We start from the raw sequence: 144,179 nt of genomic DNA, 5'->3' as shown, positions 1-144,179 counted from the left end.
GAAAGGCTCATCTGACGAAAACATATTCGACATCAGTTTTCTCTTGAGTGCAATCAAAGAATTTTTATTATATTTTCAGAACCATGAAATAATATTTAAAAACTTAACTAAATATTAATAATAAAAGTTATTAAATATTTTAAACAAGCACATAAAGAAATGGCATCACAGTTTTCCTGAAAATAATGAATCTTAAGTAATTGAGATAATTTAAACTCTTAATAATGAAATCAAATATTAATACCTAAGTCAAATTTCTTGATGGTCTCATCAAAAAATTTTGATGATTTATGTTGGTTTCAGTGCTGTTCATGATGGTTCAACATCATTTGATAGTCACCATCATCCAACATTTTCCATTACGTGTTCATGGTTTTTGATATGCCAACAAACTTCTATCATTCCATGATGGAAAGTGCTACCTTAATACTATGATGGTTAACCATCAAGAGAAGTCATGGACCAACAATCCATGATGATCCGGGATGATTTATTATGGTTTCAACTATACATTTCCATGGTGGTTTAATGGGAATTCTTGTTGGTTCTCAGGAATATACCATCAAAACAATTTTGAACCATCATAAATCAGTCCTAATTCCTACATTGGGATGATGGTTGTTCATGATTGTTCCAACATTTGATTTCTAAGATACTATGAGGGAAATTCGTGATGGCACAACATGAGCAAACCATCAAAAAAATTTGGGTTTATTATGTTGGACCATCATAAATCAGTCCTAATTTCTACATTGAGATGATGATTACTTTATGTTGGTTACCATTAAAAAATATAATGGTTCATGATGTAATCATTGTTGGTTGCTATCAAGATTATGTTGGTACATCGATGGAAAACCATCAAAGATTTTGGCTTCGGTAACTAATAAAATACTGATATTTATTTGATTAGTATTAAATATCAATATTAATCTAGTATTAAAAATAAGTTAGAGAAAATCGAATTTTTTCTAAACAAGCACACCGTCTCTGTTTTTTTAAGAAGAATAGGAAATAAAATTGTTCGCAATATTTTAAATATTAATACTTATTTGATTTGTATCAAATATTGATAATAAAGGTTATATAAAAGCTAGTTTTACTAAACAAGCATATAAAGAAATGATATCACGTTTTTACATAAAAATAATGAATTAAAATTAGTGTCAATATTTTCAAGCGTTGATAATAAAATCAGATACTGATAATTAATCAAATATTTATACTAATCTGATTGGTATAACATATTAATAATGACAGTTATAGAAAAACTAGCTTTTATAGCATGCATGTGCAAAAAGGGAGCCACGTTTCTCCTAAAAAAAATGAATCAAGATTCGTTGCAATTTCTTCAAATATTAATAATAATATATTTATACTAATCTAATGGGTCTCAAATATTGATATAAATAAAATAGTGATAATAAAGTTCATAAAAATATGAGTTTTGCTAAACAATCACATAAAGTGAAACCCATAGAGCTGGAATTTAAGTAAAGCAAGTGCGCTGCTATATTTTCCCCCTCATCTCTCTCTTTAGGCAATTTTGGCGGAGAGAGAAGGGTGTCGTATATTCCCAAGCATAAGACTCCCTCTCCTTAGGCAATTTTGTCGGAGAGAGAAGGGTGTCGTATATTCCCAAACATAAGACTCCCTCTCCTTAGGCAATTTTGGCAGCGAGAGAATGGTGTCGTATATTCCCAAACATAAGACTCCCTCTCTTTAGGCAATTTTGGCGCAGAGAGAAGGGTGTCGTATATTCCCAAACATAAGACTCCCTCTCCTTGGGCAATTTTGGCGGTGAGAGAAGGGTGTCGTATATTCCCAAACATAAGGCTTCCTCTCCTTGGGCAATTTTGGCGGAGAGAGAAGAGTGTCGTATATTCCCAAGCATAAGGCTTCCTCTCCTTGGACAATTTTGGCGGAGAGAGAAGACTGTCAAACATAAGACTCCCTCTCCTTAGGCAATTTTGGCGGTGAGAGAAGGGTGTCGCATGACCGTTGTGCTATCATTTCTGGTGGATTCGTGTTTTGTATCTATAAAAGCAATGGAGGAAAGTTAAGAGATCCAGGAGCGTTAAAATTAACAGAACAGTAGAATATTGGATATTTTCCTGCGAGACTTTGCTAGATAAAAAATTATTTTAGAATTCTATGATTAATTTTTTTAATGTTTTGCAAAATTAGAAACATCCAATTGGGCAGTTAAATTAATGATCGTATTATGAAGTTAAAAATCAATTAATTAATATTAAAAAAATCAAAGTTAAAAATCAATAATTTAAGTTAAAAATCAAAGTATTTTTCTCTGAAACTTTAAAGAAGGTAATTTTAAAAATTATTTCTTAATTAATTAATAATTAATAAAGAAATAATTTTAATTAATTAATAATGCGTTACCTTTGTTAAAACATATTTTAAAGAAAAATTTCCTCTAATGATGTTTTATATATTCTGAAAAAAAAACTACAATAATTTAGTTTTTTTTTTTAATTTGTTTATGTTTATTAATTCTTCGTGTTGAAGTATTATGAAGTATGTATCACATTTTAGAATTCACCTTATTGAGATTTTTAATAATGAGAAAAGCACGTTTAAATTAATCTTAGATAGCAAGCAATGCTGTAATGTCCTATAAAATCATGGATTCCTTTCCTGGTACTGGGAATTTTTCAAAACACTTACAAAAAAGGATGTAAGACATGTCAAGAAATCAAAAAATAAAATAAAAATTGAAAAGGAAATCCTACGTCACATTAAAAACAATACAAATCCCTCTTTTTAACTTAACAATTTTATTTGAACTATTACAAGGTTAAATAGCCTTAATACTTCTGATAATATTCTCTATTTTTATGTATTCTTGTAATTAAAAAGAATCTAACTAAGTCAATTGAAAAAGACCTAATAATTTCAGTAAAGACTAATAATTAAGTGTTAAAAATCTCTGCCTTATTTATCGAATCGTTTTGTATTCATCTTTTTTGTTATTGTAAGCAAAACTGATCCAGAACAAGCTACTGAAATTATAAAAATATATAGAACAGTTCTGTCTTACGGAAACATTACAGAAAGTAAAAAATATAGCGTAAATAAAAGGCGAAGAAAATAAACAACAATGCCGCTAAAAATTCGCCGACTACATTTTATCATTAAAATTTTTAAAAAATGTCTATTGATAACGAATAATTCTATATAATCGCTACTTTATGGTTTAGTTGTGTTCTTATTCGTTTGTATTTACTATTAAGATAATTTTAAAAGCATAAATTTGGATTTTAGAATAATTAAAATATAATAGTAGTGTTTCACATGATGTTTTAAGGAAGATAAGAATATGCTAAAAGTAAACTTATATTGTAGGTAAAACAATCGTAATTCTTAAAATCGATTAGTTAACTTACCTGTAAAATGTATCCATCTTTAACAAATTTTTCTGTACAACCAAATGCAGTACAGTAAACTACCATATTTTAAGATTTTTGTCTTTTAAATTCCTGCGCTGAAGGTAATCTAGGGGCAAAATATAAAAATAAAATGAATTAAGATCATAATATACCTAATATACTATCATCTATATCATAATATCATATATCTCCTAAAAATAAAATGAATTAAGATCATTTTCAAGTAATAAATATATATATTATTTAATAATACCGTAAAACGGGGCGAGTCTACCCATTTTTTCAGTTTGTCAACTTTCATGTGGTCAAACTTTTGTAAATATTAAAGAAAAAAGGCTTTTAATAGGTGTTTCGGAATCGCTATTTATCCCTCTTTAAAGCTGTGAAATCGATTTTAGAAAATATTAACAGTTACGCTGTTACTGTATATTTTTATAGAACTGCTGACAAATCTCTCGTATGGGGCGAGTCTACCCATTCTACTAAAATGAATGTTAACATTGTAAATAATCAAATTTTACTATTAAATTGTTATTTTAGTTACTATATAGGATATTTATGAAGTAAAATTCATAACTTTATTATATATTCCATTTTTTTATTCATAAAATAACACAAATTGAGTATTTGATCGATTATCACATTTTGATCACAGTTTTGTTTTTATAATCATTAACATTATAAAATAACATTTTTTTCTGATTATTGTTGATAAAAATAAATTAAAATTAATATAAATTTACAATTAAATAATTAATAAATAATAATAATTAAAGATTATTAACAAAATCGAAATTCAAACATTGGGAATCATGAAAAATCCTTTTCCCATTCTTTTGGGAGGTAATAATAATTTATAAATAATAATTTATTTAACTTGCATTAAATAAAAAAAGTTAATTTTGTAATATAAAAATTGAAAAAATAGGTAAAATAAACATATTTTATATTTACATTTATATTTAACCTATAAATTTTCTTATTAATGATAAATTTATCAATGCAGAATTAAAATAATATACTCAAATTCATTTAAAATGACTTAATTTTAATATAAACAAAGTTCTAAATTATATTATTATGCTTTATTAAAACTAAATACGAATGGGTAGACTCGCCCCGCGAATTCTGGCTTTTTGTTTACAACAGCAAAACTTACATTCTTTTTGTTTTTTTTTATATAAAATTAATGTAATCTTAGTCTTAGATAAGTTTATCACTTAACCAAAGTGAAAATAGTAATAATAATAATATACTTACGGAGCACCAACTAAAAGTTTGCTGATTTTCAATACAAATCTCTCAAAAGACGTTTGAACAGGTCGGTTAAAAAGACACCAAATAAATAAAATAGGATCAAACTACTACAGCGCCATCTTCCTTAGAGTCTGAACTAAGTCCTCCGTCGGTTAAAAAAATTTTATTTGCAATTTAAAATAGTGAAAATTAAATAAAACTAAAATGGGTAGACTCGCCCCTTGATGGGTAGACTCGCCCCGGTTTACGGTATGTGTTTTACAACTTCAAATATTGGTTATATAAGTTACAACTAAATTTGCTAAACAAGTTGTAAAAAAAAAAAACATTCGACGTTTTTTTTTAATTGTTATTAAATTAATTGTTATGTTTTCGAATATTTATAATAACATAAGGAAACATTGATACTAATCTGGTTATTATTAATACCGTAAATAGCAATAAAACTAGTTTTGTTAAATAAATAAAATTTTATTGCATAGATTATGAATCAAAATTATCAGCAATATTTTCAATGACGCAAGTTCTATGAGTCGTTACACGATGGTGTAAGTGAGAATAATTCATCGCGTTTTTAATGAATGCTACAGAAGAATATTTTTTTTCAATTAATAGACTACGTAATTCAGTTGTTTCTGTTTTCATTGCCACCTAAGCCATAACTAAAAATTTTTAATATAGGTACACCAAGTATCAATCAAGCAACGGCCATAAAATTGTATCATTTATCGAGTTTTTGAAAAGTTGCTTTTTAAAAATATTCATTTTTGGGCATAACGTTCTCTTATTTGGAATAATTTTTAATTACTACAATAAAATGTAATGTAATTATAGATAAATTTTATTGGCTTTATTAAATAAAAATAAGTTCTGCCTACTTTGCTTTGATCATCAACACGAAAAATCAAAGAATGAGCAATCGTTTGGTGAAGCATTAGAGCATAAATTCTCTCCTCCATTCACCGCCAATACAGGCTTAAAGCAATTAGATTTAGATATTATGTAAAAATCAATTAGATATTATTATCTAAAAATCAATTAGATGGGCAATTTAGATATTATGTAAAAATCAATTAGATATTATTATCTAAAACTCAATTAGATGGGCAATTTAGATATAATGTAAAAATCTATTAGATATTATTATCTAAAAATCAATTAGATATGCAATTTAGATATTATGTAAAAATCAATTAGATATTGTTATCTAAAAATCAATTAGATGGGAAATTTAGATATTATGTAAAAATCATTTTCTGATAATCTACACATAAACTTTAGATAAATTACCAGATGAGTAGGTACAGACAAAATGCCGAAAACAACAAAAATACATTGAGAAAAAAAGGTATAGTCAAAACTAACAGTATATGGTAAAATTGTCCGTGTTTCTGGCTCTATGAGAACGCCAAAAAGCACGGTAATTTTTACCGAACACTTTGGTGGTAGAATTAACAATGAAATATTATAATTTGCGTTTATATTTTATAATTTGCGTTAAAATTTAATAAATGTTGTAAAATTTGGTATTCTTATCAAGATACTGTAGATCATGGCATAAAAACTATTTATTCGGTTAAATTTAATTTTCAGTTTTGTATTTTTACTAAATGTTCGGTAATAAGAATATTAGAATATAATAATTTTAAAAACCAGAATGTCCGGTAAACTGTTACCATATAAACGGAAACAGTTATCTTATGAATTGTTTAAATACCGTGTACTTTAGTTTTATTTCCAAAATTATAAGGGGTTTTTTTCTTAAAAATGTTTTTAAAGTGTGGTAATTTTACCGGAGTTCTTTCTTCGTGTAAGATAACAAAACAGAATGCAGTACATTCTGACTAACTTTATTATTTGATGGCACTCAAATAATGATACATATTTAACATTAAAAAAAGGTATACTGTAAAAGCTGACTACTTACGATACATTTCTTTAGTAGTCAACTTAAAAGGGGTGATAAATTATCATTTCCTTCTTTATGTTATTACTTACATTTTTTCTTAAATATATGACCATTCAAAATGTAGATTAATGAAATTGAATTATATCAAACACAACTTTAAAAATTTAATCAGCAAATAACCTATATTTCATAAGAAATTATAGTGATTGCCGTTGTAAATTACAATTTGTTACATAAATTTTATAAAATTTTAGATATTAAACTTTGTTTAAAAATAAAATATGTATACTTTGTTAACGATGCATGTCAGTGACTTTTTTATAAATAATTTGTTAAAATATCAGAGAGCAATTTATAAACTGTAATTTATAAACATTATATTCATTAGCATTTATATTCATTTATAATCATTTATTAAATTTATAATCATTATATTTATTTAACATTATATTCATTGCAATTTATAAACATTATATTCATTATTTTCATATTTCAAAAATTTCTTTTTTAATATTTTAAGATAGGATAAATTCGGTTCTTGATAGAATTTAATTCATATTGAAACTGATAGAAAAAATGCTGCACAATTAAGCGTTTAATTCAATTTTAAACAATGTTTTGCATTTGTGCTCTTCAAAAGTGCGAATACAAAATTGTTCTACGTTATTTAAAGGCTCTTCCGCACAATTTTGTTTTGAAATCTTTCACTTTATCATTTTTAAATATTTTACTCTTTTATTTTAAACTTCTCAACTTTTACAGATTAGACTTTTCAACTTTTATATTGAAATGTAAATTACAATACATCGCTATATTCCATTCATTTAACACTATATCGCAATGCTGAGCATTGTTTAATTGTTTATAGCGATATTACACGACGTTTAATAATGCAACGGGATCTTTCATCATTTCACTAATTTACATTATTTTTTTATCTTGGGTAATTTTTTTTCTTTGTTTAGTGAAAAATAAGTTTTTTTTTTAATTTTTCTTAAAAACTTTTAATTATAATATAAAAAGTAGTGAAACTAGCCCGCTCATGACTGGATCATCGATAAGTATCGCGATATTATCGAATTCAACCATTGCCTCCATACTATCGTGTTTGATTACTGTCACAATATTATTGTTTTCAGTAAGTATCTCTATGTTATCGTATTCAACGTACATCGTTGTCAAATTAACTCATATATTACGTACTCAATTAACTATATATTACATAAATACACTTTAAAATATCGTTTACACGATATTAAAAACATATTGTTATTCACGATATATTGCTCTGCTTTAATGCTTCACGCCTACACCTACTTCTCCCTTTCACTTTTACATCTTGCTCCATTACAATAAGCGTTTTAGCATACGTATAATAATTGACCGGACTATTATATTGGATGTTGTGTCATTTCCAGATCTATGTTCGAGCTCAATTTGATTATGATCCCAACGAAGATGACCTAATCCCTTGTGCACAAGCTGGTATTGCATTCCAAACGGGTGATATTCTGCAAATCATCAGCAAAGATGACCACAATTGGTGGCAGGCGAGAAAGGAAGGATCGGACGGCACGGCCGGACTCATACCTTCTCCAGAGCTTCAGGAGTGGAGAACAGCCTGCTTGGCCATCGAAAGCTCAAAGAACGAACAAGGTTTGTTTTGAGCAACTCAAGTCATAGTTTGGTATTATGCGAACAAACCTTTATTAATTATTTTGGAATTCTAGAGAAATAATAAGCAAGTAACTTAGGCTACTATGTATTAGTTTGTATCAAGGTGAGGGCTAGGCATTTTACATAGTATTGATAAAATATGCAGTAAAAGTTCGATATAACGAGTACAGAATATTGCGAAAAGTACGTTATTGCGATAAATTTTCAATTTACCATCAAACTGCTAATATTAACGATAAATTGTATGCTTATAAGGAGTTAAAATTACTAATCTTCCGCTATTATGACAAAAAATTGTTTTAAAAAAAGACATTTTTCTGCTGATTAAGTTAGCTATATTATGCTAAAAAGGTTTAAATGGAAGATACTTTTGTTTATTTCTGGATGCCAATACAGAAATGTAAAAAAATTAGAGTCTACTGTTTTGTAAAGCAATTTGTGGGCGACCACCAGCTAAGTTAACTTCTTGCTCAATAAAAAGTTCCTTAATTTTTATTAAAGTTTCTCTATTTTTAAAAATCTTGCTGCTCACTTCAAAAGAATATGCCTCTTGTTGACCACATATCTACCGTAGCCCCTTATTTCCCTTTTTGACAACTTACAATTAAAATCAACATTCACAGTTATCAATGACGTTAAAAGAATTTGCTCTTCATTTTATTTTCTTCTTGCAAAACCTTTTTTATGATTTTGAAACTTTTTGTGCAAACATCTCTGTCGTAGACGTTTTACCTTTTATACCGTACAGAGTTTCGTAATTCAGCCTATAATCTGTTGAAAAAACATAGGCTACTCTAGATATTTGTTTTAGCTGTACAATCCTAAAAAAAGCCAATTACCCTGAATAACTTTTGATCTAATAATCAGATTTTCCTTACCAGAACTCAATCTTAATGATTCGCGGTGGTGACCTCAGATAACCTAATAAAGTAGTGCGGACGATATTTTAAGTTACGAAGTCGGACACAAAAGCGCCTTTTTGTTTTCGACGAATTCATATTCCTAACCCCCCCCCCCAAATAGGAGGTAGCTGTAATCTGGGATATATGGATCTAATAACTGAGCCAGGAATGCTGTCAAAAGTTTGGACCTCTTAATATTAGTTTTACTTTTTTGCGTATATCGCCATGTCTCGAGAATTTTTTAAGCGAAACAAGAAATTCCTGCACACAACTCTAAATTTTATTTAACCAAAGATAATCCTATGCAAAAATAAATTTAGTTATTCCGTCTGTATAGTGCCTGATTTCGTTACTTAAAATATCGTCTGCACTAATTAATTAGCATGTTTTAGGCCACTTGTTTGAACCATTAAGATAGAATCCTGGAACATGAAAATCCGATCATTAGATCAAAAGTTATTCAGGGTAATTATTTTTTGTTGCACACTTTACATGCATGCTTTTTTGATATAGCATTTCACAAACTATTTCTCTTTTTTATTTTCTCTGTTTGCTTTATTGAACATTTATTGCTTTATTCCTCAATTATGCAGGACAGCTATCAATTACACTTACTTAAAAATAACATGGTATCTCTTATCGTTTTTTTTTATTATTATTATTACTCTGAGATTTACATTTTTTTTTTCAAAAAAATGTGTAATTCATTTGCTTCTGATGAAAGTAATTATTACAAATGTTCTCAAAATTCTCTAACAGATATTTAAACCATTAACAATTCGCTGAGTTAATTATACACTTCTCGGGAAAACTACAACATCCTGTCTTTCCATCATTTTTTTTTTTTTCTATTTGCGTAAATTTATCGGAAAAGAGAATTGCCGTTTTCAGTTGGAAGAAGAAAAAAAAAGAAGTTGTAGTACCTACTCGAAACGTCAAAGGAAATGCGAGTATTAAGTCAAATCATTATTCTTGGCGCTGTAGAATAGAATGGATCATTAACAATATTAAGGGATAGCAAACTGACATTTTAAAAAAAAAATGGTAGAAAATGTCGGAGAGGAGAGAGAGTTGTAACTACAAAAGTTTCTAATTTATGACGTTCCCTGGGAAAGTAACAAGTCAGCTGTTCTTGACACCTACTTGTCTAGTTTTGTATTTGTCCCCTTTTTTCGGATACGTTTATTAATGGTCTGAAGTTGTAATAGAATTCTAGGAGTGGTAAGTGTATCACTTACACTCACAAAAAAAAATTTAATAAAATTTTGATTTAAAATTTTAAATTGATTAAAATCTACCAAAAATATTTTAGTCAAATTAAAAAACATTTAGGTCTCCTGAAATAAGAGTTAAGTTTCATTTTAACGAAACCAAAAACGTAAATTTTAATTTATTTATATTTTTTTTAGAAGCATACATGTAAAAACAAGTTTTTAGTTTTCTATGTCAAGAATGCTTAGACACAGTAATAAAATATTCTGAAAGGTAACATTTAGGTATCCTCGAATCAAATTCCGGGATTTAAATTAATAAATGCGCATACTTTAATTAATAAATGTAACATTCAATATTCAACACAATGAATAGATGGGGTTATTTTGTATCGAATCGTTTTGAGGTATCCAAGTAAATTTTAGGAGACTTAATTTTTCCATTTTATAAATATTTTTTGACAGTTGTTTTTAATAAATTTATGCTTTTAAAAAATTAGACTTATGTTTTTGACCCCCCAAAAAATAATAATATAAAATTTACGTTTCTTTCTGAATGACACTTAAATATTTTTCGGTTTTACTTCTTTTTTTTTTAAATATGTGATCACAATGACATTTTTTTGTCCACTTGAAATTTTTAAATTTCGAACCAATGCTTTCATGATATATCCTTGAGTGTATTGGTATCGAATTTTTTTTCTTGATACGCGTTATCTTCTGTCAGCTGATCAATTATTCAGTTTAGAAAATATCCTTTCTTGGATTCCATCTCTTTCTCTGTTTCCATTTTTTATATCTTCAATTGATCCCTTATTTCCTTTTTCTTCATGATTCATTCATTCTCCTATTTCTCCCGTTTTCCCTTCCTTTATTTTATTATTTCCTGCATAAGTTACGTTTAAAGATTAACAAATTAGAAGATTGTCTTTCTCATAATAGCAATTAAGCTAGTCTTTCTCATAATAGCAATTAAGCTATCAGTTTACTAACCAAATAATGAATAACACGAAACCTACACAATTAGCAAATTCAAAAACAATTAGCAAATAGAAATTAGCAAATTACAATTGGCAAATAGAAAAAGAAACAACTTGCTAATAAATAACGCTTTGATCTAATTTACTTACCCTCATTATTTGAGTTCTAAAAAATTCAGAACTTAACATCAATTTAAAAGAACTAACATCCTTCTCTAGAATATAACTCAAAATATTATGATTAAAAACTCTATCGCTATGCTAAATTCTAAATGCTGTTACTAAATATTAAATGTCTTAAATATATTTAAAAACAACTGGAATGCATTATTTGTTCGCAAGGTCATGAAAATTATTAAATCTACACTTCATGTATGTGGTCTAGAAAGTTTGAATGAGAAATGTTGTAATTTTATTTCAAAAATAAATTTTTGAAAAAGGATTTTAGTTTAAGAAAATACAAAGAAACGTTTGTTTTTAATAATGTTTATTTTTCAAAGCGTTGGCATTTTTTTATTTTTTTCTACTTTCTCACCATTTTGGTCAAGCGTTTTTTTTGTAAGTAGTTTTCATATTTCTAAGCCTTAACATTTCGACCAGAAAGCCTTTTATTTTGTTAATATCGTTGAAGCACTAAAGCTTTTGGGCCAAATGTTTTTCCAACTTTGATTATCGGTATTGATTATAAGAACCTAGTCCGGAATTTATGGATGATGGGTTAAGATGACTTATTTTATCTGTTGAAAGAGAATGTTCGTTTCAAACACGCATTTTAATGATGATTTTAATACACTGTAATCATGGAGTGTTTTGAACCTTAATATCGTTCAAATCCACTCCAACTTAAATATGGAGCTAAATTGAACCATATAATCGAACTTTCTAATTTTGATTGCACGATTCTATGGTCGAACTTAAATAGAAACATACCATTGCGCTATAAATATTTTACCATTTAAGTTTGCTGCCTTTTTGCACCGTACTGATTGAGATTATGGTTATATAGGTACCGATATTATGGTTCAACGGTGACATAAACTTTTTGAAAGTGTATTCAGATAAAATTCCCTTATTTCCGTTTATCAGCGATGAATTTCGATCGGTTTATCAGGAATCAAACACAGCACGAACTTATTTTTTATTGTGCCAAGAGAGTGTTGCATGTAAAAAAAAAAAAAGAAAGAAAGCTGCTTGAATATAAGCAACAACCGCACCATATATTTTTTGCGAAGTGATTATTCTATAGTGAACTTAATTTTAAAATATGTGATAGAAATAAAAACTTATGAACCAAAACAAAACAAAAAATCGAGAACTTTTTATGTTTTCTTATTCATATATTTTCATGCTATATCATACCTTTCTATTTTCGTTTTTAACTTTGGTTGAAAAATAATTCGATCTGATGAATTTTCTCTCCATCTAGTGAATTGCTCAATATTTTCCCGCAAGAAGAAACATTTTAAAGACAAATACTTAGCCAAGCACAATGCCGTTTTCGATCAGCTCGACGTTGTCACCTACGAAGAGGTGGTCAAGCTTTCCAATTTCACTAGAAAAACTTTAGTTTTATTAGGTAAATTTTTTTCTTTAAATATTTCTTTTTAAAAATTGCGTTCTAAATCAATTTTTAATTCCTATAATTCGTTTCATAGGGGCTCATGGTGTTGGTAGGAGACACATAAAAAATACTCTCATCAGCCATCATCCTGATAAGTACGCTTATCCAATTCCACGTAAGTGATTTTTTGCTAAATTTCTTCAGCTTTTTAATGTATTTATGTCAAGAATATTTAATTTATCTATTTCTATTTTTACATTCGTGATAACAATATCATCAGTATTGCACAAAATAAAATTGTAAAAAAAAATATTTAAATTTACAGAAAAAATACTATCAGCTGGTGTGGCAATCACACGTAAATGGATCGTTTATTTCTCAGAAAAATACTGTTTTCTAAAAGCAGACACCTGTTTTTTAACCAGATAAGAACTGTTGTTTTTACAAACAAACTCTGTTATTTTAACAAAAAATTCTATAAAATAATTATGTCAGTACGAACCGGAGTGGCATTCGTAATACCTGTCAACACTGAGGTTCGAATCTGGTTCACCTCCTTGGGAGGCTAACACTCTGTCATCTGAGCTACCACAGTTCTAGTATGTTAGTATGACGAAAAATCCTTAATTGTATTTCTCTTATTGAGTCTTGCGTATTGAAATAATATTAAAGTGTGAAAATGTTTAAAAATACAGTAGCCCACCCATATAAAAATGTCTGGCAATTTAATTTACCAAAAAATTATATCTGAAGAAATATATTAATCAGATAGAGTATCATTTTGACATTAAATTCGAATTGCAGTTTTATTTATACGATGCTCCAAACCATTAAATAATTGATGATCAATAAGAGCAAATGTAGAAAATAATCGTAAAATGATTTGAAAAAAAATAGTTATCGTAAAACTGCATGACAAAAACTAGAATTTGAACTGTCGATTGTAATCGGTTTACGATTAGGATTAAAAACAGAGAAAAATTGTTTTGTCAACAAAACAGCATTAAACCTTCGGATGTACAAAGAAATTCTATAAAAAGAACGGGAATTTTTTACAGTCCGAGAATAATGGATAAAAACAGAAAAATCTGTAATCTGAAATGAATCTGAATGAGAAATCTTAAGAGAATTGGTACTTGACGGGCTTGGTTTTCTCAAATTAAAATGGGAAGAACAGTTGATAACGTAAACAAATACCAAGTTTCAACAGCCTATCAGGATTTAGATATCAACACTATGTCCCTTGCAGATATCCCATTGAGAGAACTGATTGTGTTAACACTAGATAGTAATATTCAATTAATTTGTTGGTGAAATTATTTTTTAAGATCTACCATAAGCATAGACAAAAGTAAACTAATGTTGAATTTTCTTTTTTAATTGATTGCAAATAAAAATGCCTTTATATGATTGCATTTATCATCAGATACAACAAGGCCGATGAGGAAAGGTGAAGAGAACGGAAAAAACTATTTCTTTGTATCCCACGAAGAAATGATGGCTGATATAGCTGCTAATGAATACCTTGAATACGGCACACATGAAGAAGCTATGTATGGCACTAAATTAGAAACCATAAGACAGTTACACGCTGAAGGAAAAATGGCTATACTAGATGTTGAACCTCAAGTAATTAGCTTTTTTTCTTTAGCTTAAGTTAATTCGATTCAATTTTTTTTAGCTTCATGTATCTAAAATTGAAATTAAGTTGAATAGTACTTTTTTTTTCAAAAAAGATTGATAGTTATGTTACTCAAACAATAAATGGTTTATATTTACCTATGACAACAAGGAGTTTTTGGAGAGAAAAAAATGGCACTTGGAATTCAATTAGCATGTTTCATCATACTAAACATTGGTGTGTTAATTTACATTTAAAAAAAACAATAAAATATATTAGCAACAATTTTTATATCCAATATGCGGAGTATTAGTATTATTTTATTTCCTTTTTCAACTAACTGAAGCTTTCTTGGCACTCTTTGCTTGAAACAAATCGACATCGAAAATTTGGAGAATACGTTTTAAACTGTCTTGTGAAAAACCGCATGAAATACAGACAGTGATTTCATTTTTAATTATCTTGTTACCGAATTTCGTGTAAAATACAAAGAATTATTTGTTTTATTTTTTTAATTGTCTTAAAGCCGCAAATCATTAAAATAAGCAACTGTAAGAAAATGTCCCCTTTAGTCGCCAGACTTCCTCATCCTTCTTAAAGGTTGTCCAAATACAACGTGATCCTGAGGATGTACTGATACAACGTATCCCTGAGGATGTACTGATGTAACGTAACATTGAGGATGTACTGAAGCAACGTAACCCTAAAGATTTACAGATGCGATTGCCTTTCCAGAGACAAATTTTCGAAACATCTTTTCTTCTTTGTGCCAGACATTGTCTCTTTAAAGTCAATTGCAAGCAAGCTAGGTTCACCGTATCCAACGCTATTAGTAGAACAGCAATTGAGTTTCGATAAGAACATGCAGAAATTTTTTAATCGCTTCATAATATCGATTGCAAATTTTTAAAAAAAAATTTCGGAAAGAGCTGGACACGAACAAAAGCTTCATATCTCTGTCAGAATGGAAATGATTTTTAGACAACTAAAGTTTTCATTATATTCTTTTAATAATTATATTACCATCTTGTTAAAATAAAAAGGAAGTAACTATTTTTTATTAAAAAAATCTAAACAACAACTTATCTCATTGTTAAAATAAACTGTAAAGATCTTTAGAAAACTAGTATTTCAACAAAAACATGCAAAAAAAAGTATTATATGTTTAAAATATTCTAGGTCTAACATTTTTTCAGGAAGATTTTAAATACAAGTCTGCCGTAGAGCAAAATAGATAGGTTTTTTTTTTTTTTTTTTTTTTTTTTTTTTTTTTTTAACCCGAGCCTGAGTTTGAGATTTCATCTGACAAAGGCCTAAGTGCACGAAGAAAGCCCTTACGACGGTAAAGGCCAGGTTATTGAGATTACTTTTCAACGAATAAAATACTGTCTAATTTCTACACCCCATGACTTTTTTAAAAAAATTTCTTTTTTTAGATGAACCAATCAAATTTTTGTAGCGGATCTTCTGTAACTTCAACTTAATCGAATCACTCTGACTATTTACGTTCAAGTAGACATAATTTAAACTCGAAGTATTACAGTTTAAATAATTATCTATAATTATTGAATAGATTTGTTCAATTAATTCATTTTGATTAAACATTCTTCTGTAAAAACATTTTTGGTTATTTTATGTTAAAAGTATTTTGAATAGACTCGAACCTACAATTTTGCGTGCAATGTAATGCTAAAATTTAATTCGATAAATTGATTTGAAAACGGTATTATGGATTTCGTTTATCCTTTTCCACGAATATAATTTTTTTTCTCATTTCATTTTATTTTAGGCATTGAAGATTTTAAGATCATCCGAATACACTCCTTACACCGTATTCATTGCAGCTCCTTCCTTAGGAAACATGCAAGATGTAAGATTTCGAATTTTTGACAACTTTCTATTATTTAATATTTATCTTTATTGCTAATTTTGTAATTATTCATTTTATCTCATTTAAATTAAGAGAAGCACGTCCAAATTTTTCAAAAGATTATTATTACCTTTCTTCCGTCTATGCTTATTTTGACAAAATGAACATCAAAGCAAAAAAAAACATTTTATACAGCACATTTACAGTATCTCTTTATATTCGGCAATATTCTTACAATTTACATTATTTTTATATTGGACAATAAATCCTCGCGAAATTGATCGCTGAAAAAAATATTATATTCGATATTTATCGTTAACCATAACGCTCTCAACATTATCATTCTTGTTCTTGATAATTCCGGAGGTAGTGTTTGAGAAATTTTCTTTGACGATAATTATTGCAAATTCGACATTTATCACAAGACATGGTATTCAGAACTTATTGTGAAAGCACTTTTTAGAATACCGTTATTGTCACGTTTAAAGAAATATCAAAGTTCCAAGATAATAATCGTCATCACTGATGTATCATCAGGGCAGACTGAAACATTACCAAGATGCTTTGGCGAAAACATGCATTTCCGTCGTCTATTGAACCGTAATCGGAGATTAAATCTGCTTGGTTAATCCGTTGAGTTTTGATATTAAGTTATTTTATGTATTTTTCACCATTTCGGAATAGCAAAATTCAATTGAAGACATTAGCCTGTGCGGCCTTAAACAGCACGTTCAAAGTTAAGCGACATACTTTAGCTGTTTGTTGTTTATCGAATAGTGGTTGCCAAACGTTTAAAAGCAATTAGTTTTATATTTCTAGTGGTTTGTAACATTTGTTGAATTAGTGTTGCCAGATTGGCTGCATTGCACTAGAAAGGATTAAAGCAGTTTAAGTTTTTTTTTATGCTCTATCCTTCTATTAAAGACAGATATCCGATCAAATTCTTGAACCTACTTTTTAAATTTCGAACCAGTTAATTCGTTCACCCATGGTTATTTCTATTGAGTTTGCGGCAAAAAGAACCTTGCTTCACGTCACTCTCTTCTAGAATATTGTTACAGCCTGATCCGTACCAGTTTGAAGCATTTTTGGCACCAAGGAAAATAAAATTTAAAATCTTCGATCTGAAGAGTCCAAGTGTTCCATAACCTTTGCGTTGTTGCCCAAGAGTTTTAAATTAACTAGTGTATTTCAATTTAAGCGTTTTGTTTACCATTTTGATTCATATATGTATTGCTTTGTGTTTTAGATTGATGGAAGTTTGGAGAGGCTATTTAAAGAAAGTGAACTGTTACGGCAGGCTTATGGTCATTTCTTCGATTTGACCATTGTAAATAATGATATCGAAGAAACCATACGGACCCTAGAGAAAACGCTTGAAAAAGTGAACCATATGACACAATGGGTTCCTGTGACGTGGGTTTACTAGCACTATACATTTCTCACACTAGTTCACGCTGCCAAAACTCTGAAGGCTATATTTCCTGCCAATATCTCTTGAGTGTGGCTGCCACACTTGTTATTTGCTGAACTGTTTTAAAATTTCAAGAGTATATAATAGAGCTCTATGCTAATGGATAATCATTCTAAATAATTTGGTCGAGCTTATAATGATGAAAATGTCATTTTGTGCATCTGAAGATACGGAAAACTTTCTCACTCAAATATAAATTCAAGCTAAATGCAGTAATACAAGTTATACGATACCTATTGTCGATTTCCTTAACCTCTTTTATGAAATTAGTGATCATTTGATGTATGACTTAATTCACTTTTCCCATGACCATTGTAAAACTACATTAATATAGCAATAATCCCGGTATGATATGTCTCATTGAAAATTCAGAGAGTAAATCAAAGTCTGTCACTTAATTGATGAAATTTGTAAAGGATTACATATCTGCTTTTATAATCCTTTCTACTTTCAAATAGTGAAACTGGGAGATTAGATTATGGTAATATTTGTTGTGGCAAAACTATTCCTTTTAGATCATTTATTGGATTAGATTGTACAAAAAGAAAGTGGCAGTTTCATAAACTCGTAAATATATCTTTCGTTTAAAAAGTTTATTGAGTAAAATATGTACAGGATTCTCCGCTTTTAAAATTTAGAGTTCGTAAATCACTATTAAAAAGAATGAGAAAAAGGAAAACGTTATCAAAATGGAACGAACCGTTATCAAATAATACAGGATATAAGAAAAGGAAACTACGCTTCACAATGAAAACTAAAGGAAAGCATAAGGGGAATTTGGAAATGCCTTTTAGTTTCTTAAAGCAATCAAAGTGATTTTGTTTTCCATACACCGTCTTTCATAAAAATTGTCCAAAAAAAAAATTATTTTGTCAAAAGAAAAAGAATTTCCCTCTATCACTTTACCTTTTATCTTGTGACCCTAAGTGTATATTTTTTGTCTTGAATTTTTACAAAGATTCTTAAAAACATACATTTAGAGCGATAATTACAGAATAACTTGTATGAACGCAAAAAATTAAATTTTTTTATATGACGGTTTAAACTTTTCTATTTTTGCAAGGCTATAAAACATCTTATGTCAATATCAGTGATTGTAAAGTACGGTTTTCGCTACTCTACTACCTTTGGCTTCAACTTCAAGGCAATATTTATTTGCTTGCTAGTAAAAATACTGGTGAACAATTACAGCATACGGTTGGTACTTCTAAATTATACTATCGTTCAAATTTGACATAATTGGGTATAATATGAAAAAAACACAACTACTTCGATTTAGTAGGAACAACATATNCAACAACAGGAAATGCCTTTTAATTTCTTAAACTAATCAAGGTGGTTTTGTTTTCCATACACCGTCTTACATAATTATTCGTCAGATTTTGTTAAAAAATTTTGTTTCCCTCTATCACTTTACCTTTTATCTCGTGACCTTAAGTGTATATTTCTTGTCTTGAATTTTTACAAAGAGTCTTGAAAACATACATTTAGAGCGATAATTACAGAACAACTTGTATAAACGCAAAAATTTAAATGTTTTTATACGAGAGTTTAAACTTTTCTATTTTTGCAAGGCTATAAAAGATCTTATGTCAATATCAGTGATTGTAAAGTACGGTTTTAGCCGCTACTCTACTACCTTTGACTTCAACTTCAAGGCAAAATTTATTTGCTTACTAGTAAAAATACTGGTAAACAATTACAGCATACGGTTGGTACTTCTAAATTATACTATCGTTCAAATTTGACATAATTAAGTAGTTTTAATATGAACTCTATTTCCTTTCAAATTGAATCAATTTACCATGCAATTGGAAAATAAAATGTTCTGTTAAATTAAGAGAAATCATTAATGATTTTTGTAGCATACATGTTTTCCCTATTCCTGATTTTATGTTTGTTTGAGAGTAAACATTTTGTATCCTGATCATTACAAACCAAAATATTATTTCTCTTGAAACTGCCAACTTCTTTTTGAATCAACCTTGGATCTAAAATTTTTAAAAAATTTATAGTTTTGATTTTAATTTTATTTCACTAATTAAAATTAATTAATTGATAAAAATTTTAATTTACGATCTTACTGAATCAAACAGAGATATTAGCTGTCATCTTAGCAAGAAATGAATGTGATTGAAATCTAGAGTTTGATCAGTGAAGTCTTAACATATAGAAATTTATTTACTAGATTTTGAGAACTTATTTTATTGATTAAGAGAGAAATTCATCTTGGCAGCATATTTTATAAATTTATTTTAATAAGAAGGATATTTAACAGCCAATCAGACATTTATTGAAAATTAAATCCACCAATATTAATTCGTAATTTTAAATGTGCGTACAAGGAGTTAACAATTGAAAGATCTTCCGTGATAAATGATCACACTTAGAATCCATGTCCTAAATAATAAAGTCATAAAAGTACAATATCTATTGGAATTAAATTAATATTTCAACAAAAAAAACGTTATAGAAATCTAACGACTGAATAACATCACTGACGAGAGCGGAAATGAAAACATCAAAACCTGTTTATTTGCCGGAGATGACAGAAAAAAATTGAAAGGCTCCGAATTCGAAACACCTCCAAATCAGGCATTCAAATCCATTTTGATGTTTTCTATCAGTAGAAATTCGTTAAATATTTATCATGCTTTTGTTTTTTCCTCAAATATTAATTTGTGAAACGAGCAACAAGTTCTATTTTCCTTAAATATTAATTTAAGATCTCATATTTTTCACAAGGAGTCTAAATATACATGCTAAGGAAAGTGATTACGGAAAGTCTTATAGAAAGCTAACCATTTGTTAAACCATCAATTAAATATCACCATTAAATATTTTTGCTTAAATGAAACTAGCAATACTTTTAATAGAAACTAACAAAAACTATTTTCGTTTAAAATTTTGCTATAAAGTGTTTGGCACGTCAGAGCATTTAAATATGCGGTAAAGAAACCTTCTTAAAATTATCGCGTTTTATGCAATTAGGGAATCAGTTACAACTTATTTATTATTCTCATTTTGAAGAAAAAATATTAGTAAAACAAGAAAAAATGTTCTTCTTATTTTTGTTTTAAAACAATTATTATGTTTGCTGATTTAAATCAAAATGGAGCTGAATAGTTTTTATTCGTTATCTTATAATTTTTCTTATTTTTATGTTTATAATTACGTGGTAAAATATCTAATTATATTCCACATATTTTATCTAGTTTCAGAAAAAACATTTTTCTTAAGAAAATGATAATAAATCTTGAGATATTATTGTCAATAAAACAATATCTCAAGACAAGATGTGCATCCCTAATGTTTTTCATTGTGGCAGAACTTTGTAGGAATATATATTGCTACTTTTACAGACTTATATTCTATTTATTTAAATATAATTAAATTACTTATTAAGTAGTACTTGGTTTACAAATCCTATATTTTACAAATTATACATTCCATTATCATAGTCTTTATGCATTTTTCATATAACAAAAAAGTCTTTCTTTTTCTAGTGTATACTATAAGAACATTATCAAATTCACATTCAACATAATTTATGTCCTTTTCATATGACACGCGTGTTTATTTCATTATTTTCAAAATGAAATATTTACTACTTGCATTTAATTTACTTCGTCTTTAGGCCTATTGCTTGTATGTGTAGTATATTACAACACATTGATTACAACTAAACTCAAAAAGTTTGCTCTTTCTGATCTTATGGTGGAATTGGGAACATATTATCTTTCAAAAAGATTAAAAATACATTTACTAATCTTGAATTCTGTCTTATAATCATATAGTTGTTATGTTAGTGTTAATAAGGAACTTACAGAACCCATACACTGTTAGAATTTTTATTCTAAAATTATGGTTAATTAACCGGTCTGTTAATCCAATTAACTGTAAAGTTTACGTTAAAGAATATGTTTTACCTTTAAAGTTTTCAAACCGTTTATAACTAGTATGTTTACAAAACCATGAAAATAAAACTATACGGTTTTGTAACCATTTACAACTAGCATGGTTTCAAAACCATAAAAAAGAAATTTAACTGGACAGAGGAGCTAGGCTTTAGTAAAGTATTGAAAAGTGCAGGACACATATTGGACAGTACAGGACCCTGGAAACTCATCATTCGTTGAGGGGAGTGGATGAAATATTCCGGTGTCAACGCTAGGACTCGGACACACGTTCTGCCGGTCCTGAAGTTGACAGATTGGCCCTCTCGGTTATTATATGTACGCAACTGAAATGAACTAAGTCGCTGCATTAGATGGGCTTAGTTGGAGCGATAAAATTCTGATTGTTAAAACCGTATTAGGTGAACGCATTTAATAAAAGGATTTTCCCACAGTTAGCAGCTTGAATATCATCTTATTTACGGTTATTTGACTATTTTGTTTGAATATGGTAAAATAACAATTAATCGAATTGTTATTTAACTATTTTTTCGAGAAATTTCTAACAGTGTAGTAAAAACTTTTTTTTTAAAAAAAAACAATTCTGATTGTAGTAATTAAATTTAAATAATGTCAAAAATGAGATATAAATTTTGAATTATTAAAAGGATTTAAACTAAGACCTTTTTTTTTAATTCTGATTGTATTAATTTAGTTTAATTAACACCAAAAATGAACCTTAAAATTTGAATTATTAAAAAAATTTTTATCGGAGAACTTTTCTTCCGATTATGAATGAATTTATTTGATGTATATCAAAAATGAGCAACAAATTTTAAAATTGTTGAAGAAATCAAAATCTTTTTTCAATTCTGAATGTAGTGATTTAATTTTATTTATTTCTAAAATAAACCATAAAATGTAAATTTTTTATTATATGGCAAATATTTTTTTTTATCTAATACGAGTAATTAATAAGAAAAATAATACTTCCCGAATTAATTAATTGTGATTTTAACTTAAGTAATACTGTAAATTTCGATTTTTTTTTTCTCATTGAAATTAAAATTTTTTGTTTTTTAAGATTTGTGTTTTTTTATCTTATTTATAAATTTAAAATAACATTACATCTAAGCTTTTTTTAATAAACGTTATTATTGCAGAAAATTTGTTTTATGATTTAAAAAATTTTTATAATTCCCATTTACTTATTTCGTAATCAGTTCATATTCTATTAATTTAAACAGCTATTGATAACAACTATATTAGTATGCCATTGGTTATGATTTTCATCAACTTATAAATATTTCAATATTGCATTTATTTTTACTTTTACCTGAAAATCCTTATTTTTCACTTATATGATTAATAATGAGCAATATAAAAAAAAAACTATTGCAATCACAATTCTAGTAAAACCTATTTTTCTCCCGTGTATGAGTACTTTTAAATGCTCTTTTTTTCTTCTTTATCTGTGCATTTTATACTATTTATATTTAGCAAAATCTATTAGCATTTAATTTTATTTCGTTTGTAATTAAGACAACAGCCTTGTATTCAAATTGTATGTCAAATAGTTGTGCATGTATTTCAACTCAATTGTTCAAATTTATTTTTTTTTTCAGAAGAAAATCAAATTTCAAAGATCAAAATATTAGAAAGCATTTATATTTTAATAAAAAGTACTTTTTCTAGTCAGATAGTGTAGTTACTTGATATAAATGATGATTATGTTATTTATTTTTATTATTTGTTTTCGCGATATCAAATTAGAAATTATTCCAGGTCTTGATAATTTATTAATACCTGTTAAAAATCGTTTTCAAAGTTTAAAATTTCTATTATTAATTATTATTATTATACTATTATTAATTATTATTAAGTATTATTAATTATTTGTTAATGCTTTTGATTTGTTTTATATGCTTTTATAATTACGTTAAATATATTATGTCATATATATCCGAACAAGTATTTTTATGGCAAAATTTAAGATATTATATTTTGTAGATATGAATGCGAGATTTTTGATAGATGTTGAGCTGAAAAAGTTGAAACAGAATCTAGTCAATACTACTGATTTCATATCAAATCCTAATATATATTTCCTCAATAAAAGATATAGTGAATCACATAATGTAAAGCAGCTGCGTGAACAACAAAAAGCGCCCATTTTCACAAATATTTCTGTGATACCAGAACAGTTATTATATCGTGATATTATGATAAAACATAATATCACGAACTTCTCATAAAATATGGTATCAGATGTAATGTAATGTCTGTTTTATAGGCTATTGTTTCTTTATAAATGTATCTTTGAGTATAAATGTTTCTCTTCTTTTGCATTTGAAGCACATAACATCAAAACTGTGTCTTCTTTAAACTATGTATATAGTTCGAATCTGAAACTGAGAAATATAACCATATAATCCATATAAAAATTTATCACTGAGTTCTAATACTGTTATTTAAGTATTATTATAGAAAATATTGCAGTTCATATTAATTCGCATAAAAATTTGTTCATTATCGCATTACCTGAGTTTTACCAAATTCATTTAAGAGTTTCTTCGGAGAATATTGATGTTCGTATTAATCAGCATAAAAAAAATATTCGTTATCTTATAAACTAAGTTTTAACTCAGTCAATTGAGATTATAAAAAATATTGATATGCTCATTTATTCGTTTAAAAATTTGTTCATTATCTTATAAACTGGGCTGTTATAAAGATAGTTGAGAATTACTTCAGAGAATAATGATGCCCATGTTAATCAATTTATAAAATTGTTCATTCTAAACTGAGTAGTAACTTGTAACACAGTCTATTTCAGAGAATAAGGATATCCATGTTAATCAATGTAAAAAAAATTATTCATTCTAAACCACAGTTGGGTTTTTGAGGCTTAATATTATCTTAATATAATTTAGGCTTAATATTATCTCTCATATGGTGTTTTCAAATGTTGAACAAACTAAAGTATCTTTTGTGTTGTGATGTTATTGTGGAAAAAATGCTAAAGAAGAGGCTTTCAAAATGAAACTATATTTTCAATAGCAGATTTATTTAAATAAGTTATGTATATGTATTTGAAAAGAATTCTCTACGATGTTCATAAGAACTGGTGTTGCCCAAATTTGCTATAGAATATTGTAGTCTGTCTATGCTTGTGAGAGCAAGACAACTCTTGTGATAATTTTTTAGGAAATAAAATGACTGCTGCTCACAAACAGCAGGGTATTTGCATATCGTTTAGTTTTCTTTAATTAAAAAGTCCACCACTTTTCATTCAAGTTGTATTTCACAAAGAGATTTAGTATAGTTTAGCAACACAAAAACTGTTACATAAGGATGTACAAAAACAGTAAAAATAAGAAAACGTTTAGTCCTAAATAACTCGTGAAATAATTATAGAATTTAAACATAGCCAAATACGATCTTCACGACTTGAAGAAGTGAACTTTTCGTGACTTCATTGATATTTTGCTCGAATTATTAAAGATATTTTGAATTGCCCACCTCAGAGGATAAAGATTGTATTCAACTATAGATCGAAATCCAATTATTAGGTCAAAAGTTATAGTACTATGTTATTTCTCTCATCCCCCCCCCCATAAAACACCATAAATATTTTTAATGTAGTCACCAACCCTGCCCAAGGTGCGTTGGAAAGTACGTGAGCAAAAAATGCTAACGGTGCTTGAAATATTTATTTGCTATAAATACAGAACAGAATATCCCATAAAAATAAGTGCAAAGTTTAAATGGGAGATAGAGTAGCGGATCACTAGGATTGAGAATTGCACAGCAACCCGCGGCTAGAAACATCACACGGCGCTAGAGGAGCTTCCCAGTAAAGAACTTTCTGTTCATACGTCATTGAATTGGACATTTATTCATCTTAATTATCTCGATTTTGTGTTAGTTTTCTGACTTTAAATAGACTCAGAAGCAACTGTTTTATCACATCTTAATGATTAGGCGACTAACTTAACTATCAAGTTAGTCGCCTTTATAATTGAGCTCAGTTAGAAAATTACTGTGAAGCCAATTAATATTATTCTATAGGAAACCGAGGGAACATATTTTTTTAAAATAAATATTCTAAAACTCTCGTTCAGTTGAAGCATGTCCCCAGAAAGACTGGTTACAAATTGAGTAATTTAAACAGCAAAGTTGAAAAATTTCATATTGTCTCGATTAATAAAATAACATCCCAGGAAAGTTAGCAACCTTTTCCTTTCATCTAAAACTAATTCCATAAAAATATCGCAATCTGAAATACTTAATTTTGAAATCATTTACATTCGCAACGCAGAAATAGGCCATCTTGAAGAACACAGAGCACAAAAGAAGAAAGCGAACATCTTAATAATTTTCGATCCAATGATCCGATTTTCACGCACACGGCATCAAACCTTAATGATTCGAGAGTTTTAACTTTAAATATGCTAATTAATTAGTGCAGACGATATTTTAAGTTGCGAAAGCAGACATAAAAACGTACTCTCTATAAATAAGCATACCTTTTTTTTCGACGGATTTCGATTTTTAACCCTCAAAGTTTAGAAAGGGGTAGCCGCAAGCGGGAAAATATAATTCCAATATTTCAGGCAGAAGTTTTATGGTCTTAATATTAATCCTCTTAATTGTTTTGCGCTCTGTAAAGGTTCCTTATCAATAAGCATCTTCCCTTTTTTTTTTTTCAAATTATGTTTTAATTAACTCGGTTTCGTGTCTGAGAGGGAGGATTCTTGCAGTCGGACCTTCGACCATATCGCGACATTTAGCTCTGGGTTTTCCAGAGCTGCTGGGTTGTAGCATCATCCAAACTCTTGCATCAATATCTGAACGACCAACCAATATTGAGTTGAGCTGGCATCGATGAAGGGGAAAATTACCAGGAATCAGCGAATGGGGAGATGCAATTAACGAGACAATTGAGAAATCGACGAAACTTAAAAGCACCTGAAAGGTTAATCGTATGTTGTTTTATGGAACACATGGAACCAGAAAGTTCTCCCAAACAATAAATTGAGATAATATCTTCGAATGGCACACTGCAATGAATGAAGAAAAAATAAGACATAGTTCTTATAAATCCCTCTGAAGGTTGAAGAATCGCAAGGAGAATTTAAAGTAACTTATAAAGGTGAAGACTTTTGCCTAAACCTAAAGATAAAGAGATTGGATAATAATGACAAATTTATTATACAACCGAATTATGCTACCAAAATTTTAAAGAAATTTTAAATGTTTATTACAAATCACACCGGTTAAGAAGTATCAACTTGAAGGGGAAGATAAAAATGTTAGATGGATAAATTCTGAGAAAATTCCTTACAAACAGGCTGTATCTGATGCATTTAGCTGCGGTTAACTGAACAAACATATTCGTAATGTCATTTTGTTTACAATTTCTAGAGAATGCTGATCACGTTGGTCAATTACTAAGAGAGTCTTGAAATATATCATAGGTACATTTAGTTTCGGAATATCGATTCAAAGAGATTTCAAGCCTGGAATCTCTGAAGCATATAATAATGCCGATTATGCAAATGATTGTAGCACTCGCAAATCAGTGTCTGGTGTGGTATTTAAACGTAGTGGTGGAGCTATCAGCTAGATAGCTCCACTGACTCCACCAGTGGACTAGTCACTGACAACAGTCCTTAGGCATATCTGAAGCTACCAAGGATGTGATAAGGCTGAAATGGCTATTTACAGACATAGCACCACTAAACGACATCTTTTTATTAAAGATGGATGGCTAAAGTCTTGTTTGCTTAACTACAAGCCCAGAATATTATCAAAGAACTAAGCATAATGTTAGATAAGAGATGCAATAAATGTTCTCCTTGCTGACCATATTTCTGGCAACGGACAACTTACTGATATTCTTACGAAAACATTGCCGAGGAACTGTTTTGAAACTCAAAGAACTGCTCTTAAAACTACACTCATGTCCATAAATTAAGGATAATTCAGAATCGCACGGAATTATCACACACATCCTGTAGAATTATCACACACATCCTGAAGAAGAATATGCAAATTACAGGAAACCACTAGATGACGCTGGTAGTACGTCACAATGACGAGTGTAAGAAAGGGGTATATAAGGAATGGTGACAAAGAAGTAAAATTGTTCACGAGCGCTTTAAAAGCCTTTCAGTGCAATAACCGCATAGTTATGGCACAAAGGAAGCATTTGGATGATTTTTTACGCGACAGAATCATTGGACGACTGGAATTTGGACGTACCCAGCTGGAAGTATCCGAGGAACTTGGAATCACCCAGAGTGTCATCTCCAGGCTTTGGCAACGATTCCAAGATGATGGTAATGTGAGTAGACGTTACAGCACAGGTCTTCCCCGAGTTACAACGCCGAATGGAGACCGGTATTTGGCAGTTACTGCCAAAAGAAACAGACGGAGCACAGCATCAGACCTGTCTCGTCAGCTCTCTTCAGCTACCGGTACGACAGCTTCAAGGCAGACCGTGTACAGACGCTTAGGGCACATTGGTCGATTTGCTCGTAGGCCTGTCAGATGTGTTCCACTTATCGCAACTCACTGTCGCCTGCGATTAGCCTGGTGTAGAGAGCATGCATTGTGGACACCGCAACAGTAGTCTTATGTGATGTTTTCCGACGAGTCCAGGTTTAGTTTGCAGTCTGATTATCGCCGGACTTTCATATGGAGAGCGCCAAGTACCCGTTACAACCACGACAACACCATTGAACGACACCGTTACGGTGGTGCAGGATTGCTCGTTTGGGGAGGAATTATTCTTGGTTCCAGAACTGACCAGCATGTTCAGAGTGTAACGATGACAGGCCACATCTATAGGGATGTCATTCTGGAACAACATATGTACGTTTGTTTCGGGGCACCATGGGTGCTGAATTTCTGTTTATGGACGACAACGCCCTCCTCACTGTGCAAACATTGCAGACGAATGCCTTCAATCGGAGGATATCACCCGTATGGATTGGCTAGCCTACTCACCAGACTTGAATCCAATAGAGCATGTGTGGGATATGCTTGGCCGACGAATTGCAGCCCGTCAACCCCCTCCCACCTGTCTACCGGACTTTCGGAGGGCATTGCTTGATGAGTGGTGTAATATTCCCCAAGATCAGATTGATAATTTGGTACTCAGCATGCCTAGGCGTTGTACGGCCTGTATTGCATCGTCCGGGAGACATACTCCGTATTAACCATCATACTAACCATGTTATACTGTATTTTGTAAATAGGTTCTTTTCTGAAATTTGCACCAGGGAGTAAAATCGCAATTTTTATTAATTATGTCAAACATATAGCATCTTCTTTGCTCTTTACCTTTTTTGTTTAATACGTAGACTTTACAAATAAGTCAAATTTGTTTGGCTTCTGTCTCTTTCTGTGCCTGAACTTCATTATCCTTAATTTATGGACATGAATGTACATTCGACATAGTTCTTAACGAAAGCGTGGTGAAAATATTAAAACATATTTTTAATTATGCCAAAAATAATATTGAAGAGGAAAATATCGTTTGCCCATGCAACTGAGTAGAGGTAGAGAGTCAAGGGGAAGAGTCAAGATATAGAAGCGACCTTCTTCCCAGGTAGCGTGTTCGAGCGTATGGCTTATTTCATGCTTGCGGATTCTTCTGAATTCTTTTTCTGTTTATTTTGTTTTTATATATTATAAAGATTGAAAATGAAGAAAGATAAAACTGTTTATAATGCGATCTGTTAATATAATATAAGATTTACGTAAAGGTAAAATTGCTTTTATTGCAATCGAAATGGGTTACAGGTGGCAGTCGTGTCTGTTTGAAAGGATGCCTGAGGCCGAAGTGGCCCTTTACCCTTTCATCATGAGGTCAGGATCGTTAAGGTGGTAAGCCTTCTGGTCCTTGTCACCTAGAAATAAGAATTAATAAATGGGCACATTACCCAAGTACGTATCATCAATACATACATAGCGGTTGGTTGGTGTCGTATCCTCTATTGAATCATATCTTCAACAGACATCACATCTCATGGTGTGCTTGAATAGTCTTTGCTATCTCGATGGCATTAATATACATTAATAACAATAAATATAAATACAAGTATCAGTACATAACAATATAGATAATCAAAATTATGCTTCCTATACGAAGTTCGTCAATACAGCAAAACAAAAACATATCTCAACTATACATCACGTTGGGGCCTCCCTGGCCGAGCGGTATCGCTGGTCCAAACGCTCTGTTAAGCGTGGAGGTAGCGGGTTCGAATCCCGCCGTAACCCTGGATGTATTCTTTGTGATGTCTTTNCTAAATACACGACATATCCTCTATTTAATCATATCTTCAATAGACATCACATCTCATGGTGTGCTTGAATAGTCTTTGCTATCTCGATGGCATTAATATACATTAATAACAATAAATATAAATACAAGTATCAGTACATAAAAATATATATAATCAAAATTATACTTCCTATACGAAGTTCGTCTGTACAACAAAACAAATACATATCTCAACTATACATCACGCAACTATTATTCATCAGTCTAAAGCTTAGTCTAGTTAATGGTGACATTCGAAATCAAGCTGATTTGTGTCGACGCTTTAAGAATATTTACATTCTCTTTTTATTGTACATTCATACCAAATATCGTCATATGTATTGCCGTATAAAATATCACTATATATGCACCATTGAGTTAAAACTCAAATGGTCAGTGTTGCATCACTAGTAAAAAAGTGTGCAATTGGAATCAGGGATGCGTTTTCTATGAGATTCTCATAGTCAAAGTTAAATTAAACTTTGCAGCATTACAGTTCAACGCTTTGTCGAAGAAATTTCTATTCAGTTTGTAAAAGTGGTGATCGAAACTGTCAATCTCTATGTCCAAATGAATATCACTACTCCTTTGGCATGATCTCGCATCCTTTATTTTTCTCAGATTTTTACTCTGAAGTACAATGTGTTAGTACCAGATCATTTCGCTCTCTTATTGGTTTCCTGTTCTTTTGCATTACCAATAGCAATTACCACCTGTAATACTTTTGAGCATAACAGGTGGCATAGAGCAGAGCTCTCTACATATGGCAACACTTAACATGCTTTCACCAATGGCGTGTGGAAAGTCATAGGAGAAGGAAGAGAGTTAGTCTCTGTCTCGATTTTCAAACTGATTGATTTTCAAAACTACATTTAAAATAGATCCAAAAGAAAGCGTCGTGGAAATTTTAAGAAATATTTGTGACATTTAAATACGAAAAATAGTAAGAAAAGAGAAAATATTGTAGTATATTACTATACAACTGAGAAGAGGAGGAGAGGAAAGCCATGGAACCGGTCTTCTCTCTATAAGGCGTATTCGAGCGTTACGTTTGCAAATTTCAATAAAATTTTCTTACATACGAAATATTAATAAAATTTCTTAGAATATTAATAAAACGTTCTTACATAAAATTACAATAATAATATATCCTATAAATAAAATTATCTTTTATTGAATTTTAAGAAAAGAAACTTTTAATGAGATCAAGTTAACGGTTCTTATACATTAAAGCTGATTCTAAGAGAAAAAATGAGTTGCATACGGAAAAGAACTGTAATAGAGAATCCTTTTTAGGATTTCCACAGCATGACCACAGCATGTCTCTGCGTAATAACTCTCGCGGAAAGCTGAATTACCCTAACTAAATAATCCTCAAACCTAACCAAAACTAAATAATTTTCTAAATGCAACGGATGACAGTCGAATAATAATTTTTTGTAAAAAATATACCTATATCGTTCTTTTTTCTTGATCTTCAATGAAGAGTGAGAATTAGAAGCAACTAAAGAGCGAAGCGGACTTGGGTCGGAGTCTACTTCCGTACTGAATTCCCGGATGCGCATTTGGAGATACCAGCGAGAATGGTATTTGTAAGGTTTTTGCAGGTCGTTCTCACTCGCAGCTGCAAATTTTTTACATAAAGCGAGAACGGCCTTACAGCCTCTTCCAAACAAAGTCATACAGTGAGAATTTGAAGTGACCTCTTTAATTGCGCCATCTATACTTTCAGATTAACTTATATTGACAACAATCTACTGTACTCTCTACTTTAAGTAATTTCTCTCTCTAGTTTTATAACCTTCATTTTTATTTTTTAAAGAAGATTTGTTTTCAAAGTGCAAGTGTGTTTTGTTTTGTATTGAAATTTTTTGCTACAATGGCTAGTGCCACTGATGAAGTTGTGATCAAAAAAGAAATTGAAGATACTGAATCTCCTGAGCAAGTTGATAACCAAGACTCCTCTCAGAATCAGTCTGAACAGAGCTCTTCGGCGAAAGCTTCTAAAGGTAATTATATTTATTAGCATCTTTGCTTGTCAAACCGGATAATTATTAATACTGATTGAAGAAGTTAGCCAAGTTTTAATTCAAATTCAATCATAAAACCAGTCACTTTTGTGTTTTGAATCGTAGTATTTGATTAAATCGTTTATTTGAAGGTATTATTTAAACATGGATTTTACTTATCTATTGACAAGTTATATAGTTAACTTTGAAACTAGCAGTTGTCCATCTAAAGCAGCAAAAATATGTCTAGTAGCTTTTTCGGCTGACAAAAGTCTGTTCAAAGACGCATCGAGATATATGATTTTCCATTTATTTTACCTCCTACTTGCGTTATCAATTCTTCAAATAATGTAATTTGCGTTAAATAAGTTTAAAGTCGTTAAACTAGCTTTTAATAGCAGCGGAACTGTGACTTATTTTAATGAGTATATTTTTTTTAACAATTTAATTTCTAAATAGATGACGAAAATGGCTCATTAAAACCTGGCTTTTATGCTTCTTAAGTCATTTAATTATCTAACTGCTCTATTGAAACTTTTTAAGAAAAATTTTTACTAGCTGTTCTATTTAAATATAATTTTGTAGTTATGATATTCCTAGTTTTTTAGTAGAATATTACGAGACACATATGTAATTACCACAACCTAACTGACTTACTATCTCTGATGATACATTTAGAAATATGAACATTTAAAATTTATTGTCATATTATCATACATCTGCAGATAATTTAAATTCATTCATTTTTTGTAGTTTAATGTTTATTTAAACGAAATTCTTAGGACCAAATTGCTTTGTCTACAAAGTTATAGAAAATACGTAAAGATCTTATCAATTTAAAATGTCTTTTAAATCTATTTGGGTTCTGAATGCCAATTTTTTGATAAGTAATAGGAATTTATTTTATAAAAGAAAATTTATTATTATGTTGCTAATAATTGAATTTCTTAGTTAGATAACAGTCTCGCTAACGAAGAAGAATCTAATTCATTCATTAAATGCTGACTTCAGCACGTGAGCTGGTAGCTATATAAAACATTTCAATTTCGGCCTTTTGTTGAACATTATATGTATATATACATGTGTGTGTGTAACATAAAAAGGTATAACAAAACTTTTTATGTTATTTATTTATCTAGAATCTCTTTTCTTTTTTTTTTTGTTCATTATTCAGGGTTAAACTCATTCTCATATTAGTAATTCACGTCTAGCAGTTGAGTTCTAACTTTAGATTTAGGAAAATAATATGTAATTATCATAATAAGGGGGATATTTCCATATCGTGATCTGTTGCATCAACTAAAATTGCCAAAGTGCCAAATAGATTCTAAACTTGCAATTTTTTTTTTTTTTAAACATGTAGATGTTTACCTGGGGGTGGTTACGAGTTATACCTTTCGAGTTGGTCCCTTTTTGTGATGGTTTTTTTTTTTAGTTTTTCGTGCGCCGCTGCCCAGAAGTTTCCAAGACTTGGCGATTATTCTGCCACAGATCACGTTATGGAAATCTTTCCATAATAAGTTTTTACGGCAAGGAAATGTGAAATCCTGAGAGAAACTTCTCACAAAGTATTCTAACCTATCATAATTTTTGTATTCCTCGTTAATTATCTGATCAGTATTAGTTGTGAGTGATCTTTTTTTTTTAAAATCTCTTAATTAAAAAACAATGTCTATTGTTTTCAGTATGATTTTGTTATTTTTCTTCACCATATTGTCCAAATAAAGAGCAATTCTGTTCACCCTGCTTGATTTCTTGCTTGCCCAACACTCAACCATGACCGCCATATCTAAAACTTGTCAAGCCATTAGAGACAAAATCAGGAGAGACAGAAGTGATTCTTTATTTCCTCATTATGGTGGGAATGAATGATGATAAAATCACACTGTAAACGACATGCATCATCTATTACTTATGGGGTTTTAAAAGGGAAAGATCGCAAGTAATCTTGCTCACGTATCTGACAAGGAATAATATAATAATTATGATTGATTAGAATACTTTGCGAGACTGGATTACATATTTCCTAAGGAGTAAAACTTATGATAATTGTTGCATTTTTTAATCTGAATTAGAACCGAAATGCCACAGATCAATCACTAATATTGAGAACGAGTTTTGTTCTGAATAATAATTAAAAAAGATAATTTAGACAAAGAAATAGCATAAAAAGTCTTGTTTAAGCTTTTTATGTTACATCTGTTAACCCCTTAACGATCTGTTAATTTTCAAGAAAACGGTCATGAAAGTGCCTATTTTTTTATACACGTATATTATACACATATTTGATTAGTTCTAACATCTTTACCTTAAAAATATTCCGGTACTGTCATCTGTTGTGTAAAATGAGAAATAAAATTTTTACGGGCGAAAGAAATGAATTAGTTTTATTATTATTTGCGTGTTACTACTGAACACTCCCGCCCGGGAATATCACGGGAGCGAGAAATAGAGGGCGAAACCTTACCCCATCATTTTAACGGGAGTGAGAAGGAAGGGGTTAAAGAAAATATTTTATTAAATTATTCATATAACCATAAATTATTATCAATCACAATGGTTTTAAAAGGTACAACTATAATATTATGAAACAGTTTTGGAGACAGGCATTTTCTTATTCAACTTAACTAATTTCTAATTAAGTACATTACTCAAAGTGCCGACATCAGGTCACTGTCCCAATCAAAAATCTGGAAAATCCTAAGCACTTCGTCACTGTGGCGCATAAATAATCATTACTGACACCTACTACTTTTGTATTTAAACTGGAGAACTAAGTATTTTCGTTTAACTTAAGTGAAAAGATAAGTTTTCTTAACAAGCTGGGTGTGCTTAAAACCTGTATTTCTTATTAACTCAAACGGTGTCGTTGTTTACACTGAATTCTATCATGAATCTTTTATTAATATTAGCAAATCATTAAAACATTATGATAACTTATAAGAAACTGAAGAGAACTGTGCGATTCTTAATTATTTTACGGGTGGTTGCACTTTAATCAAAGTAAATATATAATGTAGATAATAACATTAGTGTAGTTAAAATATCCGTACAATAAATATCAGTTATAAAATAGTGATGCATCATAGATGAATGGCCAAGCAATGCTGATCTCATGTTGGGGTTTATCTTTGAAGCTGGGTTAGAAAAATTTAAAGTATCCTGTACTTTTCAGATAATGATTAATTCTTCCTCAAAAGTTGTGATAATCAGTTTTTCCAACTAAAATGAAAATAGAAAGGTTTAAAAGCAAGCATATTTTGACTATTTTATACACTATTATATAATATTAAATTTAAAATAATAGTTTTTTTTAATATAATTTTGTGAAACTATGATTAATTTGCATTTTTTAAACTATTTTCCAATATAGAAATTTTTAATCTTTTGAATAAAATTATAGCCTACCTAAAATTACTTATAAAGGGAAGTTATGTAGTCTGGGTAGCGTTGAGCTGACCAGTGCCCCGACAAAGAAAAAACTGGACAAAAACTTGCTCCTTTACCTTTCTAATTATTTGAAAAAGAATATTTCTGTTTGGGAATCTCTTGTCAGAGATTTTTGTTTTCAGAATATTAAATTGAAAAGGAAAAAAAAAGTTTCTGATTATCCTTTGAGAAATTACACTGTGAGTCTTTTAATTTTGTTAGTGCACTGGTCAGACTAGGAAAGTGCAACTGCCATTCGAACATTAAACGCGTTTTGAAATTATTATGTTTGAAAAGTTTGTGAGTGGATTTGCCAATAATTAATGTGATGGTTCGTATTTGGATGGTCCGTCTACTAGTAATTTCTACTTGTTCAGAACATTGTCGCTGAAAATGTTTCATCAGTCTTTACCTATTATTACAATGCGTAATTAAACTGGTTTCCAGTTAAATTTAGGAAATATTTGGTGCAATCTGGTTTATATTTTTCCTGTTTTGCATCTGTAATAAAGATAATCAAATTGATCTGATAAAATTGCCTGAAAGTAATTGAAGGTAAGATATTTTTCTCTAATAAAATAATTCTTCAATAATATTAATTTTTGTTTACCCCTTAAGTGGGAGCATTAAATATACACTTCTGTAATGGTTAAATATTTATTCATACTTCAAAAATGTTGAAATATAGTTTTAACAAGCATACGTATCACCAGAAAATTCAAATTTGTTGAATAAAATTTCATTTCTAAGAGTTCATTACTTATTTTTCTAGCATATGAAAAGACTGCCTTTTGTACTGTTTATAGAAAATTTTAATTCCTTTCAGAAGGGAAGAATGTTCATTTCATTTCCTATTACATTTGTACTGAATTTCAGAAACTTGATTTTATTAAAAGCATTTTTATGAATTTTAAAATTTATTTATTTTAAAAGGCATTTAAATAATATCCATTTAGTTTTATAAAATGATTCTACAAGCCAGCACTTTTTTCTTAACAGAAAATCAAACTATATTTAATGTTTCAGTATAATCTAATTGTTAAAAACTTTATAAAAAGGATAAGGAGAAAACAAATTCTTTGTAAAAATGAGACTTCTGACACGTTGCACATTATAAATTTATATATAAGATGGTTTTAAATAATCTAATAGTACTCAGAGGCTCGAAGCACTGGTTGAGATGAACATATCCGGATGAAACTTCAAATACATATGTAAATCATGGGGTTGGGGTTTCTGTCAAAACAAAATTTGACCACATTTTTTATTAAAATATTCTGTTCTTTTATTTTTTAACTGATATATTTTTATTTTCCGTGTCATAGTGACAACTGTGGGCCAAATTTTGAATTATTTTTCGTTGGAATCGGAGCTATGGACCTCTGAATGCTGTCGGTTTAATTTTAACCTCTCTGTATTTCACGATAACATTCAGAGTGTGATTTGTAACCAGTGTAGTGTGACAGAAGACTATTTTGAATTTTATCAGCTGGTCTGTTTTTATTCTAATTCTTAGATAACGTCGTAATTTTTTTAGAGGTTTTTTTGAATAAATGTATACTAATAATTACAATGTTCTTTGTGCAGCCATAAATTAATTATTCTTAAAGCTATATTTGTATAGAAAACATGGTTTTAAGTGGTGTCACGTTTTGAACTAAAATATCTGTTAACTACACCCCAACTTCCACAGATTACAACTTGTTAATAGCCGTGTTTGTAGTTTTTTGTTACCTTCAACTAATCAAGTTTCTTGCATACAGCATGGAAACAATATGATTAACTGCCCATTTAATGTAACTTTGAGTAATTAAATGATAGTTTTGTTAATAATCAGTATACTAAATTATTTAAGGTAATAACAGTGCATTTACTTAGTTAATTTTTTTCTTACAGTAATAGGAATCAGACACTGGTTTTTAAAGAATATTTTCCTATGTCCTTTCAAATCTCTACTAATCAATCCTCATGCTCACATCTTGTGTGGTTTTAGCTAAACCAGATTTTGTTCAGCAGAAAATACTCTGTAGATAAGTGACAACAATTATATGCATAAAATTGAATTTTTGCATTAATCAAATTAGACTCAATGCAGGTTTTTTATTTTTGAGGCAAATTGAGATTAATCAACTATGTAATCTGTTTATTTTAAAAGAAATCGAAGCTCGATACTAAGAACTTGTGAATTACATAACGCATTGAGGAAGGAAAAAAATATTCAAACTAGGCTTTCTTGCATCCTTTTAAAAGTAAAACATTTACTATTAATATGGTTATACATTTGGTCTTACTCTAGTTTATTTAATTTATCAATGCAAACTTTAGATTTTAGGTTTTTAACCCTTAACAAACTAATGTTGCCATAAAAACGGTAGGACACTTTTACTTACTTCAGTGCTCGGTGTATGGCATCAAAAAATCATTTTATTATTTGTGTCTCTCCGATTTTTGCCATATTAACAATTAATTTAATTACTATAATTAGTTACTTATAATTTTTTATAATATTATAATTATTACTATTATTCTTAGTGGGAGGTGAACTAGATATTCTTCTGGACCATTAAGGAGGTGGCATTTTTTCTTATTGCAAATGGATTTTGATTCATTTCTACTGATTTATATTTTGCTTTCTAATTAATATTTCTTGGTTTGCAATTCCATGAATTTTGTTGCATTTGAAATTATTCAGCAATTCAAGTCAAATCAAGAGTTAAGATAATGTGAAAGTGTATGAAATTTTCCTGTCACTTAAGGGGTTATTCAATGTTGTTTCAATGTTTATATATATATATATTTTCTGTGTGCAATAGTTTAAATTATTGTTTAAAATATTACCTTAAACTGATGAATTTTTTTTTTTTTTTGTGATTAAAATGTTTATATTTAATGTATACGGTGGTGGTAAAAAAAAGTTATAAGGCACTTGTGCTGTTCTCACATATGAATGATTGCTTTTCTCAACACAAGTTATAAATGATTTTGCTTTAAGCTACGTTTGAACTAATTAATTTTTTTCTCTGTAATAAGTGAGTAAATAATATTTTGTAAACTGTTTCTTTTCTTAATAACAGTCTTGAACAACTTTAAAATGAACTGTAATTGGAAAAGATTCATATACAAAAATTAAGAAAATCTAGGTATAAATAATTTAAGGATAAGGTATAAATAATTTAAATCTCATCAAATAATTTAAATTAGTGATTAGAAAATTGATTTTTACACAAATTTTGAAAAGTAATACTTTACAAAGGAAATTATTTGGAAGTTACAAAAAAGATCATTGGATCTAAAGAATTTATTAAGAGTAATTTTTAAAATATTTATTTGTGTTTTTATTATAAAATACCTATATTTTGCTGTGAAGTGTCCCATACCTAACAAGTAGGTATTGTAGAATGACCTGTATGTAATTTTAATAATATATCCTATATTATAAAAACCATTTTAGAAAATTTGCTCCGCTTACATTAGTTAGCTTAAAATTGATTCATGAATATTTTATTCATGTTGTAGTAGAAAACAAAAGTTTTTCAATTAAATGTTCTTATTATGGTGGAAGTGAAATAAAAATCCGACAATTAGGGTCATTATTTGTTTAAAGCTAATCTCTCCGAGTTTAAAAAATCTAGATAGATAATTATGATGTAACTATAAAAAAAATTAAATCTAATTTTATAATTGATAAAGCACTCTTAATACTCTTAGAGGTAAAATATGAAGACGTTGTTTTGCTTAATTTTAAATTAATGAGCAGCTTCTCTCATTACCACCACTGGATATATTTAAATTTTATTTTAAGATTTAAAGTTGGATATTGTGTTCTGTCAATTTTATCAAAAAATATACACTCTCTTATTTTTACAGATTTTTTACTTACATTGTTTGTGAAAGTTATGTTCAATTCACAAGGCTTCAAAATTAATGAGATAAAAGTAAAATGCATATAAATAACAAATTTAGAAACAAATAATACCAAAAGAGGTTCCTAAATAATAGACTGGTTTATTAAGAAATTCAACTTGTAAACCTTAATGCACTAATTGCAATTTTCGATAATGTTCTTTTTAACAATAATAAATGTAAAATAAACTAAAATGATCATACTTATAAAACATTTTTGTTAGAAAAATTTGAGGTATTTTTTAGACACAATACAATGAATATTATCAAATTATCATCAAATTCAAAAATTTTACCCAATTTCAAGGAAAAAGGTGTCTTGTCTATTAACTGAAATTTTTGCTGAATGCAAGGAAACCAATTTATAGTTTAATAAACATGTTATATTTTCTTCTAGATAGTTCAGAAACAGAAATAAATAGTTATAAAATAATTTCTTTGTACTTGATGTCCCTTGTTAGAAATGTTCCTAAAAAGTGACTGTTGGTGATGATTGATAATTTCCTTCACTAATTGTCAATTCTTGAATTTTATGAGAAAAAATTTTAATCTCAATGATATAACCTTAAAAGGAACAGAAAAGTTAGATAATTAAAAAATGCTTCCTCTTTAACTATCACATAGCTAATATTTTCAGAATTTTTTATTTGGAAAATCTTGTACTTTACTACACCGCATTAGAAGAAATTTTACTCTACTTAAACTTTCTATTTACATGTGTTGATATATTATCATAAGTACCTACTTTTTTTTCTTAAAAAGTCCTGCTCCAATCTTTTTTCCTCTCAAAACGCTTAAAATCTACAATTTTTAGAGTACCCATATTATGGCAAACCGAGTCAGAGAACTATTAAATATAGTGATTTGTGAAAGACCCAAATTTCTGTTATTACTTTTCTAAACTTTCTTGATTTTAGATTAATTCAAAAAGCCTATTTGTTTAAATAAATGTAATTAACATTAGGAAGTGATTTTTAGAATTAATTTACTGTAGAACCTAAGTTGTTCACAATATCTTTGACCAAACATACTTTTGATACGGTAGGTGTCTTTGGTTATAAAAAAAAATCTACTGCTTTTAATAATTAACCATTAGAATTAAACTTAACTGTACCAGTGGGAAAAAAAGGAAAAGAAAACAAATCACTGTTATATTATTTCATACTTTTTTGACAATATTTCACAGTAAAAAATTTGAAATGTTCCAAATATTACAGTAAATAATAATTAGCTTTAATGTCGATGAATGAGTTGCCGATATCATTGTAAGCAGGCATAAACTTTGAAAGGTGCAAAGAAGCGGAACCCCTCTTTCTAGTATATTGGTTCAAGATTCAAATAAAAATCTTCAGTATGCAACAATATATTGACGTCATCAACTCGCAGCACTGTATATTACCACCTCTTACTTCTCGTCTATAAAAAGATTTGAATCTCTGTACATAAAAAGCCTATTACGCATGTTCTGTTGCTCATGCTATTCCTAAGAGTTTGAGAAGTTATAAAAACAAAATTTTTAAATCTTCTACTTCTCAGATGATTCATTGAACTGACAAAGAATTGACTTTTTATTAGTTCTGTAATAGTGTCGTTCATTTAAAAAAAAAAAAATTTGAACTCTTAATTATTATGTACCCTTACATAAAACAAAATAAAGAAGAAGAAAAAATCAGTTTTTGAGATGTTAATTTTTATTGCACAATGTTTTAGTTTTTTTATTTCTATGCCGAAGCCTTGGAATGTTGTTATTTACGTAAGAGCAACCTAAAAATATATTTCAAGGTTATAGAGTTAACATACAAAATTTGATTGCAGACCAAACTCAAATTCTAATCCATTATACAATTTGTATTTTTACTTCAATTTACATCTATATTGTTCTTTTGGCTAAAAATATGCTACCCTTTAAATGAAAATTCTTTAGCCTTTATTTTTTGTTTAACAAACAAAAATTTTCTTGATTTTTTTTTGCAAAGAATTTCAATTCAAGTAATGAAAAGTTTTAAAAGTTTATCTTCATTGCCTTATTTTAAAACGTTAGGGTGCCTTGATTTGAATTGAATAAAAGAACAAAATACTTAATTCTCTCTTTTTTCTGATTGACTATATTATTTTTCAATATTTATAGATTATGTTTAAGGAATTTTTGTTTATGAAATCATTTTTCTTTTCTTTTTTCAGTGTGGTTGGAAGATGAGACAAGATCTTTGATTGCTTTAGCTAAACACTATATTCCAAAGTTTAAAGATTCTAATTACACAAAAAGGCAATTGTTAGAGGATATATCTAATGAGCTCCATCTCATAGGATATGATGCAACACTTGAACATGTCCGTAATAAATTGAAATATTTACGCACAAAATATAGAAGTACAATTGAATATAATAATAAGCATGTTATAAAAAGGACTATGCCCTTCTCTGAAGAATTGTCTGATCTGTATAGTTTAGATTATTTTGATGATCAAGATTCTTTGAATGCATCAGAACTCAATGGAAATGGCAGCAGTGACCGCTTCAACAACACGAATAGCAAGGCACAAAAGAAATCATCAAAATCTGTACCTGCTTCTCATGTTGATTTAGGAACTGTTGTAACAACTAAGAAGAGGACTCAGTCTCAAAAATCTTCCAGATCACCTGCTAAGAAAAAAGCTACAGCAAAAAACCAGCGCTCCCAACCACTGTTTCAGTGTGGACTGTGTATGCAGAAGTTTAGTACATCAAATGACATGCACGGCCACGACTGCAAACATGTTGGTAAGATAACTGAGAATAGCAAAAAGAAATTGAACTCTTCTGCAGCATCTACTGTTTGTAAGTATTTATTTTTAGTTTTTGCAGAAAGAAATTGTTTCCTAATTTATAAAAGTTGAAGAATGTAAAACTAAAATTTAAGTAGCTTTGTTTTAAGATCTTACAAGAAAATAGTAATTAGCAGCAAATGCTGGTTTATAGTATTTCATTCATGATATCTTATTTTAGGCTGCCTGGAGACTGAATAAAAATTTATAATTCAGTTTTCTAAACAAATTAGTCTTGTAAAGTCATGTGTAAAATTGTCGTTGTGAAAATCTGACGTTTTTAATATTTATAGGACATTGAAAATTCAATCATACAAATATTTATTTTTAAAATTATGTAATTTGTTTAAAAAATTAGATCTTTTGGGGTAAAGATAAAGTACTGATATGGATTCATAATGCATTGCAAACGAAAAATCAATTGATTAAATACATGATTAAAAATTTGCACCAATGTGCACATCTTAAACATTTATGAATTTTTTATGGCTGTAAAATATAATGAAAGCGATCGGTATATGAGCATGAAGCTAAAACAGCCGTTTGGTTGAAACACTTGGTCTGTTATTCATAAATTTTAGTGTATTATTTAGCCCAGTGTCATATTTAAAGAAATTAGCCACTGAGTTTGATTTCTGCTACAACATATTAAGCTCAGTAAGAAATAAAAAGTCATCAGATTCCTCACTCAAAAGCATTTTTTACATCAAATTGTTTTTAGTTTTGCATAGTGAAACATTTAAATTAGCTTCTTCTGAACAGTTATCGCTAAACAGTTAATTAACAATTTGCATTTTTAATTGTATCCTTATTTTATTTATTTATTTTAGATTAGTAATCACTAAATTTATTTAATATTAAAATTGTTTTTATAGTTTTGATATTTAAAAAATTTCATTCTTAATAATAAGAATTAAAATAATTTTCTTTACAATAGAGTTTTTTTTTTTTTTTTTACTCTATATTTCCGAATATAAGCCCATCCAAGATTATGCTTTTTCCTTGAAAATTGATCAAAAATTCAAAATTTATATGTAAACTGGTGTAAAATATATGTTTGTAGGTAACTTTCAACTTCTTTCTTGAACTATCCAGCCATCTTAATTTTCTAGCATTTGCTAGTTTGTCTACTGAAAATCCCATCCATTCCTTTCTTCCTGATTTTGTTTTCCCTTTTTCGACTTCTCAAGCCTTTAAACTTACTAATTCGAGTTGACATTATCATCAATGCAATTTGGCAAAAAGTTGAAGGAAATCAGACACTAACGGCGAGAGTTATGTGTATTCTAAAGATAACATGATTAACTTTTACGTTTATAAGGAAAAATGAGTGAAAAAGAAAAGTAAAGAAAATGAATTCCTCTTGTTATTTTACGATTTTTTTTAAGCTTTTCAGCAGTTTATCCATAATACTTGACTGACAAAAAGTGTTATTTGTTGACGATATTTACGTGCAATTATACAAAAGCAACAAATTTATTATGAGCCAATTCCTTTGCTTTATCTAGAATTTTCATTTTGTAAGATGACATTAAAAAATTAGTTGATGTAAATCATTTAAAAATCATAATTATGAATTTAATGTTTTAATCAATGATACTTGGTAAGCATTCCATGTTCCATTTTGTGCATCTTACTAAGTTGTTTACATTGGTAAATATATTTATTCTCAACTAAATTTATTTTATTTATAAGTGACAGTTTATAGGTAATTGTCTGAAATTATAGCAAGTAAAATCCATTCTATGCCATATTTAGACTACTACAAAACATGTATATCTACCACTACTTTAAAGAAATCTTTACTTATTTGAATTCCATTGTTAACAGCTTTGTAAATCTTTGTTACCTTTACCTGTTTAAATAAGTTGCATTGTTACCAATCAAATTAATATTTGTTTACCCACATTAATTTTATTCGAAATTGCTGCATACGAATTTATTTTAAAAAATGTATTTTATGACATTTTGCTAAAATATATCAAGCATTTTCAGTTATAAAATATTTAGGTTGTTTTCATTCACTCTTGTTTTGTCTATTTTTGTTTGAACCAAGGTTGGCAAGTTTCTGCCGAGGTGGTTAGAACCACTGGTAGAAACCGGTTAAAACTGGCATGGCAGAAACCCTTTTCTGCCACATTTGTGGCAGATGTTCAGAAAATGACATAAAAGTAAATACTGAGATTGACATACAGTGGATAATTCATATTAAAAAAAAAAAAATTAAAAGTCAAACAAATTTAAAAAAATTTGTAAAATTATCACCATTCAAGATCAAATATTACATTGTTTGCACTTTGCAGTAATCTATAACAAAAGACAAGTTTTGATGCAGTTTCTGAACCTAAACAATTTCTTTTATCAATTTGATATACTGCACTCTTTATATTTAATATAAACAAAATAATATATATTTACAAACTATGAATTAAAAAGTTTGTTACAGTTGCATGGAGTTACATTTTTCAGTTCACTTAAACAAAATGTCATTAAGCAATTACTAGAACTAATATAGACGTTTTTTTAGTTTCTGCTGGTTTTTACCTGTTAAAACCAGTTTCTGCCACTGGACGGCAAAAACCAGTTTCTGCCAGCAAAAAGCCAACCATGGTTTGAACAGCAAAGATCATTATAACTAATGCTGACTGTGTATACATGTATATTAATATATTTTTTGCTATATTTGTTTTATTGGTTTAGTGTATTTTGTTAATTTATTTTTCTGTTACAGTTCATTGGAACAGTCTAATAACTATGCATTTCTTGGAATTATTGAGGGAATATCAGCATAGCAACAAAAACTCTAACTTCAGAAAGGGAAATATATGGGAAAATATGAGTCTTCTAATGAAGAGAAGAGGACATACTATAGAACCGAAGGAGTTGGAAAAGAAATTCCACGTCCTTACTTCAGCTTTTGAGAAAACTATGAAATATAACAAGACTCACAAGGACAAGAAAAAATGTGCCTTTTTTAAAAGATTAACTGAACTTTATTCACACCCTTCATCATTCAAATGTTTTAAATCATCAGGACCTTACAAAATGACTGTAGAAGTGTCACCATTTTCATATGCCACCAAGCGTGAACCCAGCACTGTCACATCTAGATCATCCTCATCTAATTCAAACAACCAGCGAAAAGTTACTGACACTAAACAGGCACCCCCACAAAATGGCACTTCCGAAATACTTCAATGGCTTCAAAATACGTGGAACGAATGGAAAGAAATAGAGAAGAAACGGGAAGAAGTCATGGCAAAGCGACATAATGATTTGATGGAAATGTTATCTTATTTAATTGACAGTAATGGAGACAATGCACATTAGCATTAAAATAGTTTCTTCCCTTTTTTTTTACATCATTTTGTCCATGTTTGTATATTTGTGTGTGTGATGTGTGCATCTATAGATGTCATTCTGTTCAAGTGTTATGAGATTTTTACTTTGTTTCTCATAATATCATTTTTTTAAGGTTTTCTAGGAATTATGGACAAGCACATTTTATTAACTATATATTTTTATAAATAATGACTCAATTATTTTTTTCTTCCTTTTCTAATCACAACTTCCTTTTCTTCCAAGATCGAGCAATGTTTCTACAATAAATGTATTTTGTAAATCAAATCAAAACTTGTCTTTGACTTCAGTAAATTTGACTTTATGTTCGGTTTCTGATATTTGCAAAAGATTTCATTAATAATAAATTTACTGAAAAGCTTAGTTGTAGTTATTGCAGTAGGGAACCGATTATCCGGAATGATTGGGACCATCGCTATTCCGGATAACTGATTTTTCCGGTTTTCTGAAAATCTACGAAAAGCCGTTCTTTTTATTGTTAAACCCAACTAAAAAAAAAAAAATTTGGAAATAATCTTAAAAAGAAGAAAAAACGATGAAGTAATACACTAATGATTATTTCCAAAATGATGGTAAGGTAAATATCTTTCAAAAGAGAAAGAAAAATCCTAAAATCTTATGAGGAAGAAAAGAAAAAAAAAATTTTAAATAACGGGAAAATTTATAAGATTTTGTTCCGGTTTTCTGATTTCCGGATAATGGGTTCTGTACTGTATTATTAATTCCATATTTTTTTTTTATTTAACTTAATATAAAAAATGTTTCTTCTTATTAATATATTATTTATAATTCTCCCTTATTAGTTCATGACTAAATTTGTAAAAGACCTTTTTCTATAGTTAAAAATCTGTCTAGTATATTCTTCAAATTTTTCACTATTTATTTTTACCCTAAAGTATTATATATTTTGCTTTTTAAATTGCTTTCATGACGTTTCATCTACCATCATAGTGAATGTTATTATTTTAGCTTTTTTTTTTTTTTTTATAAAGGCTTTAATTAATTTGAAAAGCAATGAAATGTTAATGCATGCAAAAAGTTAGTATGTAACTTATTTCACTTCGATTATAAAAATTCAGAATTTCTTTTTTTAATCACAGTAATTGTGAATTTTTTTTTATTAAAAATTTTTCATGTTGCATTTATAATCATTTACTTTCACTCTCATTATTTCATTTGTTATTTATTTCATTTTCTATAAAATAAAAAGTTCTAAGTTCTACTATAGCTTATTGCACAAAATATTAGCTTAATGTTCGAAAAAATTAAGCATCTGGGCAAGTTGTCCTCTTTTCTTTCTTTTTTTCCCCTCTTTTCTTTTCTTTCTTTTTTTTTGTTGCCATTTTTCCATTGATTAACATGGGGAAAAAGGAACATATTGCTAGAAAGCAACCAGGTGAAATAGTGAGAAATAGCAATTTATATGCCTAGCGAGTTTATTCAACTCGTTAATGATCATAGATAATGTTTTAAATGTTCGGAAAGTTTACAGAATAAAGTGAAATGAGCATTTCTGTATACTTTGCTTCTATTAGTAGAATAAAAGGAACTTTTCCTTTGTAAATAATTTGTTCCATATTTTACTGCATCAACATTTTGTGTTAAGTTAAATATATAAATAACACATTTCATAATATTTCAGTTTTGTTATTTTTTTATATTTTGTTATATGTTGTTTAATTAAGCTTATTTAAGTGTGTGTTTTCACTTTTCTTTTTCATTAATTTATTGAATAATTTATTTACTTGTTTTTTTTATTTCTGTTAATGAACTTGATTTTATTCTGGTGCTTAGTATTATGTTACTTTATTGACTGTGTGAAGATAGTTAAAATGTCTCTGTTGATATAAAACAATAAAATAAATTTATGTATGTTTTGTTATACAAAGACATATCAGAAAGTCGAGTTTCTTATTTAATTCCATGAAATGTACTGGCTATCGGATTTTCTCAAATTTTTGCAAATAGCAGCACCCTTGTGAAATATCTCATAGTACCCTAGTCATATAATTTTTTTTTATATGCATATAATGTATGTTTCAGTGTGTGTGCATCTTTAAAACAAACTATAGAAGTGAGTGGTGAGAATGTGTACTTGCGCATAAAATTAACAGAAGTAATTTGAGCGTAATTTATACAAAGGCATTAATAATAATAATATAAATATTGCTAATTAAAAAAAAAAGAAATATAAATAGCAAGAAATCAGCATCCACGCTGAACAATATAGAAAATTTACTTAGTGTGGCAGGGGTTTCGGAACTGAAAACACTTTTCAAACTGAACTGAAGGAACTTTTTAACTTATTCTATTTAAATAGCAACATATTGCTATTAAATAATTTATGCTAGACCTGAAAGTTAGCACCTTGCGGCACACTTTTTGGGAACTTCTGGTAAATATCGTTGTCAAAAGATTGCTGATAATGTTAGATACGATATAAAGTTACCACATTATTTTGTCCATCTCAAACAAGATAATGCATAAGCATTTGGTATCTGTTAAATTTTTAAACAAAAAAAATAGTCCTAAGCAAAATGAGTAATTTGTTTTGTATGAGATCCGTAAAATAATCTCTTCCGCTCTTTGAAATTATTGGAGTTCAAAGTGCAAGTGCTTAATCCGAAGAAAATAATTGAGGACCCATATTTTTATTATTATCAATAAGGTATTTTGGCAAGATTCAAATTCAGGCTGTCCTGTTATATATACACACACACACCTATCATTCTGTAATGTTTACTTAGACAACTATTGCCGATAATGAAGAACATGATAAGACAAACCCTAAAGTTGAAATCAGAAATATCTATAAAAAAAAAAGTAAGAACTTGGGCAAGATTTAGTAATGTAAAGGTATCCAATTTCTGCTTGTTATCGATTGAAGCCATTTTTATTTCAATAAAACTATATGAATTTTTTTTTTTCATCTGGTTAAAGAAAATAAATTCTTGAATTAGATTTTTTTTATATATTCAAAATTTCTATATAAAAGATGCTATTTTTTAAGAAGTTTTCTGAAACAATGAGTACAAATTTATCATTGTATCCACCTATCAATAGTTATTTACGTAGGGTTTTTTTTTCACCATTGCCCCAACTGTGCTATATATATCAACTTTATCATTCTTTTCTACTTTAATACAAATGCGACTGTCTTTCTAAATCGTACATAAATAAGAACAAAGTATTTTTGTCATACATGTTTACAAACTACCACATTGCATGATATTGACTATTGTATTAAGTATAGCTACACTATATAAATACCGTTATAAAGACCTAAATCCATGGAATGATGTAAAGAACCTGTCTTTCTGATGTTCTTTAGTATCTTAGAAGTGTGGAAGTAAAAAATTAAACCTTTTTATTGTCTACAGAAAATATAGGGAGGCATTTTGAACACAAAATTACTTTTGTTAATAGATCCCTGTTTAATTCTGCTGTAGTAAAAATTAAATTTTAATTAAGTCAACCTTTTTTATAAATTTGTGTCAATGCATGGCATTAAAAAATTTATTTCTCAAAAGTTTAAAAATATAAATCTGCATGAATTTTGTTGATGTCGTTCATTCTATTGATGAAAATTATGTGTTGTCTATAATGAGAACATTAGATAAAAGAGGTCATGTAGCTAAAATGTGAAGGATAATAAATCATTTAGTCCTTTTAATTTCATTGAATATTTAATTGGCTGTTTTAATAACTAATTTATAAAATCTGAAGATTAAAAAAGCAGAATCTGAATCTAGAGACCCACAATTTAGAAACTTTTGTTTCTTTTCATTAACATTTTTGCAATTTCAATTGGTCTTGTATTTAACAGGTTTAAAATTTATTAAATATTTTAATCATAAATAAATCTAACAAAATAAGACAAATTTGTTTCAAATATGTGTTTGCTAAATTCCTTTTTGATTGAAATGATTATGTATGTAAATGTTGGAAGAAAATTTTGACTCTATTTTTTAAAATTGACTTTATTTTAAATTTAGAAGTTCATTGATAAAAATTAATATGGGTGATTAAAAGTTGTATGGAAATAAATAATTATGTTTAATATAATTTTCATTGTAATCTGATGGAACTTCTTTTTCTTTAATGCAAAAATATTTTGACTCTATCTAAATTATTTATTTTGATTTATAAATTTATCTTTTCATAGTATAGAAACTTTCGTTTTATATTGGTGAACAAAAATTTTGTAACATTTTTACTGGTTTATTCCCCCAAAAAAAGTTGACTCTACATGTGGTTTTTCTGTTCTCCATAATGGTTGATGTAATAGAATTTATTTTTACGTTAAATAGAGAGTCTGATTTTAAACTGAGTTATTCATGATCTTGTCAGCTGTAAGCAAAAATCTTTGGTCATAGCTCTTATCCTTTGCTTTGCTTTTTTATCCTTTACTTTACATATTGTGTTCCTGTTTTCCCCTTTCACGTGTTCCTTTTAAATGTGTAAATTTGACAAAAGAAATAAGAACAGCTTACAATTTATTGTAAAATTTGGTTTAAGAATTATATATTAGTAAAACAAATTAAAAATTGAATTGAATATTTCCATATTTTGATACTATGCAGTATTAATTACTAATTTTCACCAAATCAATGTAAAAAAATTATTCAGTATTTGAAATCTTTTCTCATTTCTTATTAAATGTTTTAAATTTAACTTCCATATCTTGTTAACTATTTGTAGAACAATATCTACTTTCTTAAGTTCTGTGATAAGAAATAAACGCTTGTGTTCTTAATTTGATGGCACATTAACAATTTAGTTAAATGCGACTAAGAAAAATTCTTTTGTTTACTTTAGATGCTGCACATTTTTGTAATGAATGATTGCATGTGCCTTTTAGTGTGATCTGACTTATATTTTATGTTTCTTGGTGTTTAAAATAATAAAATATTTTTCAATTGTATTTTATATTCTTTATTTACTGTTCTTTGATGCCTAATAATCAGAAAGTATTGATTAGATTTTAATGAAATAAGTTATTTTGTTTTTAATGTATTAACAGATACAGCATTATAAACAAAGTATGTTTGGTCAAAAAATCTTGTGAAAAAGTACAAGCATCGGAGTTTTCTGTATCTCATATTAGACTGACACATTAATCTTTTCTTACTCTATAAAGAAAAATAGATGGTGCTTGTTTTTAGTTCATTTTCTAAAAGGATTTCAAAGTTAAATCAGATAATTCATAAGTTAAGTGTTAATCGGAACTCAATCGGAACAATCTGATTTGGGTAATTAGCATAAAAGGAAGACTAACTCTGTGTACTAAGTATTATACCTACCACGAAACAAAATATATATTCTGTGTGACAAAATGGAATTATAGTAATCATAGATGATTAGGCAGATATGTTATTCATGCACAAGAAGTGCAATACATCATAATTCAAGTTTGTGAATAATGTAACTTATCTTAAGCAACACTGCTTTTAAAATTATTTTGATAAGGCATGTTTTTCATCAAGAGTTCCAGACCCCTATCTCGAAATATATTCTTATGGATTTGAAACAGTGAGGAGTTTTACTTACTTAGGATCAATTATTACCATTGACAACAGAATTGCTCCTGAAATAAAAAAAACCGACTCTATCTGGCGAATAAGGCTGTTAATGGGCTGAGAAGATTTATTAGGTTTCTTTCTAGAAAAACAAAGTTCTTAATTTACAAAACTCTTGTCCGGCCAGTCTTGACATACGCATCTGAAGCTTGGACAATGACAAAACTGGAGGAAAATTGTATCGCAATATTTGAGTGAAAGATTTTGCGGGGTATACTTGGTGGTGCAAATGAAAACAATAACTGGAGAAGGAGATTTAACTTAGAACTCTACAAGATTTATAAACAACCTGATATTATTAAATACATAAAAATAAATAGAATGAATTGGATTGCCCACGTGATTCGAATGAGTGACGACAACACAATAAAAAAGATACTGCTTTTTAGACCCACTGGAAAAAGGCATCAGGAAGGCTGCGATTGAGATGGGCTGACTCAGTGGAGTCTGATTTTCTCGCAATTAATGAAAAGAATTGGAGATCAAAAATAAATCGGAAATCTTCAGAGGAAGGCATTGGCTCACACTGGGCTGTCTGGCCAACTACTATGACGATGTTTTTCATAATATCTGTATGACTCTCTATGTGCACTTTATTCATTTCACTGTGCTAATAGTTTGAATTGACTGCGATTTGTGAAGATTCTCTATGAATAAACATTTTTAAGGTACAAAGGTATTATTACTGTTACTTTTGTATCTGAAATATTTATTCATACATATTTTTCAGAAATGAATATCAATGAACGCTATATTAAATATAATATCGTATTCGATCTTCTATGAATACCACATTCTAGCCCTGTTGATACACTACTTAGTGCTACAAGTTGTCACAAATATATTTTAAAGAAACACAGGTAGTACATTAGTTCTCGCAAAGAGTACTGTAGTTATCTTGGTTAGAAAAGGTGCAACTGAAAAAATTCTTACCAAAATTTATTTTTTCTTTTAACATTATAATTCACATGATCACATTGGCAGAAAATAAAAGCTAGATAGTATATAATGTAAATATATCCATTCAATAACTAAAATATATCATTAAGCTTTCATTGCTGACAAAAAGTATTTTTGTTTAGTAGGAATTAATATTGTGTTGGTTTTCATACTTTCACAAGTGATCGAATAAAACTTTACATAGCATATTTTTTGTTATGCAAATTTATTACACCAATACATGCAATTGAAAAATTTGCAATTATATGAAATATAGTTAGGAAATTGCATTGTTGTTTGCTCTCTTAGTTTATACCTGTATTAAAAAGTCTATTTGGCATTATTTTTGGACAGAAAGGATTTTACTTTTAAAACTACAAAAATGTTCAGTTTTTTATCTTATGTTTTTTGTCCCTGATGCTTTCGAGTTTTTTTTTTTTTTTTTTCCCCTACTATCTAATTCTTACTCATAAACATGCCATGTATTGTCATGAAATTCCACAGCCACGCATATTATGACTTCCTTTAATTTGAATGTGAAGATTTAATCTGCATAGACTCATCTTTTATTGTTTAAAAAGTATTTATGAAATTTTCTGTTTTATATATTATAAAAATAAAGTTTTATTTTATTGACTTTTCAAACTCCAATTGTGAAAGAAAAATTAATCAGGTAGATTCATGTTTTATGTTTATATAAATAATATTATAACAAACATATACATTTATAATTATAATAAAAAAAGCAAACTTGTTTTTTTAATTTTTTTTTATGGAAATTATGTTCAAAAGAATTGGAATCAGTAATAAAGAGAAAACAAGCTTAGCCAAGGTTTAATAATTTGAAAAATAATTTTATGCTTTTCACTTTTGTACCTACCTTGTAATAGAAAAAAATCTATTAAGATTTGTTAATGAATGCAATATTTGAAAAATATCCTTCCCTTGTGTTAATCTTTTGAAACCCTTTTTCTAGGCTTAAGTTTATATAAAAACTGTTATTTATTTTTTAAATTTTAATTTGAATATTAAAAAAAAGTTCATGTATACAAATTAAGTGAATAGTGTTTAATACAATTTTATCTAAGTACATGTAGTGATGTTAAGTATTTTAAGCATGAGCATCAGAAAGACTGAGTATGATATTGCTATACAATTTTAAGAATTTTACAACAAAGACACTTTGAACATTTTATAACGTTTTAACAAACAGTTTGTTTTATCCTTACAGTGCATGGAATATTCTCAAAAATCAGTATGTTTGAATTTAAAGTTTGAACTATATTATAGAAATTATATGTTAAAGAATTTACACCTTTAAAGGTAAGGTAAAAAAAAATAAAAAAAATTGCCAAAACAATTTTTAAAAAAAATTGAGAACCTAATAATTTTTGTTTTTATTCGACAGTGAAGAGAAGTAAAAATTTATGCATCAATATACTTTACAGGATTCAACTTTCACAGCAAAAATAATAATTTAATGTAAGAGTTACACTTAGTAAATGTTTTAAACCTCTCTCTATACTTTCCTAATGTTATCTTAATTAGAATTTCAATGGTGTTGCACATAGAAAGGTGGTATCAGTTTCAAATATTTCTTAAGATCGCAATTATACAACGCAAATACTAAATATACAGTGGATCATTAAAAAAAAGATAAACATTAACACTTTAATTTAATGACCGTTTTATACTTTGTTGAAATCGTCAGGGATGGTTCAAGAACCCCTCTTACAGACGAATTAAGTTAACCTAAATTTGTTAAGCCATTAATTCAATATGTATGTTTACGGTACAGTTATCTCAAAATATTACATTTTCACTTAGGACATTACTGAACTCAACCGTCCATCGTTATTTAAAGTAAGGTATTCCTGTTATGTGCCAGGGGGTGTCTCCAAATTTTTTTGATCCAAGGCATGACTGTAGCTATGAGATCAGCACTGTGCTGGGGCCCATTGATCTGAAGCTAGATGGCTTTAAGCAACCACTAGGGATCAAACCCCAGCTCGTCACCATGACAGTTCAGTACCTTAACCACAAAACCATCACAATATTTAGACCATCTTTATTTAGTCTTCCTGAAAAAAAATGTTGGGCAATAAGCTTGTTTTAAGCCATTATTGCACTGAAGAATTTTTATCTTACTTTGAACTCAAGTTTGGTTTTTGTTTAATGATTTCAATTTTTTTTTTTTTTTTACATAGTTCTTACGAGAGATGCAGTAAATTTGATTTCAGCCAAATAATGAATATTTTATCCGCTTTTTAGCTTTCAAACAATTGATTTGTATTAAAAATAAGAATTTTGTTTAAAAAATATTGTACAGTTCTTAAAAGTTATTCTCAATAAAAGTATTCTTAAGCCTTGGGCGGAAATACATAATTATGTGCAAATAATTTATTTAAGTTTAATGAACAAATATTATCAATAAATGCTGAAGAGTATGGAGCAAATGTTTGAATCTCTGGTCAATTTAATTCCTGGAATAGTTTTTTAATAGAGATAAAAAGCATAAGAATTTTAAAATAAATTCCCACTGTTATCAAGTATGTAAAAATGTTTACTAAAATATGGATATAATTAATTGACAGTTGACACATAATTAGATATATTTTTTTTTTTTTTGTTGTTAATAGTCACATTTTGAAAGTAAAGAAGAAAAAAAAAATTCTTTAAATTTGTAACAAGTATGCATTCTTAATAAAAATAAACTTAATTTTTTTTATTGCCAGAAATGTATATAGTTAATAAACAGTAAATTTAGACTCATTTGAACCAAATAAATTCATGTTTAGCTTGACCAAATAGTCAACAAAAGGAGCAAAATATTTAGTATATCCTTTAATTATATTTTAAAACTATCCCTAATGTGTAACAAATGACAACTAAATACAACAGATTGACGCATCTTTTTTTATTGTAATGTATTTTTCATACACTTCTTCACTGGCGTGACACTCTGGGTGGGTCCTGGCCTTCTCTAGGAGTTTTCTCCAACTATACCTCTGGCGACTGTCCTTCAGTTTTTTTTTTCATGCACTGCCAACTTATTTTATAGTTGGCTACAGCTTATTTAATGGCATTAAAAAACTGATTTCTTTTTTATAATAAATTGACTTAATGTATAAACCTCAAATATGTTTTATTTTTAGGAAACTTACTTATGCTCATAAAATTATTAAGATGTTGAGAACTTAAACCAAACTGCTTTTGTTTAATGTTCATTAAAATGAAATGTTTTCTCATAATAAATATCTTTGTATTTCAGTGACTTTGTGGCTGAAGCCTACTGGCAATGCTCCTATTTTAAAAAATAAAAAATGGACAGTTGAAAAAAACTGCACTATGGCAAAGGTCATTGGCTTCTTGAAAAAATACATGCATCTAGATGCATCTGCTTCTATCGTAAGTAATTTCAAAATACTTTCTGTAATTAAAAGGAAAATGAATTTTAATTTTTTTTCTATTCTGAGGTGATATAAAATAATGATTAAAAAAAACTATGCATTAAACAAAAATTAAGCAGATTTAGTACTTTTAGTTCTCAATAATTTTTGACATATTTCCTAAAATAATTATGAAAATTGAATATTTTTAAAAATAATTTAATAACTAAACTCTAAATTTATCCTGCTTTCAATGAATAATTTGTATGGATACAAGTAGTGGAAGTGATCAACCTGATCACAATATTTAAAAATGTACCTACAAAAAATTTTAATTGATAAAGTTTTCAAAATAGTTGCATCAAGAAGAAATGCCATTTCCTAACATAGTTATATTGATGCAGTATACGATTTATCTCTTTCTTTATTTTATTTATTTAAACACTTTCTTGGTGTTTTTAACTTGATCATGATTATGAAACTTATCCAAGACTGAAAACCTATTAATTATTAAAGCTTTAAAAAAGATTTTAATTCTTTCTGTTTTCAGAAAAGTCAAAAGATAGAATATATAACTGAAAGAGAATATGTTATTTCTTAGAAATTGTTATATTCTTTGCCAATTTGGTTTTGATGACTATGTTTTTGTGAGAAAAAAAATAAGTATTTCTCTGAGCTTAAATAGTTGCAAAGAAATGTTAAAGGATAAATACATGCTATACTTATTTCCATTAAACATTTTCTGAAACTTCAAAGTTTAATCTAAAATTGACAGATAAAAAATTGTTGCATCTAAATAAGATATATTTATTAAATTTATTCTATTTTTTAAATACAGAATGAAATATGGAAAGACTTTGAATTTTTAAAGTGACGCCTCCTGTCAGTAGACAATATTAAAAATTTAATTTTTTTGCATGTTTCTTAAATAAAACTCAAGTTTCTTAAAAAATTCATTTTAGAAAATATAACAGCAGCTTAGAGTAGTATTTCCCCCAAAGCAGGTTTGGGTACTAAATTGTTAGAAAAAACAATTTTCCGAAATGGTTTTGAAAATTTTATAACATAATCTTTATTTAATTATCACATTTAGTTCCTGTTAGATCCCAGGTAACTTTAGCTTAATACAATATACTAATTTAATTGTAAATTTGTAGTAATAACTTCTCTTGATTTTTAAAATATTGTAAGATTAAAATTTTCAATAACTATTAAATAATTTTAAACATATGTAACAAGTGCTAAAACTTTAGTAACATAATTTGAATTTTATTTGATAAATTTAAATTTCACATAAAATATGTTTTGTAATCTATCTCCATTTTTTACTATAGTTTCTTTATGTCAACCAATCCTTCTCTCCGAGTCTAGATCATGAAGTGGGCAATGTTTATGAAGTAAGATTTTAGTTAATAGATTTTTCTTGTAATTACTAAAAATTGTTTATAGTATTTATAAAATTCATCATCTTCATGCCTGAGTTGGATTAGGCTAAACCTTTATTACAATTAAAATGATGTCATATAACTTTTATAGCTGCAGCATAAATGTTGCAATAAGCACTAAAATGTTTCTTAATTGAAACAGTATTCTATAGAATAGATTAACCTTTTTCTTAAAAATAAATAAATAAATAACAGTTTGCATAATGGAAATATTGACAATTTTGCTTCGTCAATATTCACCATTATTTGCCCTTTGTAAAATACTCATGAATACTCCCTAATTTTTACTACCAATACACCATAGTCTTATTACCATAACTATTAGTATGTACATTGTGATTACTACCAAAGTCAATTTAATATAAATCATTTTATAAAAAAATAATTAACTTCACCCAAATAACATCTACATTTTATCCTTAGAACACACATATTGTTAGTGAACAATGAAACTGGGCGTGTTAAATGCTCCTTCCATTTTACTTTTACATAAAAAAAAAATTTTTTTTTGAACTTCAGAAATTTAAAATGCCAGTCCAGTTATAAGAGAAAAATTATAAATTTTTTACAATTTATTAAGCATTGATATAAACAAAAGAAAACAATTGATGCTTTTGCATATTTTTATTTTTTATGGAATTAAATTAACAATGATATAATATGCCATGTTTTAATAAATGTTTTTAAAAATGCCTACAATTACAATAAAATTAAAAATTAGTTTTTTACAAATATGTGTTTGTTTCAAGCATAAATTATAATGAAAATAAGCGTTTATTTATTTACAGTTGACGAGTTCTTAAAATGAAATATTTTATGAACATTTTCAACTTAACTGTGTTGCATGAAATGATAGTTTTGTACTGAACATCTAGAGTTAGAAATAATAAATTATTTAGATTTTTGCATCATTTTGAAGAGTAAAGAATGTGCTACTATAATGTGCTATAACATTTATAATTAATGTTCCTTATGCATGATGAAATTTCTTTTATAAAATTTTATTCATTTTTAAAAAATTATCTTTGGATAAAATAGTTCTATAATTGTATTCCAAAATGTTTCAATTTGCTTAAAAAAATCCAAAGAAACAATGAGATATACATGAAGATAAATTAACATCAATGTGTCCAACTAACCTTCTGACCTACTTATTTAAGTTACCCTGCCATATTCTTAGGGAATTAGTTTATTCAAAGTTACTTTTTTGACTATTATATTTACCACATTTTGATATAGTCAAGAATCCAAATTTGTCGGAAAAAAAGTATGTTATTCAAAGAAAATAAGTTTGTGCATTATTCCTCAATTTAATTAGTATATTTGAGGTCAAATTTTTTAACCATTAAGATTGGAAATTAGTAAGTAAAAATCCAATCATTAGAACAAAAGTTATTCCAGGTCAGTTATTATTCAAGTTTATTTATTTATATTTTTGTTTACTGTACCTAGTTATGTATAAGTAGCATAGAAGTACCATAAAAATCCAATATTTATAGGTTGTTTTTGAAGATCTTACATTAAATAATTGTATTAGCTCTAGATATTGAATGCAATTACGTTATATATTATATAAAATAAGTATGAAAATTTTTTCATTACTATAAAATTATTTATTAATTTTTATACAAAAGATTTTATACATTCATTTGCACATAAATTAATTTTATTATACATATTCATTGTTTTTATTTCAGTGTTTCAATATAAATGGCAAATTGGTGCTTCATTACTCAACAAGTCCAGCTTGGGGATGAATGGTACAACTGCACCACTTTTTTGGAATGATTTGTTTGTAATGTACAAAATAATTAAAAATTTACATAAATAAATTAAATTATTCTCTTTTGTAATTGCGATGATAATCTATTTTAATACAACAGGATTAGACACTCTAAATATAGCTGGTAATAAATTTGATAAATTCATAAACAATTCTTCTGATATGCCCTGAAAGAGAGAAAAAGAATATTAGGTAAATGAAAATTATATTTAAGAAGAAAAAAAAACATTTAGCTTTTAACAAAAATTACAAGTTTATGCTATACTTTAGAATAGTTTTTGAAAAATACCTTTGGCACGAGAAATTGCACTGTTCTTGTTTCATCTCCAACTAAAGATGCCATTTCAATCATAAAACCTTTAACACATTTAAAGATTAATTCAGCTCTTTTTAAACACCACTGAATTGTCATTTCCTATAAAATCAATAAATATTTTATTTGAAAATCTATTTATAATTTTAAAAAAGTTCATGTTCCTATACTAAATGTGTATTATTTTCATGCATATTATTATATTCATTTAATAGAAATAGTGTGATTAGTTAACCATTTCAATATCGAGAATTCTTATAAGTCTATATTAATTTTTACAAAAGCTCTGAATTTTTATAAATAAAAAATGACAATTAAACATTGTAAAACTTGTTGAATCGGCACTTTACACACTTGAAATATTTGTTAATAATGAATAATTTTCAAAATCATATGAAAAATACTGAACGCGGTGTAATTATTCTAAAGATAGCTACGAATAATTACATAATTGTTATTCGTAATTACATCTTATCTTTAAGTTTAGTTCATTATGAGAGCTAAACTACTTACAATTGACCTATAAAAATCATGTTAGTATAAATAGTCAAATTTTCATATCTCTTAGTATTTGTCTGTATATATCTCAAATAAATTTCAGAGTAACCCTCATATAATAAGTAAAACTTTACAGATAAAAGAAATGTTTGTTTATGAATTATTCATTTTATGAAAATTATACTAAGGGCTAATTACATGTGAAAAATCCTTTTTGAATAATTAAAAAAATTAAATATTATAATGCATGTTTATAGTGACATTAATATCTGTTACTTTTTCAAAGTTAGTAAAAATGTCAAACATAGATGATTCAGATGAAATACGATAAATTTTGAAACCATAAAATTACATACTTCAGACATTTCATGAACTAGAAGAAGAGGTATGGTAACTGTACAAATATCGTGCTCATGTGCCACTCTCAATATGTTTCGTAATCCTAGTATTGTTGGGTGTCTTGAATTTACATCAGCTGATCGTAATGTATCATCAACTACCAAATGAAAAACAATATGTACTTCTGAGAGATTAGAATGGCGAGTGATGTAAAAGTCTCCCGTTTTAAGGGTGGCAGGACTACTTCTCTGTAAAAAGAAAAATGTCTGTTACCCAATGATTTGAAAGATCAATTTAGTAGAAATCAATCAATTTAATAGTCAACAAAAAACTAGACGAAATAATAATGAATTAGTTGTTGCATTCTCAGTGATTTTTTTTAAACATATCTATTTTATCAATTTTCAGCAAATTTATTAAAATTAAAAATAACACTAAAAAATAAACATAAACTTGCACATATTTTTTAAAAGTGAATTAAATTAAATTTTAATTGCTAACAATGATTTTGGAATGATTAACAATTAAGAGACTATAGCTTAGTTTTAAATATTCATTTTCACATGCATTTAATACTAATAGTTATTTTCGTCATGAAAAAAACTAATTATCAACTGGTTTGGTAAGAAAAAAAAATTCAAATTTATATTAAACTTTTTTAAGAATAAATTTTAAAAAGAAAACAGAGTTTAAAGAATAGAATTTAAATGGTTTGATATTTTAAAGCTCATAGAAAAAGCTCATTTTTTATTCTCAGAATCTTATAAACATAATCGACAATTACCAGCATTTTTAAATGTAGAAAAGATTTCTACACATTCTGTGCCAAAGAGACTGCCGGGTACATGAAGTATAGTTCTTAAATGCATATCCAAAGATTGTTATGCCATTCAATGCAGGCCTGTACAAATTAAATTCATTTGAGAAAAATAGTCTCTCCAAGCAAGTATTTCTGTAGACTCTAATACAATTTAAAATTTAGCCTTTGAAACATTCATCATTTAAACAAAATTTTAAGAAACAGGAAAATCAAAAGTATTTAAATTATAAATACTTTTTCAAAAACGTTTCTATGAAGGTACCGTTTTTTCTACAGCTGAATTTGTAAAGGTACTGCAAAACTAAAAAAACTATAAAATTGCTTATAACCGTTAGAAAATCAGAAAATTCATACTTTCAAAATTTGTCAACAGATGACACTGTTGAGAAAAACAAAACAAAATGCTTTCAAAATAACTATTATTTACAGCAACAATGCAGCATATCTGAAGATAAGCAAATGAAAATATTTTAATTGATAAAACCTGACATGCATATATATATATATATATATAGTTTTTCTATTCTGTAGTGCCATCTGTTGACAAACAGTACAACTAATTTAAACTTTCGAAACAAAGTATTTTGCTTCCTATGCAGAATATAGCAACTATATATTTTTATCTCCTTCAGTTGATCATTCAATGAGCAGTTGATGTGATACATAGTATATAATATCACTAAGTGGTCTAAAAGTTATTAGTTTAAAGTGTCACTAGAGAAGTGTGTAGAAAATAATAGAGCATTTGTAACTCCACACAAAACATAGTAATAGAACAAGTAGTATATAATACAAGCTGCATTTTGCAAATCACTCGCTGGTGTCTCTCAAAAATTTAATATTGATATAGGTTTAAATGACTATTTTTTTCAAAAGTAATTTAAATTTTTGAATTAAATAGTCACACCTTACTATATCAGAATTTCAACAAAACAAAAAAGATGATCCATTTTTTTTTATTTGAAAAGTTAACTTTTATTAACTATTTTTATTTTAAATCTAATTATTTACATTTAACTTAACAACTACTTATTAATTTTAATGCATTTCCCCTCATTTATTTTTGATTAAAAGCATATGAAATAGGTATGTAAATGTAATATGCAAATTTCTGCAAGTATAAGCAAATTTCTGCTATATCAAAATCTTTTGACTCATATAACTATTTCATCTAAAGGTTTATTAGTAAGTGTATTTCTTAGAAAAACTATATAAAAGCAAACAAAGGGTGCATAATAGGCTGTGTATGAAGGTTAATTGTTAATTTATAAAATCAGTTTTCCTGCAAAAAATTTAATTTAAATTTATATTTCAAATGTCTATCTTTGTAAAAAAGAAAAACGAATTTCAAAAATAATTTGAAAAAGAATGGCACACTAAAAAATTTTAAATGGAATATAACTAAAATAGTTGTCATATGTACCAAAATTTAACATAAAAAAATCAGAAATATACACTTTTTTTAATTTAAATAATCTTTTTTTGGACCAAGTATGTCCTAATTCTTTCCCTACAAGGAAATCAGTAATCATTTTTTATCAAGCCATTTTTAATAAATACAAATAATTAATTTAATGTTTAGTAGTGTTAGAATATATAATCATAAAATCCCCATATTTTGTATCTTTTTAAAGTTTTTTTTTTTCATGTATGGTTTCATACTAGATAAAATATTCAACATGTGCAGAGAAAAACAGAAAAATTGGTATCTTTCATGTCTCTCTTTTCTTTTAAAAAATTACTATATTAGTTTAAAAAAAATAATTTGGAGGCTGCATTTAGTGTACTTTAAATTTAAGCAGAAACAAGTAAAATCAGAAAATAGTAAAACTTTTATTTTATAATTATTATTTGTTTATTTAACGAATGCCTGGTGATTGTCTATTAGCTCAATAGGCAACAGGCTTCCTTATATTTTACAAGAATGCATTTTAATTCATTATTATTTGTTGAAGATAAAATTTCTATCCCTTTAATTTTGGCACAAACTGGTGAGAAAATTATAGTTATTTTATTTTTTAAAAAATGGCTTCTTTAAATTTCAATTCATTTAAGAAATTTTAAAAATGAATTTTATTTATTTTTTTTTTTTGGAGACCAATATCTGGTAATTGTACTTAATATCATTTTTTAATATCTAAATTTAAATAAATTATTTACTCCTTAATTGAAACATTTTGAAGTGACACCATGAAATGATTTACAGAGCAATTACTTAGAAATTAAAAGGATATATTTACTGTTTGAGAATGATCTGATGAGTTTGATTTACCACTACTGCTTTGACTGCTGCTATCAGCTTGTGATGAATTAGCTGCACGCCAGTCAGCCACTTTTCTGCTTTCTTCTTTAATTAATTCAATTGCCTTATCTATATCTTCAAAGTGGAATTCTGTAGACATTTTACATACATCTGCAAATTCTAAAATAAAAAGATATTTTTGCACATTGCACTAAATGTTAAATGTCATAAATTTCAGAGGAAGTAAAATGTCACATTTCTAACAATTTTGTATATATTACTGCTGTTGAATTACATGTGTCTTGAGATGTAAATTTTAATTTATGTTGCTATGTATTCGATTCTGCTTATGATTAAATATTATTTGCACAAAGCTTTTTCCTTTGTTGTGGTCTAATTTTTGTTATAAAAATACATTAATTCCTGGGGAATATTTTAAAATGTTAAATGTAATAATCTGTCCATAATATCAGGAAGAAAAAAAAATGTCAGATTTGAAATAATTTTGTATTATAGCACTATAACTAAAACAGTTTATGTATGTGTATTCATAGTTAAATTTAGAGCAATAGCATTAATAAACCTTAATTTTTATTAACAGATATGAACCACAGAAATAAGAATTTTATGTAAAAATAATCTCTTTCTTTAAAAGAAACTTTACAAATATCTCTAAGGCTTTTGGCAGAGTATTAATGTATAGCTATGTTGAAACTGTGTGCCACAATACCTCAGTGGTTAAGGCACTAAACTGTAATTGTAAAGAACTAGAGTTTGATACACTGTGGCAGATCAAAACCTATCCAACTGCAAATCGTTAAGTAATAGCTTGTCTTAGAAGTTTAGATTGTGCACGATGCTGACCACATTGCCCTAATTATAATGTTGATCACAAAATTGTGGAGCCTTAATATCTATAACCCTCCTGGCCAACAATGGGGAATTGCAGACAATTTTTTTATATTAAAACTGTAAGTAAAAGAATATACAAAGAGGAAAAATTATTTGGCCAATTTTGATCTACAGTAACCCCTCAAAGAAATGAGATAGCTAAGGTATATTTCCTTTAAATATCCCTGCAACACCTAAGGTTTTATTTCAATTTGAAAATATAAACAACAACAAAAATACAAAAAATCCACTTAGAAAAATACAAAAAGAAACACAAATAATGAGTGTAAAAATTCAATTCAACACTTGAAACTAAAAAATATATAAAAACAAAACACACAAAAAATCTGCATTTGAATAGAACTTCATATGTTGCTGTTACGGGTAAAAGATACATAATTAAAAAGAATCTTACTTGTAAAAGAAGTCATTTTAATTACAAAGTTAGTTAAATGAAATAATTCTCCTTTATCATGTAGAATTAATGAGCTTTAAATAGAAAAGTAATTTACCTTTTTTTATTCCTGTGTAAGAGTTTATTCTGTTATCTACTAATAGGACAAGACCATTTAGATTATTTGAATACAAAGAGATAGCTGTCTGTAAACGTTGAGGTTGCGGAACAACAATTCCACTGGAAATTTAAAGAAAACATGTATTTAAAGTTTCCACACAAAAAAAAAATATTTTTTTTTTTAGAGATCAACAAATAATCTTTAATAATTACAGAAAATACTGATTAAAATAAACCCTTTAAAAATAAATTAAGTTTTTTTTTTTTTTAATTTTATAACAAATAGCGAGAATTTAGAAAATTTTGTATTTATTTCTCATAAATACAGGCTAAAAATTATATACAGTGGAGCATCGTTTATACGACGCCGAAGGGACCACCGAGAAACGTCGTATAAACGATAACGTCGTATAATCGATTTTTACTTCTAAAACTGAAACTAACTCTGTTTTCAGTTAATTTTAATGTTTAACGTGTTGATTTACATAAATTTCTAAATTAGACAAAGCAAAACAAACAAATAACCAAAGAAGAAAAATTGCAGTGAGCAATTTGAATGTATGTTACCTTTAATTATATTTTCTTGCTATTAGTCTCTACAATGCTTTGAATAGCGAGTTGAACTTACTGCTTTCTATGATGCAATTTTAGATTTCTAATCACGGCCAAATCTAATGGCTGAAGCGCACTTGTGCAATTTGCAGGAAAAAAGAGAGCTTTTACATTTTCCAAAATAATTAGTATCGATGGGTGCGCTGGACATTGGTCGATGAATAGCAAAATTTTTCGTTTTTGCCTCTTCATAACATTGTCTAGTTTTTTCAGTCATCTAGTAAAAATTACGGTCGTCATCCAAGCATTCTTGTTGGCACCCTTTTCTGTATCATTCATGTTGGCAAATTCCGCCCTTTTTTAAAATACACAAGAAAAAATAAAAAATTAAATAAACGTGAACAAAATCTAAAAACCGACGTATAACCGATTTTGTGCGTCGTATAAACGATATATTTTTACATTAAAATGAATAGGAATGATTTGGGACCACACTAAAACGTCGTATAAACAATGCTCCACTGTATATGCAAATAAAAGTATGACTGCTCTTTGAGAGAATCAGAAAATGAATTTGCAAACTAGATTAAAACTTTTCTCTCTATTACTACAATTTTAACATAAATTTGCAATAGTACTTGTACTACTTGAGATTTTTCTATATTCATCAGCATGCATGATTTCAAAAATTATATTACTTGTGGTACTTCAACATTTATTAAAATTAAAAAAAAATACTTCTAATTTTATTAACTAAAACGTTATGTTATCTATAGTTATCAGTGATAGATATTAAAACTTTTATTTATAATCTTACCCAACTTTATTTAATTTATGTCGACAAAGATCAAGTACATCTGCAGATAACAGCCTTAGATTATGCATCAGTTTCAGTTGGGAACCTATCAGAAATATATAACAAAGTTAGGTAAAGTTTTTTTTTTTTGTAAAATTAAATATCAGTTTTTACTGCAGGAAAAAATCTACTACATTTACTTTTATTTAAAATTGTTATTATTTAATCTCTTTCAAATAACTTATCTTCATGGTTTTTTATCATTATCAAATAGTTAATGAGCATAAACTTTAAAATTAGTATTAAATAACAGTAATAAAGGAAATGAAGGAAATAAAAATATGACCACCGAAGTCGACGTCTTCAGGGGGTACCGGCCCCAGTAGCCATAAAACCAAACCATTTCTATTGAGGGAGAAGCAAATGCCTAAATTAACTCCCTCAGTACCCCGATGGTTTTGTATAGAAGTCCAGGAAAAAAACATGAAATACAAATAACCAATTTAGAAAAGAAACTCAAACAAAATCATCAGAAAATAAAAACTCACTTAACCAGGTCTAACAGCGATTTCACAAGCAAGCCGAATGAAAAGGAAACATTAAAAACTAAAGAAAACAACACCCTCTATTACAATGCGCAGATAGAAAATAAAAGAAGTCAAGAAAAAGATATGTAACAAATTAATAGAATGTTTAACTGGGGTTGCTCAGTTAAGACTTAAATTGCATCCTGTTAAAAGAAAAAATATATAAAAACCTTTTTTATATAAAACCTAGGTTAGCGCGTTTTTTTCAAAGAAGTTTTATCTACTTAGAATTTCAAAAATTTTTAGTTTTCATTTAGTATAACAGCAATAATAGTAAAATTCGATAACTATTTGATGCCTAAACATGTAAACTTTAAATTTTTCCCAGAAAAAAAGAAACATTCCCAGACATGTAAATTAAATCAAAATATTTATTTTAAAGTTCCAAAAGAATTATCCTACAGAGCTTTGCGATACTACCTACTTTTTCCAAAATATGTCAAAAGAGTTATTCTACCTAAATGAATTGTGAAACTCTCCTCCATTCTCTGAGGTTGTGGTGTCCAGTCACTATCGTCTTCAACTGGTGCAGCCTCTGATAAAGCTCGTACTCTTTGTCTTGTAAATGAAAATGAAAATTCAGGTTTTAATTCTATAAATTACTAGAGAAGTAACCAGGTTTTAACATTTTCACGAATCCAATACTTAGTACACAGCAAAAATGTATTCTTTTACCTGGGCAGTTCATATGATATAGCAAAAAAATTTTACCTGGTTGTGTAATCGAACATTTATGCAAAGCAATATAAAAATCACATAATTTTAAATTGAACAAATATTTTACAAAATATAGTTCTCAGTTTATTTATTTTTAAATAAAAAACAAATGTATTTTTAAAGTTATATGCATGTTTTAAATTATATTTAAAAAAACTTTATGAAAGAAATTCATAATGACTGTTAAAATTACTCATTCAAGACTTTGCTACTGAGACATTTGCTAATAGTGGGTTTAATAATTTATTAATTTTTTTATTTGACTAACTTAAATTTTTAATACGGTTTATTAATGTAGCTTTTATTAAATGTAGTATATCTTTAACAAAATGAGGGTATATTTAATGAAAAAGGATTTAACTTTCATAGTTTCTTTTTAAACTATCACCGTAATTTACATAGAATGAGAAATACGTTCGCACAAAACTTTTAATACCATTGTTAATGTAGTTTTTATTAAATATGGTATATATTTAACAAAACGACGGTATATTTAAAGAAAAATTATTAAACTTTCATGGTTTCTTTTTAAACTATAAATGTAATTTACATACAATGAGAATTACATTCACACAAGCTCTAAAATTTTTAGATCATCGTTGGGCTTTAAAATATATAAATTTTTTTAAACTAAAATTATAAATCTTAATATGACATGAATGAGTATTCTGATGCTTAGAAAAATTTATCAGTTACAAATATCTGGTGCAAGAAATGCGAGTTGATAAAATAAGATATTAAAAAGCACTTTTTCAATTTTTTTAAAAGTTGAAATACTGCACTTAAACTTTGAACTTTGTAATAGCATTAAAAAGATTTAGTAATCTATTTTAATAAAGTACTAGCTTCAAGAACTATAAAGACCAATATATTTATACATATACATGGAGATATACATATTCCGGTATGTATAATTATATATAATAATATATGTATAATAAATATATATATATACGTGCATGCATATATATATATATATGTTATACATATACAAAAGGTAATTTAAGAAAGCTTAAACTATTTTTAGAGATTTGACTTAAATTCTGATTGTCACCGATGGTATTTACTAAACACATATAATTATTAAGAAAATATTTTTTTAGGTTAATATTTTGTGATTATAAGTTAGTTGCTTTTGTATGATTAAATGAATAGTATTACGTATATGTTTTTATATGTCTTTATAATACTGAACTTGAATTGTAGTCTTCTTACAGAAATAATAAATGAAATTCTTATTTACATACTTTTTTATGCATACTCTTTAAAAAATATAAAATCTTTACATACAATTTTCATTATATTTGCATAAAATCTTTTAAATACATTTTCTCACATAGTAATAAAAAAGCATTCACTGATAAATATTTTTCATAAATATACAACTTACAAAAAAGTAACTTAAATTTTAGTATCAAATATTACATTAAATATATCAATAATGAAAATATGAAAGAAAATTGTAATAGTATCTTAATATGATACACATAAAATTATTTATTAAACACAACTCGAATAAATTATGTTTTTATAAAAGTTGTGAAGCATATTTTTCAAATTTTTTTTACTGTTTTAATAATTAATGAAGACCAAACATTTTAAAATGAATTTATGCAACTATTAAAACAAGTAAATAGATTTAAAGACGTTTTTAAAAAATTTAGACAAATTTTAAATTATATAATATTTGGAAATATAATATAATTCTTATTGAAATTTATTTTAATTTTAAAACTATTTATAAAATATTATAGGTCACAGTAATAATAAATACTTACAAGTAACCTGGTGAGCCAAAACCACTTTGATAATCTTCATGCACTTTTAGTACCCATTCATGGAATTCTCTCTTTTGAGTCTCTTTTAAGTTACTTATTTTTCGATCCCAGTATTCAGTAATATTCTATAAAATAAAAAATACTTTATCAAAATTATGGAGCCTTAACCACTATAATCACATGGCCGACAAATGCCATTTATGGAAAAGCTTTACTTTTAGTATATTTTATAATATTAGGCAAGGATATCAATATATCTATAACATTTAAAAGTCATCTCTTCTATTGAAATGTTTCAAAAAATATTCTATGCTCTATTTCACTTTTAGATTAAAATTCCCAGAAGTAAAAAGAACTTTAGAAATCAGTATTTAAAATGACATTTTTTTTCTTATAATTCATTGTTTAAATTCAGTAAAATAATTTTCTTTTACTTGTCATTAAAAAATTTTTAAAGCTTCAAATGGATTAAACTTACTTCAGTTTCAGTAAAATGTCGCGTAGCCATATCATTAATATCTCTATCGGTCAAAGATATTCCAACTTTAGGAACAGCTCTTTCCATTTCCATTGATTGCCTTGATTTGAATTTGTTCAAATATACATAAAAACAAAGTGAAAACAAAAATTATTCTAGCATAAAGTATAATCATAAACAAAATGCTAATACAATTAATTTGCATAAATTTTGATAAAATAATAAGTTTAGTATTTAATAAAAGTTATTTAATTCATTTTCTTTTTGAAAAAATTAAAATGGATAAACTAACAGCACAGTATTCTAGCATTCATGCACTATACCATCTTATGTGGAAAAGATTTACAGCTCTAGCAAAAGAAATTGCATTCCGCAACCAATATCAATAAAAATTAAGTGAACCATCTTTTACATAAAGAACACACTGATTTATTGACATCTCCAGTAATTTTATAGGTCGGTGCATTTTGTTTGTTTTTTTTTTGTTTTACAAGTTCTAAAAAAAAATTTCATTCAAAATATAAGTATATAGTTGAAAAAAATTACAACTTCAAATTGTTTATAAATATAAAATTACTAATTACTTAAAATAGATATTTAAATTTACTGTTATGAATTTGGACCAAGAGGGGATTAGAACTACTTTGCCCTAATTGGTATTTCTTTCAACTAAAAAGCTTAGTTTAAATTGCAATTGTCGCAAATCCTCCAAAAGTTTTTGTACTGCTGGTGTAATAAGCAGTAACATATATGTATGATAAGATAAGTTCTAAAAACTAAACACCTCATCTTTGTTAACTCAATGAAGTTTGAACTAATCTAAATCATATAACTCTCATATATATTGGTAGTGAAATTACTTTTAAATCAAATTTGTTAAACCGAGAATTGCATGTTAAAACTTGTACTTTCCTAGCTCTAAGAAAAATCTTCTGCAGGAAGTTGGCAGTTATGTATATAACCTCTAAAATGCTCAATAAAATATTACCTCTGCTGCATTTCATTCAAAGCCTGGCTACGAGCTTGCACAAGTTCTCCCACAGCCAAAGCATATGAATGTTCAAGATTTAACATTGTTTCAAGGGCTGGTGAATGAATGAGTTTGTGATACATCTCTGGAAATGAATTACTTTCACATGGTTGTTCCAACTTTGCATATTTTAGATGTTCCTAAAGAATTAATATTACTGTTAGAGTGTAAAATTAGTAAGTGTCTTTTGAATTGGGCACCAGATCTTGGAGCTTTTACTGGTTATAAAATCTTCCCTTTTTGATCTATCTAAATTTCATTTTATTATGAGAAAATCTCATTAAAAATTGAAAATATAAAAGGGGCACCCAATTGTAATTTTCTACTAATATTACTGAGAAACATGAATGACGAAACACTATAACTGCAGAAAACTCCATTGTAATCAGTTTCATATTTTATAATCTGATAATATAGCAAAGAAATTATGATAGAAAGTTATTATACAAGAGAGGGTATCCTTTGCTGACTTGGAAACATTAAACTTTTCTTAATGAATATAAAAGTTAAAGCTTTTGTAAAAGCTAAAGTTTTGTACAGGTAGTAAAGTATCTAATACGATTACTCGATTAAAATCTTCATTCGCTACAAAAATATTCAAGTTGGAAATGACAGTCGACATGTTTCAAGTGCTCAAAAATAGGCACTAATTTTCAAAACTTGCCAGACATGAGTGAGAAGAAACAAAAGTGATTTGAGATATAAAATGTAAAGTTGCCAACAAAAAATGGAAAAATAAAGGTAAGAAACAAAACTAGAAAAACCACAGTAGTAGAGAGAAAAGAAAAAAAATTAAAAAAAAAAAACATTTACAGTTTCAATTACAGTATAATTCAGTGCAATTTTACACTAACAGTGTAATTCGGGGTAAAATGCATTTCCATATTCTATTGAGAGGTGGTTAGGAACTTATGTCGTTAAGAGTGTTTAAAACATGTCAACTGTTATTTCCAATTTGTAAATCTGTGAAGTTTTTAATTAAGTAATATATTACCATTTCAATTCTTGAGATTATTTATTTAATATCTCATGAGATATTTAAATCAAGCTGGATTTTAGAGTCTGCCTAGCAAAAGACTAATAACTGTTTTACGACCTAAACAAGACAAAGCACACTTTCTGTCTTTCATACATTACTGTAACATTCAGCTGTTGAAAGCAATTGATAAAGGAAATAAAATGTTTGCGTTATTGTGTTTCTGGACACTTTTTTTAAGGCCTTTGTGTTATTAGGCACAAAAAGAAAGGACAATGATGACATTTTTTTATGCAATTTCAACAATAATTAATAAAATTATACTAATATTTATGCTTACAAAAATTAGTGAAAAGTAATTCGAATTATATTTTTAAAAGATAGTAACATTATGATATAATTTGTTTGGAACATATTTTAAACCATATATTTGATTGATTTTAAAAATGCTGAGATAGACATAAACAATGAGTTCTGAACTTCACAAGAAAAAAAGCATATCAAACTCTTATTTATATATATTTTTTAAAAACACTTTGTATTTTAAATCATTGAAAGCTAAATTCAATTACAAATAAGCTAATGCTAACAATCCACTAACCTGTCACAACTATCTAATATTAAACATCAGCAAGGAAATTGTTCACTTAAGTTACAATGATGATTATAAATTAGTGAAAATATGCAAGAATGATTACATACTGTTTCAAAATTTTATTGCATAAGTTGCTAACTGATATTAAATACTTAGAAAAAGACTAAAGACTGGATTGCCATCAGCATCTCATGTGCATGTCTAAACATGGTGTCCATAGCATCAAGTGTATGAAGTGACATAAAAAATTTATGTTATTAGTTTAATTTCTCCTAGCGCAATGTTCACAATGTGCTGAGACGTTACTATGAACATCCACTGAGCTAAGCAGCAATCCTAAGTTAATAAAGTCTAAGTAAAATTTTTTCAGTAATATTATGCACATTAACATTAAATATTTTGGGATCAAATGCAAAATTACTATAGGAAATTTTGTTGGTAAGTACAGAATGCTCTCGATATCTCGAATTTCCATATTTTAAAAACTAAAAAATGTCAAAATAAAAAAAAAATTTCTCCTGACATTACATGTCCACCTAATGTTAATTTGAATTTTAAAATCGCAGAGTTTTTCGCTAATTGGGTATTTTTATGTAAAGTATTATAGTCAAACATTTTTTCAAATAGAAAGCTAATTTTTTCTAGAAACATTTCCATGAAGATATGATGAAATGACGAGTTTCCAAAGGAATCTCTCTCATTCTTGATTACATTCGTCACAGACAGGCCTGATAAGATTTCTGATGATACAAATTGAATGGAAAACAAAGGGAGAAAAACAGATTGCACACACTTCAAGAACCTCCTTTCATAAACTCTGTCCCTTCAATAAATTCTAACAATATAAGATTATTGTAAACAAAGATTTTCTACATAGTGTTACACATATTTTTGTCTAAATTTATCACTGTTGTATTAAAATAAAATAATTATTGCTGTAGTTAGATTTATAGGCATTGCAGGTCTATGAAAGGAGGTTCTTGAAGGCGTTGCAACTATAAATGTTGAAGGTCTCCAATTTTTGAGGGGGATGAAATTAAAATACACAATCAAATAGTTTTCTAATTTTATTCATAACAAAATACATTTTTTAAAATCTACTTAACATCTGCAAAAAGATTAATCTCTTTTTATTTATCTTCAATGAATTTAAATCGATAATGAGTGATTAAAATTTTCTCTGTTTGCTTGAAATATTGAGGGGAACTTTTAGAAAATGGGAGAAATATTCTTGAGAAGGGCATGTGTACACTTCCTCTAATGATACCTATGTTGTCGACTGTTATTACATAGGTACTTATTCCTATCTCTCTCTCTTGACTCTACATTTTAAAATGCTGATTCAATAATACATTTTTGTACTTTTTAGAACATATATAACTTGGTTCAGAACTTGTTATCTTGGAAACTCAATATCTTGAAACTTTTTAGTGATTTTGAAATACTGAGAATATTAAGAAATACGTAAAAAAATTTATTTCGTTATATTTACTTAATTTCTTATGTTTCTAATATTTTTAGAAAATTTTTTAAAAAATCAATAAAGTTTTGACACAATGCTAACACTTAAAAAATCATTGATGCTTGAAAATATTAAAATTAAATCAACTCTGAGAAATAGCCAGCACTTAAGTAAAACTGCCATCCTTGCTAATATTTATCTTCTCAATAAAAAGGCACAATGGAATATTTAAGTAATAACAAATTGAATTAAAGGAAAAGAAAAATACCATACCCCTTCGAAAGCTTTAGTCCATTTATTAATTAATTCATCAATTTCATTTGAATCTGCATTCCTTAATTTATTGAAAGCTTGAGATTCCAATTCATCATAATAATTAGCAGTCTCTTGCTGAGTGAAATCTTTTAAAGCTTTAAACAGATCTAAAAACAAATATTTATATAAGTATGATCCCTAGATTTTAAGATAAAATAAATCTTAATTAAAATATAGATTAATCAGAAAAAAATTACATACCTTCCTCTACATAAAAAGGAATTTTATTGTGGGACATAAGACGGGATCCCCATTCAGGAATACTGATTGCTAATGGAATAGGCACTTTTAACTGCACTTTCCTCTCTTTTGAAGAACTGCCATATTTAAACTCAAACTCTTTCTCAACTGTTGTCACAGACATTATATTTACGACAGTTAATTTCTGTAATTAGAGATAATTATTTTTATTATACTTTGATAAAAATAAAATAAAATTTAAGCGAAATAAAATTTTCTATTGTGTGGGTACCAATCCAAATTCAATATTGGATACTGAGCTAAAATGGATAAGTCAGTGGTATGTAAGAAGAAATTGAAAAAAATAATAAATAACTGTTTTTACATGTATTTCTAAACAGGTCACAATAGGGAAGTGCGTCTGGCGGCGTATGACGAAATCTCCGGGCATAGCTTCCTGTGAAATTATAATCTTGATGAGGTGTCCTAACTCCCCTAGAAGTTTGTAGCAACATTTATGAGTTGGTTGTAGCTCATTTACGTCGCACTGGAGCTGTACAATGGGGTATTGGTGACGGTCTGGGAAACATCCCTGAGGATGATCCGAAGACACGCCATCACAATTTTGATCCTCTGCAGAGGGGATGCCACCCCCACTTTCGTAGCCTGATGACCTGCACGCAAAGTCAAGCACTATACGGGTAGAACAGTTTAACAAGGACCAATACCACACACCCTCGTCCTCTACACAGACTGATCCAAGTGGTCACCTACGCGCACACTGACCACAGTCAGTGATGCTTGACTTCTGTGATCTGCTGGGAACAAGGGCGCCGGCAGAATAATATAAAAAAGGGTGCAACCCTCAAACAAACTATCCCCCCCCAAAAAAAATTATTCTGTTATCACATATTGTTTTGTTATTACATATACTTTCATCTGTTAATATTTTTCAAGCTACATTTCTTCATTGTTAACAAGACATTTAAAAAAAAAGTATGAATTTACGTGGTACGAAACGTGGAGGAATAGAGAAAATTCTTATGAATTCCTCAAATACATCGATTTAGTTATTGAGGCCACACCGTTTTATCTAGCTGTAGCGGAGGCAATCAAAATTGGCCTAACTCTTCCAGCTACTAGAGTCCACTATTGAACGCACTTTTAGTACAATGCTATGCATCAAAATATGGAATCGGTCTACAATGCCTCACAAGAGATTTAGTTTGTGCATGCTGAGTGTGCATAAGAAAAGAATCAAAGATGACTCAGAATTCATTGAAAAAGTTATAAATAGATTTGGACAGCTATCAAGATGATTACAATTTTTGTTTGATTAAACAATTTTTTAATTGTTACATATCAATAATTTTTTAATTATTTGTTAGTGAATAAAAAATATTTTGAATAAAAAATTTTATACTCCTTAATAGTTTAAAAAAGAAGCCTCCTTGCACCCGGCACCCTTGGCTGGGAACCATGTATTAACGATCAGTCCACAGCAACACTTATGAGACTACTTATTACATATAAAGTCTTTAAACTTGTATTTCAATTAAAAATATAAGTCGAAGAAAAACAGAGTATAAAAAAACATTTAAAAAAAAAATCTGCAGCTTTAGGAAAAAACTAATATCAGATTTGATATCACCACAGTTGATTTAGGCAAGATCAAGTATTTGTATAAGGGCAAAAAAAATTTCTTCCCTAGTGTTATTTAGGTGTAGATACTGATATGGGAATCTTGCCTTAAGAAGTTAATTACAGACACTTTTTTATTTAAAAAAAACTAAAATTTAAAAGTTTATGGTACATTTCTAAATATTACTTATCTTTAAATAAAATAAAGAGATATGAGATTATTAAATGCAACAAAATATTTAAAATAATAAATTTAAGTTTTGGCAAATAAAATAAAGAGAAGATTTTCAAATCGATACCTGCACCAAAAAAGTCGCTAACTTGTGAAGACTTCTAGGCAGTGGTGCGCAAGAAACTAAAAAATAGAAAATCACGGAGGGAGACTGATTTGAAAGGTATAATAATTGAAAGTAATATTGAATTTGAAAGGAATATATATAATAGATTCAACATTAGACAAACTGTTACATCTCTTCTCCCCTTATTTTTTAAAAAAAAATTTGAAAATTCCAAAACAATTAAAAAACTCACGCGATTTTAGTTTATACGAGCAGGTACCGATACAAAAATATCGTTAACATAAATAAATAGGAATTATTACAGAAAATATCGGATACATATATGATGTTGATTTGGTTAAGTACATTCCTTGCGTTTTGAAATGGTAGAAATAATGCGAGGTAAAAATATTATCTACGAAAACAGAGAATTATAAAGGTTTTAAAGCAACCTTGAGAAACAGTAGTCACGAAGATTTAATTAGTTTTCAGAATATGGGAAACCCATGTTTGACGGTGGTGCTCAAATGAGTTTTAATAGGTTAGGTTATGATAAAAATCATAGTATATAATCAAATAAAAGAATAATTTATCTAATATACTACAATTCTTTGAACCAAGGAGATAAAACTAAGAATTATAACTTAGTTATAAACTGTTACAATTAAAATTTGTTGCAATAATTATAATTATTAATAAAGTTAATGTAATACAATAACCACCTCTTTTTTTCAAAAGTTTCGTTTTTTTGTTATTGTTTACAGATTAATCACAAAAGTTTAGACACATATTTGCTGCCTTATTTCGAATTCATTTTTAGGATAATATTGTATTTTGAGAAATAAACATGTTTTAAATTAAATCGTCTATTCATAAGAAAATGAATTTGATGCCTGCACCAAAAAGATACTATTATATTTATTTAAGAAAAAATGAGTCATTTTGCGCGGCACAGACCTGAGAAATGACGAACCTGATTGGTTGGTTTTTAAGCAGAAAATACACTTTACCAATCAAATTCTAATTTTTGGATGATTGGAGGTGTGTTAATCGTATAAAGCAAGAATGGCCCTAAAACTGAGTGTATCGTCTGCTAGGTTTGATATTACTATTAAAATTGGCAACGTCAATGTGACAGTTTGACTTATGTTTTCTTCTGTTGCACTTTCATTTCCAGGATTAAACGAGTAAACATCAGTTGACCTAAAAGTTTTTGAATTTTTTATCTTTTTTAAACCTAGTTAAATATTTCCGTGACTATGAAAGTTTAGCCACAGGCTTCTGACAACAAAAATTGATAATTGACACGCAATCGTTTTAACTTCTAATATTGCTTTCTTTAATTACACGTTTTGATATTTTTGAGGTGTTTCTGAGCAAGAAATATAATATCCGGAATGGCGAAAATATTCGATAAAATGTTTATCAATGTTCTTATTATGGGATTTGCTTTTATGCTCGTATTTACTGCTTTTCAAACCTGCGGTATGATTGAGGTAAGATATAAAATAAGAGTTTATGTATAATATTTTTCGGCATCTGGGTCATAACTTGAGTGCATATCAAATTTTTTAAGTTAAATGTCATACTTTTCCTTCATACAGATTTTCTATAATGCATAGTTTTTATATAAGTAATGTTTTACAATGCATTGAGTTATGATTCATAATTTTTGTGTATTTTATATATTTTTGAAGTTACATGTTATATTAGTTTATACATCGTATTATATTATCTTTTAAGTAACAGATTGCTTACTATGCAGATCAAATTTAACAAAGATGTCATGTGAAGCTATTTTTTGTTTTTCTTTAGAAAAAAATTTTGATTTGATGAAACTCGCAATCACAATGATATGTTACGAATGGAAAATAGTAGCAAATTTTAATAACGATTAATTAAAATTCTTTTTTATGCCAATGGTGGAAATTATTTTCTTATGACATGAAGATTTATGATTTTTTTTTCTTATTAGAAAAATTCAATATGCAAAATATTGTTTGAAAAGTTAATCTATTTTTTGCTATGTTAACAATTAATTTATTAGTTTTTCAATTTTGCTTTAATCTGCATTCGCAAAGTTCTTTTTGTGATAAAATGATTTTTCTAAATAAAGTGGCTTGTAGGCCGGGATAGCCTGGCTGGTAGGGCACTGGGCCCATGTCCAAAATTTCGTGGGTTCAATCCCAGCCAGCCGAAGACTCCCCTTGTAATAAATGGTGACTGATGCACATTAAATCTGTCGAGTCACAAAGTCCTCCATGTTCCCATAACAAATCAATACCTCTGGGGATACTGATCCAGGAGTTTCCTTATTTTCTGGATTGGTTCAAAATTACAAGTCTACTTAGTTGAGCATTAGTTGTCCTAAACCCAAAGTTGGGTCGGCTGTTCAACGACAGATATAAATGAAGTATCTTATGAAAAATTTTTGGTTGATCTAAGATAATTTTGGTTAAAATTAAAAGTTCTAAGAAATATATCCTAATCAATACCTATCTTATTTAACTGAACTGGAGGATCGCTGCTAACTGTCCTCAAAATGTATGGTTATCCATCCATTGTTACGAGACTAATTTTATCCTGCCTTTAACCAATAATTAGTGTTTCCTCAGATAAACAACTAAGGGTCAGTCAACTTCTAAACTTCAGTCTCAATTTATTAAAAAATTGGTGAACTGTATGGTTTTCAAGAACCTAAAATTATTTTTGCAAATAATTCTAAAGTTGTCATCTATATCTTAATGTGGTTGTGTTGAACATAAAGGAATATTACCCATTAATACTATATACCGGGTAAAATTTACCAGTTCTTGAGATTAAAATCTGGTAGAATTCGTTTACCGGCTCCAGGTTATGAACGTCTTGCCGCATACCCAGTTATTGTCTAATACCTGGTACATTCCTAATTGATTTCCATCTAGATATGTAATTAGAAGAACATATTCTAAGCTTAATTTTTTTATTAATAATAATCTGTTTTATTCAAATATATCTTAATGTTATGTTATTTATTGAAAGATCTCAACTTTATTGTTTAAAAAGTAATAATAAGTAGGAATATAAAGAATACAAAAGAAATGAAATTAGCTTATTGACTTCGTTGTTCCTAAATCAATCTTATTATAAACTAATCTTGTGCAATTTTTTTGTAGAACATTGTCATCAAAAGTATGAACAAACAGTATACAAATTATGATGGAGATGGATATATCAGGTATAATGGTTTTATTTTAAGTATTATTAACTTGGTATGAGATACTAATTAAGTTTGTAAAATTATTTTATAAAGTTTTTGGTGTGCCTTTTAAAATGATTATGTTTTCTCATAATTTAAATTATGAAAAAAAGCCTCTGAAAATAAAATCTTTTGGAAGAGTTGTCTTTCTTTAATTTGATTAACAAAAGAAATGCAACAGAACCAAATTTTAGTAGACTGAAAGAGTGATTAAATAAAAGTGTACTACTTTATGCATTTGAAGTGCTCACTAATTTACAGTTGAGTCTCAAAGTGGTAGTGTTCTGTGGGAACCTTCTCAACAATAAGTTTAACAAAATAAGTACCTTTGTATTTTTTTTTAGATATTCTTCTAATTTTACAATATTTTAAGCATATTTAGTCATGTTAAAGCTAATTTATAAAATTTTGATTTTTTAAATTTCTATTATTGTAGAATATTGTATAGAAAAATTATAATTTGTGATAGTTATGACTTTTTTTTTCTTTGAAATATGGAATCTTTCTAGAGAACTTATTATCTATATAATGATCTTAATTAGACTTTTTAATTCTATTTGTAATTTTTTTCAGTTTAGCCATAGTTTATGCTGTATTTGCCATTTCAAATTGGATTGCTCCTTCGATTATAAGTATTCTTGGTGCAAAGATTTCTATGTTAATTGGTGGATTCTGCTACAGGTAAAACATTAAATATTTTAAATTTCAAGCTTTTTAGTTGGAATTTTATTCCGGAAGTGTGTGTGTGTATATTATATATACAGCAAAACCTATATGTATTCATATATATATATATATATACAGTGTCCATAACAGAGGGTTTCACTTTGTGCATATATATGTATATATATATATATATATGCATGCACTACGTAAATAAATGAAATGCCCCAAATGACATTTGATTTGTTCATCAGATTTTCACATCAAGATGCAGTCTTAATAAATTGAAAAATAGTTGCTAAATAAAGGAGTCACATATTTTATCAAATCTTTGAAACTGTTTAAGTGTAATAAAACATTTTAATATATGCAATTGAAAACTGTTTATTCAAAGATAATTTCAAATTTGTTTTGTTTTTTAATTGAAATATTTTTAGAGAAAAGAGTTATAGTACTATGTTCAAAATTTGTTTCTGTGTTTATAGGTTTAATTCTGATTACTGTTACAAATATTTGCTTTGTCTCTGAAATTTTTAAGTGATTTTAAAATTATTTTTTTATTACCTTTTTTTTAAAAAAAAGATGCACCTTTAAATGTTCATTTTCTTATAATTTTCAGTTTAAATTGTAGAAAAAAGCTTTCAAGTTGTTCATCAATTAATAATTTATTTTTTTTTAGTTTACTTTTTTTGGAGAAAAAAAATTTATACACAGAGATTGTCTTTTAGCATGCCTTTAATTATTTTTTAATAAAAAATATTAACTATACATTTTTTCTCATTTTATTATGAATGAGAATTACTTTTTAAAATATGCACATATAATTTACAAGAGGATAATTTAAATTGTTGAAGATCAAATTCAGTTTTTACATAATTTATATTACACATTTTGATAAATTATGTAAGTGCCCTATTCAGTCAGGAAGCACCCTTCCCTTTTTTTTTTCCTAGGAAGAACTGTGACATATTTAATACTTAAATATTAGGTTTTTGTAATTGATATTTAGTTGTATCAGTTTGTAACTGATACCAAAAAATTGGTACTTATCCATCCATCTCTTCTTCTATTTAATATTTTATGCCATTCTCAACTTGTAATGCAAGTTGCTTCTTTTTTAAAAATGATCAAATTAAGAATTTAACTTGTATTATTTAAATTTCTAGTTATTAACCAATGAACTTTACTTTAAAAACACCAGGTTACATGCAAATCCTGACTAAAAAACTATCAGTTTTAGTTACCTTATGTATGTATGTTAGTATGCCTTATAATAAATTTTGATAGCCATCTAAGAAAAGAAAATTGGGATTTCTGTGTTATGCTACTTATATTTTTGTTTTTTTATTATTTTTTTTTTCAAGTTAAAAAAAATCATAGAACTCAAGTTTTATATTTTTATTTGCAGTCTTTTCATTGGAAATTTTTTCTTTCCCCAAACGTGGATTTTGTACCTTGCTTCAGTTATTATAGGTTTTGGAGCATCTAGTAAGTATATCCAATCTTTTTTTACTTATTTTTTTTTTTTTTTTTTTTTTTTTTTTTTTTTTTTTTTTTTTTTTTTTTTTTTTTTTTTTTTTTTTTTTTTTTTTTTTTTTTTTTTTGCATTTTTGAATAAGTTAAATTGTTAGCCTTGTTACCAAACATCCTTCTTCAATTTTAAATTTCAGCGTTCTGTTAGTTTCAATGCATAAAGCTATTTAGAATTAATTACATTTATCTAGATAAACACAGTGACTGAATTACAATTTTTTTTATTTTGATTACCAGAATTTCTATTATAGTTGTCATTTTAATGTCTGGAATCTTATAAATGTCAAAAATTACATAACAAAGAAATGAGCTATGTTAATAATGTTTGTATCTTGATGTTTATGAACTTTCTGACTTTTATCAAAGTGCTTGGAAAAAAGAATTTTCACATTTGATCTTAAGTGTTTTATAATTAGGCAAATTAACATTGGAAGTAAAAATTTCATATTTTTTATTTCTAATTATTTGTATTCTCAATTTTTAAAATGTATCAATACTGATAACACTTCACAATAGAAGTTTCACTTTATATTTAATGATACTTTCACTTTTTAGTTTTTTGGACTGGCCAGGGAAATTTTTTGACAATAAACTCTGATAGTGAAACTATGTCTAGAAATAGTGGTGTATTTTGGGCACTACTACAGTGCAGGTTAGTTTTATTTTATTTTATACTAAATATATTTTTATACTACTATATTTTGTGTAGAATTTTTTTAATACAGAATTGATAGTGAACAATGAATAACTCCAAAATGTTTCGATGCTTAATAATTTGTTTTCCCTTCGTTACAGTAGCGTGCAGGAAAAGGAAAAAATTTCAACATTTTCAGGCCTCTAACCAAAGGGAACATTTGATCAAAAACTAATAATATAACTTAGTATAAATTTAAATTCTTCATTAGGTAGATATTTGGCTTAATATTTAATATTTTATGAAGATTAAAATAAGGTTTTGATACAAATTTAATAATGAAGTCTTGGGTAAATGTATTTAAATTTTACATCCAAAAAAAATTTAAATATTTAATGAGAATTAATAAATTTTTTATCATAAACTAAATTCAGCATACATTTGCATAAAAATGAATTGCAAATATAGATTTAGATCTTTATATATCACTCCATTGAATTTTTTTTTTTTTACTTTTAATTAAGTTAATTTTTTTTCTCTACCCCTCACCTGATTACATTATTACATTCCTCTTTACAGAGGCATCTATTCAAGAATTTTGCCCCAAGCATCCACACACTTTTGCACACCACTGCTTCATTATGTAAAGTTTTTTAAGTAATTTTGAACAATAAACATGCAAAAAAATCCTTCAGAAAAATTTTGTCAATGAATACTTGAGGTATTTGTGTTTTATGTGACCTTTCTTCTGATTTCTTTCTTTAATGTTTGATTTGGTTCACCTGTATGTAGGTTGTAATTTTAAGTTGGAAAGAGTGTAGCCAGTTCCAACTGAGATGCCCTTAAACTCTGTATTTTATCCATTCTCGAGCGACAGATTTAAAGATTTCATCTTTTTTTTAAAAATATTTTTAAACTATAATTAGTTACAAAAATACGACTATTTATTTTAGTTCCATTTCATTTTTGAAAATTAAATTTCAAACAATTCTACTGAAATAGTCTTATTCTCTTAGGTTTTTTTTTCTACTTTTAATGGAAATTGCGGAAATATTTAGCTGTAGCCTCATATTATATCATTTTTATTTTCTAAAAAAAAATTTTTTTTTTGTTCTGTAAGTTCCAAATTTTTTTTCCTAATTATGAAGTTACAGTTATGTTTCAGGTCTTGACATTGTGAATTATAACTATTGAACTTAGGTTTCTTTACAAATCTGCTTCAGTTCTACCTGATGGAAAGTACTAACTAAAACAAGACGTATGCAAAAATGCTGTTCTTTAGAGAAATTTCTTTTTTTAAAGAAGCTGAGATATTTCTGGAATCTACAAAGAAAAGCTATCTAACATTACTATTCAAATGATCTATTGAAGTACTTAACTGTCCTTTTCAATTAATTTGTAGTTTTTTCCTATTTTGCTTCTTTGGATAAAGGGAATTTGAATGGGGATAACATTTATTGAAAATTCAGACTTTAGATGACTGCAAAAATTGCTTCAATCCCTTTCTTAGTCATAGAACATCTTAAAAAAGTGAGATAGGAAAATTAAAGCAAAAATATATCTTTTTAAAATTTGTTATTATTGAGGTTCATGGAAACTTCCTGAAATCTAAGCTCAGTTTGAATCAAAGTTTAATTTTAAAAAAGAACTTCTTTTAATAAGGAAAATATGAGCTAAGTAAATTTTTTGAAATTTAGAGATATATGCCATGATGATATATTTAAGTTTTCTCTAAATCACTTAGCGTATGAATTTAACTTTCTATTGTCTGAAACAAAAACTGCTACCTAGGCATAAATAATGAAAATCTAATATAATTTATCTATTTATTTTTTTTTACTCTGTTTTATTTTTCCTTTCTTAATTTATTTTTTCTTCATTCATTTATTTTTTCTTTATTTTACATAGTTATTTTAATAAAAGTTTAGATGAATGCATTTCCCAGTTTCTTTAGGAAATGGTGTAATAAATAAGCCTTATACATTGGTTATTTTAAAAAAGAGAAACTGTTAATTACACAATTAGATCAAGATTATTGCTAACTGATCTAGTGGTGTTGCTTGCTATGTAGGAGGTGTAGTTTTGAGAAAAATAGAACCTTTATAATTATTTACTGTTTAATTCTGTTTTTATAAAATGTATTAAAATCTTATAATTATAAAAAAAGATCATGTAATTATCTTTATTCTATCATTTGACTCATAAAATATTTAGTTTATAAATACAGTAGAGCGCCGATTATCCGAACTGCTCGGGACGGAACGTGGTTCAGATAATGAAATGATCGGATAATTGGAAAGTTGTTTAAAACCTAGTTTAAATTATTATTATTTATGCGCTAACCTCCCTTCACACTTTTTCTAGGCTTAGGACTGGCAGTACTATCTAAAATAGCTCTGGCGAGTTTAAGTCCTTTTTTTTCAATTTTTAAATATATTTTTTAAACTTTTTTTTTCAATTTGAATCATTTTTATCATATTTCGGTTTTTTTATAATTTTTTTTCTCAATTACTGATTTTACCACATTTTTCTTTATTTTCCATTGCAAAAGATATCCAGCAAAGACTTTTGTTTCAAAGAACATGCTCTTTTTTGTGCAGCCATATCCCCTATTCTTTTTAAATAAATCAACTGAATTGGATCAACATCATTTTGACGTTCTAGGCAATTCATTGCAATATCTAATGAATTGCATCCTTCTTATGAGAAGGTTCACTATCTTGAACTTGATCATGTACTTCTTCCTCTTAATCTGAGGAGTTCCAATTTTCATTCAAAATTTCAGAAACAATTTCATGATCATTTAAAATTTGAAATCCTGAGTCGTTTTCAGTGTCTCGACACCAGTCTTCTATTTCTTCTGCTGTATAACCTGGCATCTTTTCACCCGAAAGATCTACCAATTCACAAACTGCAGTTTTGTTTGTTTTTCTGATAAGAATTTTATTCCAAGATTTAAGATTCCAAGCAATGTAATCACTACTCATTAACCATGAGTGACAACTACCCATCTCCCAATTGTAGAATTTCAGCACTTATCTATTCATAAACACATTCAGCTTTCCAACAATTGTAGATTGTCAAAATGAAGCTCGCATTCTTTGATGATAATTTTCAGTGGAAGAGGGCTAAAGGGGTATGTAGGTTTAACTGTATAACAATGCATGTATGTATGGCTACTATAAGAAAACTGCGGAAAAAGGTTGTAAATTAAATATGGTCTTCAGATGTAGTGGATATTATCTATTCCTCTAAATTTAGAAAAATTGTGGATAAGTTTAAAAAAATTCTAAACTTAAAGAAGAGAAGGAAAAAAAAGAGCGAATTCGGAATTCATAGTTCGGATAATTGGACGTTCGGATAATAAGGGTTCGGATAATTGGCGCTCTACTGTATTTAATTAAAAGTTTAAACTGTCTCAAGTTTTTTGGAACCTAATTCTTTTTCTATTATTTTTTATTTCAGCTTATTATTTGGAAACATATTTGTTTATTTTAAATTTCAAGGTAAAGAAGAAATTGACGAAAAAACTCGATATGTAGTGTTTGGAGTCCTTTTAGTTGTTTCACTCATTGGATTGGCACTGCTGTTATTCCTAAGATATAACAAAAGCTCTTCCATTAATATTCAAAACAGGTAAGCTCTTTAGTTATCATAATTTTTTTACCATGGTTACTTTTGCAACGATTTTTTATACTACAGCGGTAATTAGGGTGATTTATTCTAAGGCAAACTCCAAATTTATTCAAACTTTGATTTATTATTTGATATAGTTTGAAATTAGTTTTTAACTTTTTATCACTATGCAGAAAGGAGTCTAAATTAAGCTATTTGCTGTTGAATTACCAAACAGTAATCTGATATCATTTTAAAGTTGCATCATTTTATGAAATCACTGACTCAAAATTGTTTTAAAATTCATTTTATTTAAAAACTTTCCTTGCTTTGTTGTATTTTTTGTTAAATGATGAATTTTAATAGTTTATAAACTGTGCAGTAAAGTTTGTCTTTTTTTTAAAAGAAAGTAGAAGTGGAGTTTGAAATTTAATTTCATAAGTGCTAAAATTGTTCTTGAAAAATGCTATGTTGTGGAATTATTTTTTATCTTATTTTCTAATATTTTATTTTGAAATTTCACTGAGTTTACTGTTTTTTACTTTTATTTTTATAGTTTATTACGTAAGAAATTTTTATTAATCATGGTATTAAATTTGAACTTGTTTTTAATTATTAATATAATCTGAAATAGGTTGTTATTTACTAGCAGCTTTGTAACTTTATGTTAGGATTGATACAATTTATGATAATAAAGTTTATATCATTTTCAGTGAAGTTTCTGGAACGGCAGGTGCTATAGATGAATTAAGTAAGTGCAATTTAACTTATATTAAAATACTCTTGATTGGTAATCATTTTTTTAACTCCCTTAAAATATATACATATATTTAAAGTATGAATATGTTTTAATCTTTTCCCAACTTAGCTTATTTGATTATGTATTCAAGAAGGGAGTTATTTTTTTCTTAGGACAGGATTAAAATTCAATGTTTCATTAGAAAAAATACAATTAGAAATTAACAGATTACATTTAATTTGCTATTACTAAAAGTGCATTCAATTAAAGTTTTAATTATTTACTTCTCAATAAGATGTTTTTTGCTCTTTTAACTATTAAAAAAAAACTAAATTTTCAAATTCTTCAAAAACGTATTAAATATCTTTATTCGAACTAAATTAATATGTATTAATAACGACTTCAAAAATTAGACTGCCTTCCTTGATACTTATTACACTTGCAAATACCCTTTATCTTTTGTTTTGAAAAAAGAAAATTTTTCATTCTCTATTTGAAAATTGTGATTTAATGAGTTATTGCTAAACAAACATATGTATTTTTATACTCCAAAACAGTTATTTAAAGTTAATGTTTAACTATGCCATGAATCAAAAGCTATATTTACTAGTGCTACTAAGATTGCATCGTTAATTGCAATTTTTATTGTTGTAAATATATTACTGTGCTTGACTATTCCTAGTTTTACACCTTTAAGCTCTGAATTATAAAATTACATAATGTATGTATTAAAAAAATGGAAAGAAACAACTATCAGAAATTATTAATAGAAAAAATACTTAACTATTGCTCGAAAAGAGTGCTAAAGCAATTTTATTTTATTTTCTTAAATTTTATATAAAGTACATTTATAGAAAAGAAAAGTGCTGTTACTATTATTGGGAAATATTGTCACAGTAAAGATTTTTTAACTTATACTATTGAAAAAATTTATATCTAATTTGAATTAGTATTTTGCTTTTATTTAACTGTTTTATTAACTGTCTAATTATTTCTTTTCAGAAAAAGCTGTCAGTCTCTTAAAGACAAAAGAAATGATGTGTCTTGCTATTACATTTTTATATACAGGTAATTAGAAACATCATTTATTTTTGACATTATTATTTCCTCTAATGTTTTATTCATTTTCTAATTATGATATTTGTTAATCCTTGAGAAAGCAGTATGTAAAAGTGAAAATTCTGTGCAACTTTACTCTGCATCAGAGCACTGGAAAATTTTAAATAAATTTAATTCTTTGAAGTTAAAGAAAGGTAATTTTAAATTACTACTTATAAACATTGCACTCTCTATAAACTCTAAAAATCAGTTTTCATTAAGAATTATATTTTTGTTTATAAAAACTGACAAAAATATTAGAATCAATGAAAAAGATGATTTGATAATGCTGATTAAAATTTGCTCTTTGTATCAGAGAAGAAAATTAAATTAATTTAAAATTGAGTGTTAGAATGAGATTTTTTGATTTATTATAATAAATTAAATACATTATCAATTAAATAATTAATTAAATAAATTACAGTTAAATAATTAATTAAATAAATTATAATTAAGTAATTAATTAAATAAATTATAATTAAATAATTAATTAAATTAGTATTATTAATAACTAAATAATAAATTAATTAATTTTAATTATATTTAAATTAATTTTATTTTAGGTTTTGAGCTGTCATTCTTTAGCGGAGTGTATGGTACTGCTGTTGGATTCACTAATCAACTTGGTGCTGATGCCAAAAAATTTGTTGGAATTTCAGGAATTTGCATTGGAATTGGGGAAATCATAGGTTTGTAGTGCTGTGTAATTTAGAGTGCTTTCATGCATGCATGATTCAAACGCTTTAAGTGCTCATCGCCCTTTAAAAAGATTAAATTAGTAGAAATAAATATATTATGAGGGTAATGGATCCTCATTTTAATCATCAAATTGTCAGGCTTAAAAGTTTCTGAGCTAAATAGTTTGTTTACCTATAAATATTTATTAATTATTGCACTCAATTTATTTCCCTTTTCTAGAATCGATTTGCTTTAGAGAGGAGTTATAACTAATTTTTTTAGTTTTAGTATCTGGTAAAAACTGATGTTAATACTATTTTTTATCATTTGCAAAAACCTGATAGGTTAGCTATCAAATGTCTGTCTATCAAAAATTTATAATTAAAATATCGCATTTTTTAATGTTTCTTTAACCATTTAGTTTATTAATCATATAACAACAAACAAAAATTAAACAAATTATGCAAAATACAACATATTTAGCAAAAATTCAAAAAAAACAGGAAATGTAATATATAAAGCAAGTATTTGGCAAACTTGGTACAAAAATATTTTAAGTCATTTTTGAAAGGTACCGGTAAGTGGAAGTAAATATGAATTCACTACTTGCTTTGTATCACACATTTTCTGTTTCATGTATTTTTATTTTTGGTTTGATATGTTTTATTTTGCATTTTTTGCTTAATTTGTTCTATTTTCGTTTCATTTTTTTTTTATGCTCTTCACACTATTGTATTGATAGATTTTGCTTTGGCTATATTGATACAATATTAGAAAGTACTTTTTTCTGTTTATATAATCGTGTGAGCTGATGACGAGATTATATCTTTTCCTTATTTTGTTTTCCAGCTTTTTGAAATGTTTAAATATTTTTTTGAGATTTCTGTATTTTAATGATCTTTTCTTCTCTTCTAAGAAATCTTTTTATTTTTTCCTCTCCATATATATGTACAGTATATATATATTCTCAATCCGACTGAATTATCTACTCATTGATAAAAATTTATTTAACTTNCTGTATTTTAATGATCTTTTCTAAGAAATTCTAAGAAATCTTTTTATTTTTAATCTAAGAAATCTTTTTATTTTTTCCTCTCCATATATATGTACAGTATATATATATTCTCAATCCGACTGAATTATCTACTCATTGATAAAAATTTATTTAACTTATATAAATATCCCGAAGTCAAGAAAAAATATATCAATGTCTTTCATTTATTTCTATGTTTTTCATGATTAATCGTATTGCCAAATAAATGAGAAAAAAGCAAGTAAAAACCTAAAAATATGTCCCCAAATTAATTCATTATCATCAAAACAAAAATTATGTTTTAAATTAAAATACTAGAGTGTTAAGACATGGTTCTTATTGCAATGCATATATATTTTCTTGATGGGTCTTTTAAAATCACCTTTTCTTTTACTGTAATCCTTACTTTAATTCTGACACTAAATTATAGGAGGTGCTCTCTTTGGTATTCTTGGAAAGAAAACCAATAAATTTGGCAGGGATCCAGTTATTCTGTTAGGTTTCATAGTTCATGTCTTAACGTTTTTTGCCATATACATTAATCTGCCTGCAAAATCACCTTTCTTGGATTCACCGGTTATTCAACCTACTATTATTCCCAGCAGGTGAGAATATTTTGAGCTTATTTATGATAATTATGCATACTTTTTTTGTTGTTTTTTCGATTGGATGGTCTGGGTATTTTAAGCCAATTTTAAAGAACTATTAAAAATCAGCAAATTTTAATTTTGGTATATATTTATTAAAATATGTAAATACCAATTTGTTCTAGAATCATTCTTCATCTTTAAAACAATCTAAAAATTTTATCCTCCCTGAATGTTTTAGGTAAAGATTTTCCGATTTAGGGAATTTTTATAATGATTGAATAAGCTGGGAAACTTGAGGACACTGGATCTGAAGAATTTGCTTAAAAACTAGAATGGACCAGCCAGTGTTGCCCCCCAAAAAAATTCTCTATTCTTTTGAGAAATTAAATTTCAAATAGAGGAGTAAATTTCAGAACAGAGGTTGCGCTTGTAAATTACCGCTATTTTATAACAAGTTACATTATGACTAACAGCTAAATTATACAAAGTAAACACTTAAGAATTATTGTACTAATATTTAATCAAAAACGTTGCATCATATTATTTCCAATTTATTTTCTTTATTTAAAAATTAATTAGACTAAAGTTTTTTTTAAAATTTTTTTTTAGAAGTTAAATGGGATTTAAGTATTTATGTAATGACTAGACAGCGGATAATATGCAATTGCATACGTGCATATGCAATTGCATATTTTTAGCACTTTTTGCCATTTGTGCATATAAATGCATAAAAAGGTATATTTGTTCTTATAAATGCATATTTTCAGCATTTTATGGCTTTTCCCTCCTAAAACCATATCACTATTCTTTTTATGTTAGCATAAGGAACGCTTTAAATTTTGTTTTCTCGTTCTTTATCACCTGAAAGGGTCAGCTGGATTGATGTTGCTGGGTGATTGCAATCACGTGAAAAAGATGTAGAAATGAGGTGTGTGTCGGGAAGGGGGGTACAAAGGGCCCACCCAAACAGACATTTGTCATGGAAACCTCAGAAAGGGATGGTCAGATATTCTATGAAGGGATGTCTTTTCCTGGAATAAATAATTGTCAATCTGTGTGGGAAAAATAAGGCTTCTGTGGTAGGTAGAAAATGACCTCCCTTTCCTGTGATTGATTAGTTAAAAGGTGGAGTGAATACATTTTCGGAGAGAGCTGCTATTCTAACATATTTCGATAGTCCATCCGATAGATAGATAGTTTCGACATCCATTAGTTGAATACATAGTTAGTGAAGCTTCGAACGTGATTTTTGACTGCTGAATTTTATAATATGCCAAAAATTAAGTTGACTAAATCAAATTTAATGAAGACATGGATTTCGGACTATGGGAAGGACTTTACGACCGATGGGGAAATACTATTTTGTGTGATTTGTCAAAAACACATTTCCTGTGAAAAAAAGTATCAAATCGATCAACATATTAAGACTAATGCTCACTCCGCGAAGAAAAAGCAGAATACAAAAGGATTTGTTCAAAGTTTATTAACTATTCCTGCTCAAGCAGCTAAAAAGGAAAGTGATTTTTCTAGTGATTTATGCAAAGCCTTAGTAAGCAGCAATATTCCTTTAAAAAAGTTAAATAATCCAAACTTAAGACAGTTTTCAAAAAAGTATTGTACCAATCAGATCATTCCCGATGAATCGACTTTAAGAACGAACTACCTTCAACCGATATATAACGAAGTACTGGAAGATATTCGACGAGATATTGGAGATGGCCCTACATGGATTGAAGTCGATGAGATGACAGATAAGTGCGGTCACTATATTGCTAATTTTATTTGTGGAAAAATGGATAATATTCCTACTCGACCACTTCTTCTAGCAAGCAAAGCCCTTGAAAAAGTCAATCATTCAACCATAGCAAGGTTTGTCAATGATTCTATCAGATTATTATGGCCTGATAGAGATGGTTCTGAAGATGTTTTGATTTTTGTCAGTGATGCCGCTCCGTATATGGTCAAATCTGCAGCAGCACTGGAAATTTTTTATCCCAGAATGCTTCATATTACATGTTTGGCTCATGCTGTTCACAGACTGGCTGAGACTGTTCGAGAAGTATTCTCCTCTGTGAATGATTTAATTTCTAGTATCAAGAAAGTTTTTCTCAAGGCACCTGTGCGCATAAAATTGTATAAAGAAATGTATCCTGATTTGCCCTTACCTCCACAGCCTGTGATAACTAGGTGGGGTACATGGATTGAAGCTGCACGTTTTTACGCTAATAATTTTGATGCAATAAAGTCAGTTGTAGATGCAATTGACAGTTCCTGTGCTTCTTCAGTTTATGTCACAAAAGAATTACTACAGGATATCTCTTTGCAGAAGGACTTGGCCATNGATGTAGAAATGAGGTGTGTGTCGGAAAGGGGGGTACAAAGGGCCCACCCAAACAGACATTCGTCATAGAAACCTCAGAAAGGGATGGTCAGATATTCTATGAAGGGATGTCTTTTCCTGGAATAAATAATTGTCAATCTGTGTGGGAAAAATAAGGCTTCTGTGGTAGGTAGAAAATGACCTCCCTTTCCTGTGATTGATTAGTTAAAAGGTGGAGTGAATACATTTTCGGAGAGAGCTGCTATTCTAACATATTTCGATAGTCCATCCGTTTGATAGATACTTTCGACATCCATCAGTTGAATACGTAGTTAGTGAAGCTTCGAACGTGATTTTTGACTGCTGAATTTTATAATATGCCAAAAATTAAGTCGACTAAATCAAATTTAATGAAGATATGAATTTCGGACTATGGGAAGGACTTTACGACCGATGGGGAAATAGTATTTTGTGTGATTTGTCAAAAGCACATTTCCTGTGAAAAAAAGTACCAAATCGATCAACATATAAAGACTAATGCTCACTCCGCGAAGAAAAAGTAGAATACAAAAGGATTTGTTCAAAGTTTATTAACTATTCCTGTTCAAGCAGCTAAAAAGGAAAGTGATTTTTCTAGTGATTTATGTAAAGCCTTAGTAAGCAGCAATATTCCTTTAAAAAAGTTAAATAATCCAAACTTAAGACAGTTTTTAAAAAAATATTGTACCAATCAGATCATTCCCGATGAATCGACTTTAAGAAGGAACTACCTTCAACCGATATGTAACGAAGTACTGGATGATATTCGACGAGATATTGGAGATGGCCCTATATGTATTGAAGTCGATGAGACGACAGATAAGTGCGGTTGCTATATTGCTAATTTTATTTGTGGAAAAATGGATAATATTCCTACTCGACCACATCTTCTAGCAAGCAAAGCCCTTGAAAAAGTCACTCATTCAACCATAGCAAGGTTTGTCAATGATTCTATCAGATTATTATGGCCTGATAGAGATGGTTCTGAAGATGTTTTGATTTTTGTCAGTGATGCCGCTCCGTATATGGTCAAATCTGCAGCAGCACTGGAAATTTTTTATCCCAGAATGCTTCATATTACATGTTTGGCTCATGCTGTTCACAAACTGGCTGAGACTGCTCGAGAAGTATTCTCCTCTGTGAATGATTTAATTTCTAGTATCAAGAAAGTTTCTCTCAAGGCACCTCAGCGCATAAAATTGTATAAAGAAATGTATCCTGATTTGCCCTTACCTCCACAGCCTGTGATAACTAGGTGGAGTACATGGATTGAAGCTGCACGTATTTACGCTAATAATTTTGATGCAATAAAGTCAGTTGTAGATGCAATTGACAGTTTCTGTGCTTCTTTAGTTTATGTCTCAAAAGAATTACTACAGGATATCTCTTTGCAGAACGACTTGGCCATAATTGACACTCACTTTTCTTTCTTAAGTGGAGCAATAACAAAGCTCGAAACACGAGGTCTACCCCTGGCTGAGGCCATATCCGAAATTGAAAAAATTCAACAGTGCATCAATGCTCTCCCAAACTCAGTTGGGAAGAAAGTAAAAGAAAAATGGTGTTTCGTTCAAAACAAAAATCCGGGTTTTGCAGCAGTGAAGAAGATAAATGATTTTCTTAATGGAAACGGAACTGAACTTCCAGAGAAAGTAAAACCAATGAGTACAAAATTGTACAAGTTTTGTCCAATAACATCGGTTGACGTGGAGAGGTCATTTTCTGCTTTCAAAATGATCTTTGATGACAGACGACATCAATTCACCCTTTAAAATTTGGAAAAACACTTAGTTGTGTACTGCAACAAAAATTATTCAGTTTAATAAATTCTTCCCGGAAAATGCGATGATTTTTCTTCTGTCATTTATCATACTTCAGTTTTAGTAAGAAATATTTTCAATGTGTAGATTCAAGTAAGAAATATTTTGATTTTCTTCCTTTTAACAAAAAAATGTTTTAGCTGTGTTTGTTGGAAAAAGTAAGTAGTAGTATTTAAATANCATATTATTTCCAATTTATTTTCTTTATTTAAAAATTAATTAGACTAAAGTTTTTTTTTAAATTTTTTTTTAGAAGTTAAATGGGATTTAAGTATTTATTAAGTATTTAAGTATTTATGTAATGACTAACACTTACATTGTTACGAGATCCTTCACAAGACAATTTGGAAAACATATCTAAATTCTCCTCTCCAAGCAATTATAATAGTAAAGCTTAAAATAGAGACAATTTAGCTCTATTTTTGAAATTTAATCAATTTACAAACAAGTACAAAAGGGTGTATAGCAAACAAAAACAAGAGAAAAACTAAGAGAAACTGTAATGAGCTACAGATACTCCTTAACTTCTGTGAAATTAAAAAGAGTAATGTTTACTGCCTGTCACATTGTTACAAAGGCAAAGAAGGTAAAAAATTTGAACTTAGAGACCAAATTTATTTGCAAGAAATATAATTTTTGAATAAATTTTGATCTTTCATTTCTTAAATGTTTAGTCGCATTTAGCAAAAAATTGTTTTGGTTTTTAAAGTTAATATCCTACTGGAGCAGTTACACCCATGGCAAGAGTCAGAGATTCATCCTTAGTGATGATCCAAAAACCATGCTAGTAAACCTTTATGTACAACATTTGTAAACAAACTTATTGAAGAAACTTATTGAAACTGATCAATACTTGTTTAAAAGTAAATACATTGAAACAAAATAAGTGCAAAATATTTTCATTTGTTGATGATACGTAGCATGTTCAGAATGTCATAAGTAAATCTAGATGAACCTAGATAAATTATGAGGATAACTTAACCTAACTTACAAGGAGGTAATTCTTTTATCTTCTCTCCCTCTTTATTTTTTTTATTATTATTTTAGTTATAATAAGTTACAAAGTAGAAATTAGATTTAGGAGTTGTATTAATCAAAGTAAAAAATTTTAGCATGGCAATAAACTGAGATGTGAACAAATTTTCTAGTATTTTCAATAATAAGTAAGTAAAGCAAAATAAAAATCAAACTTTTTTCAGAAATAATAAAATTTTAATTCAGTTTCATTATAGTTTATTCAGTCCCAAAGTATATTTTTAATTAGTTAATATAAACTCCACTTTAAACTACTAAATGGATTCTCTCATTAGTTGTTAATGATTTTTTAATAATAAAAAAAAATTTTATTCTATAACTTCAAAAAATAATGTATTAGAGATGAAGCTATTTTCAATAAAATACAATAGCATATGTATTGCCTTCAATTTATTAATTTTGAAAATACATTTATTTTAGTGTTGCATTGGCAATGATCTGTGCTTTTGGTTTAGGATTTGGAGATGCGTGCTACAATACTCAGGTAAAAAATATTTTTGCTCTTAATATAATCTAGTTTTGAAAGGTTCATAAGAAATTTATTTTCATTTATAAGGTACTTAAACAATATTATTTTCTGCTAAAAGGGAGACATATATTATCAGTTGTTCATTTGTCCCCTTTGTAAAATAAAATGTAGGGGAATGTTCAAAAAATTACGTATAATAAAGTGTAATTTTATTAATTCAAGCATAGGTAAATTGAAGCATTGAGTAATTAATTATCTAAATTTTAAATGCCTCATTAATTCATCTAAAATTTCCTATGTTCTACATTTTTACAAGTTGAAGGAACTGTACTGGTTATCTAAGAAATCAAATGTGGTATTTAATTCTTCTGGAATGGTATTATCAAAACACATTGAAATATAGCCATTATCAAAACATATCCTAATTATAGAAAGGAAAGGTGAAACTCTCTCTCTCTCTCAAAAAATAAATAAATAAATAAATAGTGGTGTTATAAAGAAAAGAGAGGTGGCTAAAAAATGTGAGTTATACCTAATGATTTAACTTGTGTTAAAAAAAGAAAGAAAAACTGGAAAAATTAGAAACTTTTCCATTTAAATGCATGAGATTAAATTTAATGCATCTTAATTTAATATGTTACTAATTTTTAACAATGCATATATTGATATATATGTTCAACTTTAAGCTTAAAAGTTTCAACTGTGTCACTCAATGGATGCTATATATCCTTAAATTCCAGGTACTATATCTAAAAATATTAGAACTAGACAAAAGATATACATTGGTTAAATTGAAAAAGATAGAATTTTTTTATTTAATGATCAAAAATTTTCCGGATTTCTAAATTTTTGCACGAATTTCATTCTTGATTAGGACATATCTGATTACTAATATATTTTTAAAAAATATATTTGAATAATTAATATGGGTGAAAAATTTTGTACATTTTATTTAAAATATCCTAAACAGAATTTTAAGTACTCTGCTTTCAATTTACTTGTATTCTGCCACTAATTTCTTCTGTAATTGAAGTTAAAATGTCCAGTTTTAATTAGTTAAAATATATCAAAAATATGTATATTTTCAATTTTAAGTATTCTAATAAAAATTTTCTTAATTTTTAGATATATTCCATTTTGGGATCAGTGTATTCTGAAGACAGTGCTCCAGCCTTTGCACTATTCAAATTTTTCCAGGTAAATTCTATGGAAATTTTTAAACATCAAATAAATAATCCCAAGTGAAAGTAACAGTCAACATTTTTCAAGGCTATAAAAATTGACACCTATTTTCATGTCTTGCCTGGAGTGAATGAGGAGGGAAAAAAAGTGATTTGAAATATAAAATGTAAAGTTGCCAGCAAAAAATGGAAAAATAAAGGTGAGAAACAAAACTAGGAAAACCACAGTAGTAATCACAATAAAATGAATTTCCACATTTTATGTAGTGGCACTGAGGAACTAATGTCGTTAATAAGGGAATCAGTATTCATATGAATAAAAAAAGATTCCAGGGTATCAAGATCAGCTGAGGTGACTGAAATGCAAGATGAGCTGTAAAAAAAATTATTTCCACCCTCGTCCCATCAGCTCATCTTGATACCCTGGAGTCTTGTTTTATTCATAATAATGGTGATTCCCTTGTTAACAACATCCTCAGCACTTCTTCATAGCCCATGAAAATGCATTTTACCTTGATTTGCCCCTTTTGGCTACTGTGGTTTATCTAGTTTTGTTTCACATCTTTATCTTTTCATTTTTCATTGGCAATTTTTTTTTATTTCAAATCACTTTTCTTTCTTCCCATTCCAGTCTGATAAGTCTTGAAAATGGGAAAATATTTTTGAGACTTGTTGATTGTTATTTCCAATTTGTATATTTTTGAAGTGTATGAAGTTTTTAATCAAGTAATTAAAAGTGAAACCTTTCGTTGTGAACACTCTTACAAAGCGGACGCCTCTCATTACAGACATATTTTTAATTCAGCACGAACCTTCTATGAATAAAATGTTATGTGCTTTCTCCATAAAACGGACACTCCCCTAACCAGACACAGGCAGTTATTTATGCCCTGAAACGTCATTTTTTATTTCTAAGAACCGGACTCCAATTTTTCTAGATTTAAAAAAGAAACAATTCTGCTTTAAATTCAAAGGGGGAAAATACACAACTTTCCACCATTTTTAAAACATGTAATTCTCTTACCTTATCCACAACCAAAATTATGCTATTTCACAACTAAAAACTCAATCATTCTCCTTTCATCTTCCTTTATTTTTGCGTAGAAAGGAGAGAAAATGATACTTCTCGTGAAATATTTTAGACAGTGGCATCTTTTCCTCTGGACCATTTCGGTTATGCGAGCCTACAAGCTGATATGATGCCTTAAATGCTCTCAATTTCACCGAACAGAATTCTTGTCATTGATGTGTTCATATAAATGAAATATTTATTTAGACATTTGACAGATAATCAATTGAGAATGTGATAACTCCATAGATTCTCCTGCCTTGCATGTATGCATTGTTGCTTTCTTTTTTTTCTGTGCATCCTGGGAAGTTTACTTTCAAGGAGATATTACCATGTTTCCTATCAAGTGATAGGAAGATGGAGGTGAGGAAATCTAATAACCAAACAGTCTGGGGAAGTGACAAAGGACTAAAAGTGACTATTCGGTATCTTATGACTAACTTGAATGTCTGTGTAAATATGAAAAAAATACTCCTTTCTCTGTGGCTAGACATCTAGATTAAACTTCGTTATTAGTGTACTCTTCCTGTATGCGGACAACACTTGTAAGCGGACAATTTTATCACTCCGAAGAGTGTCCGTTCAAGTGAGGTCTCACTGTACATCAAATTGTTATTGTGCGTAAAATAAAATTATAAAAAAAAACATTACATTTTGAATAATTTTTGGCAAAATAACATTTTAGCCAAATCATAAAGATATCGTTAATCAGTTAGAAGCAAGTTGAAATAAGATTTAACTCTAAATGGCAGTTATTTTACCCCATATTAAAAGGTCGTACTTTTTACAATCTTTAAAAAAAAAAATTTTAAACAGTAGATTTATCTTTCATATTTTTCTTTCTTAACAATTATTAAGAAATGTTTTTTGAATAAAACAAAATGTAAGTTTTTAAAATCCATAATATTTAATTCAATTTTCCGAATTTGAAATCTTTACCAATACTTTTAAAAATTTGTGGAGGAAAAGTTTTGTTTTTCAATTTTGTTGCAGCTAATATTTGCTGATAATAAAATATAAATTTGTTCCCTTTCTCTAAATTAGGACCTAATAATTGTATTTTTTTTTCAGTCAATTGCTGCTGCCATTGCCTTCTTTTATTCAACAAAGTTAATTCTCCCTTTCCAACTGTTGATTCTTATAATATTTGCTGTTATGGGTACTTTTACATTTTGGTATGTTGAATGGACACAATATATTGAAAGCACGAAGAAAACTGTTAATTCTAAGCAAGAAGTTGGGCAAGAAGTAAAATGATGACATTGTTATATTTAATGAAATTATTTTTATTTTGTAAATTTAATAAATATATTTTTGTTCTAAATTCTATTATAACTAAGAGCAATTGTTACAAATGTATTTATTAAATGTAAATAAATAGTATTTTTATTTTTATTATACTTCTTGATTGAGGGATAATTTTTTTACCGTGAATACTGATTCAACTCTATTGCTTTGTAATTAAAATTCAAAGAACATAATGAATATATATAGCTCTCCTTCATATATCAAACTAAGCTTATGTTTGAGTCAAAAAAAAAAAAAATATGTACATTTATATCTAGTTAGTGCATATTTACAATTTTTTTTTGTGTCAAACCTTATTTTATTTCTTTTGAATTTAGATTTTTTTTAAACAAGGTATTGACTAATCAGCCAAATTTAGTTCCTACTTTTTGACTTTTACAGTACTGTTCAAAACTTCATTTACATGCTCTTCAGATGTCTCTGTAATTCAAATATGAAATAATTCATGAACTAGAGAGCTTTATTTATTAACTAGATACTTAATATAACCCTTAACTAACTAGTATAGAACTTTTTAATTTTTCTAAAAAGTTATATTGTGTACTTTTAATACTTAAGTATATTGAATGTTACATATATGCGCCAACTTTTACACTTACAACACAAGTTTTACCTAAAAAAATGAAAAAAATTATAATTTTATATTCAGTTTTTGGTTTATTAAATTTGATTTAAAATTATTATGACTGCTATGTTATTTAATTAAATCAAATATGTATGAAACACCTGTTGTGTGATATTTTTTAGATCTGAAAAACATTTTTAGATCTGCAAAAAGACTGCTTTAAATTGTTGCTTAATAACTATAAAAAAATCTTTATCAAAAAGCTCTTAAGTTTACTCGGTAATATTTAATCAATAAAAAATATTGCTTAATTTTATATTGACTATTAAAGGCTAAAAATAATCAGGAAATTAAATCTCCCTTTATAAAAATCATGAATTCTCACTTTCATCAAAATTAAGTAATTCATATAAGAATAAGTATTAAAAACTGTTTGGTTGAAAAGATAAATATTCAAGCTTTCAAATGATCTGATTCTTAAATTTTTCTTTTTTTTATAAACAATTTAATTTTACTTTGAATTGCAAACACATCTGGAACACTTTTCTCATCTATCTGATCTGTTCCTAACGTTATGAATTTGTACGTTCACTGAAATGACATAATATAACAACATAAATTGTACTGTTATTAAAAGTTTTAGGGGTACTTGTAAATTTAAAAATTGTTTTTCACTTTTATCGTTTGTTACTGTTTTTCTTTTACGACAACTCAAAATGTATTAGCTTCAGTATTGTTTTTTTTTATTCTTTCATTTTAAAGTTCCATGTAATTGAAGAAAGTTTCCTCACTTTTTAATTAAAAGTTTTCTTATAAGTTGAATTCTTTAATTAGAATTTATTGCAAATGAAATGTTAGTTAAAATGTCTTCATTAATGGTGCCAGTAAGCACCTTATGTTTTTAAAAAGTCTATTATTTTGATTAAGTTTGGTACTAAATATTTCGTTTTTGTATACCTGATCTATATGATATCAATCTGTGATAGTTTCTTATAAAGTTTACACACTGAAATAAATGTAAATATAAATGTGTCGTACATAGAATAAGTTGTATCTGTAGTATTTACTTTTTTTTAATGTAAATTATCGTAGATAAAACATCTATATTAAATATTTTGTGGGGATAGTGTTTGGGATGAATTTTTTACCTTTTATATCTGTCTCAAAAATTTGAAAACTGTATGACATTTTTATTGTCACTTAGATCAATTGATGCATTATGACTGTTTTAAATGCATCACTTTTTAAATAATTTTTATAAAGTGTACTTATTTATCATTTAGTACATTATTCATGTTGACATTCTTTGTATTTTTAAGAGCTTAATAAAAATGTTTTTATTGAAATTTTTAGCATTTATGCCTACTTAAGTTTTTTTTTTAATTTCCAAATATTCTTGTTAAAGTAGACTTGCAATACTTTTCTACATTTTATATGATTTGAAATGCTTTTATACATTTTTTTCATCATGATGTGCAAAACTTGTATTAGTAAATTGAATGATATATTAAATTAAGAATTAGTTCTTCATTTAGAATATTTTTAACGCATCATAATAGGACTGAAATTGATCAAATTAAGGGAAACTAATAAATCCATATCATTTTCACTTAAAAAAAATTTTTTTTTAAACTTTTTCAAGTGTCATGAAGCTTGAGCAATTCATATAAAAAGTTCTCTGAAGTTTCTTCTTTGAATAACGAAAGAGCGACCAGTTTACCTGAACTAAGTACTGGGTCAATAGTTAAGAACTTATGATTGTTATTAAATGTCTAGTGCTTTATTTTCTCAAAATGTGGAACTATAAATTATTTTACACTAAGTACAGATTCGACAGTATTTATGATTGTTATGAAATGTCTTGTACTTAATTTTTTTAAAATGTGGAACTATAAATTATTTTAAACTATTTATAGTAATTTGCGATAGCTTGAATCTGAGAGAATTAATAAAATAATTTGCCTAATTGGAAGTTTGAGTTACCACAGATTGAAATAGTAAAAATATATTTTCTCTTAATATTGTCTAAAAAGCATTTGGAGTAATTCGATATATAAGTGCTAATAACTTTCTTCATCAGCAATGGATTTCGATTGGATTAATTTTATCTTCCCATTTAAGAATTAACTTTAGCTTTGAGAGAATTTAGTGATGAAAATTTCTTAACAAATAATTTTAATGGCAAACTCTGAAGTGAATAAGGTAAATTTGAATGTCTATATCAATACTGGTTACTTTAATTTGCATACTGTATTGATATTTGTCGGGTCACAAAGTCCCCCATGTTCCCTTAACAAATCATAATCTTTGGGGGTACTGAATTAGAGATTGTTCATTCTCTGGTTCAGGTCAAAATTACGATCTGTGGATGAATGTATTACTGGGTCAGCCCTATAAACAGGTGTAGCAGAAGTCGAATTCTTGGTCGTAGATGGTGCCACCGGAAGAAAAAGAACAATCGCACCCTTTGCCTTAATGGCCAATAAATACATTGTAATGCGCCACTTCGTTAAAATTTATTCGTTATTAATTAATTATCCTTATATTCCTTGTTAGTAAAACACATTTACAAGTATTCGTAAACGAAATTAATGTATATCTATATAATTTGTTGTAACAAGTTTATGCTTTTTGTTAAAAAAATTATTTAAATTAGTTTTAACCTCGACAACTGTTCGCCTGCTTTCGTGGATAGTCATGGGGAAAGGAAGTATGTTAGTTTCAGTCTTGATTTTCAAAGAGATTAAGAAATTTTAAATTAGGAAACTATATGATACTCAAAACTGCATTAAACATAGTTCTTAAAGAAAGCTTTGTGGAATTAACTAGTAAAACTAGCTAGTGTGTGTAACTAGCTTTGAAAAAGCACAGAAATTAGAACATTTAAATCGCAAAACTCAACCCCACCACCGTTGGTCACTACAGCATTGGTGGAATAGAGTCTAGTTTGAAGTCTTTAGTGTGTTTTTTCTAAACATCAAGTCATCCAATTTTTTTTTTATCTGACACGTAGATATTATTAAACCTAATTAAACAAATAAAACCTAATTTTTTTGTTTTGATTGCAACTCCAACTGCGTACGAAAATGCAAACAAAACAAAAAAAATTTCCATCAAATCAAGGAATTCTTTTTCTTTAGAAACCAAATCTTTAAAAAAAAAAATGGGGGCTCTTTCTATTTAATATTTTGAAGTTGCATATCCTCGGGGCTGAGGTTGAGTGTCGAATTTGGTATTAAGAGTTAGCTTTTTGTAAAATATTAAGCACGCATTTTCTCTCTACGATCCAAATATATTTCGAGAGACATTTGATTGCTCCGGGACACCTTTTGGAATACCCTGTTAAATGTGTAAAATTACAAGCGTATATATTCACAAATGTACTCCAGAAAACGAGACAAATTCAAGTGTCGCTACTAGATTTCAATTAAATAACTGGAAGAGTGTTGAGAAGGAGGCAAACTCTGGTAAAACTGGAAGATTTCGGTCTCGAATCAGAAAAATATTACAAGTGACTCACAAGCACAGTTTAAAAGCACTATCCTGGGATTAATTTTATGGTAAATTATTCAGATTTTATTTTTAAAAAAAAATTTAACATCTGGTTTTCTAAATAATCAATCGTTAACCAGTTTGCAAAATAGTCTAGTAAGCGCGTTGCCACAGGAAAACGTATAGTCCATATCCGCTAGTCTCTTTAAAGATTACAACGCCCTCTATAAAAATATAGAATTTCGGACAGATGCAAAATGTGATTTTTGCGTCCTCTAGTAGAAATACGATAAAATGCTCTTATTCGTACAGATAGTAAATTTTTATTTTGAAAAAAATAAAAAACCCGCGGGTGCTATGTAACATCTACAATTTAAGAAATAATGTCTTTGTTGTGATGTTTTTTTTATTGTATATTTGTAATAGTTTTCCCAAGAGTATTAATGTATTGTGTGAAGTATTTCGCGCGTAAAATATTTAACTAAATTAGTGATATATTTTTATTGGAAACTATGCCTCCTAAAAAAAGGGAGAAACCTACTGAAAAAGAAACAAGTACAGATCAAATTAAAACTGAAAGAGAGCTCTTCTTACAAGCGTTTGAAAGTAAACTTCCCTCCATGTTCTAGTGTCGGTTTAAAAGTTTCTCACAACATAACGAATCATCAAAATATATACTCGTTACACAATTATTTTCCTATTGATATTATGATTCCTCAATTTATTTGGAATGTATCTTGACTTTTTTAATTCTTTAAATAGTTTGGGTTTTATTGTTATAAGTAAAAGTTATTTGTTTATATGAAACCAGTAGGTAATAAAAAATTGCCGGCTTTCGTTGTGCTATATATATTTTAAGAAAGCTGATTAATGTTTATATCTTGGATAAATTTTTAGAGTTCACTGCAATGTTTATTTAAAATATTATTTTTAATCTAATATTAGGAATAGACGTGACACGAATATCAACTTATTAAAACAATGAACAAAGTATAAATGTTTTGATCAATATATTGTTTAACCGATTATTTCGGTGAATAAATTATCAAAGTATCACATTAAAGTCATGTATATTTTCTCTGCACTTATGAAAATCATATTAAACAGTATACTGTACTATTCAACATTTTTATATCATATGTTGATAAAATCAGTTTTTGTTTCTACTTATATTATCACATTTTCATGGTCTGTAATGAATTGAAATTGTTCGATCATTTTATGAGTTACATTTTGAACAAGATTCAAATTATCATTTCTAATAATCCATTAAAATTTATCTTTTGAGGAAAAATAAATTGGTTATAATTTTATTTGCTGAAATGACACAAATTGAAATATTAATTTTTGAAACCCTATAACAATAAAGTTGCTTGGTAAAATTTTATTTGATAATTTTTTTCTTCTGCACGATTTGCAGAAAAGGGTTTAAATTGTAACAAATTTAGTTGTTTAAAATTTGCTGTGATTTACTTTATAGACTCAACCCACATTATAATCCTCCTTTGAAGTTTTTCATTAGACCATACTCAACCATGAAAATAGACTGAACTATCATAAGAATGAGTTATAAATAAAACCGAAGAGCTTAAATTGAGGTATCGACAATAAAACATTTTATTTGTTTCTAGGTAATTGAGGAGGGTTCTTTGGTTGTGACACTGAAGAATGAGTTATAAATAAAACCGAAGAGCTTAAATTGAGGTATCGACAATAAAACATTTTATTTGTTTCTAGGTAATTGAGGAGGGTTCTTTGGTTGTGGCACCATTGAAGAGGGTTCTTTGGTTGTGGCACTGTTGAAGAGGGTTCTTTGGCAGTGGTGGCATTGTTAAAAAAAGCTCTTTGGTTATGGCGGCACTAATAAAAATAGTTCTTTGGTGGTAGGACTTTTGAGGAGGTTTCTTAGATAGTGGCTCTATTAAAGAAGATAACTCATATTATTCAAAAAATATTGTTAATGCTTTTTCTAATTGTGAGAGATCAGGGTTGGCAGGTTTTTGACAGTTTAAACCATGGTTTAAACCGTNTTTTTGACGGTTTAAACCAGTATTATACCCTTGTCATGTCAAAAACTACTTTTTGACGTCAAAAACCCAACCCTGTGAGAGATATTTACAATTTTTTTTTAAATTCAATGAATTTTAATAAGAATGATTAATTTAAATTTACATACTTTTTTTAAAAAAAAGTTTCCACTTTATGATGGTTTGAGAATTAATGAGCAAAGGAACTTTTTGTGTTGATTAAAATATATGTTCAATAAGTAATTAAGTTTACTTTAAGAAAATAACTGTTTAACAATTTTCAATGAGTATAAAAACAACAATTTCCTGGAAGGAAATAAGACCTAGTAGACTATCATTGAATTTTTGTAAATTTAAAGACAAAAATTAACTGACCTGTAAAATATCCAAGGTACTTATCTGTTGGCAAAGTGCAAATAAATTGACTTTTTTTATTTTTTATTAAATCTAAATTGTCACTCATCTTCCCTAACTACCTCAAAATAATGTGCCTAGAACATTTAACATTGCCCTCTACTTGTATCAAAGTATTAATCCTAATTGTTACTTATTATTATTATTTTTTTAAATAAAACTTTTTTTACCAACTAAAATATGAATCATAATACTCAAAAAGCACAATTAAATACCTCTCAAAGATTTAAATTTAATTTTTATATTGTATTTTAATGCAAACGTATTTATTGGGTAATTATGTCAACATATATGTTCCAACCTTAAAAATTAATCAATAATTTTAACTATTTCCTGCACTTCAAATCAAAACCCATAAAATACTGCCTATTTGTGTATAAAAAAGGATTTTGAAAAGTAAGTTATTTCCTCAATTTTCTGGATTTGCCCAGTTCCTGGATTGTTAAATATTCTTTTGCCAGTGTTAATATGCTTTAATAATAGTCAAGGCCAGATTTATTTTTAAGCTAGTTAGGCTGCTGATTTTAGATATTGAAATTTGAAATTTTTTACCAAATATATAAAATAGCCCAATATGTAATTGTAATGATTCTTGCTTCCATTTTACTAATTTATGGCTTCAACATCTTTTCAAGTATTTATTATTTTCCTTAATGTAGAAATTGAATCCATATTGCATTGCAGGGTTAGCACAGCAATCTTTATTTGTTTACCAAACTTCACACTCATAAAAAATTATGTATTAATATATTACATATAGTTTTCAATGGCTCTAAATACAAAAATAAATAGATAAATGAAAAGGAAAACGGAAAGAAAAGATGAGCACTTGTGAACAAAATAAAAGAGAAAGAAGAAAAAGCAAGTCAGGTTACATTTTATTTAACTTTTAGGTCAGAAAAAAAATTTAATTAACTAAAAAACTTAAATTTGAGACTTTTGAAGCATGACCATTGTAATAAAAAGAAATATGGAATATCTATAACAAAATAGACGATAGAATTGATAACGGCTGAACCGGGAATGGATCGAAATGGAAAGGTGACCAAATATCAGGTCCAAAATGTCATGGACTGTTTTGACCCTAATCAAATATCAGTCAGCCTCTTAACTAATACACCTCTCTCTCTAAACTTTTCCACTACAATCAATGAGAGGATTTTCAACCACTACAGAGTTAACGCACCCCTTTCTGCGTATGCAGGCTGGTTGTTTAGTGGGCTACTAAAATCGAACACATACTTCTGGCTCTCCACCAGCGAAGTAGACAACATCTTTACCAAATGCGCTTCCAAAGATTTCCAGCTTTGGTTTCAGTACACATCATGCAAATGGATGTTTGGAAATTGGATATCCATCTTTTCCCAATTGATTATAATTATATTCATGCTTACATTTTGTTTATTTTATTTTAAAGTGTCCTAATTACTTTTGTGTTTTTGCAGAACCTACACAAATTTACAGATTTCTGGGAACACGCCAAATAAATTCTGTAAGTTCACTAGTAAATTCTTTGCAACAGCTAAAGCTTTACATTCTTATTCTTGATTTTTTTTATATCAAATAACGATTCTTTTTTTTTTTAAATATATGATATTAACTAATAACATAAATTATTTTGCTAAATTCATTGCATTAAAATAACTAAGTTCCAAAGCATGACATTTCATATATTGACAGGGAAAAAAAATCATTTAGGACAAATTCGGTATAGAAAAGCAAGCAATGTTAAACTTGTGCATATTTGTATCACTTAGAAAAAAAATGATTGCAATTTATTTATTTTTTTATTTATAATTTCTTTTATTGAGTGTGTGAATTGATGCTTGATTACGATACTAAAAATTATTGTATTATTTCCCTCCTTATTTTTTTTTTTTTTTCGATGTTTAAACTCTTTAAAAGTATAATAAATTATTTTAAACATTGTGTTTAAACTTAGATTCAAATTAATTTTTTAAAATATCAAGTAATTAAAGTTTTGATTTGAGACTATGTTGTGTTTTACCTATGTAAATGCTTTGCTTTGTTCTTAGTGTAAATGTATTTTTTGCTTTATGTGTAGTAAGCATTAACTTTAAGATAGATTTTTTTTTTTTAAAAAATACTTTTTGCTGAAAATTATTTACCTTAACATGCTTAAGGTTAATACATTATTTATTGTTTAGCCCTTGTTCCTTCAAAGATGCTTGTCTTATATGAAACATCGAATGTCAAGAACTCATGCTAAAAGGTATATATTCCATTAGTTATTTTTAATAATAAGTAAATAAATAAGAACTTATAGCTTTAATTCTTAAAAATGTCACAAAAGTTTTTTATTTTTTGTATTCTACACTACTGTTGCCCAAAATTTTGTAAGACTTTTAAATGTTTGAATACTGCAAAGCAGTCTATTCCCTTTATTATAATTATTAATTTCTTATGTAACAAGAGAAATATATTTTATGTATTATTATTTATAAGCTTTCATAGTTGAATGAAATATTAAGATACATTTTAAAAGCTGTTGCAAAAAAATTTGAAATCACAGATTTTATTCAAAATATAAATTGATAAAAATGAGAATAATTTGAATATTGCTAGATTTTTTTTAAAAAAAGTATGTTATCTTAATTTTAATTTAAAATGATAAGAATGCTTTGAGCCTTAAAAAATACTTTTATCTATCTTGTTTTGCACTAAATCAGGCGTAACTTTTATTAATATGAAGGCTTTAACTATAGGGTATGGTAGCAATAACAATTTTTTTTTTAATGTCTACCAATTCTTGTTTTAATCACATTTTAAACCAATTAATTTGTTTTCAGGAAATTCTTTAAGGTTGACAGCATTTTAGAAAGAGTAACTGCCCGGCACAGAGCTCTTGCATCTGAAAGGTGTGTATTAAATTTTAATAAATTCATAGTAAATCACTTTTCAAGAGAAATAAAAAATTGCCTTTAAGCCACTAGTATTCACAGTGTTTTTTGCCCTTTTTCATCATGCTCTAGATCTGATCTAATTGTTTATTTATTAAGAACTATTCTGTTTGAGTGTAATTTTTGTAACTCAGCTTCTTTAATTTAACACCTATTATGGTACCAATATGTATTATAAAGGTTTTGTTGAGTTCAATTAACGAAATAAATAAATTAAATGTTGCTTGAAAATACAACCCTTTTATAAAAAGGTTTCGGAAAAATTGTACTGCTATAAAACTAAAATTTGACATTAAAAAGTAATTAATTTATTTTTGTTATAGTCATATATAAAAACAAATATAAGTAAATCTTGAATTTAAAATAAATTTTGAAAAAATTAAATTTATTTTGCTTATTTTTTGTTTAATGGTATAGAAATATTTTAAAATAAATTATTATATTGATTTCCATATTTTATTTTTCTGTGAGAATAGGTAATGGATAATTGATTTAAAAGTTAAAATTGGCTTTTGTAGCCATTGATATAAAATTCTTTAGTTTTCACGTTTTGGTGTATTTTCATATGAATTCTATCGTTCAAAATTTAGCCTCCAATAAAGTTATAAGTGAATAAAAAGATTCCTAGATAAATTAATTTCTTTGTCTGTTTTGTAATGAATTGTGTTTGTATTATGATTTTAAAAAAATTTTTATTTTGACTTTAGTTAAAATATCAGAACTTTAAAATATATTTAAAACACTAAATTTATGAAATTTGTTTGAAAACTATAACCTTTCTGAAATTAAAAAGTGTTTTACTAGTATTTTATTTTGCATTACAATAGCATCTATCCTAGTTTGTTACATATCGCACCCCGGCAAGAACAGTGTCATAACTCTAAAAGTGCAGCATTGGAGAAAAATCAACTTAAAGAATACTTTTAACATTATTCTGAATTAGATACAACTGCCCTCAGCTGGATAAGTTGCGAGTTAGAGATGTGACATTTTTTGAGCTTGAGGGAACACTTAATACTTATTTTTTATTGACATAATCTCAAAAATTGCTGTTTTTTTTACTGTGTCACTTTTCTTGCCAGGATGCGATATGTTAATAAAGTTTTTTTTTTTTTCCATTTTGTTACAATATTTTAATATACTGTCAAAATGTTCTTGGCAACTATATTTAAATTTTATTTAAGCATTTTAAAGCTTAATATTGTTTCAGATAAAAATATTGTGTACCTTAGAAAATCTTAAGAAATTTTTTCTTAATGTCTCAAGAAAATATGAAGCAAAAGTATTTTAATTTTAATTGCAATTCAGGAAAGACCTAATTCTTTATATGTTTCAATGTTTTTTATTAGGTTAGGTTAATTTAGACTTCTGTATTATCCTTATAAAATAATCTAATTTAATGAATCCATTTCATTATTACTTATTTTACTTAATATTCCCTTTTCATATATACTAATTTTGTGCTGTTTATGTTTGCTGCATTATTGCTAAATAAAATAAATTTTGTGGTTAATTATTTTTATTTCTTTTTAGGCCATCTGGTCATTTAATAATAACATTTACTGGCTACTATGATAAAATGTATAAAGGTAAATTTTGATTTCTACTATTCCCACTTTTTAAAGAAAATGTTTTTATCAACTATTTCTATGGGACTCTCTATTTTCTTTTTTTATTATAAAAGTTGATATTACATTTAAAAAAAATTTTAATATTTACTCTACTATTCCTTTTTTTGTAAGATTTAATCTTTTTATTGTGGTGCAAATCTCTGGAGAAAAAAAAAATATATATTTTTTTTAGTGGATTCATTCTGTTTCAAATTTTTTTAAAAAAATCTTCGATAATTTGTAAAGTAGTTCATTAGTAGTAAATGTTTTTGTTTTTTTTTTTTGTAATTTATTTACTTTATGCATTGTATTTTCTCCTCTATCTTCATGATTTTAGATGTCCATCTAAGATCTGTTAACCTACTACACACAAAAGCTCTAAAGTAAAACGAAGTCTCTGCTGTTAATAATTATGTTGTTTTTAACTTGAAGGCATTTATTCATAATTTGATATTTAACTATTAAAGGTTACTTTTTTAATTTTAATTTTCCAAATAAAATTTTCATTTAAAAAAATGGTAATAAATTATAGGTGTTGGTTGTTTATCTTTTTTTTACAATGTTCCCAAAACTTCTATTAGCAGAACGTTAAATATAATTCTGCTCAGAAGCACTAAAGTATACTTTATCCTCAATCTTAAAATTAAAAGAGCTTGTATATCAAAAAATAAAATTATCAAGTTCAGAGATAGCACTTGTGATTTTGTTATGATTAAGGTTTCTTTTTATTATTCTTTTGCTGTATTTATTTTAAAAATCTTATTTTCAAATGAAGTTGCTAAAAAACAAAACTCTCATAAAAAGACATTTCTGTCAAACACTCCAAATGTTAAGCCCCTAGGTAAAATTATACAGAAATTCCTCTGCTAAACTTCTTTTTATGTGTAGTAAGCATTAACTTTAAGATAGATTTTTTTTTTTTAAAAAATACNATTGAGAATTACATTTTTCTGAAATGTTATATTTGACAGCAAAATTTTATAATTTATCAAGGTATTTGAAAATACTTATAAAATGTCTTCAGGTAAAATGTATTTCAGTATCATTTACCGTACATTCCGGTGCATAACGCACCCCGGCGTATAATGTGCACCTGTAATTTCTAATAACTTTTTTAAAATTTTAAGATATACTCTTCGTATAACGCGCACGAAAATTTGGATTGTAAATTTGGATTGTATCTCGTCTAGTATCTATAGAAAACCAGAAAGCCTTTTAGTGTGGGACATGTTTTGGTCCCACCTTACAGATAATACGAAAGAATGTAACACCGATATGGTAGTTATTCCGGGCGGATAGACATAATTTCTTCAGTCATTGGACGTCTGCTTAAACAAACCATTTAAAGCCAATTTTAAAAAAAAAACAGTGGAACTCTTGGATGTTGGAGGGCGAGAAAACCTTTAAGAGAGGAGGACATATGCGCCATGCAAGTTTGGAAACAGTGTGCGAATGGATATTAAAAGCACGGGATGACATTAAGCCTGAGATAGTCAGAAAATCATTAAAAAAATGCAGCATTTCAAATAATCTGGACGGATCAGAAGATGACTATTTATGTATGGATGAGGGTAACACAGATGATGAAGACGAAACATTGTGATGACGTGCCTGAAGAAATAATGGAAGACGAATATAATGAACTATTTATGTAATAACGAAAATCAATAAAGTATATGGGTAAAGGTATGTTATTTCATTAAAATAAAAGTATTTTTCTATATTTAAATTTTTTTAATCTATAATTTTTTATATTCGGCGTATACCGCGCACCCGTACAATCCAATGTTATTTTTTGTATTAAAAGTGCGCGTTATACGCCGGAATGTACGGTATCTATTTTTGATTTAAATGTGTTTGAAAAAACAAGGAAAGGTAATAGCTTAAAAGAAAAGAGAAACTCTTAGACCTTTGATTGACTAAAAGAAAATATTTAATATTGCCACAATTGTATTTTATTTATATGATTTTTTTTTTTAAGTGTTATCCATTTAACAAAACTATTTATCATATGGTTTTAATGTATCAGAATGTTCTTGTGGCTGATAGGGTTCATATTATAGCTGCAGTTCCCCACAGGATTACTGTGAAGCACTCATAGCTGTTGAGCTTGCATTATATAACATAGAATAGAGTTAGGGAGAAAAATAATAAATTCTTTAAACTTTTATAATACAACACATTATAATATTAATATTTATTAATATTATTATAATATTAATAATTAATAACAATTGTAATATTTTTTTAATCTAAAACACTAAGTAAAGTAAAAACACACAAAAGAGTACAACTTTCAAATGTAATGTTATATGTATAATTTTTAGCCACCTGATAAAAATATTACACCCCATTTTTATGTAATTTTAAACTACAAAAACATGCATATTTAGTTTTGTGTTAATTTCGTTCACTGTTCTGTATTTTGTGTAAACCCTAGCAAAGATATTTTTACTTTTTATTTGATATTAATGCCCTTTTTTCCAAATTCTTGAAGGATCTGGAGATACGGTATGTGTAGAAGCCTCTCTCTCTAAAATATGTCACAAAAAGAGGAAAGACGTTTCCTCCCCAGCTATTCAAATGTCAGGTAATATTTCTTTCATGTTTTTTTTATTTAGTTTTTGACATTCATATGTAATACTAATTTTTTTTTTAAATTTCGTTTTTAAAGTCAAGGCTAGACTTTCCTAAAATACATTCAAAATATTCATTAGATTCATAAATTGATAAGTCATTTGACAAAAATTTGCATATGATACTTTTCTATTTTCCATTACTTCGTAATATAATGTTAGAATTGCTAAATTTATTTTTCATTGATTCAAGCTAAGTTAAATTGATAAGTTATAAAATAACTTTTATCAGTTTAAATTCTGATTTCTTATTTTACTTATTAAGTAAAAGTAAAGCGTACTTGCAACAATCGTTGTGGACCCTGCGGGTCATGGAAGTTAGGGCTCCAGAATTTTGTGTCGAACAGTATGATTGTAGCAATATGGTCAACATTGCACACAAGCAGTCTTTACTTTCTAGGCAAGCTAGTATGTATCAATCTGAAGCCAGACAAACTTCAAGCTAACTTCACATTGAAAGCTAAGTTAGATAACCACATAGCTATCTCAGCTCCTTTCTTTTATGGAAAAACGCGCAATCTGCATCTCATGAGTCAAATATTGCTCTCAAATAGATGATATGCGCTCCCTGCCATTTTTTGGTGACACATATTAATTATGTTTCGGTAACATCTAGTTAAGTTACACTTGAAAATGTAAAAAAAAAAAAAATTTAATTAAATAAATGTTAGAATTAGTATCATAATAAATAAATACTTACTTATGAATATAGAAAGTTTTTTGTACATAGTTAATTACAAAGTTTTAGTAAAAAAAATTTGTAGATCAGTAAAAAGTATTCAAAATGAAGGTCATGGATAGAAAATGCTGTGCTATTTTGTTATTTACGTAATACTATTTTTATTATACTATACATTTTATTTTAAATTCTTCACTGTGTCTAATTATCATTTTAAAGAAATTCTTTGTATTATTAATAAAAATTTACAAAACTGTGTGTATATTGTTAAGATTTTTTTTTCAAATAGTAGGGAAATGTGAAGTGCATAGAAATCCTGATATGAACAATCCTCCTGCTAAAGTCACTGCCATATCTGTACCAAATGATAATTTTAATATAAGCAATGGTAATCTAGTCAAGTCATATGTTCTTTTATTGCGTGTCACATGTCCAGTTAACCGAATGAAGCTAAATGGATTTTGCAATGGAGATATTTCAGATGTCAGTAAGTAAAAAAATACTTTATTTCAGATCTTCCACAAGTCAGGGAAAACCTGGAATTGAAATTTTATTTTGATTCTTAAAAGCAGGGGAATATTACAATTTAAAAAAAAAAAAAAAGAATACCTGCAAAACTCCTACATTATACCTGGAAAGTAACCCATCTCAGAATTGTCAATAACAGTAAACAGTTATTGAGATTCAAGTTAAATAATTCTAACATCTATTACAATTATTTGTTATAAAAATTTCACATTTTAGTTAAACTTTCACGATTCTATCATCATTCAGTGGTATTTCTTTACTCACAAGATCTAGTATTTGACATTACAAATAAAAAATCAAAGTTGCCTGATGAAAAATTGCATGGTTTAGAGAAAATATGGTTTAGATTTTCATTGAAATTTTCCTAAGATACCGGGAAAAATCAGGGATTTTTTTTTTTTCCTGAATTCAGTGGGAACCCTGTTATTTGCAATGCCTATTCTTTAAATCTTAAAAATTTTTATGATCCCATTTTAGTACCATAACTTTTTTGTTTTAATAAGTAATTTTTTTAACTGTTGATAATGACTGAAATCAAATTCTAATATTCTGTGAGGGTTGTAAATTAAGTAATAGCAATATCTCTGGAAAACATTTTGTAATGAACACACCAACAAAGCCTTTTACCAGATATTAGACAGAATACCCTCTCTGGGCTAATTTGCCACTACTTGTAACCTCTATTGGTTATGCTCTTGCAAACTAGGGCTGGTTCGAATAGAATCGAACCTAACTTTGTAAAAGCATGCTCACTGGGGAAAAAAACATAATTTTGAGGCTTGTTACAAGTTAAGTTTTAAGACAAGTTTACAAAGTTTGAAGAGTCATTTATTTTTACACCTCTTTCAACAAAGTAATATAATTAACCTATTTTTACTTTCTCTTAAGATTTAAATATATTGAATTTTCCTAAGATAATTTTAAAAACCTTGAAATACCTATTTATCTGTAAGACCATGCTTTGTTTATAGATTCCAAGAAGCTATTGTTATATCTTAATATAGTTTTATATCTTAACTGATTGTCGTTTTACAGTGTCGAATTTTTTATATAGCAAATTAAATAGGGTTATTATTAGAATATGAAGAATTAATGAAAATTATGTCAAATTAGAAAATCCAAGTTTTTTAAAGACTTATTTCTCATTAGATTATTTCCAGTTATACAACAAAAATAAAAAATTGTTGTAGCAAATGTCTATGCTTGTAAAGCATATATGTTGTTTTTCAAATTGTAGTTTGTTGTAATTAGTTTTATAAAAAGGCTAAAACTAAGTCAAAAATAATTTCTAAGTTATAAGTTAAAATTAAATTTAAAATTTTGAATAATGAAACTATAGATGCAAAAAAAAAAAATTGACGAAATAGACAGTAATTTGCAACTAATATGAGCACATCCCGCAACAGCCTGTTAAGGGTCAAGGGGTGAAAAAGGTTAAAGCTTCACAATTTCATGACGTGCGGTATGATTGGGGCAATGTGGTCAGCATTGTGTTCAAGCAGTCTTTATTTTCCAGGCAAGCTGGTAGCCATTGATCTGAAGCTGGGTGGCCCCCAAGCCACCAATGGGGATCGACCCTGATTCTATAAACATTAATAAATTTATATGTATATTAAATTTTTTTATCTGTATTATTTATTTTATATATATATGTATTAAAAAGATATATTTTTTTCTTATACTTGCTGCAGATGATATTTGTTTATTAGTTACTGAATGGTTTGCTTGCCTTTTTGCTTTTTTATTTCTGTTTTTTATATTGCGATATTGTGTTTTTGAAATTTTAGCAGATGAGCCTGCTCAGAAGAAGAGAAAAAGCTTAAAAAATCAGTCAGAGGAGGTTAGAATTTATGGTGCTGAACTAGTTGTCTATGACAAGCATCAAAGATGTTTACTCACAGATGGTGAGTACCAACTAGTGTTGCAAGAACTAGGGCAAAAATCGTCACCCAAGAAGCTATCTTCATGGGAAACATTTCCTGATAGTAAAGATAAGGTAAAATTAGTTATTATTTATAAACTAGTCATACTAGCTGTAATATATTGGCTTTTTGTTAATGTAAGAAATTGGAAGAAAAATCTAAAAAATCATATAAATGTAGTGTGTTCAGTAATGACTGCCTTTAATATATATTTTTAGAAATCATCTCTAAAATGAACTGAAAGAAACATACACATTAGGGGTGATAGATTTAAGCAATTAAAAAACAATCAATACATCATTTAAGCAATTAAAAAACAATTGCTATCAAAATACATTGAATCTCAAGTAAGGAAGGGAAGACTAAAAATCTATTTAATTGCTAAAGGGAGTAGAAAAGTTGAAGGGTGATTATTCGAAACTCATTTTGATTTCATCAGATAATTAAACTGGTTTTGATGTTTTCATCCTATTTTCCTCATTAGTGATTGGAAAACATTTTGATTTCTCTCTCATTTAAATATCAATTTTAACTACCCTTAATGTGTTTATTTCTTTTACTTTATTTTTAACTACATTTCAAAATATATATAAATACCCTATCAACAATTTTACCTTGCCCAGTTATAACAGTGTTATCATTATATGGGCTACTAAACTAACAATTTGAAACTTGCTTATATCAATAGATTTGTAACATCTTAAACAATTTTATTTTCAGACATTAAATCTTGTAGATGTATTTGGCAAAGGTCCTTTGGTTACATTCCATCTACAATGGAAGGATAATTTAGTTTCAGGAATGGTAGATAGACCCCTACCATCAGCTCGACCGGATGATCTACTTAATCTTGATGGCTTAAGCAGTAGGTTAAGTTTCTGAAAAGATCTCTTCTTAATTTCTTTTATGGAAAAACTTATTGTATAAGCTACATAGTTTAAATTAAATATGTTTTGTTTAATTCTGAGAATCTTTTTTTAAAGGGGTGTAAATGAGTGTTCTGTGTAAATTTTTGATGCCCTAAAGTTTAAAATTATTTATAACTTTTATATTTATATAATTTATTTTTATCCAATAATTTTATTTTTATCTAATAATTTTATTTTTGTTTACTAAATTAATCTTATTGGACATTCCATTATTTCTGGATAATTTGAACAGTCTTAAAATACTTATTTGCTCTGTTCATCTATTAAAAATAAATTTGTACACTTGCTGTTAATTCTTTTATAGTATTAAATTTGGTATTTTTCATCCTATGAAGCAACATTTAACAAAAATATCATAAGTTACAGGTGTAAGATTGTTCCCACTTTTGGCTGAATTTCCAATTTTCTAAACTTGAGAAAAGGGAAAATAATAAAAGAATATTTCTACATTATTTTATTGTTATACTTTATTATTATCTTATTCTCTTTAACCCTGATTTATATATAAAACTTAACAGTTGGTTAGACTGCTAATGAAAGCACATACTAAAAAAAATTTAATTAGTATGTAAATAATTTAAATGTTTTCTTTTTGTGCAAAATAATGTCAGACAATTTTTACATGATTTATTTTATAAGTATTTTAAACCTTCCCCCCCCCCTTTATTACTCTTTTGCCTGAATGTAGAACTTAGTCACAAACTGTAATAACTTGTATAGCAGAAAAAAAAGAAAAAAAATTTTATAAATTCTATTTTAATTTTGCTTTTTTTTTCTCAACCTATAGAGTTGAGAAACTTATTATTTTTTTAAAAAAATTAAATAACATGTTTAATTTGCAGGTTTAAAGCAAGAATCTGTATTGCAAGAAAGAGGCAAAAAGACTAGAGTTTATTATCAGTTTTTATATAATAACAATACCAGACAACAAACTGAAGCTAGGGATGATTTTCAATGTCCTTGGTGTCGAGTAAATTGCATGGAGCTGTATTGTTTATTGAAGCATCTAAAACTATGTCATAGTCGTTTTAATTTTAATTATGTGGTAAGTACTTCTTCAAATTAATTTTGTTAATTTTACATTGCAATTATTTACACCAGAATTAATTATTTTTTTTATTCCAGATTTTATTAAATCATAGTAAATTTAATCCTAATTATGTGGTAAGCACTTCATATGAAATTTTTTTGAATTTTATATTACAATTATTTATACCAGAATTTATTTAATTTTCATTATTTTTTTAACTTTATTTGTTAAATTTTGTATGCTTTAGGTAGTGCAAAAATACATTTAAAAATCTATATCTTTTTTTTATAAATTTAATTCCTTAAGTACTTTTTTGTTTTACTTTGTTTTTTATAGTGTTTTCTTGGTTATTATTCTTTTAGAATAAACTAATAAATGAATACTCTAACTTTTTTTGCTAGTTAGTGAAAGGTAAATGCCTATTTTCTTGAATTTCATTTTATGATTCTTTAGTTAATGCATATAAAATATCTTATGATGCATTTGGGTCTAAATACTTGTTTATTGCAACTTAAAAACATGATTATGATTTTTTTGATACACTTGACTACACTTTAAAACTGACACAATAGTGAGACAGAGAGTTTCGTATCTTTTTACTTTTACTACATAATTAGTAAGGGTGGTATGGCATGAATGAGTTATTCTAAATAATTGGTAAAGCTAAATACTTATACCGATCACTAAAGTTTTAAAAGTTAAATATTGAGCCAAGCAAATGTTCCAATTATTGGAAAAATCAAAGTTAATTGTGTTATCTATTATGCAGTCTTAGCATTCAAAAATTGTGTAAGGCACATTTTCTTGAATTCAGCACCAGAATGCTCACCTTATTCATTAGACTTAAAACCAAGAATAGATTTTTATGCTTGATTCATCTTGTAAACTACGATTTGTACAAAGCCTGTTAAAATTTTGGTATCCCTATAAATATTCTTTCGAAGAAATATGTCAAAATAATGGTAAGTGACTTACATTTTAATGCAGAAATTTTTTTTACTCGTTTTTAGTTCTATATTTAACCCAAAGGTAATCACTTTAATAATGGTTGAATATGTTACGAGTAATAATGTCTTATGTTTAGTTTGATTGTGATATTTTTTATCATGTGTCTAAGTTATTCATTGTCACCCTGTAATATATATTTGTATTGCTAAATTTATCTATGTATTTTATTAGCCACATTCACGAGGAGCTCGTATTGATGTCTCTATCAATGAATCCTACGATGGTTCTTATGTTGGAAATCCAAATGACCTTCACTCCACTGGTTTTGCCTTTAGCAGAACAGGTCCAGCAAGGAGAAATCCAGTTACTCATGTAATTGTGTGTCGGTGAGTTTATAATTCTATTTCTATTTCTTAATTATTTTTGTTGTTTGAATTCTGAACTAAGTACAAAGTGTGTATCTTTTAGTCCTAAAAGACCTGCACCAAGTCTGTCTGAGTTTCTTGAAGCAGAAGATATTGAGCCTGATGGTCATCGCTCATATATTTCTGGCCATAACAGGTTGACAAATTTAGCTTACTATTTATCTTTTTTGTTTCTATTAAAGATATTTATATGTTAGCCTTCATTGAAAACTGCCAGGTTAAAAATGTTTTTATTATGACTAATTTAGTTTTTTTTTTTTTAATGTAAAATTTTCTTAGTTAAAACATTTATTCTTCACTAAGGTAATGAATTTTTTAATTTCTATAATGATTTTAACTAACCATATTTACGGGCTCCAAAATTAAAATGTTTAATTAGAAGAATATGCTTTTGTGTCTAATCTTATGATGTATTTGTGTCTAATTTTTTTATGTCATCTGCACTAAACAATTACCATTTCTTAGCTGGACATAACTTAAGACCATAAAGATTATTTTTTATTATATAAAAGTTATCATTTTTCACATACTTAAACAATACAAATTTATTATTATCATTATTTTTTTTTTTTTGGTAAGGTTCCAAGTTTGACAAGGCAGAGTTTTACAATAATTTCTGCAAATGTTTAAATGTGGTTTTTTTTATTGAGTAAACAAATTTTTTAAAGGGATATTTTTTGAGCAAGAAATAAATGTTTAACTTACACTTTACCAGAAATTAATACTATTTAAAAGCTAAGATCCTTTCGTTGATCTGTTCTAATAAATGTTTTATCAACCTAATGGGTTGATAAAACATTTATGAAAATAGATCAAAAGCAAAATAACATTTTTAAATGTATCCTAATAGTTACTGACAAACTAACCTACAAATATAAAGCATTAGTTACTGAATTAGGTGTTTAGGGAGATTAAAGTAATCCGGTTATAAAAATCTAAGATAACAATATTCTAAACTGGCCAAAGTGGTGTTTTGATGTTTGTCAGTGGCTACAAATAGCTTGAATTCTGAAATATCTTCAGAAGAAAAATATGTGCTAAGCAGTGAACGACGAAACATAAACGAAAATAATAATTTTTTTAACAAGGTAAAATATTTAAGTGCTGCTCATTTGTATCAAAATATTAAAATTGTATGAATTTAAAAACTCTTTTCTGCTCTTTTGCATGCTTTTATTTTGTTACTTGGCCTTGTCTGTCAAATTATAACTTTTCGTAAATAGTACTGTAATTTATATAAAAAAATTTCTTTTATTTCTACACTTTTGTTTTTGTTTAGTAACAAAAACAATGTTTTCCATATTAATACACACACACACATATTTGTATAAATATATGCTCTCAACAGTGTTTGTACACTTATGACTTTAAATAAAATAGTATTGTATACATCAATTAAAATTAATATTTCAGGATGGATATTTAATAAAAATATATCTACTCTGTTTTGAGCATAACTGCATGGAATATTTTAAAGACAAAGTGAAAGTTTATTTTTAGGAAATCTGTAATCGAAACTAACCAAGTAACCAAAACTTCATCTCACAAAAGTCATTGTACACTTTTAAAAAATTTCCCCCCATTAGTAAATATCCTAATTTTTCGTTAAATTTACATTTAGTAGAGTATAATTTGGAATCCTCATTAGCTTTTAAAACTCTGTAAATAAATGTAACTATTTTTTTGTAGTTTCTGCATCAAAACTCATCTTTTCTGTCACCATTTTAGTTTTTAGTTACTTTTTTTGTTTTAATATCATGTTATCATTCTCTAACGTTCAGTTCTCTTCAAATATATTTTATTGAGTTTAAATATATAAATTGAGGCAGTGTGTTAAAAACTTGTGGTCAATTTTACTTACAAAACTTGTGGTCAATCCGGACATCATATGCGAACATCGAAAGACGCATACTAATTATAGTTATCTAGATATAAAACAAAGTTGTTTCCAATACCCAAATTTCCAGCTGATAATTATAAATTGTATGTTAAAATATTTAAATAAAAAGGTTGGTTCATTATGCCATCAATAAATATATCTTATTTTGATGTTGACATGCACCAACACACAAGGAAACCACCACCGTTGCCTAACTGTCCAAACTGAATCCTTGGAATAAAGTTCCTAATTTTTTCTGCTCCATCCAATTCATTGAAGCCCAATGGGTTAAATTTGGTTTCATCCACGAATAAGACATTCTAGATGCATTTGGGATTTATTTATCATTCATTTTGCTAAGTAAAATGTGATGTTTCTGTTTTTCGTAAAACTAAACACTTTATGGAGGCAGAACGCACATTTAATCTAGCTGCTCGCAAAATTCGTCGAAGAATTTCAGGTAAAATTGAACAAGAATATTTTTTATTAAATTCAATGGAAACGTTTACAACACGGATAAAATTTTTATGACTTTTATCGCAAATTTTGTAATTTTAATCTGTGATCAGACTGATTTAAATTCTTTCTTTCAAGCCTTTTATCGCATACTGCACAGTTCAGTTGGAAAAAATAAACTATTTTAGCAACATTCATTACTGATTTACCACTAATGATGGCAAATAGCCAACTTTTAAATTTTGTCTTTTTTTTTTCAAATTTTTTTATTTATTATTATTATTTTTACAAATACGAACCATTTTTGAATGATGGGGAAAAAATATTTTGCAGCTAGCAAGCAAAAACTTTTCTTTTTTTTTTAAATATTACATGCAGTTTTGTTAAAAATAGATTGTAGATCTTATTATTAAATACCTATTCTGAAATATTCATTTTAACTAATGAATTGAGCCCTATTTCATTGAAAGTCATAATTGTACAAACACTTTTTAGGAGCCATTGAATATATGTATAAATGTTTGTAAAACTAATTACCTTTCGTTTTTAGATAGATATTTAACTACTTTGCATTTTTTTCCCTCCAGATTGTATTACCATACAGTTACATGCCTATCTGTAAGACCTCAAGAAATAGATATTGACTCAGAATCTGAAAATGATCCAACCTGGCTTAGGATTAAAACTCAACACGTAAGAATATTTTCCTCATTAAATCAAGTTTAACTTTTGAATCTATATAATTATTTATTTTTATTTACTTGGCATTTCTTATATTTAAAGATGATTGATGAATTTACTGATGTCAATGAAGGAGAAAAAGAACTGATGAAAATGTGGAACCTTCATGTTATGAAATATGGGTATGAAAAAACCAATCTGTATTTCTCACAATTTTTTATCAACTTTTTCATATTAAATTTTTTTATTGTTTTATTTTAAATTCATGTATAACATTTTTCAATTAATTTGTTTTAAAAATAAGACTTTTGCTCATTTTTATTACTTTAAATCACTTTCAAGAAGAATTAAGGTTTAATTTTTCTGATAGTTGAAAAGTTGAGAGGAGGAAAATTTTCTGTGGAATTTTAAGAAATTTGAGTAAATTCACTTTAAAGTTGATACACTATATACCGTTGCAGAAATGATAGTTTTTAAAGAAAAATCATATTTTTATTTTCTGTATTTATCATTTAAAGTTCTGATAAAATTTATTAGCAATACTTAATATTTCAAACAAAAATGATTAAAATTATTTTATTATTCTTACTAGCTATTCACTGAATTAAAGAAAATCATAGTTTTTATTCAAGCTCAATTCTTTCATGAATTTGTAAAAAAAAAAAGATCCGATTTATCAGTTAGATTTCAAATAAAGAATAAATTAATTTACATATCGGGAAACATGCATGAAAACAAAATCAGCAGTAATTCTGATTAATTTTGGCAGATTAAGTCTTTTTTCATTATTTGTATAAATAAACTATGTATTTAATAAATTTTACAAGTACTAGTATTTGGCCTAAAACTGAATGGATATAATTAAAATCTGTAAATTAAACAACTACAGTTATAATAATTATGATTTTAAAGTTCTAGTTACTTTTTTCCCACATTTAATATATATATAATTTTTTTTTTCGAAGTCAATTTTAAACATTGAATAATAATTTATGTATTATGTCACTGGATAAAGCCATCAATAGCAATGAAATCAGACCTTAAAAATATTTTTGACATAAATCAATGATTTTTTTTTTAAGAAAAATCAATTTAACCAAATCAAGGATTTTTGAAAAAAGATTAAATGATATACATCTATTAATGAGAAATATAGATTATGCCTTGTCTTATCACTATTAAATATTCCTACACAATTATTTGACTTTGATAAAATTAGGTTAGTTTTTTTTAATTCGTTTATTTAAAAATTATTTATTTATAATTAATTACTTTAATTATTTATTTGATTATTTATTTTATTTATTTATTAGGCAAGTGTTTACTATTGGTCTTAAATGTAATATTCGAAAGATTTTGCATAATTTATTTGGATTAATTGTGTTTGGTACATGCCTGCATTTTAGATTTTATCAATATATAATATAGATTCTAAATTCTATTATTTAAATCTAAATTAATATTTTTTTCTTCTAGATTTGTGGGTGATTGTCAAATTCCTCTTGCTTGCTCTATGTTCATTGAAGAACATGGTTTGAAGATAGTTACCCAGAGGCTGTATCGTAATTTTTTGCTACACTTGTGCAATCTTTTTGACTATGGTCTGATTAGTGCATCTGTAGTGTATCACACAATGCACCAACTTAATCAGATTAGAGATGAGATTGAAAACAAGAACTGTCTTTTATGGTCATCATAGCATTTGGAATATCTAGCGTTTTTATACCATAGCTCTTTCACTTTATTGCTGAAACTATTTCTTGAATTGTAAAATTTTCTTTCTTTTTTTTCTTTCTTTTTTTTTTGTACCAGACTTGCATAATGTTCTTAAGGTTTCTAAAAATTAGGGATTATCTATTTTAGTGAAATTTTTTCTTATGGAGCAACATTATGATGATGTATTCACTTAAAAAAAAAAAAAATTTTTTTTTCTGTTTCTAATTTTATCTTAAATTTAAATTCCTTTAACTTCGTAAGATTGAATTGAACTTTCCTAAATTAACTTGTTAAACTGTATTTAAAATTTTGAAAGTATTTATGTCTTAAAAGTATTGACTTTGATATAATTTGGTTGCATGGTGTTAGAACTACTTTTACATTTACTGTGATTTTCTTTTCTTTTAATCTGATGTTAGTTTTAGAGTTAACATTTCCTTTTAAATGATTATCTTTGATAATTAACTGGTACAGTATGTTTACTTTCTGTTTCAGTCAAAGTGACTTTTTTTTGTTACATTTTTTAAACATATGCATTTCTAAAGAAATGCCACTTCTTTGACTATGAAATATACACATTAAATGTGATCACATTTGTGGACATATTTTGCAACTCTGACTTTATAGTATGTGTGTAAATGAAATTTTATGTCACTCAAAGGTAATTAAAACATACATACTTTATTTTTAACAGATATCATGCCATTGTGACGTATACTTCTATTGTGACATTTTTTATAATTTACAATATATGATGAGTTTTCATTGTGATTGCCCTGTTACAGACATTTAAATAAAAGAACCAATTTTAAATTTAGGAAGTGAATTTATTGAAATTGTATGATATCTATTTATATTTTGATTTTTAGAAGTAAAATGCATTTTTATAATGGTTGTGTTCAACACTGTTTGTGTATTTATCCTATAAACAAAGTTTTTAAATATTATAAATTTTGAATTTTTTTTTAAAATTGTGCTTTGATGTTAAAATAAATGTTAGAAATGTGAAAAAGTGTCTAGTAATGTTATGTAACTTACAATTATATCTGCCCGTAGATTATAGATTTATGTTAATTTTTAATCTTTGATTGAGAGTCTAAGCAATACAAATCAAAATCTTCTGTAAAGATAAATTTATAAACTAGCTTAAATTTCTAAGATTAAAATATTGACTTTTAATTATTTTAATATATTTTTAATTTCTGTGTCTTCTATGCTGATCTGTGCAAACATCTTTCTAATAATAATGCAGAACTGCATTAAATTATATTGTTTATTGTAATAACATAAGTAGGTACAAATTAGCATATCAGGATGGCCACCCACCTTGAAACCTGGAATTATACTGAAAAAGTCAGTGAAATTTTCTATAAAAACCTACTAAAATCAAGGAACAAGGATTTTTTTTTATTTTTTCAATTTTACTAATTTTCTTAATTTAAATTATTTTATCATCTGTTATACCCACTTTTTTTAAATGAAAATTTATCGCCAAATTAAAAGTATTTAAATAAAAAATTAAAGCAGTGGAATATAATAATTTATTCTGAAATTTCTGAAAAATAAACTTTTCCTTTGTTTTTAAAATATTCCATGCAGTTTTGCTAAGAATAGATTATACATCTTATTATTAAATACCCATTCTGAAATATTCATTTTAATTAATGAATAGAGCCCTATTTCACGAAAAGTCATAAGTTTACTTACACTTTTGGAAGCTATTGTGAATATAAATATTTATTGATTTATAATTGCCTAGAATTGTTTTGTTTTTTTATTGCTTAATGAAAATATATTAAACAATACTTATCCAAAGTATTTTTGGACACTCTGTATTTGCCATTTGGTACACTTTGTGCAAAAACTACTTAAAGTAACACTTTAAAACATTTTTTATTTAATAAAAACAATGTATCATCCAAGCTAAACATATTATTTTCTCCACATGTCTTAATTTTTTAAAAATTAATGTTGTACCAAAACATTTAAAACAAGAAGAAGAAAAAATCTTGCTAAGTTGTTAAAATAAATTTAGTCTAATTATTTTCTCCATATGTCTTAATTTTTTAAAAATTAATGTTGTACCAAAGCATTTAAAACAAGAAGAAGAAAAAATCTTGCTAAGTTGTTAAGATAAATTTAGTGTAATTATTTTTTCAACATGATATATTAAAAAAATAACATTTTAAATAAAACACTTTACAATATTGACATTTTTCTTGTACACATCCTACTCTTCATGAGAAGAGCTGACCTTAAAATTTTAAGAATTTTATCTGGGAAAATTTGAAACCTGATTTGAGTGGCCACCTTGTATATGATTAATGGTTTCAGAAATTATCAAACTCCATAAAAAATGATGTTTGTAACTATTTATAAATATATTTATAAATATATTTTTTGAAGAGTACATTTCTCTTCTTTTACTGAAAATTAAAGTCCCTAACTTTATATCATAGTTAAAAAAAAATAATTTTAGGTATTTTGTTTTTAAAATTGAAAAACTTATTTTATTAGTATTTTAATTTTTGAAAATATTAATTATTTGTATTAAAAATACTTAGAATAAAATAGGTTAAAATTAATACCCTGAATTGCGATTAAATTAGATATAGCAGGTTAAAAACTAGTTCTATGGTTCCCAAAGGTCAAACGTTAAATGAGTGTTGCACAATCCATTAACTGACTTTGCGGACTGGCATTCTGAACATAAGTTCAAATTGCCACCCTGCTGAATTAGAGTGATATTCATAAAGGTGGTAAATAAACAAGGCAATGCTCAATTTGCCATATGGGCTTCAGGAGCTGTAAGCTGAACTTGCTATCCTTAATTCAATGGCATTTTGTGTTTTACAATGACCACCACTAATAAAATCATTGGATTATAAAATTAACAGCTGCCAAATTTTAAAAGTTGTTTAACATGTAGATAAAAAAAATAATATGAGCCCAGGGTTTAAGCTGAGTCTAAAAATTCATTAGCAAAAAAGCTAAAATCTGAAAAAAAGTTTTAGCAAAATGCTAAAATGCCATTAGGCTTATAAAATTACTTTATATCAAACAAGTACTGTAAGTTATCTGACAAAGAATAGCTTAATGTACAAGAATATCAAAAAGAATACCTATAACAAAAAAAAAAAAAAAACACATTTATTATTTATCAAAACATTTTGGTTTATAATTAACAATCTTCCTTTCTTTCATGTTTGCCCATTTTACAAATGCTTCTTGAAAGTTAAATGCACTTTCAGGGCCCTCAATATTAATCATTAACAAATTGTTTACATGGTTGATTAACAACCTGTTTCGAATATTAGTTTTAATCAAATTAAGGCAGCTAAAGCCCCTTTCACAGTCAACAGTGTGCATTGGTATTGTTGCACAATACTCTATAACAGAAGTTATTAATGGGTACTGTTCAGACACATCATTGGTATATAAAAATAAAAGTAATTCATTAAATGACATGTTTTTACATCGTTGCATTAAGATGTGTTTAAATAATCCCCATTCACATTTTTCACATCATCCCCATTTTTTTTAACGGAATTTAGTAAAATCCTTTAGCAAAAATGCGAAAATGTTTTGTTGAATTTTAGCATTTTTGAGGGGTCTTTTCGCATTTTGCGAAAAAAGCTACCGTAGCGGAAACCCTGGGTCACAGAGGAAATATTGTAGTTTTCTTTCCACAAAGAAGGAGAAAAATACCTCCCCTTTTCCTCTACTCAAGTTCCAGGATGAGTCAAATTTCCACTTTTTTNACCGTAGCGGAAACCCTGTATGAGCCTATCATTTATGAAAAAAAGAAAGTACAGGTGTAGGTTGCACTTCTTGGAGAAATTGATGGATCAACCTTAAAAAAGACCAAAACTGGTAAGGGGAGAGTACATGAGTGAACAAAAATAAAACTGCTTATGAATTAAGGTAGGTTACAGAATTCCAATGATCTCTAAATGTCGCTGCTCATCTGTCACGCATTTACTTTTACAATTAAAGTTTTAAGGGAAACACAGCCTTGCTGAAAAAGCTGTTAAACAAAACAGATAATAGAATGTCTTTCTTATTTAATCATATAACTAAGGAATATCCGTACTGTTTATTATTTTAGCAAGCAAAAACAATTAAGTCAGAATATTGATAAATAAATTTAAACCAGTTTTTGTTTAGTGCTCTTATTTTATTATAGTTCAGCTTTGAATAAAATTTTTTAGCTACCAACATAGGTAAAAATCATGATTTGAGTGTCAAGAATTAGCTCTATATAAATTAGAATAAAACCTTGAAACTCGACGTAATATTAAAATTTAAATAAACTTTAAAACTATGTCTAATTGTTAATTTCAAATTCTGCATATCGGACAAACAATATTCAAATCTTTTAAAACCTTTCAGCAAATTAAAAAAATTTAGCTCATGTTTAATCTAGGTGTCAAAAGTACATTAAAATGGTCAGAGATGATTGTGCTCTGGAAAAAATGTATAATTTTCGCTAACCATGATCCGGAAATCCAAGGTCCAGAAATTTCAAGAAATCACCGATCACATATATGGATAAAAATTCTTGTGTGTTTTATTTAAAAATATTAGAATTTATACAGGCGTCTCTTTCATTTGTAAATATTTTTTCTGGTAGAATAATGAATGTGATTAGATATAAAAGTTGACTTATAGATAATTATTCAGTTAAATTATGCTGCATATAATTTATAAAGACATTCATTTTTTGAAATGCGTCATTAATGATTCTACTCAAGAAATTTTCAGGATTTTTGAGTTGGTTTCACAATCACCCCAGAATGGTGAAAATGAAACATAAATATAGTATTTATATTTCAATAATTATAAATTAGCTTTTAGTGTATTTGTAAAATTTAAATTTGCACCTTTTTCTTCCAGAGTTTAGATATGCCAATTTATAAAGTCAGCCACTTTACTTAATGAAATGTCTCAGAACGAATGTGATTTTAATAAGTGGTGGTCACTGTTCAGTGAAACCCATTTAAAACGATTTTCTTGCTTGATTATTTCATATTCTTTTACACAATTTTGTCCCCTATTTCTGAAGTACTTAAGGATTTTATAGAAACTTCTTTTTCTTCAAAGTTAAAAAGTTTTTTAGACTGCCATTTGTCCTTTAAAAACTAAGAAAATCCCCAGCATGAAAGAATTCAAAAATCTTAAGTAATGAAATTCATTGTGACTAAAACTTCAGGATTTTTGGAAAAAGTTCTAGGCAATTTAGTTTTTGCCATTACTTTTTTTGAACTTCAGAAAAACGTGTCATGTTAAGGATAGAGAAATCGAGTCCTTGTATCAATACAAGGCTATAAGAAGGAGAGAGGATAATTTAAATCAACTAGTTTTAGTATTTACTTTTTTTATTTATGTTAGTCTGTACTATCTAAGCTAAGTTTCAATAAATACGTTTGTTTTTTTGCATATTATTGTAACAACAACTTATACATATCAGCCTTTTAATGTATATTTATGAGTTTTTTAAAAAAATATCTAAGCTTTCCCTCTAAAAGAAATTTATTGTTTAAAAAGTTTTTCATTTTTTTCCCATTAAAAACTGCTAAAATGGGTTTTACTGTCTGTTTCTTCTAGTGTTTTAAACCTGAAACCCACTTTATCTGTGCTGCTTTGTTTTAAGTAAACAGTATGAAATTTTCATGTTAATTTATTCATTCTTTAATTTATTGATAAATAACAAATCTACTATCTCACAATCCAAGATATATTATCATTTTTTTTATAAGCTGTCGTGAATGCAGAGAACTGCCATTTTTTTCATTTCCATTTTCAGCTCATAAACCTGCCATCATCAACTTTGCCTTAATAGTATAGTAGGATAATGATGCTCAGATGTTTATTCTCGAATGCGGGAAGAAAATTGCAGTCAATATTTTGTGTCTTTTATTATAATCATGCAAACTGCCATTTGTTCATTGTGTATAATGCAAGTCTAAATGTTACTCTTGAACAAACATTTTTGTTTTAGTTTCTTGTGGGAAGCCACGATTGCTAGCGTAATATTTAATATTGTCATTTTTTGTGTGTCAAAATAGCTCACATTTTAGTAGTATATTAAGAAATTTAATATATAAGAAAATATGATAAAAAGCTGTAATGAAATTGAATCTTCTAGATTTTCAAAATATTTTTGTAGAACACTTGTCTTCTTTTAAAGGATAGATTATAAAAAGATTTTTCACCAATTTAAATAAATCTGCAAAATAGATATTTTCAAATTATTTAGTTGTTTAATTATTTAGTAATTTAGTTGTAAGTTTTTAAAATTATGTTAATTGGAGATAGATTAGTATGAAACTGGAAGTTTGATGATGAACATATTGGTAAATAATTCTAAAATTAGTTTCCTGACACCAAGTCTAACTTAATGTTCATATCAAACAAAACTTTTATTTGGGATATTGAGGTGCTGATTTCAGGTACAATAAGTTTGTGGTCAATTGTATTGCATAATAATTTATTCCTGCATTGAAATGAAATGAAATTGAAAAAAAAAAATGAAATTGAAGCAATTATTGTGAATAAACCAGTCACACTGTAAAAGGTGTGAGACTTCTAATTGTTCAGTTTCAGTACTCAATGTTTTTGTTTAGAATCCATAAATGTTTGGCAAAAAAAAGTGGTAGGACTTTTTTGTGGCATTTAGACTTTTTTAAAGTTGTCTTCATTTTTTTTTAATGGGGTGAAATAGATTCTGAAAATTTATACAGAATAATTATCGATAGTGAATAAATTTAGAAAAGAAGTTTTATGTACTCTGTTTAAAATAAAAATTAAACCTAAATTTAAAAATAATAATAATATTTTAGCAATGCATTGGTTAAGAAAAATGAATTTCTATCTAGTAAGAGTTCTAAACTTGAATCCTCACAATTTGAACATGACATCTTTCTGAGTTATCTCTTTCCCCCACTTAAAAATGTTTTTAGAAGAAGGGGTATTTAACTTGAAAATCTGCTACTGACTTCAAAATAAATTCAGCATCTCAAAATCAATATAACATGTTTTATTTGACTCTTAAGTTTTATGTTATGCTGAATGCCATTTTTTTTGTTTCAAAAGATTTCATTTTCAAAAAAAAACTATCTCCAATTGTACATAGGTAATATTTTGCAAATTATTAAGCTTGATTTAAAAAAAACTAATAATTTTATGTGTATACTGATTATATGTATTTTTTATATTGTAATTAAGTTTCGTTGACTATAGGTAGGTAATATATATTTTGTCATTTGTATTCTGTTTGTTAAAAAAAAAAAAAAAATTGAAGCATGATTAGTTTATTCAATCTGTGTCATGACATGCACATTTTAACTTATCTCAGTAAAGATTGTCAATTGGTAAGCATGAATTATTTGAACGCTACTTTGTTATGAAAGTCCTGTATTTGTTTTATGTAATAAGTGCATAGAAACTTCATAAAATTATAAAAATATCAACTTTAAAAAAAAAATGTAATTGGCTGCTGATGTTTTGTTGCATATATTTGTAGAATAGTGTAGAGAGTTTAGTGGCTTTGTGTTAAAATTTTCTAATGAAAGTTTATCTTAAAATTTTCATTATTTCTTATTATTGTAAAAAAAATGTTACATGTTTCAAAAGAAAGTAAGCGATATGTTGGTTATTTGTGGTATTTAGTGATATATATTCAGGAAATTTATTCCTCTCATATGTAAAATTGTGACGATTATTTTAAGTGATTAAACGAATTGTGTTTACTCTGTCTCACAATTGGTTTTTTATTGTTTTTACATTTTGTGTATCATTTCATGACGCTTTATTGATGTAAGTTGTGTAGCTGTTTTATGCTTTTTACTGCTTGGTGTTGTTTTGTTTAATAAAAAAATTATGTTTAAATATTCGTTAATTATTTTTAGTGGCCAAACTGAAATGAAAATCATAAACATCTGACTGAAAACTTTGTGTTTGGAAGTATAAGCAATTACCGAGTGTCCCAAAAATAAGACAGCTGTAGAATATAGAAACATGCATTCTGCTAAAGAAACCATATAATTTATTCCCAGCCAGTTTCAAAGTGGATTGCAAATTTTGTCCTCAGCCATCTTAGACCTCAACTATGAACAAAAATGCTTTCTGCTACTTGTCAGACCATTCAAATTGAAATATTTGCATGAATATCTGTAAATTTTATCCTCAGACTCCGCTAAGCTGTTACTGCAAATGGTAATTATTGTTTGAAAATATTACTTTAAAGTTTTTCTTAGTTTGCAGCGTCATCTGTTGATGAACTTACAGACCTTCCATTGTTCTTTAACCCACTCTGTAAATCAGTTATTTTTTGATCATCCAGTATTTAAGAATTACTTATGTAGAATTCATTTAAAAACAAAAGACTCATGACTTTTTTTTAATTTTATTTAAAAATATATATTTTTTTTTAATAAAAAGTATTTAACAAAGCTAAAAGTCAGCGCAACAAGATGCATAAAACTATACAAATATCTACACAGTGTAATAAATAATAATGCACTAAGCATCTTCATTCATTAAAGCATGTATTGATACAATACAATGAGAAAAAATTACTTCCCTTAAAGTAACATTCAAAACAATAAATATATCATTTAAAAATATACATATAACAATACAAGACCATAAATATCTCAATATACTTTTATAAATAAAAACATTAAACTAATTCTTATTTATAAAACAAAAAAGAAAGTAAAACTAATTCAATAAAAGGTATTTTAAAAAGGCAAAATATTTAATATTGCAAGTAAATTAATTTTTAAAGGTATTTTTAATGAAAAATTAGATTTAAATAATGACTCAACATTTAAATTATCAAAAAGGAAAGTGATTTATGAACATTAATAAACAAGTGACAGCAGAATATCATTTCAGTAATCTTTGGCAAAAGGTATGTAATGTTGAATTTGTCAAATTAGTAAAGTATCATAGATTTAAATAATGATTCAACATTTAAATTATCAAAAAGGAAAGTGATTTATGAACATTAATAAACAAGTGACAGCAGAATATCATTTCAGTAATCTTTGGCAAAAGGTATGTAATGTTGAATTTGTCACATTAGTAAAGTATCATAGTTTAATATCTATACACAAAAATGCAAATGGCATATACAATTCCTTCATACAGAAAATGTCTCTGTTTGATTTATATTGAACACACATTCCAATGCAATCAGTTCTTTTAATAGAACAATATCAGTCCTGCTTATTTCAATCCGGAGCAGCTTATGACCTGAAGAAGAATTAAAATTGTAAATAAAAGTTGGTAGATGTATAATATATTGGTAAATAAGTTTCTTGGTAACTTTAAAGAGAACTTTCAAACATATACAAAACCTATTTTACACAAATCTGCAAAAAAATTTCCAATTTTAAACTTTAGTTCTTTTATTTTAAATATTTCTAATTATCTTAATAAATATTATAATAGTTCTAATTACCTTTATTATCTACATACCAATAATACAGCTAAGTTTTGATTATTTTACACTGACTAAACTTATTTCTATAAAAAAAATATTTATTAATGTTTTTTTTTTTTTTTAAAAATATTGCTATTGGCCACTGAATATTTTTTTGGTCAAATATTCTGCAAAATCACTATTTATTCATCCCTATGACGTACGATAGCTGGGAGATAGATTAAATGAGATGGAGGAAATATTCAGGGTTGGCTTTTTGCCGGCAGAAACTGGTTATAACCGGCAGAAACTAAAAAAACTTCTATATTAGTTCTAGTAATTGCTTAATGACATTTTATTTAAGTAAACTGAAAAACTTAACTCCATGTAACTGTAACAAACTTTTTAGTTCATTGTTTGTAAATATATATTATTTTGTTTACATNCCCTATGAGGTACGATAGCTGGGAGATAGATTAAATGAGATGGAGGAAATATTCAGGGTTGGCTTTTTGCCGGCAGAAACTGGTTATAACCGGCAGAAACTAAAAAAACTTCTATAATTAGTTCTAGTAATTGCTTAGTGACATTTTATTTAAGTAAACTGAAAAACTTAACTCCATGTAACTGTAACAAACTTTTTAGTTCATTGTTTGTAAATATATATTATTTTGTTTACATTAAATATAAAGAGTGCTGTATGTCAAATATTTATATTAAATTCTGAAATTCAGTAATTATTATCATTTAACTCTTAACATAACTGAATAGAGCTATTTTCAAGACATAATTTGCATGGCAACAATCCAATTATTATAACAGTAACAGTTTTAATCTTTTGTGGATGGCAATGCCTGCGAGTTCTGCTGGACTTGAGAGAATCTTCTCAAATTTCTCGTTTGTGCATAGCAAATTGAGAAATTGTTTAGGTTTAGAAACTGCATCAAATTTTGTCTTTTGTTATATATTACTGCAGAGTGCAAACAATGTAATATTTGATTTTGAATGGTGATAATTTTGTAAAAAAATTGTACTTTGTTTAACATTTAATTGTTTTTTCTATGAATTATCCATTATATGTCAATCTCAGTTCTTACTTTTATGTCATTTTCTGAATTACTGCCAGTTTCTGCCATGCCGGTTTTAACCGGTTTCTACCAGTGGTTTTAACCACCTCGGCAGAAACTTGCCAACCTTGGAATATTTTGTTTTAAGTTTTATAAAAGAAAGAATTTTTTTCTGATATTAAACATTCATTGTTTACAGTTAATAGAGTTCACTATTTCTTCAAATTGAATAAGAATAGTATTCTTTTGAGATTTAGTTTTGGATTATGTTTCAATATTCAAAAAATCTTTTTTTTTCTCTCTCTTTCCTTATAATACAATTTATATGTGTGAAGCATTGCAATTATTTAAATTTTTGTAATCTGGTTCCTTAAATAAAATTTTAATTTGATTGCTGACATTAAATCAAATATATTTAACAGAAATTAAGCTTTTAATTCAACATAATTTACAAGTATATACTATCTCATAGCATATTTTGAATTTAGAAGAAACTGTTTTGGACAAATATCTATGAGCTTGTTTCTTTAAATAGCTGATTTGAAGGGAAAAAAGGAGATAAAAATAAATGTATAAGCTTACTTGTTCATACACAGTCCATGCCAGAGCAGCCATTAACGTTCTTCTAACCACTCTAGGAACCATACCAGAGAAAAAACCTTGAATTCCATTTTCCTATAAAAATTAAACAAAAGAAATAGTTGAATAATGGGCATCATTCATGAAAAAGATTGAGTAGGCAGTGTTGAATTATATCAATAAATTTTTCAAAGCAGAACATACTTTAAAGACTAGAGTAGCAGCCACTGGAACTGTATTGTACTTTTTAGGATACAGCTGCATTTTTGTTTTTATCACATCTGCAGGTTGTGTTATTCCTGCAGCAAATACTCCTGCAACTATTCCACAGGTGAAATTAACAGGTGCTGTTGAGACGTAGTCATGCACATCTAGAATAGAAGCGTCAATGTTACTTGTGTGAATAACTAGCATGTAGGAAAAAAAATAACATGATATTCAAATTTTATATATTTTCTCTACCATTTTTAGTAATATTAGGTGTTTCGAAAAATTTAACTTTAATGCAGTCTAGTTTATTTTATGCAAACATATACAAAAAAAAAAACAATTTTCCAAAATTAACATTTTTTCTAAGTTTTATTTAGATTTATTTGTCAAGTGACTGTTTTACCAAAAGAAATTCTCACAGTAATTGAGACTAAAAAATGATATCTTATAAATATCTACAAAATTCTATACTAAAGTCATAAGTAATAATATTATTATCATTTGATGTTTAAAAATTTACCAGCTAAAACTTGAAAGCAACAGAATTTTAAATATCTACATAACTATAAAGAGCTAATTTTATAAACTCTAAATTTAAAATTATTAATTACATTAATAATTATATTACTTAAAAAAATAGAGAAATTTCATTGAAAATTTTTAGTAGGCTGATTCATAACATAAGAAAAATATGTAAATCAAAATATTTTTAATAGACTATAAATAAATAAAAAGTTCTAAAATGACTTATAGGTTTTTTTTTCTTCCATAAATAGTCCAGATAATTTTTTTTCTCGTGTGCTTTTCTACTGATGTCCGAGTACACAAAACTGTACTAAACGTTATTTAGCAGAACAATAATAACTTGTAGTTTTGAAATTAACTAAATTTTCATAGCAATTTTAAAGATTAATAAATAGATAAAAGGTTATTTAATGAAAAATATACTTACAAGGAGGAACCATCTTTTTAGTTTGGGTATAGAACATCAAATAAATTCCTGAAAAAGGTGCATCTCTAAAAAGTGTAGGTATCATCCCGGAAAAAAGACCTACAAAAGAAATAAGTTAAATAATGAGTTATTATATTGTGAATGTAATTTTTTATTAACCTCTAAATTTAATTAATAAAAAAGTAGATTTATTTACCTTTTCTTCCTTCAAACTTATAAATTTTATAAAGAGCTTCAGATAAACTGTTGTATGCATAAATACCACTCTGAAAAATAAAGTTAAATAAATATTGAAGCACAAATGATTGAAAAAAAAACAAACTAAAAACAGATAAAACATTTAAAAGAAATAACTTTTTATATTCTGGTTTATGTAATTTTAACTAATAAATAATAACAGTAATTTTTAGGAATGTTATAGAGAGTGTTGTAAAAACTCTTCTAAATTTCCTAGAGCAATCAAACATGTTTTGATGAATTCCATTAAAAATTTCAAATTTTTTGTAATGCTATTTAAACTATTTATTTAAATTCAAACAGTATAAATAGTACAACTATTATTTAGCTGTGCAAATTTTTTCAACTAGTCTAAAAATATATTAATTGTTAAATAGTATACTATTAATACATTATTAGAAAAGAAAAAATTTGCATGCATAATCATAGTTAAAAGAAACAAAAAAAAAATGTTTAGATTTTTATCTTACAGATGTTTGTTTAATTATAATAAAAAGAGTTTAGTAACATGGAGAAAAAAATTTCTAATTGTATGTGTTCATTAGTTAAAAGTCATTTCATTAGTTGAAATGAAAAATTAGTGATAGAGTAAAAATTAAATGACTTAAGTATTATGCAGAAAATTGAAAATGTGATTGAATGCTATTAAAGAAATATAGCATTTTTAAAATTTAAAACACTATTTTTCATAAAGTGAATAATACTGGAAGAAAAAAAATACTGGATTTTTTAAAAAACAAATTCTAAATTGCAAATACTTTAGAAACTTTTTTTTTTTAAAAAAAAGCAAATAAATATATTATAGTGACATCCTTAAAAATGTTAGACACAGATATAAAATTAGTTTTAAATATTTCACGGATATTTTTAAGAGTGTAGATTAAGTTTTTGACCTTTATGATGAATACAAATTAATGTATTCTTTGTTTGAATAAATTAAAAAGAGCACAACTTCTTAAATATATATTTCGAATAATTTTTAAATATAATAATTTTTTCAAGCTGCTATTGAAGAATAAATGATATTAAAAAATAAAATAGCAAAATAAATCGAAAATACCAATAAAAATTTGGTATTAAATATATACACAGATCTAGTTAATATCAAACAAAATATTACACAATAGGAACTTAAATTTTATTAAATTAACAATATAATAAATTATACTCACTTCATAACGGGTTTTTAAAACAGTGACAGGCAATAATGTAACACCAACAAATGATCTGGCTAGAACACCAAAACTCATTGATTCCAAGGGATGTGGATTCTCAGAACTGTGTAAGGTAATAAAAATATTGAATTAGAATATAAAATTTAACTAAACAAAAGAAAAATATAACAACCTGAATTAATAAGTATTTAAATTAAACAAGGTCTATTTCTATATTAATACTCAATATCAATTATTATTACTCGAAGAATAGTATGACATCTCTTTATTTCAAAAATAGAAAATATCTTTAAAATTCCTAAATTCTCTATGTTGAGTATTTTAAATTTAAAATTTTGCAATGTTCATAGAGAATGCTAAAAAATAATAGCTTTAATGAAGTTAACAAATTGCAAATCTACTTTTGAAAAATATTAATGATAGTTACCCAAAGTTTGTCTGCAGCCAGTGTAAAGAACTAAAATACATTCCAACACCAGGAACACATCTCATCACAGACTGAAACAAAGAATTTAAATTAAAATATGAAAAAGGTTTACACACAAGATAATAGAAAAGATCAGACCATTAGACAATCTATCATGAATAGGAAATTAATTTCTTGAATTACTCTGTATAAATTGAGTTATAACATAAAATTTATTATGTGCTAACAATTACCTACAAAAAAAATGTCATATCTTAATATAAAATTAAATGACTAATTAATCTTATTATAAATCTAATTTTTTAATAAGATTTATAATAATCCTATTATAAATCTTATTAAAAAATTACTAATAATCTTATTAACATTAAATCTTATTATAAAATTAAATTTATAACTTAACAGAAACAATTCAAGTTGTTGCACAACATTTACTCTAAACTTTTTTTAAAAAAATGATTACTACTTACTGGTAAGGTGCCTCGCCATAAACCCAAGAGTTTCTCATTGCGTAAAACTTGCACAAACAAAGTGACCATTCCATTCTTATTTTGTCTAAAAAAAAGTTTTTAAACTATAATGATAAATAAGAATAATTTATTCTTAAGAATATTATTAACATATAAACCCAGATATGCATTTAGTGCTCTATGTTTTTTTTAATTGGATATAACTATCAATTTATACTATAAAAAACTTTAAAGTAAATGCAAAGAAATGATTACTTTAAACACAGAGTTACAGACAACTCTTAAGGAAATAAAAATATATCAATTAGATATTTGAATGATAAAGGACACATATTCTATAACAAGATGATTGAAGTAAAGTTAATAATTGACATCAAATTACTTTAATTAGCTTCCTTCAATGTATTGGGTCTAAATAAAAAGTGATTGAGAAAAGCTTCTGAGACTAAATCAAAAAATGAAATGCTTTATATATGATGTACCAAAAACAACTAAAAACACGATTAAATTTCTTTTGTTCATACTTGAAAGATGCACGATGCAGATTGCTTTGTACAGAAGGGATATTGAATATTATTCTTGGTCTGGTTGCAAATAATACTAAACAATTTATCTACTGACTTTTTGTTATCAATAATAAATTTTACATAACTTATTTCCCTTTACATTTACAACACAAAATCTTACCTGCATATATTCAAAAAAATTAGGACAAAGAAAATTGGATACAATTGAATAGTTTTATTGCAACTTTTTTTTTTTACTTTTTTTCATGAGTATAATAGGAAAATTGTTAATTATCAGATCTCATTGTGATAATTCATTTTGATTAGTGATAAAAAAAGAAATAGTGATAATTTAGTTTAAACAATACCTACTAATATTTTAAATTGTTATTTACAAATGATGTGAAACCTTATAATAATTAATTTTTTTAGGATAACAGCTATTGTAAAAATACTAAAGGCAAATGTAAAATTATTTACTTACCCACACTTTGAGGCATTTTGTATTCTTGTCTTTATTAAGTCTAAAGGCTGAAAAAGTAATGTAGAACAAGTTCCACTAACAGATCCAGCTAAAAATGATTTCAAAAATGGATACTGCAAAAGAATACATATATTAAAGCAAAATATAACAACATTCACAAGTTAACATAAGAATATCATTAATAAACAGATTCAAATAAAAATTATTTCATAAAGAGGCATTGCAAAAGAATGCATGCATTAAAACAAAATATAATAAAATTTAAGCACAAATTTAACATTAACAGATCTAGCAATAAATGATTTCAGAAATGCATGCTGCAAAATAGTGCAAATATTACAGGATTATAAATATATTATATCAGGGATCCTAGAAAAGGACAAATAATGCATAAAAATAATATCAACCAATATTATTTTTTTGCATTATTTGTCCTTCTCTAAGACAAATAATGCTACTACTTTGTACACTTAGTTTTTCATAACATAATTTTTTTTTCCGGGTACACCAAAAAAATTTTATTTGATTATGAAAACTGCAAAAGAATCCATACATTGAAGGAAAAATAAAATGAAAAGAGCATTTAAACATAAAAATAGCATTAACTAATAGATCTAGCTGAGAATTCATTTCAAAATTGAACACTGTAAAAGTGTGCTAATATTGAAGCAAAATATAATCGAAGCAAATTAGTGACCAAAATAGCATTCTAGTACATTCTAGATTGATAAATAATAAATTTACAAATAAAGAAAAGAACATTTGTAATAGCTCTTACCGTTTGTATGATTTCCATGTTGGTAGAGCTCTGAAGCAGGTGCTCGCTGTCATCGATATGGCACATTCAGGTGAGCTGCAAAAATAAAAAGGGAAACTGATAAGTGACATCATCAATTGATTAGTGACGAAAGTAGATTTTATCATATATCTAGATTATTGATAAGAGAAGCATTATATATGATGCACTTGTGAAAAAAAGGCTCTGTTTTACGTGTGTTGACGATGGATGAGTAAAGCAATGGAGAGCGTAGAAACAGATAATGATTTTATCATCTACAATTAATGTTACCTTTTTTTAATGAGAAAATGGGGTGACATTTTTAGTGAGTGATTAAATGTATTAATGAGCGGAGAATTTGACTGAAATATTTTTACTTGATTTATGTAACTTTCGGAGAAAAGGGTTGGTAAAATCACTTTAAGTCCTTGGAGTAAAATGACAGACCAAAACGTAGGTTTTCGTTCCTTAATTTTAGGAATATTATCATAATAGGTATATTATGAATATAAACTAACTATGAAATCAACTGAGTCAAAAATAAAAGCAATAGTTTTAACATAAGCAACTAAATGAAAGATCAAAACAAATAACACATTCAAATTGCAGACGACATAACTTCTTTTTACTCACTTCATATCATTTTAAATTAAACTTTTCAAGGAATTAATAACCGGGGTTAGCCGAGATACAAAATAGGAAACAATCTTTCTGGATGCGTTTTTCCGGATTGTGAAAAGACATTTAGCCGCGAAACACTGACCAATCAGATTATGGTTCGCATGCAAAAAAAAAAAAAAAAAAGGGGTCAGTGAAAATGGCCCTTTATACCGCTTGTTTCGAAGCTCTAGGAAAAGCTAAGAAAAATTAAAAAAAAAAAAAAAACATAGTTTAAGTGTTTGAAGCAATGAAATGATTTTAAACTATATATAATCTTGCCATGAAGAATTATCTGAGCTTTAAAACAGACAAATAACTTAAATATTTTAAAAGTTATTAAACTTTTTTAGAAATTGCCAATTTTGCTATATTTTTCCACATGGAGGAAAATTCTCAATATCACTACCGTAATTTCAGTTTTTAGCTAATTTTTATGAGCCCAGGTGATGTTGACCACACGAGCTTTTCATTTTCACAAAACTATGTCTTTGACGTTCTGCGCCATTTCAAAGTCTTAAGCTGACCAGTGTCTTCAAGAAACTAAAATACTGGTAATAAAATTTCTTTACAAATATTTAAAAACTAACTGCTTTAACTTTCCAAGTTAAGCGCATTGGGGAAAATCGTTACATTCCTATACATCTGAGCAGAGGAGGAGAGGGAAAGAGGAGCTTGCCATTTTTTAACATAGAGAGAAATCAAATATACGCAATACAATATTTTGTATTTCTTCGGCAAAATATATATCAATTCATTTTGATTCAGTATTCGGAGATGATGCAATAGAAAAAACTTTTAACCTATTTTTTTTCCATCTCTATCAAAAAATAATTGCTTTAGATTCGAAACTTAATTTATGTTAGCAAAAATAGTTCGATGATAGCTGACTTTATAGGAATAAAATGCTTTTCTTCTTCTTTTTTTTTAATTTTTTTTTAAATCGATTTTCACTTGAAATATATATATATATTGTTTAGTACAGTCCTCCGCTTGAGTTTAATCAATGAGGATCCGTTAAGCGACGAGTAACATGATTCTATCCCCATTTGATTTGCACTATAATAGAGCAATGTCCATTTTTAAATCTACTGTATGATATTAATGAATGGAAACCCGTATAGAAAGGCTGAGTCTGAGTAGGATAACCAAGTATTCGGAATCAATACTGACGAAGGCAGCAACATCAATAAATACCCATGAAGTGGTCCTGAGGGTAGACCAACTGATCCCAGAATGCAACTCTCCGTTACAAATAAAATAAAGAATTTTGTATCAGTTAAGCAAACGCGTCCAAATGCAACATCGAAATTTAACGGGTAGGTAGATGTTGGCTACTATGTGTGTGCCCATAGTCCATTAATTATAGCAAAATACATTTGTAATGTTTCTTCAGAAAAATTNCATTTTTAATGTTTTTTCGGAAAAATTAATACCCAATTTTTTTTTTTTTTTTTTTTTTACAATAAGCTTAGTTGTGCATGAAAATTTTCCAGCTCTCCTCTGCACGTTCCCCCCCTTTTTTTTTTCTTTAGGGAAATGAGGTAATAAGAAAGAGAGAATTGATTTTTTTTTTAAACTAGTAAGTTTCCGATGTAATTTTCTACGATGAATTGAATGAACCCAATTTCGAGATGATCGGACTAACCTCTGATATTGCTATCCAGGCAAGTGAGACATCGTTTGCTATGTATTTTTTACGGTGAATAGAATGAGACAATACTCGAGTTTATGGAAAAACTGTTTAAAAGTTACAAACGCTTTCATACATAAAAAGTACTATTTTTGACATGACTTACTTCACTTTTTATTTTGCTGTCAAGGGATTATAGGAACATGGGAGATATATTTTCTGATGAAATTTTTTATACTGAAATGAATGAGATAAGATTCGAGTTGAAAGTATGAATAATTTTGAAGTTATAAGGGTTTTCCATAAAATAAGTTCAATTTAAAAATAGTATATTTTATACAATTTTTTTTTTAAATAAAAAATAGAAAAGAAATAAAATAGTTTTTACTTTTGAAATATTAGCCTTTTTGATTCCATGTTTGATCTCATTCGATTAAACCAGGAAAAATAAATAGGAAACGATATTTCATTTGTCTGTTTAGCAATGTAAGATGAGTAAATATATGCAAGTACAAGCTTGTACTTTTGTATATAAAACGCTTATAACTTCTACTATTAGCCTAATCTTTTCAGTTTTTATTTCATGCAATTCAGAGTAAAAAAATACATCGGAAAATATACCTTAAATGTTTAAATAGTCTTTAGATAGCAATGCAAAGGGTATACATAGGTACGTGTCAAAAAGTACTTTCTATTCATAAAAACTCGTGCAACTATTGAACTATTTGTTCTATTAACTTATATAGAATTTCATTCGATTCACGGTGGAAAAAAAATGCATAGAACTCACTGGCTTAGATTGCAATATCAGATGCTTAAATAGGTACAAGTACAAAATTGTATATTTTTACATGAAAACCTTATAACTTGTAAACTATTAACCCGATCGTCTTGGAATGGGTCAAATTCAGTTCAATGTGATAAAAATATATTTGAATAAAAAGTAATTTTGCTTTTGAACGAGGTATACGTAATATCATTTCAAGGCAAATAGAATCATTTCATTGTACACTGCTCAAAGTGTCAAGTACAGTACGCAAAAATAAATAAATAAAAATGAAAAATAAATAAATAAATGAACCGTATTTGATCGAAAACATTTTGAAATGTAAGGTATAAAAATTTTCACACCATTTTAAAGAAGTTTATTTTGCTTGCAAGAATACAAAATTTGAGTAAAATCGGTCGAATAGCTCCTGAGAAATCAAATTTTAAATATACGTCTTTTTTAAAATTCGGTTTCTTCGGCTATTATTAAATAAAATAACAAAAAATAATAAATATTTACTAACAGTTATTTTTCGCATGAATTTTTCTTTGGATAAACGAATTTTATAATTGTGAGCAAAAATTTTTCAATTCGCTTAAAAATTTCTCGAGATGCGGCAAAATATGCAAAAAGTAATATTAGCATTTAGGGGTCAAACTTCGGATCACTTTCCTGACCAAACTATGGGGACCATATTTTCCAGATTGCGGCTTCGAATCCGTCGAAAAAAAAGTATGTTTATTCAGAGAAAGTGAGTTTTTGTGTCTGACGTCGTAACATAAAATATCGTTTGCGCTAATTAATTAGCATATTTGAGATTATCTCCTTCAAACCTTTGAGATTGAGTCCTAGAACATGAAGATCCGATCAAAAGTTATTCAGGGTGGTCCGTTTATTTTTTTCGTTCAATACAATTTTCTTTACTCTATCGAAATGTCACGCGTTTCGTATTGTTGTAGTTTCTGTGCAGAAAACAAGTATTAAGTTGATCACTCAAAACAGCAATGGCGGCATTGCAAACGATTTTTTAATCTAAAAAGATTATTTTCTTTTTAAAATCTCATTTTAAAATTTTGAAACTAAGAACCTCTATTTTGGTAGATTATCCACTAGGGTAAATAGTGTTCATTCCTGATAAAACCA

At 27.3% G+C, this 144,179-nt stretch overlaps 6 protein-coding genes across 16 annotated transcripts in view; 4 read left to right on the top strand and 2 right to left on the bottom strand.

Annotated features, from left to right (window-relative positions):
* Positions 1 to 18,530, top strand: part of LOC107447019 (peripheral plasma membrane protein CASK) — a 584,473-nt gene extending 565,943 nt beyond the window's left edge. For all 5 annotated transcript variants that reach the window (XM_071178932.1, XM_071178937.1, XM_071178935.1 and 2 more), the window contains 6 exons: positions 7,992 to 8,229; positions 12,770 to 12,919; positions 12,999 to 13,079; positions 14,331 to 14,533; positions 16,315 to 16,395; positions 17,645 to 18,530. In XM_071178932.1, the coding sequence (XP_071035033.1) occupies positions 7,992 to 8,229; positions 12,770 to 12,919; positions 12,999 to 13,079; positions 14,331 to 14,533; positions 16,315 to 16,395; positions 17,645 to 17,824 (933 nt within the window). In that variant the 3' untranslated portion in view covers positions 17,825 to 18,530. The remainder of the gene's footprint in view (positions 1 to 7,991; positions 8,230 to 12,769; positions 12,920 to 12,998; positions 13,080 to 14,330; positions 14,534 to 16,314; positions 16,396 to 17,644) is intronic.
* A 13,250-nt stretch (positions 18,531 to 31,780) lies between these two features.
* Positions 31,781 to 47,794, top strand: LOC107447014 (uncharacterized). The gene is made up of 3 exons (XM_016061816.3): positions 31,781 to 32,109; positions 41,623 to 42,258; positions 44,977 to 47,794. The coding sequence occupies exons 1-3, from the start codon at positions 31,980 to 31,982 to the stop codon at positions 45,573 to 45,575; spliced, it is 1,365 nt and encodes a 454-aa protein (XP_015917302.1). The 5' UTR covers positions 31,781 to 31,979; the 3' UTR covers positions 45,576 to 47,794.
* A 10,753-nt stretch (positions 47,795 to 58,547) lies between these two features.
* LOC107447013 (ferry endosomal RAB5 effector complex subunit 3) lies at positions 58,548 to 76,600 on the bottom strand. 4 transcript variants are annotated; one of them, XM_016061813.3, is made up of 13 exons: positions 76,465 to 76,600; positions 73,845 to 74,028; positions 73,602 to 73,750; positions 70,254 to 70,435; positions 69,266 to 69,365; positions 68,788 to 68,912; positions 66,750 to 66,850; positions 65,727 to 65,811; positions 64,356 to 64,477; positions 62,951 to 63,132; positions 59,908 to 60,138; positions 59,030 to 59,155; positions 58,548 to 58,907 (listed from the first exon to the last, which is right to left on the bottom strand). In XM_016061813.3, the coding sequence occupies exons 2-13, from the start codon at positions 74,005 to 74,007 to the stop codon at positions 58,824 to 58,826; spliced, it is 1,650 nt and encodes a 549-aa protein (XP_015917299.1). In that variant the 5' UTR covers positions 74,008 to 74,028; positions 76,465 to 76,600; the 3' UTR covers positions 58,548 to 58,823. The 4 variants fall into 4 exon arrangements, with proteins under 4 accessions (XP_015917299.1, XP_071035012.1, XP_015917301.1 ...); XM_071178911.1 differs by having other exon boundaries at positions 75,764 to 76,502; XM_016061815.2 differs by having other exon boundaries at positions 76,195 to 76,475.
* A 283-nt stretch (positions 76,601 to 76,883) lies between these two features.
* Positions 76,884 to 100,715, top strand: LOC107447012 (UNC93-like protein MFSD11). The gene is made up of 13 exons (XM_016061812.3): positions 76,884 to 77,238; positions 78,898 to 78,959; positions 79,554 to 79,661; positions 81,052 to 81,131; positions 81,732 to 81,828; positions 85,276 to 85,446; positions 86,139 to 86,176; positions 87,167 to 87,232; positions 87,826 to 87,951; positions 89,404 to 89,578; positions 95,198 to 95,261; positions 96,372 to 96,443; positions 98,568 to 100,715. Exons 1-13 carry the CDS (start codon positions 77,140 to 77,142, stop codon positions 98,751 to 98,753), a joined length of 1,344 nt encoding a protein of 447 aa, XP_015917298.1. The 5' UTR covers positions 76,884 to 77,139; the 3' UTR covers positions 98,754 to 100,715.
* A 2,454-nt stretch (positions 100,716 to 103,169) lies between these two features.
* Positions 103,170 to 125,158, top strand: LOC107447035 (Polycomb protein Su(z)12). Of its 3 annotated transcripts, none has more exons than XM_016061854.3 (16): positions 103,216 to 103,467; positions 106,748 to 106,794; positions 107,471 to 107,535; positions 108,113 to 108,181; positions 109,757 to 109,812; positions 112,331 to 112,423; positions 113,438 to 113,635; positions 115,464 to 115,672; positions 116,319 to 116,463; positions 117,370 to 117,572; positions 117,653 to 117,691; positions 118,737 to 118,891; positions 118,974 to 119,066; positions 121,853 to 121,958; positions 122,049 to 122,128; positions 123,423 to 125,158. In XM_016061854.3, the coding sequence occupies exons 1-16, from the start codon at positions 103,374 to 103,376 to the stop codon at positions 123,643 to 123,645; spliced, it is 1,875 nt and encodes a 624-aa protein (XP_015917340.1). In that variant the 5' UTR covers positions 103,216 to 103,373; the 3' UTR covers positions 123,646 to 125,158. The 3 variants fall into 3 exon arrangements, with proteins under 3 accessions (XP_015917341.1, XP_015917340.1, XP_042894811.1); XM_043038877.2 differs by lacking the exon at positions 103,216 to 103,467 and adding an exon at positions 105,103 to 105,127; XM_016061855.3 differs by lacking the exon at positions 117,653 to 117,691 and having other exon boundaries at positions 103,170 to 103,467; positions 123,423 to 124,479.
* A 6,897-nt stretch (positions 125,159 to 132,055) lies between these two features.
* On the bottom strand, positions 132,056 to 140,604 carry LOC107447020 (mitochondrial glycine transporter A). 2 transcript variants are annotated; one of them, XM_016061833.4, is made up of 11 exons: positions 140,355 to 140,604; positions 139,978 to 140,052; positions 139,200 to 139,312; positions 138,210 to 138,294; positions 137,740 to 137,810; positions 137,310 to 137,415; positions 136,097 to 136,166; positions 135,901 to 135,999; positions 134,943 to 135,109; positions 134,742 to 134,834; positions 132,056 to 132,923 (listed from the first exon to the last, which is right to left on the bottom strand). In XM_016061833.4, exons 2-11 carry the CDS (start codon positions 140,041 to 140,043, stop codon positions 132,897 to 132,899), a joined length of 897 nt encoding a protein of 298 aa, XP_015917319.1. In that variant the 5' UTR covers positions 140,044 to 140,052; positions 140,355 to 140,604; the 3' UTR covers positions 132,056 to 132,896. The 2 variants fall into 2 exon arrangements, with proteins under 2 accessions (XP_015917319.1, XP_071034989.1); XM_071178888.1 differs by lacking the exon at positions 140,355 to 140,604 and adding an exon at positions 140,166 to 140,211.
* Positions 140,605 to 144,179: the final 3,575 nt, after the last annotated feature.

Source organism: Parasteatoda tepidariorum, chromosome 1 (genome assembly GCF_043381705.1).
Source record: "Parasteatoda tepidariorum isolate YZ-2023 chromosome 1, CAS_Ptep_4.0, whole genome shotgun sequence".
Taxonomy (NCBI): domain Eukaryota; kingdom Metazoa; phylum Arthropoda; class Arachnida; order Araneae; family Theridiidae; genus Parasteatoda; species Parasteatoda tepidariorum.
The sequence above is the reverse complement of the archived record's forward strand: the minus strand, read 5'-3'. Positions and strand labels throughout refer to the sequence as shown.

Excerpts from the sequence above, each read along its gene's own strand:
- LOC107447014 (XM_016061816.3), top strand. The coding sequence starts at position 31,980 with ATGGCTAGTGCCACTGATGAAGTTGTGATCAAAAAAGAAATTGAAGAT. Across the intron at positions 32,110-41,622 it reads TTCGGCGAAAGCTTCTAAAG|TGTGGTTGGAAGATGAGACA; the intron begins GTAATTATATTT and ends TTCTTTTTTCAG. Across the intron at positions 42,259-44,976 it reads TTCTGCAGCATCTACTGTTT|TTCATTGGAACAGTCTAATA; the intron begins GTAAGTATTTAT and ends TTTCTGTTACAG.
- LOC107447013 (XM_043038876.2), bottom strand. Across the intron at positions 70,436-73,601 it reads GGACTAAAGCTTTCGAAGGG|GAACATCTAAAATATGCAAA; the intron begins GTATGGTATTTT and ends TTAATTCTTTAG. Across the intron at positions 58,908-59,029 it reads TGCAATTTCTCGTGCCAAAG|GGCATATCAGAAGAATTGTT; the intron begins GTATTTTTCAAA and ends TCTCTCTTTCAG.
- LOC107447012 (XM_016061812.3), top strand. The coding sequence starts at position 77,140 with ATGGCGAAAATATTCGATAAAATGTTTATCAATGTTCTTATTATGGGA. Across the intron at positions 78,960-79,553 it reads GATGGAGATGGATATATCAG|TTTAGCCATAGTTTATGCTG; the intron begins GTATAATGGTTT and ends AATTTTTTTCAG. Across the intron at positions 85,447-86,138 it reads TCCATTAATATTCAAAACAG|TGAAGTTTCTGGAACGGCAG; the intron begins GTAAGCTCTTTA and ends TATCATTTTCAG.
- LOC107447035 (XM_016061854.3), top strand. The coding sequence starts at position 103,374 with ATGCCTCCTAAAAAAAGGGAGAAACCTACTGAAAAAGAAACAAGTACA. Across the intron at positions 117,573-117,652 it reads GTTTTAATTTTAATTATGTG|ATTTTATTAAATCATAGTAA; the intron begins GTAAGTACTTCT and ends TTTTTATTCCAG. Across the intron at positions 118,892-118,973 it reads ACTCATGTAATTGTGTGTCG|TCCTAAAAGACCTGCACCAA; the intron begins GTGAGTTTATAA and ends TGTATCTTTTAG.
- LOC107447020 (XM_016061833.4), bottom strand. The coding sequence starts at position 140,043 with ATGTGCCATATCGATGACAGCGAGCACCTGCTTCAGAGCTCTACCAAC. Across the intron at positions 138,295-139,199 it reads CAAAATGCCTCAAAGTGTGG|ACAAAATAAGAATGGAATGG; the intron begins GTAAGTAAATAA and ends ACTTTTTTTTAG. Across the intron at positions 134,835-134,942 it reads CTGCTACTCTAGTCTTTAAA|GAAAATGGAATTCAAGGTTT; the intron begins GTATGTTCTGCT and ends TAATTTTTATAG.